The sequence below is a fragment of the Bubalus kerabau genome, chromosome 7, assembly GCF_029407905.1.
Source record: "Bubalus kerabau isolate K-KA32 ecotype Philippines breed swamp buffalo chromosome 7, PCC_UOA_SB_1v2, whole genome shotgun sequence".
Classification (NCBI taxonomy): Eukaryota; Metazoa; Chordata; class Mammalia; order Artiodactyla; family Bovidae; genus Bubalus; species Bubalus kerabau.
The window spans coordinates 71,905,469-72,025,807 of record NC_073630.1 but is presented as its reverse complement, the minus strand read 5'-3'; the positions used below and the strand labels follow the sequence as shown (position 1 = coordinate 72,025,807).

Genomic DNA, 120,339 nt, shown 5'->3' with positions numbered 1-120,339 from the left:
ATCCAGCCATCTCATCCTCTGTCATCCCCTTTTCCTCCTGCCCCCAACCCCTCCCAGCATCAGGGTCTTTTCCAATGAGTCAACTCTTCGCATGAGGTGGCCAAAGTATTGGAGTTTCAGCTTTAGCATCAGTCCTTTCAAAGAACACCCAGGACGGATGTCCTTTAGAATGGACTGGTTGGATCTCCTTGCAGTACAAGGGACTTTCAAGAGTCTTCTCCAACACCACAGTTCAAAAGCATCATTCTTCGGCGCTCAGCTTTCTTCACAGTCGAACTCTCACATCCATACATGACCACTGGAAAGACCATAGCCTTGACTAGACGGACCTTTGTTGGTAAAGTAATGTTTCTACTTTTGAATATGCTATCTAGGTTGGTCATAACTTTCCTTCCAAGGAGTACGTGTCTTTTAATTTCATGGCTGCAATCACCATCTGCAGTGATTTTGGAGCCAAAAAAAATAAAGTCTGACACTGTTTCCACTGTTTCCCCATGTATTTCCCATGAAGTGATGGGACCAGATGCCATGATCTTAGTTTTCTGAATGTTGAGCTTAAACCCATGGATTCCTGCAATTTTTGCTAGGATGTAATGTAGAAATTAGAAATGCTTTTCATATCAAATGTAAAGTTACAAAATGAACAGAAATAAAAATAAGACTAGATATTTTTCATAAATTCTTTGCATTAATATAAAGCCTTCTTTCTGTATATTTAATGTCCTTAATACAGTCTTCCAGGTGGCTCAGTGATAAAGAAACCACCTGCCAAGCAGGAGACGTTGGTTCGATCCTTGAGTTGGGAAGATCCCCTAGAGAAGGAAATGGCAACCCACGTCAGTATTCTTGCTTGGGAAATCCCATGAACAAAGGAGCCTGGCAGGCTATAGTCCATGGGGTTGCAAAAGAGTCGGACACAACTTAGCAGCTAAACAACAATGCCCTTAATAACTAACATAAATATTGCAATCATTTCTTACACCTCATTGATTTGAAAGCTTGTCTTTCCATTCAAATACAATGTTTCGACTGGTTAAATAGTAGTTACCTGAATACACCAGTGGAAAAGCTAGAGTTGTATTTACTTTCATTGACTATTTTTAAGATTCACTAATTATTAATATTTGCCATATTTATTTTTTCTTCATACACTGTGCACACACACACTAAAAACATTTATGTATTTTATATATTATATAATTATATATTTAATATATATTATTTATTATTATATATATATGCATGTATATACATTCCAGAAATGTGGGTGAATAATGTCACAAATATCTTCAATATGAAAAAAAAGTAAAACAGTATTATCTATGATTCCTATGGACATCTTGTAGATACCAAAATCATTATAACTACATTTTTGTCTTGCCTCTGCATCAATTTATTAATGTGGGTCACATTCAGAATGCCATCCCTCAGCAAGGGGAATGAATTTCTGATGGCAAATGATGAGAAATAATGTTGATAATTATGCAGGGAATAAATTCGTTTCCCCTCCTTTTTCTTTCTTTCTTTTTTTTTTAGCTTTGTCATTTCATTCTTTCTTATAGCTGGTGTAGGTAACTGACCTGACTGGGGAAACTCTGTTCCAACTTGGAGCAGTTTCTAGGAGAATAACGGGTCAGAGATGGCAGAGCCCACCATTGATTCTAACTTTATCCTGTAGAGGAAGAAACTGAAGCAACAGATTAGTAAATTGCTGTGCCCAAGGTCACCCAGCTAGTCCTTGTTTCCAACCAGAATTCACTCTGGATGTCCTCCACCAGTGAGGACGATCCTTATCCTTGCCTCTCTCGCTGGCTGGCTTGACAGGGAGGCCCTGCCACCCAGGAGATGTAGAAAACATTCTCTTCAGGATGTCACAGTATCTTCCAGGTGTTTCTTCCCAAGCAGACTAATGACCGCTGCAGCAGATGCCACACCTGGCATCCTCCCTGCTGCATGCACGGGGCTGCGGGGTGGTACCCAGGGTGTAGCCCCAGGCTGTTGCAGCCCTGTCTTCACCTTCCTGCTTTCTGGGATGGGCTCCACGGAGCTGTCTTCAAGGGCCAAGACTTCCCTCTTCCTGCTTCCATCGCTCCCTCCAGATCCAGGTGAGCCCTGAGGTTCTCCCTCTGGGGATGAACCCCTACACTGCCCTTCCCCCCTGCTCCTACCCTCAGGTGAGCTGGCTGTACTTGGCAGCTAGGACCCTACGGCTGGTAGCAACTAAAACGGCCATTGGTTGCTCCCCCCACTACCAACTTTTTAAAAAATCTCCAATAGCTGGAGTGCGTTTGTTTGGTCTGGAGTTATTCCTGCTACAGACAGCCGCCACCCAGCTGGCAGAGGCCATTTGCTCTGAGAGCAGCCTCCCTGCCTCCTGCCAGCACCACGTTAGCTGCACACACCGATTTTTTGTTTTCTATTTTTTAAATGAAATGTAATTGATTTACATTGTTGTGCTAATTTCTGCAAAATGACTCACTTAAACACAGATACACATTCTTTTTTAATCTTCTTTTCCCTTATGGTTTATCCAGGAGATTGGATATAGTTCCTTGCTGTTTATCCATTCTAAGTGCAATAGTTTGTATCTGCCAACCACAAACTCCCAGTCCATCTCTCTCCCTTCCCCACTGCTGCTGGGCAAACTCAAGTCTGTTTTCTATATGTACACATGTGTTTCTGTTTTGTAGACAGGTTCCTTTGTGCCATATTTTAGATTCCACACATCAAAGATATCATATGGATGAGGTATTTGTATTTCTCTTTAATTAAGGTTGCCAGGTTTAGCAAATAAAAATACAGGATGCCCAGCTGAGTTTGCCTTTAAGCTAAACAACAAATGTTCTCCAACTATGTAGGTATGTCTCATGCAATATTTGAGACTTATTTATACTAAGATATGATTTGTTGTTTAGCTGAAATTTAGATCCAACTGGGTGACCTGTGTTTTACCTGGCAAACTTATTTTCATATTGAAATAAGAGGAGCTGAAAAATCTGCAAGGTCCTGAAAGGATCTGCAGCTCCAGCAAGGGTGCGAGACAGTGCACATCGGTGAGCTACGTTTGCTGCCACGAGACAGTGATTAGATGTCTGCTATGTCCTACATGGGGCATTACGCACATGCCGCCCGTGCTTGCAAAACTGCCACCTCAAAGCTAGAAAATGATTTACAAGTAGTAAAAATTGAAATTCACTCACACCCAAATCCAGAGGGCAGAAAACCCAGAACAAGTTCTGCCTGCAGTTGTCAAGGTAAAAAACAAAATAAACCATGACAAAGCCAAATAGTTGCAAAAGCATTCCCTTACACAGAAGCAAAGAGTTACTTGTAGGGAAAGTGGGTTTGTAAACTCTTGCCATTTCCATAGGAGCCACTCCTAAGATCTTCCCATGCTGTAAACCCTGCCACTACCGGTCACCCCAAGTATTCCACCAACTCCCCGACCTGCTGGCTTCAAATCCTATCAGCTTTTGCTTTGGCTGACTCAGCAGCCTGGAATGACTCACTTTCAGTTAAATCAGTGACATATTTAAAATATTGCCAAATTCAGACTAAAATTGAAGAAAGTAGGGGAAACCACTAGACCATTCAGGTATGGCCTAAATCAAATTCCTTATGATTATACAGTAGAAGTGAGAAATAGATTTAAGGGACTAGATCTGATAGAGTGCCTGATGAACTATGGAATGAGGTTCGTGACATTGTACAGGAGACAGGGATTAAGACCATCCCCATGGAAAAGAAATGCAAAAAAGCAAAATGCCTGTCTGGAGAGGCCTTACAAATAGCTGTGAAAATAAGAGAAGAGAAAAGCAAAGGAGAAAAGGAAAGATACAAGCATCTGAATGCAGAGTTCCAAAGAATAGCAAGGAGAGATAAGAAAGCCTTCCTCAGCGATCAGTGCAAACAAATAGAGGAAAACAACAGAATGGCAAAGACTAGAGATCTCTTCAAGAAAATTAGAGATACCAAGGGAATATTACATGCAAAGATGGGCACAATAAAAGATAGAAATGGTATGAACCTAACAGAAGCAGAAGATATTAAGAAGAGGTGGCAAGAATACACAGAAGAACTGTACAAAAAAGATCTTCATGACCCAGATAATCACTATGGTGTGATCACTGACCTGGAGCCAGACATCCTGGAATGTGAAGTCAAGTGGGCCTTAGAAAGCATCCCTACGAACAAAGCTAGTGGAGGTGATGGAATTCCAGTTGAGCTATTTCAAATCCTGAAAGATGATGCTGTGAAAGTGCTGCACTCAATATGCCAGCAAATTTGGAAAACTCAGCAGTGGCCACAGGACTGGAAAAAGTCAGTTTTCATTCCAATCCCAAAGAAAGGCAATGCCAAAGAATGCTCAAAATACCGCACAACTGCACTCATCTCACATGCTAGTAAAGTAATGCTCAAAATTCTCCAAGTCAGGCTTCAGCAATATGTGAACCATGAACTTCCAGATGTGCAAGCTGGTTTTAGAAAAGGCAGAGGAACCAAAGATCAAATAGCCAACATCTGCTGGATCATGGAAAAAGCAAGAGAGTTCCAGAAAAACATCTATTTCTGCTTTACTGACTATGCCAAAGCCTTTGACTTTGTGGATCACAATAAACTGTGGAAAATTCTGAAAGAGATGGGAATACCAGACCACCTGCTCTGCCTCTTGAAAAACCTATATGCAGGTCAGGAAGCAACAGTTAGAACTGGACATGGAACAACAGACTGGTTCCAAATAGGAAAAGGAGTACGTCAAGGCTGTATATTGTCACCCTGCTTATTTAACTTATATGCAGAGTACATCACGAGAAACGCTGGGCTGGAAGAAGCACAAGCTGGAATCAAGATTGCCGGGAGAAATATCAATAACCTCAGATATGCAGATGACACCACCCTTATGGCAGAAAGTGAAGAGGAACTAAAAAGCCTCTTGATGAAGGTGAAAGAGGAGAGTGAAAAAGTTGGCTTAAAACTCAACATTCAGAAAACGAAGATCATGGCATCCGGTCCCATCACTTCATGGAAAATAGATGGGGAAACAGTGGAAACAGTGTCAGACTTTATTTTTTTGGGCTCCCAAATCACTGCAGATGGTGACTGCAGCCATGAAATTAAAAGACGCTTACTCCTTGGAAGAAAAATTATGACCAACCTAGATTGCATATTGAAAAGCAGAGACATTACTTTGCCAACAAAGGTTCGTCTAGTCAAGGCTATGGTTTTTCCAGTGGTCATGTATGGATGTGAGAGTTCGACTGTGAAGAAAGCTGAGCGCCGAAGAATTGATGCTTTTGAACTGTAGTGTTGGAGAAGACTCATGAGAGTCGCTTGGACTGCAAGGAGTTCCAACCAGTCCATCCTAAAGATCAGTCCTGGGTGTTCATTGGAAGGACTGATGCTAAAGCTGAAACTCCAGTACTTTGGCCACCTCATACGAAGAGTTGACTCATTGGAAAAGACTCTGATGCTGGGAGGGACTGGGGGCAGGAGGAGAAGGGGAAGACAGAGGATGAGATGGCATCACCAACTCGATGGACGTGAGTTTGAGTGAATTCCGGGAGATGGTGATGGACAGGGAGGCCTGGCGTGCTGCGATTCATGGGGTCGCAAAGAGACACAACTGAGGGACTGAACTGAACTGAAGTATTTATGGTATTTATGGCAGGCTGACTTTGGCTCCCTAAATTGTACACACACAGATGTGGAAATGTGCTTAAATTTACCTCTCCATTCAAGGGAAAGCTCTCATGTGCAAAATGCCATGAGGGCCATTCCGGGGGCCGGGGCTGGGGTGATGGGATAAGAAGCTGGACAGGTGGGAGTATGAATATTCTGTCCATATCGTGAAGTGACTTATGGGTGTATGCCAGATGAGTGTCAATGTATTGTTTAAATCACTTATCTAAATCAGTCAGTTCAGTTCACTTGTTCAGTCGTGTCTGACTCCTTGTGACCCCATGAATCGCAGCACGCCAGGCCTCCCTGTCCTTCACCATCTCCCAGAGTTTACTCAAACTCATGTCCATCGATCGGCGATGCCATCCAGCCATCTCATCCTCTGTCGTCCCCTTCTCCTCCTGCCCCCAGTCCCTCCCAGCATCAGGGTCTTTTCCAATGAGTCAACTCTTCGCATGAGGTGGCCAAAGTATTGAAGTTTCAGCTTTAGCATCAGTCCTTCCAAAGAACACCCAGGACTGATCTCCTTTAGAATGGACTGGTTGGATCTCTTTGCAGTCCAAGGGACTCTCAAGAGTCTTCTCCAACACCACAGTTCAAAAGCATCAATTCTTCGGCACTCAGCTTTCTTCACAGTCGAACTCTCACATCCATAAATGACCACTGGAAAAACCATAGCCTTGACTAGACAAACCTTTGTTGGCAAAGTAATGTCTCTGCTTTTTAATATGCTATAAAGGTTGGTCATAACTTTCCTTCCAAGGAGTAAGTGTCTTTTAATTTCATGGTGTAATCACCATCTGCAGTGATTTTGGAGCCCCCAAAAATAAAGTCTGACACTTATCTAAATAATAGGTGTTAAACTGAATTCAAAAGTGCTAAATGGATGGGCTCCAGTCCTACATGGTCATTAGAGGAAAAATCATTTTACAGATTTACAATCAAGATTCAATTTACATTTAGTAATGAAGGTCCAACTATGCAGCCCAGCCTAAACCTAGAGATGGCAGCACCTGGGGATTTTGTCTTCAAGCACGTGATATTACGAACTGCAATACATGAGTCAAACTCAACCCAAGGAAGATGTGCTGGGGCTCATTTCCCTGTACATGAAGGTCACCACTAAACCACATGAAGGGGTTCTTAAAAAAGGGAATCCTGACCCAGCTGTGAAGGTATACAGTTTACGCTTTTGCTCTTCTCCATTCAAACATAGCTGGGACTTGCAGGGTTTCCATGGGGTGACCAGATCATGTCATTGTCCTGTAGTTGTTGTTGTGTTACTTGCTCAGTCGTGTCTGACTCTTTGCGACCCCATGGACTGTAACCCTCCAGGCTCCTCTGTCCATGGGCTTCTCCAGGCAAGAATACTGGAGTGGGTTGCCATTTCCTTCTCCAGACTTAGTGGAGTAAGTTCCTGGAAAAGGAACAGTGCCCAGGGTCAGGAGTGAAGCCAGTCTCTGTCTTCTAAGTTCGCTATTACCAGAGTTTCTCCAAGTGAGATCCCAGACCCACAAAGTCCAGACCCTCTAGGACAGCAATTCTCAAATCCCCACTGTGCAAACAAATCACAGAATCACAAGAGACCTGGTTAAGATGCAGAAGAGTCAAGCACCCTAGATTCTGCATTTCTAACTTCGCCCAGGAGGTAGGTAAAGACCACACTTTCAGTAGAAGGACCTCAGCATCATCCTGTAGAAAACCTTCCAAATGGGTTCCCTGCTTGGCCCACGTCCCTACTTGTGACATCTATGCTGCCACCTCCTGGCCACCCCTCACCGAGCTACTCTCCTTTCACTGCTTCCGCCACACTGGCCACTCTCGGCTCCCAGAACACGCAGGGCCTCTTTCCACTGCAAGAATGGGCACTCTGCAGTGCCTTTGTGTGGAGTGTTCCCACCAGGGCTTCTTATTGTCATAAAGATCTTAGCTCAGATCTCACCTCCACAGATAGATTTTCCTATCCTATCCTAACTAAATTAGCACACCCCACCTGAAGCATTCTTTATCACATTCATACCTCCTAAAATTATCTACAAAATCATTGCTTATTTAAATATTTCCTTCTATATTATCTCTCTTCTCAATAAGAACAAAAATCATTTTTTGTCTTGGTCACTAGAGCGCCCCCATGGACTGGGGACAGTGCCTGGCACACAGTAAGTGCTCAAGAAACATTTTTGACTGAGCAAATAAATTTCAACTGAAGCCCAAAAAAGTGCTTTTCAACATACTTCTGTTAGAAAAGACACACATGTTAGTGATGGGAAGGTGGTCTCAGACTGTTCACTTTCCAGAACTCACTAAAGAAGAATGCAGTTAATCTCTTTTACTAACTTTATGTGATCTCTTGGGAAGCATCATCGTGATCAAGAAAATTTTAAAAGTAGAAAAATGTTAATTATTCCTGACTTTCAGTCTAACTTTCCCTTCACTTAGAACATTTTCATAGAATTTCAGTAGAAAGGGTGACTAAGTACTGTCTGACAGTCTTTACCATTGAAGGTGGGCTGTTTGGATCTAGCTTTTAGATGCTTTGGTAAGTGGAAACCCACTTGTAGATGTATTTTAAAAGGGTTTGGGTAAAGATTCCTGGGATTTCTAGGTCCCTGGCAGTATGTACCTGCATCTCTCTTGAATCTAATGTAATACCTTCCCTAGCCTCGTTCATGCTTTTACCCAAGCCTTGAACTTGCCCTGGCTCCCCAGGACCCCACCTGTATTTCTACATGACCCGTGTGCCTAATGCAGTCATGCTTCAGTGGGAGCCATTTATTATAGTCGCCATCAGTCCCATCAGGGAGGATGTGTTGAGCTCCTCCCCAAGGGCCAGGGGCAGATTTCTATAACCCTCCCTGGGTCTCAGCGTCTCAGTATACAAACCTGGCACAGTGAGGACAGCCAGAAACCGAGGGCCTCCCTACATCTAATTGTGAGATCTTTCATCTGTCTGCTTACCTTGAAAAATCTTTTCAAGGACGTATGTATAACCCTGGCATAAAAAAAAATTATCTTAAAAACTTTCAAAGTAGGGATAGTGAATAATTCATCTTCATCCCACTGCTCTGCTGGAGCTCATATCAAATCACAGACCAGATTGTCTGCAGCCAGGAAGTCAACAAACAGCTCATTGTTTCCAGAAACCTGTAGCCACCTGAAACCCTGTACACCTGTACAAACGTGTAACCTTTGTACACATTCAGGCTCCACAGTAGCCACTGATCGATCCATTGACTGAAGAAAACTGATTGAAGTTTTCTACTAGAAAAGCCATAAATGTTCCCAATTGTTCCCTCCTCCAAGCTCACCAAGTGCTCACAGGAATTCTGGGGATGGGGTGGTGACGATGACTGGGGTCATGACCAAGGAACACTGAGCTTCGGGATCACCTGCTCTTTATCTTCAGGGAGAGGCTGCCCTGTCCCTCGGGCTGCTCCTTGCACGCACAGCCCTGAGACATGGCCTAGGAAAGGGGCTGAGAGCTGGGGCTCCTGGCACTCCCAGTGGGAACATGCCAGGACCCGCATGGTGGATCACCTCTCCCAACAAGGCCAGGAACCAGTCCTGGAGGCCCTGCCCAGAGGGTTCTTCCACGGAACCAGGCCTAGGCCACGGGCCTGCTGTTGAGCAGGAGGATGTGAAATAGTGGAACTGAAAGGTCAGAACTGTCCCTCTGGCCCTGAGGGATTGTAGGCGGTGCTAAGAGAGGAAACAAGAGGGGAAGAGTGAGATAAAGAGGAAGGGAATTGAGGATGAGATGAGTGGATGCTGAGGGCGTCAGTGAGGACTCTGGGAGGGGGTCCCTCAGCTGCTACCCCTCCCACACACTTGGGGCTGCCAGAGTCCAGGAGCCTCAGCCATGCAGCAAGGCCAAGAGGTAGGGGCTGGAAGCTAGCTTTCCAGAGCTGCTCTCTGTACCGCTGTGGTGTGGTTCAGATCAGGCAATCCTGCAAGGGCCCAGAAGGGGGTGCCCTGGACAAACGTGCCTCCCTGGACTGCTGTGGCCATGTGCTCCTGGTCCAGCCATGCTAGACCCTTTCCATTCTTTGCCCAAAGCCAGAAGCACGTGCCCACCTGTAAGTCTTTGTGTCTTCACCCGTGGAATAGGGATAAGAGTAGCACTGACCCCACAGGCTTATATAACTTCTTTGCACTTAGGTTTCGTCATTTGCAACATGAAGATAATACTACTCTCTATTTCAAATGATTGATCTAAGAGTTAAATGATTCAACATTTGTAAAACACTTAAACCATGTCTGGTACCAATAAGCACCATACAGATGTTTATTGTCATTGTTATTCTACCTCTAAGTTAAGATTTGCTTCATGAATGTTCCTGTGTGAAACTTAGGAAAATTTCATTTCTCTTAGGAAATGAAAATATTCCAGGGTCACAGAATCATACCCTTTCAGAGCTGGAGTGAATTTTTAAAAATTAATCGAGCTCCACCCTTTTGGATTTTAAAAGATAAAAGTCATCCCAGTGTAACACAGCCAAGGTGAGCTGGCCCATAATGCAGAGCCCAGACGAGAACCCAGTTCAGAGCTCTTTCCAACACACCACTCTCTGTCTGTGCTTATCAGACCAAGCACCACGTGTCAGGGGCCCAAGCAAGTCAGAGCCTTTATTGCCACAGTCAAGCTTGGGTCCAGAGAGCAACACAGAAGCATAAAAGAAGAATTTGGAAATCACTCCCCAATACCACCACCGCTTCACTGTCTTTGAGATACCTCTAGAAACCTGATCCCCTAATCCTATTAATAGAACCTCTAGAGCTATTGCTGAGCCCCCTCTGGGCTCCACCCACCACAGCTTTCAGTGGAATTCCAGGGATTCAACAGGAAAGTTCTTCCAGTTCTTCAAAAATGAGCTGTGTTTATGCTAGCTCTTAATGCTCCCTAAAAAGTCTCTTGCCCTGGCGAGAGTTTATATAACTTTCTGCTAAGGTTAAAGCACTGTTCTCTTTCAGCAGCTGGATATTAATTGGTCATTGATCTTTGAACTATGCTTTTTCAGACTGCTGTGCTGAGAAAAATGAATAACATTCGTCTTTTGGAGTGCTTTCTGCAAAAAACCTCTCTCAGGCATCCTTTCTCTCCTTTGTCCTACCACCCTCCTCTAGGTGGGCCCTTTTTACACTCCCGGGTGATTTATCACAAGGTGCTCTAGTGCGCTGATAAGGAGGACAGCTTTAGGGTGAGACCTGGGTTTGAGCCCTGGCTCTGCTGTTAGTGTGCAGGGAATTGCTTTGGGGGTTTGGCTTAAGTCCTCTTCGCAGAGACGCAATGGTGCTGCCTCCGGCTCCAATCTGTGCACACACAGAGCAAATTTTTTGCCTCTCTTCTCAGATGGGACTTACCAGCACCCCCAGCGCAGGAGGATTCTCATGTTCAAACTGTGATGGTCGTCTCTCTGATGGAAGATGCTGCCTACCACCCAATCTTCATGGATGCTCTCCAGACCTTTCGCTGCTTTTTCTATTTCTTGCTTGGCTTTCAGCTTTTCTTGTCTGTCAATATCATCACCTCCCAATGGAAGAAGGGAAAGTAGGAGAGATGTGCCCAGGAGATGCCAAAAAGCTATTAAGCATGATTGTATACCAAAGCTAACTTTTCCCTGAACTAACCAGTCATTTATCTGGTTTGCTGGCTTCAAGAAAATCTGCTTTGTGATTTGCTCTGAGCTCCAACAGAGTGGAGGAAGGAAGATTATGAGTTGTCCTTACTCTCAGACTTTGCAAAGTTATTCACTTATGCCAAGGCTCTGCATACTTCCTTGAAAAGAGAGAAGGGAGAGGTGTTTTTCCACCTGTTATTTCCAACTTACTCTTTCTGCCCACATCCTTACCACAGCTTACCTGGCTCTTCCATGATTTTCCTGTTGGCCAGCTGCTGACCATCCCTCCTCCCTGATCTTCCCTAAACCCATACACCTGATCTGAGCCACTTTGTTTTCCATAGCAAATTTGTTCCAGATACAAACAAATTTCCTCCCTCCTCAGTTCAGTGCAGCAGAGTTTGGAAATATTTTGAAAGACTTTTATTAAGAACCTAATGGGCAAACTAGTATTGAGCTGGTATTTACCACTGTGATCCAACTGGTTATAAAGTCACTGAAATATTGCAAATGACATGATCTTATAGAGAGAGAGCCCTATAGGGCTCTTTAGGGCTCTCTCTCTATAACTTCTCGGAGAAGGCAATGGCACCCCACTCCAGTACTCTTGCCTGGAAAATCCCATGGACAGAGGAGCCTGGTGGGCTGCGGTCCATGGGGTCGCTAGGAGTTGGACACAACTGAGCGACTTCACTTTCACTTTTCACTTTCATGCATTGGAGAAGGAGATGGCAACCCACTCCAGTGTTCTTGCCTGGAGAGTCCCGGGGTCGGCGGAGCCGGGTGGGCTGCTGTCTCTGGGGTTGCACAGAGTCGGACACGACTAAAGTGACTTAGCAGTAGCTCTATAACTTCTAGTTACTAGAAGTGATCAACAAATTCAGTAAAATTGCAAGATGCAGAATCAATATACAAGAAGCAGTAGCATTTCTATACACTAACAACAAACTATCCAAGAAAGAACTTTTTAAAAAATTTCACTTATAATGGCATCAAAACCAGTAAAATATTTAGGAATAGATTTAATAAAAAGGTAAAATATCTGTACACTGAAAACTATAAAACATTGATGAAAGAAACTGAAGAAGACACAAGTAAATGGTAAAAGATTCCATGTTCTTAAATCACAAAAATTAATATTATTAAAATACCTATATTACCCAAAGAAATATATAGATTCAATGTAATCTCTAACAAAATTCAAATGACATTTTTCACAGAAATAGAAAAAAATATCCTAAAATTTATATGGATCCACAAAAGACCCTAAATAGCCAAAGCAATCTTAAACAAGAACAAAACTAAAGTCATCACACTTTCTGATTTCAAAATACACTACAAAGCTATAGTAAATCAAAACAATATGGTAATGGCATTAAAAACAGACATATAGACCAATGGAACAGAATAGAGATTCTAGAAATAAATCTATGCATTTTCAGGCAATTTATCATTGGCAAAGTTCCAAGAATACACACAGGAAAAGAATAATCTCTTCAATCCACAGTGTTGAGAAAACTGGATAGCCACATATGGAAGAATGAAACTAGACCCTTATCTCATACCATATAAAAAATCAACTCAAAATGGATTAAAAACTTAAATATACCTGAAACTGTAAAATTATTAGATGAAAACATAGGGGAGACACTTCTTGAATTGGTATGGACAATTATTTTTTTGGATATGACACCAAAAATCATAGGCAACAGAAAAAAAAATAGACAAATGGGATTCCATCAAGCTGAAAAGCTTTTGCATAGCAAAGGAAACAATCAACAGAGTAAATAGACAACATGAAACAGGAGAAAATATTTGCAAACTATACCTCTGGTAAGGGGCTAATATTGAAAATATATGAGGAATTCAAACTACTCAATTGCAAGAAAAAATAACTGTATTAAAAAGTAGACCATATGATTATCTCAATAGATGCAGAGAAAGCCTTTGACAAAATTCAACATCCATTTATGATAAAAACCCTCCAGAAAGCAGGCATAGAAGGAACATACCTCAACATAATAAAAGCCATATAAGATAAACCCACAGCAAATATTATCCTCAATGGTGAAAAGTTGAAAGCATTTCCCCTAAAGTCAGGAACAAGACAAGGATGCCCACTCTCACCACTACTATTCAACATAATTTTGGAAGTTTTAGCCACAGCAATCAGAGAAGAAAAAGAAATAAAAGGAATACAGATTGGAAAAGAAGTAAAACTCTCACTGTTTGCAGATGACATGATCCTCTACATAGAAAACCCTAAAGACTCCACCAGAAAATTACTAGAGCTAATCAATGAATATAGTAAAGTTGCAGGATATAAAATTAATACACAGAAATCCCTCACATTCCTATACACTAACAATAAGAAAACAGAAAGAGAAATTAAGGAAACAATTCCATTCACCATTGCAATGAAAATGATAAAATACTTAGGTATAAAGCTACCTAAAGAAACAAAAGACCTATATGTAGAAAACTATAAAACACTGATGAAAGAAATCAAAGATGACACAAATAGATGGAGAAATATACCATGTTCATGTATCAGAAGAATCAATATAGTGAAAATGAGTAACTACCCAAAGCAATCTGTAGACTCAATGCAATCCCTATCAAGCTACCAATGGTATTTTTTCAGAGAATTAGGACAAATAATTTTACAATTTGTATGGAAACACAAAAAACCTTGAATAGCCAAAGCAATCTTGAGAAAGAAGAATGGAACTGGAGGAATCAACCTGCCTGCCTGGCTATACTACAAAGCTACAGTCATCAAGACTCTATGGTACTGGCACAAAGACAGAAACATAGATCAGTGGAACAAAATAGAAAGCCCAGAGATAAATGCACGTATCTATGGACACCTTATCTTTGACAAAGGAGGCAAGAATATACAATGGAGAAAAGACAATCTCTTTAACAAGTGGTGCTGGGAAAACTGGTCAACTACTTGTAAAAGAATGCAACTAGAACACTTTCTAACACCACACACAAAAATAAACTCAAAATGGATCAAAGATCTAAATGTAAGACCAGGAACTATAAAACTCCTAAAACATAGGCAAAACACTCTCTGACGTAAATCATGATCCTCTATGACCCACCTCCCAGAGTAATGGAAATAAAAGCAAAAATAAACAAATGGGACCTAATTAAACTTAAAACCTTTTGTGCAATGAAGGAAACTATACGCAAGGTGAAAAGATAGCCTTCAGAATGGGAGAAAATAATAGCAAATGAAGCAAGTGACAAAGAATTAATCTCAAAAATATACAAACAACTCCTGCAGCTCAATTCCAGAAAAATAAACGACCCAATCAAAAAATGGGCCAAAGAACTAAACAGACATTTCTCCAAAGAAGACATACAGATGGCTAACAAACACATGAAAAGATGCTCAACATCACTCATTATCAGAGAAATGCATATCAAAACCACATTGAGGTACCATCTCACGCCAGTCAGAATGGCTGCTATCAAAAAGTCTACAAACAATAAATATTGGAGAGGGTGTGGAGAAAAAGGAATCCTCTTACACTGTTGGTGGGAATGCAAACTAGTACAGCCACTATGGAGAACAGTTAGGAGGTTCCTTAAAAAACTGGAAATAGAACTGGCATTCAGTTCAGTTCAGTTCAGTTGCTCAGTCGTGTCCAACTCTTTGCAACCCCATGAATCGCAGCACGCCAGGCCTCCCTGTCCATCACCAACTCCTGGAGTTCACTCAGACTCACGTCCATCGAGTCAGTGATGCCATCCAGCCATCTCATCCTCTATCGTCCCCTTCTCCTCCTGCCCCCAATCCCTCCCGCCATCAGGGTCTTTTCCAATGAGTCAACTCTTCACATGAGGTGGCCAAAGTCCTGGAGTTTCATTCCTTCCAAACAAATCCCAGGGCAGATCTCCTTCAGAATGGACTGGTTGGATCTCCTTGCAGTCCAAGGGAGTCTCAAGAGTCTTCTCCAACACCGCAGTTCAAAGGCATCAATTCTTCGGTGCTCAATTTTCTTCACAGTCCAACTCTCACATCTATACATGACCACTGGAAAAACCATAGCCTTGTCTAGATGGACCTTTGTTGGCAAAGTAATGTCTCTGCTTTTCAATATGCTATCTAGGTTGGTCATAATTTTTCTTCCAAGGAGTAAGCGTCTTTTAATTTCATGGCTGCAGTCACCATCTGCAGTGATTTGGGAGCCCAAAAAAATAAAGTCTGACACTGTTTCCACTGTTTCCCCATCTATTTCCCATGAAGTGATGGGACCGGATGCCATGATCTTCGTTTTCTGAATGTTGAGTTTTAAGCCAACTTTTTCACTCTCCTCTTTCACCTTCATCAAGAGGCTTTTTAGTTCCTCTTCACTTTCTGCCATACGATGCAGCAATCCCAGTGCTGGGCATACACACTGAGGAAACCAGAATTGAAAGAGACACGTGTACCCCAATGTTCATCGCAACACTGTTTACAATAGCCAGGACGTGGAAGCAACCTAGATGTCCATCAGCAGACAAATGGATAAGAAAGCTGTGGTACATATACACAATGGAATATTACTCAGCCATTAAAAATAATGTATTTGAATCAGTTCTAATGAGGTGGATGAAACTGGAGCCTATTATACAGAGTGAAGTCAGAAAGAAAAACATCAATATAGTATATTAACACATATATGTGGAATTTAGAAAGATGGTAATGATGACCCTATATGAGAGACAGCAAAAGAGACACAGATGTAAAGAACAGACTTTTGGACTCTGTGGGAGAAGGTGAGAGTGGGATGATTTGAGAGAATAGCATTGAAACATGTACATTATCATATGCGAAATAGATCATCAGTCCAGGTTCGATGCATGAAACAGGGTTCTCAGGGCTGGTGCACTGGGATGACCCTGAGGGATGGGATGGGGAGGGAGGTGGGAGGGGGGTTCAGGATGGGGAACGCATGTACACCCATGGCTGATTCATGTGAATGTATGGCAAAACCCACCACAATATTGTAAAGAAAGTAGCCTCCAATTAAAATAAATTTTTTTTTAAAGTAGGCAAAGGACCTAAAAAGACATTTCACAAAAGAAGACATACATGAAAAAATACAACATCCCTAATCATTAGAAAAATACAAACCAAAAACCACAGTAAGGTGTAACTTCCATCTGTTAGAATAGCTATTTCAAAAAGGCAAGTTTTGGATGCAGAGAAAGGGCAACACATATACACTGTTGGTAGGAATGTAAATTGGTACAGCCATTATGGAAAATCATATGGAGGTTCCTCAAAAAATTAAAAATTGAACCACCTGTTGTCGACAGAAAAAAATTGCACAATGTGAGAGTCATAAGTAAAGTTTATTTGGGCACAAAATGAAGACTATAGCCCAGAAGACAGCATTTCAGATAGCTCTGAGAAACTGCTCCAAAGAGGTAGATGAGAGGTCAGTATTATATACGATTTTAGTGTAGGGGGTTATATGCCATAAAATGTACATTTTGGTAGAGGCTTGCTGCTAGTCATGAAGAGCAGAGGTCATCATTAATGATTTTAGTGCTTTTATAGACATGAGGAGGTACAAGAATTGGGCTCATAAAATTGTCTCCTGAAAATATCTAACCATCTGAAGGTTTGTTCTGCTGTTTTTTTCCCAGAGAACACATTCCTGATCTCCATCCCTAACTCCTTTCAGGGTGTGCTGAAGATTAGCCATACAGCAGTTTGTGGCTTAATCCCTGCAGAGGCAGATTGCTTTGGGACCCCATGGACTGTAGCCTGCCAGGCTCCCCTGTCCATGGGATTTCCCAGGCAAGAATACTGGGATGGGTTGCCATTTCCTTCTCCAGAGGACCTTCCCAACCCAGGGATCAAACCCACATCTCCTGCATTGGTAGAGGCAGATGGCAAGGGCCAATTTTTAGTTGGCACTATGATCCAGAAGTACAACTTCTCGGTATATTTCCAAAGGAAATGAAATTGAGTCTTGAAGAAATATCTGCACTCCCATGTTCCCTGCAGCATTATTTACACTAGCCAAGATATAGAATCAACCTAAGTGTCCATCAATGGATGAATGAATAAAGAAAATGTGGTGTATATATACACAGAGGAATATTATTAGGCTTTAGAAAAGAAAGAAATCCTATCTTTTGTGACAACAGGGATGAACCTAGAGGACTTTATGTTAAGGAAAATAAACAAGGCACAGAAAGACAAATGCTGCATGATCTTACCTATATGTGGAATCTAAAAAAGTCAAACTTAGAAGCAGAGAGTAGAATGGTGGTTGCCAGGGAGTCGGGGGTAGAGAAAATGAGGTGATGTTTGTAAAAGGGTACAAAGCTTCAATTCTGCAGGTTGGATAAATAAATTATGGAGATCTAATGTATAGCATGGGCTTCCCTGGTGGCTCAGTTGTAAAGAATCCACCTGCAACGCAGGAGGCTGAGGTTTGATCCCTGGGTCAGGAAGACACCCTGGAGAAGGAAATAGCAACCCACTCCAGTATTCTTGAGGTTGTAAAAGAGACCACTTAGCAATTCAACAACAACAAATATATAGCATCATGACCATAAGTAACAATTGTATACTTGAAATCTGGTCAAGCAACATGTTCTCATCACACTCACACAGAAATAGTAATTATGTGAAGCAATGGGTATGTTGAGTTGACTAAGGTTATCACTTCACAATGTATCCATATATCAAAACATCGTCATACACTGTAAATATTTATAATTTTTATTTGTCAATTACACCTTAATAAAGCTAGGGGGTGAGGGTAGGAGATTAAAACACTGGTATCCATTCAGCAGCTTCCCCAAGATTCCTGAAGGTGCAAGTCATTCAGTTGTGTCCTACTCCTTGTGACCCTATGGACTTCAGCCCACTAGGCTCTTCTGTCCATGGAATTCTCCAGGCCAGAATACTGGAGTGGGTAGCCATTCCTTTCTTGAGGGGATCTTCCGAATCCAGGGATCAAACCCAGGTCTTCAACGTGGCAGGTGGATTCTTTACTGACTGAGCCACCAGGGAAGTCCCACCAACAAAGGTAGTTGTTGTTGTTCAGTCTCTGAGTTGTGTCCCACTCTTTGCAACCCCGTGGGACTGCAGCACACCAGACCCCTCCATCATTCACTATGATAGAGTGAATGATAGAGTTTGTTCAAATTCATATCCATTAAGCCAGTGATGCTATCTAACCATCTCATACTCTGCCTCCCCTTCTCCTTTTGCCTTCAATCTTTACCAGTATCGGGATCTTTTTCAAGCAGTTGGCTCTTTGCATCAGGTGGCCAAAATATTGGAGCTTCAGATTCAGCAACAGTCCTTCTAATGAATATTCAGTGTTGATTTGATCTCCTTGCTGTACAATCAAAGGCAGAGCTCCCACTAAAGCAGCAGGGGGCACTCCAGATCCCTGCCCCAACACTCAGCCAGCATCCATTCCACTGATCAATGCTTGTCCTTAAAATAGTTGACTGTTACCCCATGCTAAGGGGAATAAATAAGATTACACATTTCCAGAGTTAGATTCCTCATCTGAAATTGAGTGGCCAGAGACTGGCAGGCTCCCACTGCCTAGAGGACATAGCCAAGCTCCTCCTAGAACCCTGCCCTGTCCCAGGTAAACTCCCTGTTGGTTGAGGCCAAGGACATTTATTTCACTGTTCCTTCTGTTTCTCGCCTAGAACCCGGGCTCCCTCCTAGAAGCATGAGGCCTCCTGGTCCAGTGATCCCCAAACAGCCACTGAGGATCGGTGTCCAACTGTTATGAGGTTTTACCAGCCTGCTGAGACATGAGTAAAGCAAGAGACACACCCATATACAGTGGGGTTTGTTCTGTTTTGAAGAGGAGAACAATGGTTTCTTTTATTTTTTTCATTTTTAACTGTTATGAAATACATAACATATAAAATTTTCCATCTTTAGCATTTTTAAGTCTACAGTTCAGTAGTGTCAAGTATACTCACGTTATTATGCAGAACTTTTTCAATGTGCAAAACTGCCACTCTGTACCTATCAAACAATAACTCCCATATCCCCCTCTCCTTCATCCCTGGAAACCACCATTCTATTTTCTCTAAAAGTTTGATAACTCTAGGTCCCTAATATAGGTGGAATCATACAGTATTTGTCTTTTTGTGATTGGCTTATTTCATTTAGCATAATGTCCTCAAGTTTCATTTATGTTGTTGCATATGTCAGAATTTCATTCTTTCTTGATTTGTACCTTATTTGGCATCTATATACCATTTTTTGTTCATCCATTGATCTGTCAGTGAACAGTTTGCTTCTACCTTTTGGCTATTGTGAATAGTGCTGCTATGAATATGGGTGTACAAATATCTCTTTAAGACCTTGCTTTCAATTTTTACAGGTATATATATATATATATATCCAAAAGTAGAAAAGTTGGAGCATATGAAAATTTTAATTTTTAAAATTGTTTTCTAGAACACCACTTTACATTCCCACCAACAGGGAACATGGGTTACAGTATCTCCACATTCTTACCTACACTTGTTATTTTCATTTCAAGAATGGGTGTGATCATATAGGGTATGAAGAGAAATTTTTATTTCATCATCGTTTATTCTAGGATTGTATCTTTTTTTTTTTAACTTTTTTAAAGATTAAAATCACCTTTCATCAAATGGCAGCAATCATAGATGGTATTTTTAAAACAAACAGACAAATATGTTCTCATTTGAAATATTTATACAATAAATATTCCTCTTTTGGTCCAGAATAGCCAATAAAGTTTAGTATAAAAGGCAAACTATGCTACTCTCTGCCACTATAATTATAAACAATTCCCAATCTAGGGAATATAAAGAGCACATACTAATTTGCGCGGCTTGTCTTGTTTTGAAGTACCCTGGCATTGTTTCAGGATCAGGTACATTTATACTCCACATATTTGAACACATTTTAGAAGGCTTTTTTTTCCATATTTTAAAAAATTGTTTTACATTATAGTTTATCACAGGCCATTGTTCCCCGTGTTATACATTAGTACCCTGTTGTTTATTCATTCTAAAAGAAGGTATTCTTTTTAATATTCTTACATGGAAAAATTTTAAATTGACATTACTATGTTAATTCCAGCCATTTTTAAAAGAAAAACTTCAGATCAAAACATCCAAGTCTAGAAACTATTGGGCAGAAAGAACAATAAATGCACTAATACTTGCTTAGGGTAAGAAGACGATGGGTTTAAAATACAAAAAAAAAGAAAGAAAATACGTGGATTGTAGAACATATGCAATAGAGACAGAATAATATTGCTTAGCTGGAAGCCAGTCCTATTCCTGCTAAGCTGGGAGGGGGAGCAGATGGTATTGGGGTAGTGCCCAGCCTCCCCACCCCATTTCGGGAAGAGTGTGAGTTGAGAATGGATGCAACAGAAACAGGATGATCTGTCCAACTGGCCACCATTGATATTCTTCATTTCATATTCCTCTTTAGTTTTTTTCCCCATTAAATTACTTGTGGAAAACTGCACTCTTTATGTGGCTGGTAACTACACTGGAATTTATTTCACATCCCAGGAACTAAAGGAAAACTGCAGGTGTGTTTAGAAAGGCTATGCTACACAGAGCCACCTTCATACACAGCAAAAAGTCCAGAAAAACTAATCTAGTGCACACTGATCAGCTTTACAAGACCTCAGGTATTATCCTATTGTAGACTTAAACTATCTAAATTTCTGTACCTTGCCATAATTTTTAGCACCAAAGAGAGAAAGAAAGAAAGAGATGATTGGTTTTGTATGGCAGAATTTATAAGGGATAGTATCACATCATTGCCCAGAATATCAACTCAGCTAATATAAATGAGATGAAGCCTGATATCAGAGGCTGGGTTTTTTTAACCAATAAGAACATGAAGAGATGAATCGGTGTGTCTGTTTAAAGGTTGTTATCTTGAAGGCTATAAATGTATTTTAATGATTTCTGAAATACATTCTTTTGAATGATTCCCCGGGCAGTAAATTGCCATGCATTCGGAATGGATGTGATTTCTGGAAATAACTAGAGGTGATTCAGAGCCACATCTGGTGAAGATGATTGGAATCACACAGGGAAATGCTAGTTTCATTTAAAAAGGAGATACAGTTACAAAATAATATAGCTGGTTTGTAAACCTTTGTGAAGACAATTCCAAAAGAATTCTGGATATGTGTGGAGCAATGAAAAAACATTATTGGTAAAAGTGTAGGTGCCCAGCTTGACTGCTCTGTAGAAAAACCAAGTTAAAACTCTGCCATGAATATCTGGGGGAAAAAAACCAAAAACTTTGCTTTCCAAGGATACTGCCTAACCACTGCTCATGGAACGCCAGACACATACTGGCAACACAGGCCATGTCTTGGCCTACACGTCTGTTTTCTTTGGCTTGGAGAGTATTTTTAAACTCTGAATATTTAAATTGGGATATTTAAATTTTTTATTAATTGCAAAATTTTATTTTATGTTGTAGTTGATTTACAATGTTATATGATTTTCAAGTGTACAGCAAAGTGATTCAGTTATACACATGTCTATTCTTTTTCAGATTCTTTTCCCATTTAGGTTATTACAGAATATTTAAATAGAGTTCCCTGTGCTATACAGTAGGACCTTGTTGATTATCTGTTTTATATATGGTAGTGTGTACATGTTAATCCCAAACTCCTAATTTATCCCTCTCCCTCTCTAAACCTTTCTCCTTTGGTAACCATAAGTTTGTATTCTAAGTCTGTGAGTCTTTTTCTATTATATAAATAAGTTCATTTGATCATTTTCTGAAAGTTTTTAAAATCTCAGTTTCTGACTAATCATGGGAAATCAGCAGAATTGTGCTATCATTACTAGGCATGTTCTGGCACCAGACTGCTTGTGTCTGAAGCTCAGCTCAGCCACTTTCCTACTTGTTTGGACCTCAAATTATTTAACCTCTCTGTGCCTCAGGACTCGAAGCAACTCGCGTTATCATCTTCATCTGAAATATAGGGATAGTAACAGTAGCTCCATGTAGGGTTACTGTGAGCTTAAAATGAGATCATCTATCTGCCTCCGTAAATGTAAGCTATTCCCTGGGAACACCACACCCTCTTTTCTGCAGTGGCTGCCTGTTCATATGGAGTAAACATTCTCCAGTTCACACAGCTCCCGTGAGGTCCACTTCATCCACTCCAGTAACTCCCTGGCCCTCGTGGGCACCTGCAGTTTGCAACCTCTGCCTTAGAAACCTGGATCTGGCCAAGCAGCCACGTTTCAAGATAAAGAAAGAACTACCTCCCAATCACAAAGTCAGCTAATGGCTGTACTGGCCAGCCATCTGCCAGTCCACGGCCACTTCTGGTGCTCCTCAGTCCTGTAATCTTGGTTCTCATCGAGTCCTCCAGTGAGTTACAGGTGGCCCACAAAACTGCTCAAAGGCCATGTAGACTTGCAGAGTAAATTGGATTTTTTCTTTCACTTGTAACTGATATTCTTCCTAGGTTAGGAGAAACAACTTAGACTTGCCAATAAAAAATATTTATATCTTTCCCAAATCTAAATTGTCTCCTTTCTGAATAAAATTTTAATCTGTTGAAAAGGAATGGAACTCTGTCTGGACTGGTTTGAGCAGCTTCACTAGAATGATTTCATCTCTGATTTTTTTTATCTCCTTTCTTTCCCTCTGGTCAGTGTCTGGGTACATGAGGAACACACTCTGTTTTGGGGGCTTTGGGGAGAAAGTGTTCTCAAATTAGGCTTTGCAAGGGGACTTCCCTGGTGGTCCAGCGGCTGAGACTCTGCGCTCCCAATGGTGGGGATCCAGGTTCGATTCCTGGTCGGGGATGTAGATCCCACATGCAGCAACTAAGACTTGGTGCAGTCAAATAATTAAATGCTAAAATAAATAAATAAATAAAAGACTAGGCTTTGCGGAAGGTGTCACTGGACTGCCCAGTGGCTGCACATCTTATTGTCATTCTCTTGCTGTTCCTCACCTGCCAGACCCTGCCCAGGCTCTCATAAACACTAAGGTTGGCCTGATTTCCCTGCACTTCTAGCCCTAAAGCCCTCCATCAAGGGCCACCCGGCCACATAGTGTGCTTTAGGGCAAGATCCCCAGAAGAAAACCTTAACCACCCTCCACACTTGCTGCCTGATCCTGGAGTCCCTAGAAAATAGACCCTGTGGTCAAACTTAAAAGCCAGTGTATTATTAGCAGGGAGACCTGTGTGTGCATGCTAAGTCACTTCAGTCATGTCCGACTCTTTGCAACCCTATAGACCATAGCCTGCCAGGCTCCTCTGTTCATGGGATTCTCCAGGCATGAATACTGGAGTGGGTTGTCATGCCCTCCTCCAGGGGATCTTCCCAACACAGAGATCGAACCTGTGTCTTTTGTCTCCTGCATTGACAGGCAGGTTCTTTACCACTAGCCACCTGGGAAGCCCAGGGGGGTCTGCGGATGGGAAACAATCCCTAGGAAGCCAGAGTGAGAGGGAAAGGTCACTGAACAAGGACAAGGGAGTACAAATACAAGATGATGTTCAAGGACACATAGCTGGCTGCCCAGGGTCGTGGATGTCTCTAGAATGGCTGCCTGGATCCTGGAGTCATTAAATAGTCAAGAATGGGGGAGGAAGGGGAGAGGAGGAAGGGCAAGGAATGCATTTGTGGGCTCTTTCCATTTCCTGTCTCCCTGTTCCAACTTTACCCCACAAATCAAAACTTTCCTGCACATCTGGGTTGCTTTCCCCAGACCCGCTGTGCAGCACTCAGAGAAGCCAAACCCCTGTGAAAGCATGCTGTGCCTGAACTTGAAAATGGTGGGGCTCTGGCTTCAGCTGTAATGGTTTCCATGGGACCCACATTTCACCGTTAGAGGGTGAGGTCCATAGCAGGTCCAGGGCAGTTGCTCACTCGGGCCACACATTGCTGGCCCAAGCTGGCTACCATGAGAGAAGAGCTGCAGAGGGTGGACAGGGCCCAGCACGGCTGGCCACAGCCCCATGACTGGGCCCAGGGGTGGGTGGCCAAGGCAATCCAGGGAGGCACGTAGGTTAGGTCCAGTGCACCCCCTTCTGGGCCCTTGTCAGCCTGGTCTGAGCCACACCACAGCCTACAGACAGCAGCTAACTTCCAGCCCCTACCTCCTGGACTTGCTGCATGGCTGAGGTGCCTGGGCTCTGGCAGCCCCAGGTGTGTGGGAGGGGGTAGGATCTGAGGGACCCCCTCCCAGAGTCCTCACTGACGCCCTCAGCATTCCCTGGTCTTATCCCTAAGTTCCTCCTTCCTCATCTCACTCTTCCCCTCCTGTTCCCTCTCTTATCACCGCCTACAATCCCTCAGGGCCAGAGGGACAGTTCTGACCTTTCAGTTCCACTATTTCACATCCTCCTGCTGAACAGCAGGCCCGTGGCCTAGGCCTGGTTCCGTGGAAGAACCCTCTGGGCAGGGCCTCCAGGACTGGTTCCTGGCCTTGTTGGGAGAGGTGATCCACCATGCAGGTGCCGGCACATTCCCACTGGGAGTGCCAGGAGCCCCAGCTCTCAGCCCCTTTCCCAGGCCACGCTCAGGGCTGTGTGTGCAAGGAACAGCCCGAGGGACAAGGCAGCCTCTCCCTGAAGATAAAGAGCAGGTGATCCCGAAGCTCAGTGTTCCTTAGTCATGACCCCAGTCATGGTCACCATCCCGTCCCCAGCCTTTCTGTGAGCACCTGGTAAGCTCCAGTGAAGAATGTGTGGGCATGCTAAGTTGCGTCAGCCATGTCTGACTCTCTGTGACTACATGGACCGTACATAGCCTGCCAGGCTCTTCTGTCCTTGGGATTCTCCAGGCCAAAATACTAGAGTGGGTTGCCATGCCCTCCTCCAGAGGATCTTCCCAACCCAAGAATCAAACACACATCTCTCATGTCTCCTGAATTGTCAGGTGGGTTCTTTATCACTAGCGCCACCTGGAAAGCCCCAAAGAACCTGCTGCTGCTGCTGCTGCTGCAGCTGCTAAGTCGCTTCAGTCGTGGCTGACTCTGGGTGACCCCACGGACAGCAGCCCGCCAGGTTCTTCTGTCCATGGGATTCTCCAGGCAAGAATACTGGAGTGGGTTGACATTTCCTTCTCCAAAAGAACCTGCAAATTGGTGCAAATTCTGTAGCTCCAAGGAGTTTTGTATTTTTATTCTAGTCATGTTTAGCCCTTAGCAATTCATTAAAAACTGTAGTTGAATTCTTACCAACTTGTATCTAGAAGCATCTGCCCTGGTCAAGAAAGGGCTCACAGCCCATTCCTTCTTGGAGATGCCTGTTTTACCTTAGATTTTTTTTCTCTCTCTCTTTTTTTTAGCCAAGCAGCTTGTGGGATCTTAGTTCCCCGACTAAGGATTGAACCCAGGCCACAGCAGTGAAGCGTGGAGCCCTAGTCACTGGACCACAGGGAATTCCTTAGATTTCAAGTTAGTTGGTTGACACAACCTCAACTCTCTGACAGATTCAAGAGAAATGAATATGCAGATTTTCTGCCTGATCATCATATATTTGATTAAGGTCTAAAACACTAGAGAAAAAGATATGATAAGCCAACTGAATAACATGACTCAGTAGTAAATGGAGAAATTGGAGAACAAACCATCAAACAGCAAAAGAAAACCCTTGTTTTTGTTTTCTTAAAACCATATTAACTCTTGTATATTAAGCTGTTAAGAAAATTCTAGCATCTGCAGTTTCACAGTTCAGCTTGAATTGAGCTGGGAATGAGTGAGTGATGTGGATGATGTTTTCATTAGAATCCTCTCTGCATTACATAACTTATAACCATGCTCATTTATCATTTAAAAATATTTTAAAGTTAGAGAATGAACACATTTTACTAGTAAGTCATGAGCAATAAGCAAAGCATCCCAGCCACATGTTGTTGATTGCTGCTACGATCTGGGGACACAACATGAAAACGACGGAACCGAAATCTGTCTCAGTGAGAACACTGGAATCATTTCTTCTCCAAGAAACAGAAATTACAAGTCTGGGAAGAGCTGGCTCCTTGTAAACTTGGCCTTTCTATGCCTCTTCTTAACCTATTTGATGACTAAAAATATTTGAATTGTTTGTGGCACCAAGTAGGCATTTAAAGGAATCCATAAAATTAGTATTCATATAATTAAGCTGTATGAGATGAGACAGGCTAGCAGGTCTCACACATTGAGATCGCTGCCCGGACAAGCAAAAACACCACAACGGTTACCATTCACACTGGCTTCAGTCAGACTTCATCCCGGCGAACCCTTTGCCATCTGCTGACACCCAACAGTTACCTGGGCTGGAATCAGAGTTCCCAGACAGCCTGGCACCCCTAAACAATCCGAGCCGTGTCAGGGTTGACTTATCTTCTCTGAAGTCACTTTCTTTAATCAACCATTTCCAGAAACATATTTACAGAATGAAATGAGTCATAAGTACATATGTGTAATATCTTAGCTGGTAGTATATTCCTTGGACACATAGTTGCTTAGAACTTAATCTGAAGAAGGAACTAGCTTTCAGTCACTACAAAATTAAGTCAGATTAAGCCAAAATGTGAAACTTTGGAAATGCAGAATGTTCTTAACAGCTTAAAGGAGGTGGTAGAGTGTCAAAATCTGGATTTCTAGTTCCCACATTGACCCAGTTGCTCATCAGTTCAGTTCAGTTCAGTCGCGTCTGACTCTTTGCAACCCCACGAACTGCAGCACACCAGGACTCCCTGTCCATCACCAACTCCCTGAGTCCATCCAAACCCATGTCCATTGTGTTGGTGATGCCATCCAACCATCTCATCTGCCGTTGTCCCCTTCTCCTCCTGCCCTTAATCTTTCCCAGCATCAGGGTCTTTTCAAATGAGTCAGTTCTTCGTATCAGGTGGCCAAAGTATTGGAGTTTCAGCTTCATCATCAGTCCTTCCAATGAACATCCAGGACTGATCTCCTTTAGGATGGACTGGTTGGATCTCTTTGCAGTCCAAGAGACTCTCAAGAGTCTTCTCCAACACCACAGTTTCTCATCAGAGAGACAAAAACCAAATTCATAGAATTTCATGGATTTTCAAATAAAGAGATAAATAAAAACCAAGAAGCCCTGACCAAAAAAACAAACAAAAAACTGAATGGTGTCCCAGAGGAAAGTCTGATGTTACAAAATGATGTGTGCTGTGCTTAGTCGTTTGGTCGTGACCAACTCATTGCGACCCCATGGACTAGAGCCCGCCAGGCTCCTCTGTCCATGGGGATTCTCCAGGTTAAGAATACTGGAGTGAGTTGCCGTGCTCTTCTCCAGGGGAATCGTCCCAACCCAGAGATCAAACTCAGTTCTCCCTCATTGCAGGTGAATTTTTCACAGTCTCTAATCTCCCCTTTTCCTGAAGAATTAGGATTGGAAATGGATGGGGTTCTGAGCAGAACAGACTTAAAGAGAGAGCTTCTATTGCTTCTAGAAACAGGTCGTTACTCGCTGTCACAGCCAAGCTCTCCTAAGGTCAGAACTTTCTAGCAGCCTCCCCTAATTCTAAGCCTCCCCCTCGACTAGGCAGGAGGAAGAATTTTCTATTGTAAAGCTGCCAAAGGAAGGGCTTTTTACGCAGATGAGTTTCTAACCACAGCAATGGAGAAAACAAAAATATTTTCTTTGGGTGGGAAAAACATTCTACCAGAACATTAAAAAAAAAAACTGTATTCCTTCCGTCACATTACTAAGATGTGTGCAAGACCAGTTTGTAAAGTTGCTAATTAGCCTGGAACAGCTGTGTGGACAGACGTTAGGAGTTTGGGCCCTGCGGCCAGATTGCCTGGGTTCACATCTTGCCTCTTTACTCCCACACTGTGGGAAATTGCTACACCAGCCTGTGCCTCTGATATTTTCATCTGTGTAATGAGGAAAAGGTTATCGTGAGGATAAAATAAGTTATTGCTTGCAAAGTGGGCCTGGGTCATAAAAAGAGCTCAGCAGGTATTATGTATAATTATTTTAAAAAAGATTTATTTATTCTATTTTTTTGGCTGCTCTGGGTCTTTGTTGCTGCACGTGGGCTTTCTCTAGTCATGGCGAGCAGGGGCTACTCTTCGTTGGGGTTCACGGACTTCTCATTGTGGTGACTTCTCTTATTGCAGAGCCTGGGCTCTAGGGCTTCAGTAGTTGCAGTGCATGGGCTCAGCAGTTGCAGCTCGCAGGCTTGGGAGCCCTGGCTCATTAGCTGTGGTGCCCTGGCTTAGTTGCTCTGCGGCATGTGGGATCCTCCAGACCAGGGATCAAACCTGCGTCCCTTGCATTGCAAGGTGGATTCTTAACCACTGGACCACCAGGGAAGCCCCACGTACAATTACTTTGGTGACAAATTTTACATGCCTTGATTGCTTGTGATCCATGACTACCTGTTAGCAGAGGAGGAGAGTTCCCATTGGATATTTGTTAACCTGAGGCTTCTTCAAAGCCCTTGTCCCATAAAGGATTTTCTTTAATTGTCTTCTCATCCTTGAGATTCCTGGCAGCCCCACAGCTCAGCTGTGACAGCCAAGGGATCTATTTGGATTCTTCACATACCACATACATTGCACCCACTTGCCTGATTCTTGAGTTGTGTTGGGGTTTATACATTCATAGGATGAATTGCTGCTGCCTTTCAGAAAAAGAAACCAGGGCGGTATTTGTATGGCAGTGCAAAAATTTTACAACTTCAGTAAAGTGGACAATTTCCTATGCTTTCATGTTAATATAAATTCTTTTACTGAAGTAGAATATATATAACTAAAAGGGGTACAAATATTGGAGAGCTCCAGGAGCAATTCCAAAGTGAAAAAACCTGTACAACCATCATTCTAAGACAAACAAGTCACTACTAGAACCTTAGAACTTCATCCCCGCCCCCCACCTACTCTGGTTCCAAATGACGACTCTTCTCTTCCTCAGAGGAAACCTCGCTTCTAACCGTGCAGATTAGTTTTCCTGGTTTTGAACCTTATGTAAAGGGAATTACAGAGCATGAACTGCATCTTGTTTCTTTCATTTGGTAGTAGAACTGTAATAATCACACAGCACTGCACGTAGGGGTGGTTTGCTTCCATTTCAATATCATTTGGCACACAGACTCGAGCATTTCTGATGAGTTATACCTAGGGGGAAAATGATGAATCACAGGGATTATGTACGTTCAAATTTAGTTTGTATGTTCAAATGACAAATGATTTTCCATAGTATGGGTAGCATAGTGTACTCACACCAGCCATGGATAAGACTTTCAGTCATTCAATCTCCCATGGACCTGACATTCCAGGTTTCTATGCAATATTGCTCTTCACAACATCGGACCTTGCTTCTATCACCAGTCACATATGGATCATCTGACAATTAATGAATATCAGATGCTTTTGTTAAAAATATTTTTTCAACTATTGAGATTATATAATTGTAAATACAGTAGATTGCATTGACTGATTTTCAAAAGTTTAACTTTTCACTCTTGTAATAAATCCAGTTTGATCTTCTTTATCAACTTCAATTTAATATTTTGTTTAAGATTTTGCATATATGACACAAAAGAAACTGATCTAAAGGATTCTTTCTTGTTAAGTCCTTAGGTTACACTGACATTATAAAGCAAGATTCAAAATGTTAATGTTATCTCTTCCTCAAATGTTGAGACGAATTCATTGATGGGGTTCTCCAGGCTTGAAGTTTTGCCTCATTTTGTTTTGTAGGAAGGTTTTTCTGTTGAGAAACAGATGAATCAGCATCCCAAATGCCTATTTCTTTTCCTCTTCCTGTTATTATCCCCCTTCTCAAGAGTAATCCCCAACCTGACTTCTGAGACCATTATTTAGTTTTGCTGTTGGTACCTTATTGGAATCTGTTAAGCAAATCTGAGATTTGTTTTTTGAACCAGTAGGGTCGAACAGAGTCAGACAGGATTGAAGTGACTTAGCATGGTTACTTTTGGTATTGTTTTACATACACCTGAAAAAATGCCTATTCTGAAGCTGTTGAAAGCTGTGTGTTATGTAAGTCAATGAAGTTGGACCATTTTGCTCTTCAAATGTTGAATATCCTTAATGTCTATTTATCTGCTTATTCTATCAGTGAGAGATGTGATAAAATCTCTATGTGGATCTGTCTAATTTTCTTTTTGGTTCTGTCCCTTTTTGTTATATTTTCTTGATATAATAAATTGAATATATAATAGATTGATAAAACAAGTTGAATAGGTTGAATATATCAATAGATAGATATAACAAACGGATAGAGTGAAGATTTTACTGTTTTGAAATATCTCTCCTTATGTCAGTAACATCAAAGTAGATTTCAAGGCAACGGATATTACTAAAGATAAGAAGGGATATTTCATAATAGTAAAATATCCAGTCCATCAATCTAGCATGAACTGCTAAATGTACTGCAAAACTGCTGGGAACATATTCTTTTGATTTTCAGTTATCTGAAGTTGTCTTTATTTTGCCTTTATTCTTAAAGGATATTTTCAATGGAGTAAATATTCTGGGTTAACAAATTTATTTTTCACTTTGGCACATTGAAAGTATGGTCCGTCTTCTCAGTTTCATTATGTTTGATGAGAAGTGGTGGTTCTCGAAATGGTTGTAGCCATTGTTATTGCCACTGAGGCTCTTGTTGCCAAAGAAATGTATTCCTTTTTACCCTTACTGCCTTTGCAAACTTTTCCTTATCTTTTTTTTAAATAGCAGTATAGTTGACTTACAATGTGTGTTAGTTTCTGGTATACAGCAAAATGATTCAGTCATATATATATATATATATATATATATATATATATGTATGTTTGTTTTTAACTTGTTGATAATATTTTACTGTTGTTATAGGTCTGGCCATTTTTAAAGACTTTCTGTTTTGTTTTGTTTTTTGTCAGAAGTTCTACTTGTATGTACTTAAGTCTTGTTCCTTTATATTCATCCGGCTTGGGTGTTTGTAGGACTCTAATTGGGGCTTGTCTTCTTTCATTACTTTTTGGAAATCATTGAACATTACAGTCCATGGGGGTCACGAAAGAGTCGGACATGATTTAATGACCAAAAAACACATTTCTTTAAATACTGCTGCTTCTACTTTCTATTTTCCTGACTCAAATTATGTGTATTTTACAGCCTTTCACTGTGCCATACATCTCTTGACTTGTCTTCATATTTTCTACATTTTAAAAGTTTCTCTGTGCTTTCATCTGGATTTTCTCTGACATATCTTCTCAACACTAATTCTGTCTACATAGTGTTTAATCTTCTGTTATATCCAATCCACTGAGTTAATTTCATCTAAGTGGGTTTTCCAGTTCCAGAATTTTCATTTTGATTCTTTTTTATAGTTTCCAGTTCTCTGCTGAATTTCCTGTCTTACAAATATTCATTTAATTTAAATTCCATGTCAGATAATCCTAATATCTGAATCTCTTATGAGTCTTTTTTCTACTGATGTTCCCCCTTTAAAAAATCTTGTTCTTTTTATAGGCCTAGTTTTTTTTTTAATGATTGCTAACACTGTGAACAAGAAATTATAGACATCACATGAGGTTCTGTATGATAGTTTTTAATAAAGGAAAGCTTATGTCAAGGCTTCAATAGTCTTATGCTGCTGCTGCTGCTGCTGCTGCTGCTAAGTCACTTCAGTCATGTCCGACTCTGTGCGACTCCAAAGACAGCAGCCCACCAGGCTCCCCCGTCCCTGGGATTCTCCAGGCAAGAACCCTGGAGTGGGTTGCCATTTCCTTCTCCAGTGCATGAAAGTGAAAAGTGAAAGTGAAGTCGCTCAGTCATGGCCGACTCTCGTGACCCCATGGACGGTAGCCTACCAGGCTCCTCCATCCATGGGATTCTCCAGGCAAGAGTACTGGAGTGGGTTGCCATTGCCTTCTCCCAATAGTCTTATAGATATCCAAAAATAGACATCAAAAAGCTGAGCAAAGACCTGGGGAAATGGGTTATGGACCTGAAACTGGGGACCAAGCTGTCCCATCCATCTCTCAAGGAACTGCATGTCCCATATCTGCTTCTTGCTCCTGCTCTTTGCTAATCAGCTTTTATTTCTGATTTATTAGCATATTGTTGTTGTTGTTGTTGTTCAGTCGCTCAGTCGTATTCGACTCTTTGTGACCCCGTGGACTGCAGCACGCCAGGCTTCCCTGTCCTTCACCATCTCCTGGAGTCTGCTCAAACTTATGTCCATTGAGTCAATGATGCCATCCAATATAAACAACGTAAAATGTCAACCTACCCCAAATCTTCATGACATTATAGATCTCATACTCACCTATATCTTCCTGACTGACTCAGTATATCTTAGTTCAAATTTCTGAGGAAGAGGATATTAAAGACTTAGCCAAGTCTGTGGCTGATTGGCACCTGCTGGAACAGGTGTGTACCTCAGGTCCAGTCACCATAGGTGGAGAGGTGTGAACTCACATGTTCCAAAAAGGCAGCAAGATCAAGCTTAGAAGTAAGTCTCAGCAGGGACTTGCCTGGTAGTCCAGTGGTTAAGAATGTGCCTCCCAATGCAGGGTACGTGGGTTCAATCTCCAGTCAGAGAACTAAGATGCCACATGCCACGGGGCAACTAATCCCATGTACCCTTGCGCCACAATAAAAGATCCCACATGCCACAAACAAGACCTCAGGCAGCCAAATAAATAAATAAATAAAATTTAAAAAGAAGTCTCAGTAGAAACCAAAGATACTCATATCTAGTATGAAAACATTAAGGTCAGCATCACTAGATTTTGCATTGTTTTCTTCATTTGGGCTTCCCAGGTGGTTCTAGTGGTAAAGAATCCATCTGCCAATGCAGGAGAAATGAGATATAGGTTCAATCCCTGGGTCAGGAAGGTCCCCTGGAGGAGGGCATGGCAATCCACTCCAGTATTCTTGCCTGGAGAATCCTACGGACAAAGCAGCTTGGCAGGCTACACTCCACAGGGTGGCAAAGAGTTGGACACAACTGAAGCGACTTAGCACGCATGCACACATTTAATCTGTTAGCTTCTCTGAAGATAAATTACATCTCTGCTTTTAATTTGAATTTTTCCATGAGTGAATAGAATTTGACTTCATATATATATCCCTCGTGGATGACATATTTTTCCAGAGAGAATTTACTTCTGGTTTTGTCAGGCTGTTAGAGGCTATTACCTTAATTTCATGAGGGACTGAATTGATTTGGAACAGAGTTTTAGTCCTGTGAGTACTGGTCTATTTCTAGATCATCGTTATTCATAGACAGCCTTGACTCTCACAGATTCTCAGGGTCCTAACCTTAGATCTGGTAACCAGAACCCATCCTCTTTGGCATACTCTGAACTCTGGGAATTTTGTCATCCCCCTCCCCATGAGACCTTCAAAAGGTCTGAGCCCCTCAGCCTCTGCTTTCACTTTCATACTTGAAAACTGCCTGGAGGGAAAAAGATGAGCCTTGAATACCAGGCTCATTTCTCTTGGCTTCTTTCTTCTTCTAGATCTTTGCCTAACAAATGTTCACTTCCTTAGTAGCTTTTCAGTTCCTTCAAATAGATTTTTAATATTTTGCCTAACTTGTCTAGTTATTCTTAGGTTGCAGGAGGTTGTCCCAGGCAACTTAGCCACTGCAGAAAGCCAAACTACGTATGTCATCCATGTACTTCCCAAGAATTTATCATTTTAGAATAAGAATTGGTCTTATTCCTGGGATCTTTGGTCACTCCATATTATGGAAGATCTTATAGCTAACTTTTATATTAATTGTCTCACCTCATGCTTTTTCTCAACAGCTTTCTGAAAATATAAGCCCATATGGCACATTTTCTGCTCTTGCCCCCTGTCTCAAAGAGAGATCCCAATCTCAGGGTGAGCAACCTGTGAATATGGAACAGTGTTATCTAAGCCTCATCCAGCTTGGGTGTGACAAGTGGGATAGTGATGACAAGGCTTCTTTCTCTGCTTCTTAAATGTGTTGTGCCTATGACAACGTCATAGTCCTGGGGTCAGGCCACAAGATCCATTCTTCCATTTCCTTCCACTCACCATCAGTTCTATTTCTAGATCTCTCCCCACTGGAGTGATCGTCTCTGACCGAGAGTCTTGGTCTTGTACACGCCCTTCCTCCAGGACATCCTTCAACATCTCCTGTATGCCAGGCAGGAATCTAGCCTGGGAGCCGGACAGTGGAGCACCCCTGGGTGAGTCCTCTTTACCTAAGTGGTCATTAATTGTCCTCTACCTTAGTATATCTCATTCTCTGCCTTGGAAAATTTGACCTCCTCTGATGCTTGTTCCAAACTAGTAAGGAGTCATCTAGTACTCCTGGTATTGTGATTCTGAGGCACAGCCTACCCCCTTGTCCCATTTTTCCTTTTTATTCCACCAGCTGATCCTCTCCAGTGCCCCCAAATAATCTCACAGATGCCATCCTCCATTGTGCCTGCAGCTCAAAAGCCACAGAAAGCCCTGGCTGATTACATCACTCCAGGAACTTACGAAGTTTCTCATGCCTGCTTCAGTCTTCCCCTGCCAGCTTCTTATCAGTCAGTTCAGCCACTCAGTCATGTCTGGTTCTTTGCCACCCCATGGACTGCAGCATGACAGGCTTCCCTGTCCATCACCAACTCCCAGAGCTTACTCAAACTCATGTCCATTGAGTTGGTGATGCCATCCAACCACCTCATCCTCTATAATCCCCTTCTATTCCTGCCTTCAATCTTGCCCAGAATCAGGGTCTTTTCCAATGAGTCAGTTTTTCACATCAGGTGGCCAAAGTATTGGAGTTTCAGCTTCAGCATCAGTCCTTCCAATGAATATTCAGGACTGATTTCCTTTAGGATGGACTGGTTGGCTGTCCTTGCAGTCCAAGGGACTCTCAAGAGTCTTCTCCAACACCACAGTTCAAAAGCATCAGTTCAGTGCTTAGCTTTCTTTATGGTCCAGCTCTTACATCCATACGTGACTACTGGAAAAACCATAGCTTTGACTAGACGGACCTTTGTTGGCAAAGTAATGTCTCTGCTTTTTAATACACTGTCTAGGTTTGTCATAGTTTTTCTTCCAAGGAGTAAGCGTCTTTTAGTTTCATGGCTGCAGTCACCATCTGCAGTGATTTTGCAGCCCAAGAAAATGAAGTCTATCACTGTTTCCATTGTTTCTCCATCTATTTGCCATGCAAGGAGATCCAACCAGTCCATTCTGAAGGAGATCAGCCCTGGGATTTCTTTGGAAGGAATGATGCTAAAGCTGAAACTCCAGTACTTTGGCCACCTCATGTGAAGAGTTGACTCATTGGAAAAGACTCTGATGCTGGGAGGGATTGGGGGCAAGAGGAGAAGGGGACGACAGAGGATGAGATGGCTGGATGGCATCACTGACTCGATGGACATGAGTCTGAGTGAACTCCGGGAGTTTGTGATGGACAGGGAGGCCTGGCGTGCTGCGATTCATGGGGTCACAAAGAGTCGGACACGACTGAGTGACTGATCTGATCTGATCTGATTTGACGGGACTGGATGCCATGATCTTAGTTTTTTGAATGTTTGAGTTTTAAGCCAGCTTTTTCATTCTCCTCTTTCACTTTCATCAAGAGGCTCTTTAATTCTTCTTCGCTTTTTGCCTTAAGGGTGGTGCCATCTGCATAAGAGGTTATTGATATTTCTCCCAGCAATCTTGATTGCAGCTTGTGCTTCACCCAGCCTGGCATTTTGCAAGGTGTACTTTACATAAAGTTAAATAAGCTGAGTGACAATATATAGCCTTGACATACTCCTTTTCCAATTTGGAACCAGTCTTATACCTCAAGTATAACCTTCTTATACTTGAGGTCATTCCACCCCAGTCTAGTGACTATTACACAGGGATGGGGCTGACCACAGGACTGGTCTGGATTTGAAGGCTGGTAGGAATGGCAACTCAGCTCAGCTATGGAAACTTCCCACTTTGTTTTTTTTTATGATCCCTTCACCTGGAAAACAATGCAAAGTATACGCAAGCCTTTGGAGATATACGATAGTTCAAGCTAGGGGAACTGGGTTCGTTGGGTCTCCCTTATTTCTCAAAAGGCATGTCCAGAGACGGGTGGTCTCAGCAGTCTGCAAAGAGAGAGGAGTTTCCTAGGTCAGAGGAGGCTGACTTCTAAATCTTACTGCTTTTCATATCAGTCGGGGGCTGGAGCCTGCCAGCCATGTCATCTAGACTGAATGTCCTAGATCCATCACTTCTTGCTGTGCCAGTTACACAGCCTGCTGTTGCTGCTGCTAAGTCGCTTCAGTCGTGTCCGACTCTGTGAGACCCCATAGATGGCAGCCCCACCAAGCTCCCCCGTCCCTGGGATTCTCCAGGCAAGAATACCGGAGTGGGTTGCCATTTCCTTCTCCAATACATGAAAGTAAAGTCACTCAGTTGTGTCCGACTCCTAGCGACCCCATGGACTGCAGCCTACCAGGCTCCTCTGTCCATGGGATTTTCCAGGCAAGAGTACTGGAGTGGGGTGCCATTGCCTTCTCTGGTTACACAGCCTAGTCTCATTTTTACTCTTCATTTCTCTCAGGACAATGAGACCTATTTCTTAATTATCTGTTCTCATTCTGTCCAGGGGCTCTTTTAAACTTTCATCTCTCTACCTCTTCTCTCCCTCTCTTTAGAAATCTTTGAATCAGTCCCAAAGAAAATGAAAACCACAAGGTGAGAAACCTTCACGACCTCCTACCGATTTACAAGAATCTTCTGTTTTCTGCTGTCTTGGGAAAATTGGTCCAACTTGTCCTGCTACTAAATCTCCACCTATGCTTTGGAATCCTTTCTGCTTATTCCTTCAGTCCTTCACTCCAACATCATCTCTTGTCTCTCCTTTATCTTGTCGTCTTAAAAAACAGTCACAACATAGAAATTGAATCAGTCAGTTCAGTCGCTCAGTTGTGTCCAACTCTTTGCGACCCCTTGAACTGCAGCATGCTAGGCCTCCCCGTCCATCACCAACTCCCGGAGTCTACCCAAACCCATGTCCATTGAGTCGGTGATGCTGTCCAAGCACCTCATCCTCTGTCATCCCCTTCTCCTCCTGCCTTCAATCTTTCCCAGCATCAGGGTCTTTCCAAATGAGTCAGCTCTTCACATCAGGTGGCCAAAGTATTGGAGTTTCAGCTTCAGCATCAGTCCTTCCAATGAACACCCAGGACTCCTTTAGGATGGACTGGCTGGATCTCCTTGCAGTCCAAGGGACTCTCAAGAGTCTTCTCCAACACCACAGTTCAAAAGCATCAATTCTTTGGCACTCAGCTTTCTTTATAGTCCAACTCTCACATCCATACATAACTACTGGAAAAACCATAGCCTTGACTAGATGGACCTTTGTTGGCAAAGTAATGTCTCTGCTTTTCAATATGCTGTCTAGGTTGGTTATAACTTTTCTTCCAAGGAGTAAACGTCTTTTAATTTCATGGCTGCAGTCACCATCTGCAATGATTTTGGAGCCCAAAAAGATAAAGTCTGACACTGTTTCCCCATCTATTTCCCATGAAGATGGGACCAGATGCCATGATCTTTGTTTTCTGAATGTTGAGCTTTAAGCCAACTTTTTCACTCTCCTCTTTCACTTTCATCAAGAGGCTTTTCAGTTCCTCTTCACTTTCTGCCATAAGGGTGGTGTCATCTGCATATCTGAGGTTATTGATATTTCTCCTGGCAATCTTTATTCCAGCTTGTGCTTCTTCCAGCCCTGCATTTCTCATGATGTACTCTGCATATAAGTTAAATAAGCAGGGTGACAATATGCAGCCTTGATGTACTCCTTTTCCTATCTGGAACCAGTCTGTTGTTCCATGTCCAGTTCTAACTGTTGCTTCCTGACCTGCATATAGGTTTCTCAAGAGGCAAGTCAGGTGGTCTGGTATTCCCATCTCTTTCAGAATTTTCCACAGTTTATTGTGATCCACACACTCAAAGCCTTTGGCATAGTCAATAAAGCAATAATAGATGTTTTTCTGGAACTCTCTTGCTTTTTTGATGATCCAGCAGATGTTGGCAATTTGATCTCTGGTTCCTCTGCATAGGAACCTGAAATGTCAGGTCCATGAATCAAGGCAAATTGGAAGTGGTCAAACAAGAGATGGCAAGAGTGAATGTCGACATTCTAGGAATCAGCGAACTAAAATGGACTGGAATGGGTGAATTTAACTCAGATGACCATTATATCTACTACTGCGGGCAGGAATCCCTCAGAAGAAATGGAGTAGCCATCATGGTCAACAAACGAGTCCGAAATGCAGTACTTGGATGCAATCTCAAAAACGATGACAGAATGATCTCTGTTCGTTTCCAAGGCAAACCATTCAATATCACAGTAATCCAAGTCTATGCCCCAACTAGTAACGCTGAAGAAGCTGAAGTTGAATGGTTCTATGAAGACCTACAAGACCTTTGAGAACTAACACCCAAAAAAGATGTCCTTTTCATTATAGGGGACTGGAATGCAAAAGTAGGAAGTCAAGAAACACCTGGAGTAACAGGCAAATTTGGCCTTGGAATACGGAATGAAGCAGGGCAAAGACTAATAGAGTTTTGCCAAGAAAATGCACTGGTCATAGCAAACACCCTCTTCCAACAACACAAGAGAAGACTCTATACATGGACATCACCAGATGGTCAACACCGAAATCAGATTGATTAAATTCTTTGCAGCCAAAGATGGAGAAGCTCTACACAGTCAGCAAAAACAAGACCAGGAGCTGACTGTGGCTCAGACCATGAACTCCTTATTGCCAAATTCAGACTTAAATTGAAGAAAGTAGGGAAAACCACTAGACCATTCAGGTATGACTGAAATCAAATCCCTTATGATTATACAGTGGAAGTGAGAAATAGATTTAAGGGCCTAGATCTGATAGATAGAGTGCCTGATGAACTATGGAATGAGGTTCGTGACATTGTACAGGAGACAGGGATCAAGACCATCCCCATGGAAAAGAAATGCAGAAAAGCAAAATGGCTGTCTGGGGAGGCCTTACAAATAGCTGTGAAAAGAAGAGAAGTGAAAAGCAAAGGAGAAAAGGAAAGATATAAACATCTGAATGCAGAGTTCCAAAGAATAGCAAGAAGAGATAAGAAAGCCTTCTTCAGAGATCAATGCAAAGAAATAGAGGAAAACAACAGAATGGCAAAGACTAGAGATCTCTTCAAGAAAATCAGAGATACCAAAGGAACATTTCATGCAAAGATGGGCTCTATAAAGGACAGAAATGGTATGGACCTAACAGAAGCAGAAGATATTAAGAAGAGATGGCAAGAATACACAGAAGAACTGTACAAAAAAGATCTTCATGACCCAGATAATCACTATGGTGTGATCACTGACCTGGAGCCAGACATCCTGGAATGTGAAGTCAAGTGGGCCTTAGAAAGCATCACTATGAACAAAGCTAGTGGAGGTGATGGAATTCCAGTTGAGCTATTTCAAATCCTGAAAGATGATGCTGTGAAAGTGCTGCACTCAATATGCCAGCAAATTTGGAAAACTCAGCAGTGGCCACAGGACTGGAAAAGTCAGTTTTCATTCCAGTCCCAAAGAAAGGCAATGACAAAGAATGCTCAAACTACTGCACAATTGCATTCATCTCACACGCTAGTAAAGTAATGCTCAAAATTCTCCAAGTCAGGCTTCAGCAATATGTGAACCATGAACTTCCTGATGTGCAATCTGGTTTTAGAAAAGGCAGAGGAAGCAGAGATCAAATTGCCAAGATCCGCTGGATCATGGAAAAAGCAAGAGAGTTCCAGAAAAGCATCTATTTCTGCTTTACTGACTATGCCAAAGCCTTTGACTGTGTGGATCACAATCAACTGTGGAAAATTCTGAAAGAGATGGGAATACCAGACCACCTGATCTGCCTCTTGAAAAACCTATATGCAGGACAGGAAGCAACAGTTAGAACTGGACATGGAACAACAGACTGGTTCCAACAGGAAAAGGACTACGTCAAGGCTGTATATTGTCACCCTGCTTATTTAACTTATATGCAGAGTACATCATGAGAAACGCTGGACTGGAAGAAACACAAACTGGAATCAAGATTGCCGGGAGAAATATCAATAACCTCAGATATGCAGATGACACCACCCTTATGGCAGAAAGTGAAGAGGAACTAAAAGCCTCTTGATGAAAGTGAAAGTAGAGAGTGAAAAAGTTGGCTTAAAGCTCAACATTCAGAAAACGAAGATCATGGCATCTGGTCCCATCACTTCATGGGAAATAGATGGGGAAACAGTGGAAACAGGGTCAGACTTTATTTTTCTGGGCTCCAAAATCATTGCAGATGGTGACTGCAGCCATGAAATTAAAAGACGCTTACTCCTTGGAAGGAAAGTTATGACCAACCTAGATAGCATATTGAAAAGCAGAGACATTACTTTGCCAACAAAGGTTCGTCTAGTCAAGGCTATGGTTTTTCCTGTGGTCATGTATGGATGTGAGAGTTGGACTGTGAAGAAGGCTGAGAGCTGAAAAATTGATGCTTTTGAACTGTGGTGTTGGAGAAGACTTTTGAGAGTCCCTTGGACTGCAAGGAGATCCAACCAGTCCATTCTGAAGGAGATCAGCCCTGGGATTTCTTTGGAAGGAATGATGCTAAAGCTGAAACTCCAGTACTTTGGCCACCTCATGCAAAGAGTTGACTCATTGGAAAAGACTCTGATGCTGGGAGGGATTGGGGGCAAGAGGAGAAGGGGACGACAGAGGATGAGATGGCTGGATGGCATCACTGACTTGATGGACGTGAGTCTGAGTGAACTCTGGGAGTTGGTGATGGACAGGGAGGCCTGGCATGCTGCAATTCATGGGGTCGCAAAAAGTTGGACACGACTGAGCGACTGATCTGATCTAATCTGATCCTCTGCCTTTTCTAAAACCAGCTTGCACATCAGGAAGTTCACGGTTCATGTATTGCTGAAGCCTGGCTTGGAGAATTTTGAGCATTACTTTACTAGCGTGTGAGATGAGTGCAGTTGTGCAGTAGTTTGAGCATTCTTTGTCATTGCCTTTCTTTGGGACTGGAATGAAAACTGACTTTTCCAGTCCTGTGGCCACTGCTGAGTTTTCCAAATTTGCTGGCATATTGAGTGCAGCACTTTCACAGCATCATCTTTCAGGATTTGAAATAGCTCAACTGGAATTCCATCACCTCTATTAGCTTTGTTCATAGTGATGCTTCCTAAGGCCCAGTGACTTCACATTCCAGGATGTCTGGCTTTAGGTGAGTGTGAGTGATCACATCATCGTGATTATCTGGGTCATGAAGATCTTTTTTGTACAGTTCTTGTGTATTCTTGCCACTTCTTCTTAATATCTTCTGCTTCTGTTAGGTCCATACCATTTTTGTCCTTTATTGAGCCCACCTTTGCATGAAATGCTCCCTATGGACGGAGGTTCATGACATTGTACAGGAGACAGGAATCAAGACCATCCCCAAGAAAAAGCAAAAGAGCAAAATGGCTGTCTGAGAAGGCCTTACAAATAGCTGTGAAAAGAAGCGAAAAGCAAAGGAGAAAAGGAAAGATATACCCATTTGAATGCAAAGTTCCAAAGAATAGCAAGGAGAGATAAGAAAGTCTTCCTCAGCAATCAATGCAAAGAAATTGAGGGTTATGTTTTATTTGGTGGCAATTTTTAGGATTTCAAGCCTGGAAGACAGCATCTCAAGTAACCCTGAAAGAACTGTTTCAAGCAGGCAGGGGAAGGAGTCTGGTTATGTAGAAGTGTGCAACAAATGTCAAAGATTATTGTGAATTAAGGAAAAAGCCAGGTATCTCAAATTAAGGAATATAGCACTCTTCTTTGTATGGGAAGATGCAAATGTCTGGGTACACTGAAATCATTCCTTTCATTGCATCGCAGCTATCTGGGGCCAGCATCCTGCTTTTGGTTTTTCACATCCTTAGTTCCTCACTCACCATTAACTGTAGAGTATCAGCAGTCAACAGCTGCTGGATTGCAAGCATTGTTCTCCCTTTTTGAGCACTCTTGGGGCTCAGAAATTCACATCTGGAGGCCCAAAATCACCAATGGCTGCGGCATCCTTGTTTACTGATATGGCAGGGAATACTCCATTTCACATCTTGAGAGTATTTCAAATCCAAAAAAGGAGGGAAAAGTGGATTGTTCACTGATCATAGGAACATATAACTGCTAGAACTCATTTTTAAACTCGTCTCTATTGATCAATGACAGTTTTGTATCGGGACCCACATGTGGTACTTTGACTTAAAAGTTTGGTATGTTTGGTCTTTGTCCCAGTTCCTGACACAGAGCTCCTAAAATCCTTGGGATTTCTCTAAGTGAATAGAAATTATGGTGTCTTTTGTTATGTCAATGAGATGCCTTTTAGAAAGCCCCTAATGGGGCTGCTTGCCAGGGGAACCAGCCCTGTGATTAGAGGGTTGGAATTTCCAGTCTAAACCCCTCATCTCCAGAGAAGAGCTGGAGATTGCATTCAATCACCAATAGCCAATGATTTAACCAATCAGGGCTGTTATGAAGCCTCTTTAAAAACTCAAAAGGACAGACTTTAGAGAGCTTTCATGAACACGTGAAGATGTGGGGAGAGTGGTGCACTTAGGAAGCATGGGAGCTCCATGCCCCACGTACCTTGCCCTCTGTCTCTTCCATTAGGCTGTTTCTGAATTACATTCTTTTATAATAAACTGGTAATGGAAGGAAGGGGTTTCCCAGGTGATGCAGTGGTAAAGAATCCACCGGCCAATGCAGGAGACACAGGTTCAATCCCTGGGTCAGAAGATCCCCTAGAGAAGAAAATGTCAACCCACTCCAGTATTCTTGCCTGGGAAAACCCATGGACAGAGAAGCTTGGGGGGGATACAGTCCATGGGGTCCCCAAAGAGTCCAACACAACTTAGTGACTAAACAATGACATTGGAAGCGACTATTTCTCTAAGTTCTATGAATCACTATAGCAAATTAATTGAACCTAATGAAGAGTTGTGGGAGATTTAGCAAATTATAGCCAGTTGGTTAGAAGCACAGGTGACAACCTGGACTTGGAATTGGCATCTGAAGCGGGGTAGGGGTGCAGTCTTGCAGGACTGAGCCCTTAACCTGTGGGATCTAACACTCTCTCTGGGTAGATCATGTCAGAACTGAACTGCTTGGTACTGTTGGAAAACACCCACACACCAGACCATGCCTTTGGAAGCCAGCCCCAAACTTCTGAAATTGGCTAATTAGCAACAAATAGCCTTACTCCAGTGACCTCAATTCCTTGACTGATGCTCAACAAATCCCTAAAATGCCCACTTCTGAAAACTTGGCCAACCCTTTATTCCAGTTTCTCCCAAACTCTTAATAAAATTAGGAGAGGGGCACCAGTAAGTCCATCAGAGAACCCAGCAGCGCACAGAGAGCTTACACGCTTTCATCCTCCTGCAGGCCAACTCTCTCCACACTGTGTGAGCACCCCAGCAAATTCTGGGTAGAGACATCCACCTGAGTTTATACCTCGGCTCCCCCACCTTCCAGCTATGTGACTTAGGACAAGTCACTCAAACGCTCTGAACTTCTGTTTCCTCTACGTATTTCCAGGAGATCAGGATACAGCACATGGTCTGATTTGCCGCCTTCTCTTCCAAAAGGAGCTACATGATGTCATTAAGTCAACAACTGGCCTTCTCGACTGCATCCCCTGAATCCTTACAGCCTGCTGGTAACCAGATCTCAAAACAAAAACCCACACATAAACACTTAACAATGGTGTGCTAAAGGAATGACAATCATCGTGATGCACTAGAAAGATTCTGCCACCTCCACTGATATCTTTGTGTACACTGCTGCACCTCCTTAGGGACAGTTCTTGGATGAGTCCCCATAATGCCCAACTCTTCAAAAGGAACACTCAGCTCCAGCTGAGTCAGTATCTTTCTGGCCTACCATGTATAATTGATAAGGTGCCACTTAAACCCAATCACCATAAGACTTTCCATCCAGAGATCCTCCCTAATTCTTCAGTCTGTTGATTTTCTATTTATTCCAGTCCCCTCTCTGCACACTTATAAAATTTGATTCTTATGTTCTCAATTTCACATAGGAATTCTGCCTCAACATACAATTCAAGTTAATAAAGACAATGATTAAACTGAAAATCTGAAAATCAACCTTGATGGGGGAATAATAAGGTTTGGAAGGATTTATGAGCACTTTAAGACATGCAGAATAGGTTATTCAAAGGCATCTATTCTTTTATGGAGCGATTCTGGGAACTTATGCGATGAAGCAATAGCTGCTGTCATACCCAACTCTTTGCGACCCCTCGGACTGTAGCCCACCAGGCTCCTCTATCAATGGAATTCTCCAGGCAAGAATACAGGAGTGGACTGCCATTCCCTTTTCCAGCGGATCTTCCCGATCCAGGGATCAAACCCGGGTCTCCTACATTGCAGGCAGATTCTTTACCGTTTTGAGCTCTAGGGAAGTCCTCTGTGATAGGATAACCCTTGTCCAAATCCTACTCTCGAGGTAGGATATGTAGGAGCCAACAAGTAATGAAGCCAAAATAAATAATAGGCCATCAAGAGGAAAAAAAACACAGTGACTTTCAATATACTATTAGAAGTTAGACCAAAACTCTTTGGAGAGTTAGTTCACTGGTAACAAGTACAGCTGCAGCTCTCTTTAATCATCATACATTTATCCTAAGACTTCTACTCGTTTGAATTTCAGATATTCAGATTAGGCAATTCTGAGATGTCTCTGCTGGAAAGTGTCAGAGGGAAAACCAAACCTCTTCAGCATGCTTTCTCAAGGCCAGAGTTCTTCATAATCCACTCTCCAGGGAAGGACTGCAAAAGAATTTCCTTCAGAGGACTGAATACATTTCTTTGGGAGAAGAGATTTACATTTTAAATGATGTTTTAAAATTTTTTCCATTTAATTACTACAGCCAATTTTTGTTTTTCAGTTTCCAATTATTATTCTCAGCACAGGCTACTTACCATAATTTCTCAGCAAGTACACTTCTATACATGGGATGATTTTATTTTTTGTTAAGGCAACTGAAGATAAATGTTAGGAACCAATTCGAGGGGGGGTGGAACCCAAAGTATTTTCTGTTGAATGTGCCAGAAGTGGTGAACATGCCTTATTTTGGAATACCTCCTGCACCACAAGCTTAGCTTAGGTACACCGGGCCAGAAAGTTTGATGTATTGTTTGCTCACATGATAGGTTTCTTTTTTCTTTCCTTTCTAGCTATAACAAAGTTCCAAGGGCAATTCTTTCTAAAGAAATCACAAAAGCTTTTCTCTAAGCTTCTGCCTAAAAGTTATTCTTCCCACCAGAATTTAGGAAGAACATTCAAATGAGTCATTTCAGTATGATGTAACCAAGTCACAGCATCATGGGAACTAGGTCCTGCCTTCCTATAGGTTCAAACAAATGAAGAAAGTTCAGAAGGAGCGGTTTGCCACCTCACTTCTGTAGCCTTGGGGCTGACTCGATGATCCATGAAATACTTTAAAACTACCTTGTGTGCTGTGCTTAGTTGCTCAGTCATGTCTGACTCTTTGCGACCCCATGGGCTACAGCCCGCCAGGCTCCTCTGTCATGGGTATTCTCCAGGCAAGAATACTGAAGCAGGTTGCCATGCCCTCCTCCAGGGGATCTTCCCAACCCAGGTAGAGAACCCAGGTCTCCCGCACTGCAGGCAGATTTTTTACCATCTGAGCCACCCAGGGAAGTCTAAAACTACCTTAAGGGGTTTTTTAAGAGAAAGCCATGAAAAGAGAAAAATAAACAAATCAGTTCTGAAACCAAACACAAATAACTTTTTTATTTATGGGGTATCGTTTTACATCAAGTACATTAAAACCTAAAACCAGTTTGCTGTACTCAAGTTAGGTGGCATAACAGTATTTCAGTTAAGCTGGGAGTCACAGGACTTGCACACGTTTATGAAGGTGATGCAAATACTGACGACACGAAGCATTCACAGTTACAGGTTAGCTGCAGGTCACTGACAGTAACCCCCAAGAGAAATGACTTCATGAAAAGAAGCAACCCACATTTTGGTCTCATTTACAGACACCCAACAATTTAGTTGGTCAATGGATTCTATACATTTATTATACAACATATGAAAGAATAAAAGATAAGGCTTACAGAGGTATTTTAGCAGTTGTAAGAGTAAAAACCAAGGGCACAAACTAACTTTTAAAGCTTTCTGTATAAACTTCAAAAGCACTGTTAAGATGGAGACTGAGAGGCAACAGAAGTCTGTTGTTAATCCAGATCCTAGAAGTCTGTCTAGTGAGCTTTATAAAAACTTTGTTCAGAGGTCATGCTTCAAATAAGCTGCACGTAACATTATAGAGGGTGATTATGGCAAATCAAATAATGCAATTTCCGACCTACCGCAACAGTACACATCTAAAAGTTGGATTCCGTTATCACAGAGTATTGCAACGTGGAGGCCAAAACACGACGGAAAGAAAGAAAGGGTGGAGATGTAGGTGATAAAGAACAACCAGAAAAAGGCACCCTCATTTACTTATCATTTGCCCATAAATAAGTGCTTGGTGACTGCTCAACTTATGTAACTTAGGGAGATTTTTATGAAAAAATATCTTATTACTTCTGGCTCTTCTTCCCCTTAAAAATAACTGCATAAAATCACAGAAACCAAGGGCAAGCATGCTGCAGTCACAAAGATTTATTTTTCAAGGGAATTCAGAGATTATTTGGCCTTTTCTAAATAGGCAAGATCACCCTTTTGGAATATTTACTTCCATGTTACACATCATGAAATAATTTTTGCTTGGCTTTTCCAAAACCCCTGTCATCAAAATGTTCACTGTGTGTTAAAATGTAACATTTTCCCTGTAGCCACCCTCTTATTTTGGGATTAACTGTGCTTACTGTTAAAAAATTTTCCAGTTTCTTACAGTACCTTTGAAAATAATTTCATTGATGATTTCTTTTTGCTTTAAACAAAACTAGAGTTGATCGAATTTAAGAACTGCTGCCTTTAAAGTGTGATTTGTTAACTTCATGGGATCCTTTTGAAAATGAATCAAGTTCTCCACAGATTGGAAACTGCCTATAGCCAGTCACCAATGGAGTTAACAGGCACCCGTCGGAACGGAAGCCCTTTCAACACGCTGGTCTCAGAAGCTGTGCTTGCTGTCAACGTCTTCTGTTCTTTTCAGGGATGAATTTGTGCAAACTGGTGTGAATGTGTAAAGTAGAAGGGGAGTCTACAGCTTCTAAACAAGGAATGATTAAGTATGCTTAATCACTACAGAGTTTTTCAAACTTCTGGTTTATTTCACAGCAAACCAAACCTTTCTATTTGGTAGAAAAAGGAAGTGAGTTTCATTCTACCAGATCATGATTTTGTATATGCACACACACTGTATATACATACAAAATTCCTGTCTTTGGTGGTTCAGTTAGGGAAAAACAAAATATGAAAATCTGAACACTGTTTGCAAAGAGACTGTGAAATCGGGGTCAAACAGCAGCACTGTCTGTGTGCTTTACTCATAATGCCGTTTAAAGGTTCACATTTGACCCAAAAGGTTTTGGGGCCAGGTTTTGAAATAATCTGAACCTCTTCCAACTGTCACATGTTCAGTCATGGATTTTGCTCACAACTATGCATTTTCTTGCTCAAATGCACCAGTAGCTTTCACTTGGTTGAAAGTCATTAGACTGTCTAATGACAGTCTAAGTCATTAGACTATTGTGTTCTCACAAACTTTAGGGACTAAATTAAGTCATTCAATAGCACCAGAGAGTTGAGGGAGAAGCATGTTTTTTGTACATTTCCTTGAGAAGGGCTAAGACAAGAAAAGAAAGGAAAAAAAAAAACATAAAATACAAACCTAAAAATACCATCCCATTTACTCCTGTTTCTTCACCCACATAAATAATGGCTATCACCTCTCTGTACATATTACTCAGGTAATGACGAGCGGCCCCTCCAGGAAAGGTCCTACCGTGTAATAGAGTTTTTAGCTCAATGCTGGTGGTGTCGTGTCCACTGCCTGCAATGGACATTCTGCCAGGAAAAGCCTAGCATGAAAGAAACAAAAAAAGGAAAACAAAACAAAACACCTCTCACTTACAGTATAGTTCTTCCCCCCACCCGCCCCCGCCAAACTAGAAAATCAGACACCATGAAAGCTTAACTAAAAATTCAAGCCACAACTAAAAGTGCTCTGCAGTTATAAATTGCCAGCAAACCATTAGGTTTTCATGGAGGCGGCAAAATAAATTTTAATTAGAATGGCATAGAAAGCATCAGCAGACCAAACACTGACTAGAAGAATGCAAAAGGGAAAAAAAAAGCACTAAAAAAGTGTACAAGGGTTTAAAACCAATGGGAAAAAAAGGTGCAATTGTAATTTGTTCATCTGTACCTATATTCAAACTATGACAGCTTTAACATTAGAAAATCAAAACCTATATACTGCACAGTGGAAATGATTTGTGGCATGGTATGGGTCTACATGTTCAATTATTCTAACTTTCATCATTTCAAAATGCTAATATTTAAGTAAACCAAATTAGATTTGGCATAACGCCTCTGAAAAGTTACGACTCCCACCTCCTTCCAAAGTTGGCCTCTTAAATAATAAGGTTAATTCTGGCAACATTTGCATATGATAACAGCTGTTCTGTCTTATACTCTGAAATGCTACATTTTGAGACCAAAGAAAAGTGTAATTGGGTCATTTGAAAAAAGGGACTAGAAATATGCCACAAAAATTATTTTACAATACATTTTTGCAGAAATAATCTCTAGGTGAAGCTTTGTCTTTTTATACACATATACAAAATTTAAACAGCAATATACACATAATCACAGTGAGGACGTTGGCAAATTCACCAATCTGTAGTGTAAATACAAACTGCAAAGCAGCCTTCCAAGAGAACAATGCTACACAGCAAGCAGGGCTGGCCCATTCAATAGCAAACACCAACACGTCCCTGCCAAAGGGAGACAGTGCAAGAAAAGCAGCATGCGCTTGGATACAAACAGCAATTTATGGCTAATGGTTGACATAACTGTGGTAACAGTGACTCTCTCGCTGCTATGCATAAAGTCCTAGGACATCTGTTTGTCTTTATACCACTCCACAAACTCGTCCAACAAAACTGGCCCTGGAGAGAGAGAGAAGAGAGGGAGGGAACAACACAGCTATGAGACTTCTCAGAGGCTGAGGAGCAAATGTGCGGGGGGCGGGGGAAACGACACCCGCCCAGTACTTACATGCTCCGTCTTCATCGTAGTTGCTGAGGTCAAGGTTAATTGTTCTGCTAAACTCTAGCACATTGCACCATTGGTCTTTATTAATAACTTTATATTTTGATTGCTGGTGGAGGAAAAATAATATGAATTACTGACACAACAAATCAGACAGTTTGAACTGCCGTGACAATCAACTTGATAAAAGCTCACGAAGGTTAACACTTTCCATTTGAGGTGTGCTAGGCACCATTCTAGGAGAAGGGTGAGAGATAGTGAGAGGGGAACTTTGGATGACAATTTTCATGACAAAAATATTATGGGGGCTCAACATAAAACAACAAATGCATCAAAGAAACACAACTTTACATCCCTAGGAGTGAAATTTCTAGATGGCAAAAGCCTTTTATGTAAAAGAGGGATAATATCCATTTCACAGAGATGTGGTAAGGATTAAGGCAGATAATTTCTATAATTTATAAAAAGCACTTTATTGAGTGTGTGGCACACAGTAAGTGCTAAATAAAGAGTTGCTCCCATTAACAGGCCCTGACATGAATATCATGCTTCCTGGCAAGCTGTCAGCTAACACACAGGCCGCCGTGGGTTTACTCAACGAGACCTTGCTAAGTGCTGCAAGCACTCTCAGGACTCGGTGGTCCAGCCACTGAAGAGTTACTGTTCTGATAATTAAAAACTTGAGTCTGATCATAAAAGGACTAAGAACAGCCATGAAATCGTTTTTCTCTTCCTCCCAGACAGGAAAAAGGCCACATGCATATTTCAAAATACAATATCCCTGTATAAAAATCTAAAAATAAAACCCAGTCTGATAATTCTTAAATCTTTGCCACTAAAATCGGGAACACTGGAAAACAAAGCAAGTACATAAAAAGCAAAGAGAGTTGAGCCAATGGTTTGGAGGATGTAAACACAAGAAAAGCTCAAATGAAAGGATTACTGGGTCCTTTTAAAAGAAAAATGCAAACGGGTGTGAGAGAGAGAACAAAGCACAGACTATAAGTGTAACTTTCTAAGCAACTAAAAGCAAAACCCAGTCACTGAAACAGTTGATGGTGCTCCTGGAACTGTGTGAAGTCAAATCTGCTGTAGTCTTTCAGCTACAGAAGGACCTTCACACCCAGCCTTAAATTCTTCCCAGTCTCCTGAGATCAGGAGCCCACTGCTATTCACTTTCCAAATAAAGCTAACATTTCTGAAGGTTGTCAGAGAAACTGGAAGAGATCACTGGTAAATACGGGCTGTCATGTAAACAAGTGCTTCTTATATTAAAAACTTGTTTTCATGCCTTTCTTCAGGAATCCCAGTTAGTAATGTTAAAAGCAAATTTTAATAACAGTTCTCAAAGAAGCCTGTCAGAAGTTTTTCTGGACCATTACACCAACAAGTTGTAAGGAAGATTATTCCAAGAGTGAGGCTGGAGTCAGCGTAAAGTCCAGGAATTTCTCCAAGATCCAACACCCTTATCCTTTCAAGGAAAAAGCAATTTTTAAAGGGGTTTGGGGACTGGAGGGCAAGAAGGAGGCTATATATGACAACCCAAGTAACTCCGACTTTCACCTCAGGTTCTTCCAGGTCTTGACAGTATTACTACATTGGCATCAGAGCCAGTTCCTAATAACCAGCAGCTCCGAATTTCTCTCATTAATACTTAGAGTCAACAAACGATAACAATGGAGGGAAGTGCTGGGTTATTTCAAACACAAACGTGAAGAAAATTTAAACTGCAGGAGATACCAAATGAAGGAATTGGCCACTGAGACTGAAGTTTCTTGGAGATAAGAGTAGGTAAGGACATGTTACACAGACTGAATTTAGTGAGAGAGTGGATGGCTGTTCTCCAACCTTCACTTCATAAAAGTGGAACTTCATCTAAAGCCACAAAGTAAGGTAAATCTTGTTTTACTCTTGTTATAAAAAGCAGGAAATCTAAGCACAAACAAAAGGGGGACGAGAGAGGAAAGGCCAGAGCTGCGCTGCCTGGAGCATTTGTAGGGGCCAGGGCCATGCGCACACACGGGGATGCTCGGGACTCGGGAACGTGCTCGGGGCAGCCAGTACGTCGCCACAGTTCCTACAGGCAGAGAAGTACGACAAACAGAAGAGTACAGAAGAGGATCGAGTAAAGTTTACTTGGTAGTTCTAAGCAAGCAAACATACATTCCACAAAATAACAATTTAGTACCTCTAAGAACTGGTGAAAAACTGGAAAAAGGGGCCAGATTTTTCCTAGTAACAGTCCCAACATGCACTTGGCAGTGTTTATGTCCAGGCTTCGCTGGTCCTTTTCCTGTTTAACAAACAAAAACAAGGATGAGCCAGGTGCCCCCAAACAACCCAAATCCTATTTCACTTCAGTGAGGAATTAGTAAACAGCTCCTGTATCATACACCATAAAACCCTGAATCAAGACTAAGGTAGGGGGAGGGGAGGTGGTCAGACATAACGGAAGGGTTAAACAGTTTTGTACTATAGAGTTTTACTGTGAGAACGAGTCATATCAACTGAATGATCACCCTAATCTATGATTATTTCATGGGATATGATTGTTATCTGTGATTATTTCTTGGGATAAATAAAAATCCATAACTCAATCACTAGCTGTTTGACATTTATGATTATTTCCGACATCATAATTACTGATCCCCAAAACCTATAACTTAACTAAATAGAGTTTAAAGGTTTCAAATTTCATGCTTAGGAATCAGGTTTCCTTGAAAAAAAATCTTTCTTCCACCAATTTTATTTCACTGGTAAATGTTTTTTTTGCACCTAAAAATGATGGAGTTCAGTGGAGCTCCTAATGAACATTGGGGTTCTGGAGAACCTTCCATCCCCCACCCTGGGGGAAAGCAGTATGTCTACCTGTCTACCTGCCACAGTGCTTCTTACCTTAGATTTGATGCGCGCGACATCTCCTAGCAGAACACCCCTAACTAACAGCCAGGTGAAAGATGACATTGCATGAGGAATCCAGAAAAGACATATACATAAGCCTGGGCAGATTATGGGCAGATTAAGCTCCTTCTACTTATATTTACAATTAAGAATGTTAATTTCTCACTGATCTTTCTTACAAGATTCCATTTGAGAACTAAAAAGTGGGCAGTTTCTATGTAAAAGGACAGAGGACCTGGGACCTTGAGTGGTAACCTTAGACATCAAATGCTAGCTAGCCTTGTCATGGTATCTTAGTTTCAAAGAAAGTTTGCAAAAGTATCTTTCTACAAAGGGAGAAAGTGCCTGGCTGTTTCATGTGGAGTGGAATCTAAATGTTCACCAGATTAAGGGAGGATGCATGACCCCATGCCGGCCACATATGCAGCCACACATACCTCCTGATAAAGCTGTTACCTCAAGGATTCTAACAGTGAAGTGCTCTTGAGTACAAGGAGAATTTCTGGCCCTGACACTGATTTTAAAGTAAAGGACTTAAACAATACAGCAAACGTAAGCGCCTCACTCAATAGCCAACAATGGAGATGTGCGACGGGTCTGCCTTTCGGCCCCAGTTGTGCGGCATGACGGCCATGCAACCACAGGCCGGGTCAGATGGCTCTCAGTCACCCGGCCCTGTCCTGGCCACACAGCTTAAGTCTGAGGAGGGCTACACAGTTCAGGGCAAGCAGGGGCCTGCCCTCCACGGCCTGTCCTGCCCTCCCCTGGCCACGTACATCGCCCTGCTCAGGGGTGCAGGGCTCACTCCGAGGAGAGGACGACAGTGGGAAGGGCACCCTCGTGGGGGCCCCCCTTCTGCCCCCGAGCCTCGTGGGGTGTTGCACTGCATGGCTCGTGCTTCTGCAATGCACTGTGCAAGGCAACAGAAGACTTCCTCTTGTCCTGTCACGTGGGTGCAGCAGCAGCAGCATACCCCGCTATGGAGCACCCTCCACAGTCCCATGGAAGAAAACCAGGGACCTGCTGAAAACACATGCGGCACCACAGGACCGGGCCCCAGTTGAACAACAGCTCAGGCAATGCTGGGCTGAGGGCATGGACGCTCTGGAAATGCTCTCCCTCTGAGGAGCCTGTAGTCATTCACTAGACCTAAAGTCGCCAGTCTGGCCCTGATACACACTGTGCCTTCTTCCAACACCATCCACGTCCCCATCACAATGGACATACACTAAGGTGACAGAAAAGAAGATACAGAGGACCTGGACAGACTCTTGGAAACAGTGCAACCATCTGACAAACTGGTGATCATGAAGGATTTCAACGCATGTGTTTGGCAGCGATGCCAAAACATGGAGGGAAGGCATCAGACTCACAGGGCCGGAAAGCTGAACAGCACTCACTCACTCCTGCTCTGCCAGGGTGCCAGCCAGCAGCTCGCAATCACTAACACCATCTTCTGCCTAGCAAACAAGAGAGAGATATTATGGAGGCACTCGTGATCTGAACAGTGGCATCTCGCTGATCACCAATGTTGCCTGTGGGGGGATGTGAGGCTACGTGCAAATGGCCATGACTGCAAACACTGCGGATTCCTGGGGACAGCACAACTGAGAGATCCCAGAGCAAACATCTACGAAACAGCAAAATGGAGACACGCCCAGGGGTTCTGACAGTGATCCTAATGGCGTTCTCAAAGGTGTTCCCAACTAAGTGAACTGAATCTCCCAGGATGCTATGAAGCAGCCATCAACACTGAGTGTTGTTGTTGTTTTTTAAATCACCTTAACAAATCCAAGGAATACAGCTAAAAACATCTAGAAGCCCTTCGAAGGAAATTCAAATAGTTCGCTGTCAACACTGACCCTGTGACTCTGCTCGTGGAGCATCAGGGTGCGAGAGGCAGACTTCAGCATCTCAAGGTCAGAATCTAAGCAGCGAGTACCTTGAGACAGACTGTCCAGAGTCAACCAGCACCCCAAAGGCCACTCAAGGCTAAGGGGAAAGCAGAAGACCTGCTCTCCCTGTCCACCTCTCGACCCACAATGCGCAGGTATGGATTTCACGGCTTTCATTTTTCTAAGACAACAAAACAAACAACTTTCATTGTATCTATCAAATACTAATAGGAACCAAGCAGGCTCCACACACACACACCAAAGATCTATTAACCCCCTACAATACACAACTAGATTCTGCTTTGTGGTCTTCCTTAAACACATATTTTTAAAAGCAGTTACAGATGTTATTTACAGCTGTAAAACCAAAGGATCCTACTCTGAATATTCTAAAAAGCTATGTTTCGTTTATGGAACAAGAATGCACTCCTCAAGCTAAAGACTATTAACCACTAATGTAGTGAATAATGAAGTTATATCAAGTTCTGATTTGATATTCAACTTTGAAAACAAATAGTGCTTTTGTTTATGTAAGACTGTTCAAATACAGGTCTTCCTGTAAGATGTGAAAGTTAAGCTTTTTTTTTTCTTAAATGGCACAAGTGACACAAACTAAAACAAAATAATTAATCAACTGTAAATATGTAAATATAAATATTACAAAAATTATTCTCCAAACATCTAGGTATTCAGATACGCTATGTCACAGACCTCTGTCAGATGACCAATTTCCAATTTTCCCAAAGTTTTAATAGCTTAAAGACTTGTACTTGAAAAAGGGGAATGCTGAATTACTAAAATCTTTAACATTAAAAAAGACATCCATAAGATTTCAAGAGAGGCTAGAATACATAAGAAACAATATATAAGTGCCCATGATCACAAACATGTTAAATGGTGACAACCAAGAAATTGGTGACAATTTGAGTGAAATCAAAAGACTGTCACTGAAGACCTGTAATACAGGTCACAGAATTTTTATTTGACACCATGGGGATTACAAAATATAAAGAGACAATGCAGTCTTCCTTATCACAGTTCAACAAACATAAGGCAAAAACAGAGTGCTAAAGAACTTGAATCAATGTGGTTGTTTACAAAGCTGAAAACACAGCAAATCAGTTTTCTGAATGGGAGTTTTTTTTTTTTAATTACACATTAGAAACAAGCAAAAAGGTCTTAAAACTCATGAGTGCCCTCTCACTGGGAAAAGTGAAACTAAAACAAGATGGTTAGAGAATTTACCCAGCATAGTTCTCAAATAACAATGTTTGCAAGGCAATTACTTAATTAAGCTCAACTATTGATACTTCCTTTAAAACACAAAAACAAAAAAGATCTTTCAACTGGCACAGCCTTTTCCACAGTCATTTTATTTGGTATAGATTCTATTACTGTACTCTTGGAAGATAAGATATTATTTGAAACCTGAGGTTTGTGTGTGTTAATCGCTTAGTCGTGCCCAACTCTTTGTGACCCCATGGACTGTAGTCTGCCAGGGTCCTCTGTCCATGGGATTCTCCAGGCAAGAATACTAGAGTGGGTTGCCATTTCTTTCTCCAGGGGATCTTCCCAACCTAGGGATTGAACCCATGTCTCCTGTGTTGCAGGCAGATTCTTTACTGTCTGAGCCACTAGGGGGTTAGCACCTAAGTAATGTCAATGAAGAAAAATTCAACCACTATTTCTAATTTTATGGCTAACTAGTTATTATTGAGAACTGAACCAGCAACTGTTTTAAGTGCCTTATACTCAATACTCAAGTAATGCGAGAGGCTATTATTATATGCCTATTACGAGAGCCATTATTATAATCCCCAATTTATAAATAAGGAAACTGAGGCACAAGAGTTAAATGACTGTCGATAAGAACTGGGTCTGAACCAGGAGTCTGATTCCAAACCTGAGCATTTCATCGTGTACCCATTTGCCGCCTTCTCAGCTCTTCAGAGTTCAATTCACTTTACAAACAACTGCTGAGCAAGTTCAGGCAATAACCAAAGGGTAACCTTAAAGGTAAAGCCAACAAGATGTTCACAGTAACGAACCTGGGATTAAATGACCATATATTCTTCTACTTTTATCCTCTCCCATGCCCACCTTCTGTTTTCCTTATAATTTACAATAAAAGTATAAGAAGTAGTAAGGAGTGTGTGTCCGTGTATGTCTGGTGCGTTGTGGGTTGTGTGGAGAGGGAAATCAGACAAACACATTGGTTAAGAAATAAGAACTGACTCAAGTTAGAAGAGGAAATGAATCAAATGGTCACAGCAAATCTCAGGTTAAAGTTGGACAGAGTTCTCTGGTAACAGGGTGTTGAACACAAGACCCAACAAAATCTTCCTCAGCAAATCCTATGAGTAACATCCACAACCATTCCACTAAATGGAAGTGACTTAGACATTAGCTCTAACATGTGACCTCCTAGCACCTTCCTGCTACTGCTGCTGCTAAGTCGCTTCAGTCGTATCTGACTCTGTGCGGCCCCATAGACGGCAGCCCACCAGGCTTCGCCATTCCTGGGATTCTCCAGGCAAGAACACTGGAGTGGCTTGCCATTTCCTTCTCCAATGCATGACAGTGAAAAGTGAAAGTGAAGTCGTTCAGTTGTGTCTGACTCTCAGCGACCCCATGGACTGCAGCCTACCAGGCTCCTCTGTCCATGGGATTTTCCAGGCAAGAGTACTGGAGTGGGTTGCCATTGCCTTCTCCAGCACCTTCCTGAAACACCTCAAAAACTAAATAAAAGCACAGGCAGTTGGAAAAGCTGGGTGCACCACAGGACAGGCTGTGAGGACTAATTTCTAACAACAGATTAACCATCGCAGGATCACCTCTCAAGAAGGTGGGATTCCCACTAGTACCTTCTGCCTCCACAAAACCCTGAGATACAACTCCTTAAAGCTTCACTGCAAGGGCTGAAAAGCCAGGACTCGCCCCTAAAGAAATCTCCCATCCTTCTCTTGCTCACTGCCCTTCTTCTCTCTCACCCCCCAAAAGCCCCCTTCTACCCATCCAGAAGCCCCTCTGCCTCAGTCACTCAGAAGGGCTCCACTCAGCTCCCATCTCCCCACCGAGCCTAGAAACTTCCGTCAGTCCTCCCTGTCATTCTCGCCTTCCTGCGCCTAGGCTGTAGGATGCGCTGCTGGAAGGCCTCCCACAGTGGGTCATCAATTCATGGTGTCAACTCTCAGCCAGGCTAAGATGCTGTCGTTCTCAGCGCCTCACTCAGCCCAACATTCACCCTTCTCAGAACCCCAAGAGGCAACTCCATCTGTGGCTTTCAGCACAGTACCTTGTCTTTGCCCCAGAGGATACAGAAAAAGCAAATTTAACTGATATATAAGAACCAGCATCACAGCAACCAAAAATATCACTCTATTTAGTCTTTTATCTCATTCTTTGTCCCATCTTATTCTCACTAGGTCCTTTTAAAGGAATCAAGCCAAAAATGACTGTTTTACTTAAAGGAATCCAGACAACATTTGTTTATATAATAAAATTTATATTAGGGGAAAAAACACTAAGCATAAAAACATTCAGGACAAAATTCCACGTGCAGAAGAACTGGCCATTTCAGCCCAAGTCTCTGTCCCCTCCCCTTCCTGGAACAGGACCCCATAGGATGGTGGCAGTTTGAGTCAGGAAGGTGGTGTGGCTCAGGGACAGAGCTCAGGCCCTCATGCTGTCCCCTCCCCTCTGGTCCTCAGTCTCATCATTTGCACAGTGACAAGACTGAACCCAGTGTCCTCCACAGTTTCTTTCAACTCTAAAGTGTCACGATTCTCTGACATCTGTAAGATTATATGTAAGCTCAAGCCAAAGTAAACTTAGGAGAAAAATAATATAACTTTACAATCAAGTGCTATTTTTAATTGGCTACAAGGTTCTAAGGTGAGGAGGAAAACAAGCATACCCTTAGGACTATAATTTTGGTGGCGAGATGTTAAAAATGGGCATTTTATCTTTTCCTGGTATTGTACTATAGTCTCTTCCCAGGTATATTAAAGGGTGAAGTCAAAGTGTAAGTTGCTCAGCTGTGTCTGACTCTTTGTGACCCCATGGACTGTAGCCCACCAGGCTCCTTTGTCCATGGGGATTCTCCAAGCAAGAATACTGGAGTGGGTTGCCATAGCCTCCCCTCCAGGGGATCTTCCCAACCCAAGGATTGTACCAGGGTCTCCTGCATTACAGGCAGATTCTTTATCAACTGAGCCACCAGGGAAGCCCCAAGAATACTGGAGTGGGTTAAAGGGTAATTCAGAAAATTTAACAAATGCTACTGTGTGGCCTTTGAGAAAAAGAAATGAGCCCTGCAGTGACACCAGCAAACTGTGTAGAGGTGGTTTCCAGGCTACAGCGAGAGAAGGGGGAAGCCAAACCCAGCCCGGTGGAACCCCAACTCACTAAACTGGAAAAGACAGTTTGTGGATTTCAAGGAGGCATATAATTTGTGGGGCAAAATACCAGCGAGGTAGAACTGCACAGAGAGACCTGGGGACCCACACTGTCTCCCCAGTTGCTGGCTGAGGACCTGTCTGTGCACATGTGAGAGGAAACCACCTGAGTCGAGGGAGAGAAACACTGCAGAAGAACTTGCAGAAATTCCCGAGCTCACACAGGGCTGGGAACAGTCTGAACTCTCAAAATACACAGGGCCTTGGGTGGAATCCTCAGGAGGGTGTTGTCTTCCTGGTGGGGCTATGTCATCCCTAGACTGAGGCTGCTCTGGACCAGTCCTTTCAAAGGAACAACATGATTCCAAGTAACTTAAATACACACCAGGAAAAAATTTTTAATCCAACATTAAAAGGAATACAACAAACCCAAGCAACCAACAACCTAAAACACAATACTCAGCATCCAATTAAAAAACAGAAAAAAAAAAAAAGAAAACTATCAGGAATGCAAAGAAGCAGTAAAATATGACCCATAACGAAGATAAAAACTTTAACCACAGAAAGAAATAAAGACATGACAGATATGACAGAACCACAGCACAATGCTGTTAAAACACCTGTCATAAACACATCCGAGAAGTTTAAGATGGTAGAAGAAAATATTATCATGATGAGAGAAATGGATATAAAAAGTCACAAACAGAATTTCTAGAGATGAAAAATACAGCATCTGAAATGAAAATATACCAGCTGGGGTGAGCAGAAGAAAAGATTAGGATTAGAAGATACAGTAATAAATATTACCCAAAGGGAAACAAAAAGAGAAAACAAAACCAGAAAAACCTGAACATAGCATCAGCAGCTTGTGTGACAGCATCAAGCATCTAACACAAGTATAACTGTAGCCCCACAAGGAAGAGAGGGAGAACAGGAGAACTATTTGAAGAAATAACAGCTGAGAAATTTCCCAGTTTAATACAAACTGTTTAAGTCCAAAGGCCTAAAAACTCAACAAATCCTAATCAGAGTAAACATAAGGAAATTATGTTGAGGCACACCATAGTCAACTTGCTGAAAATCAGTGAAAAGAGAATAAAAGCAACCAGAGAGAACAAAACAAGACACTATGTTCAAAGGAATTATGAATGACATCAGACTTACCATCAGAAACTCCACAAGACAGAAGACAATGAGAGCTAGCATGAAAGCACTAAAAGAAAAAACGGTCAATCTAGAAATCTTTATCTAGATAAGTACCTTCTAAATTGAAGGCAAAATAAAAGCTTAGAAACTCATCACCAGAAAATCTGTACTACGAGCAATGCTGAAGGAAATTCTTTAGGCAGAAGATAAATGATACCAGATAGAAATCTGGATCCACACAAAGAGAAGGAAGCACAGACAAGTGGTATATATCTGGGTAAATATAAAACACATTTTTGGGACTTCCCTGGTGGTCCAGTGGCTAAGACTCTGTGCTCCCCAATACAAGGGCCCAGGTCCAACCCCGGTCGGGGAACTAGACCCCATATGCTACAGCTAAAAGCCCATATGCCGCAACTAAAGATCCTGCATGCTGCAACTAACACCCAGTGCAGTCCAATACTTTTTTTTAAGTTGCTTTTTTAAAAAAAGACATTTTTGCTTATTTCAAGCAAAAACAATATCAATATATGCTATGAACTGAATGTTTGTGTTCTCCACTTCCAAGTGATGGTAATAAGAGGTGGGGCCCTCATGCCTGTGGAGGAACTCCCCTAAAACGAAGACTGCAGGGAGCTCCCTCGTCCCTTCCACCACGTGAGGTTACAGTGGAGATGCATCTACCCGCCAGCAATGAGCTTGGGCTCTGCAGCCTCCTAAACCATGAGAAATAAATTTCTGTTATTTATAAGCTTCTGAGTCTCTGGGACTTTGTTAAGCAGCCTGAAGAGACTAAAACAATATATTGTGAGATGTGTAACACACGTTTAAGTAAAATGTGTGACACAGCAGCCAAAAGTACGGAAGGGCAAGATGAAAGTGTACTGTTATAAAGGCTCTTACATTATATGTAATGTAAGATATATGTAAGCCTTACATATATCTTACATATATGAAGTGGTATAATATTATTGGAAGATAGACAGAATTTAAAGATGTGTGCTGTAAAGCCTGATTAATCACAAAAAATAACAGAGATACAGATAAGAAGACAATAGTGGAATGGAATGATAACAACGGAGTCTAAAAAAATCCAAAAGAAGTCATGAAAAGAGGAAGAAAGACATAAACATAGATGGGACAACAAGGGAAATGAACAGCAATACAGGAGATGTAAACTTAACCATATCAATAAACACATTAAATGCAAATGGTTTAAGCATCTCAGGACATATACTGGCAGCCCCAACTATGCATATGCTATCTAAAAGAAACCCACTTTAAATATAAAGACACAAATAGGTTTATAAAGGATGAAAAAAGACATATCACATAGACTTTACTTAAAAGCAGAAATGGCTATATTTCTATCAGACAAAGTAGACTTTAGAACAAAGAATATTATCAGAGATAAAGAGAGACATTTCATAATGCTAAAAGGTCAATTCTTCAAGAAGACATAACAATACTACATTATCTAAATCTAGTCTAAAGCCTCGAAATACGGTGAAATGAAAAAAGACACAAACAACAGAATTACAGTCAGAGAGTCTAATATTTGTCTCTCAGCAAATAATACAACAGTAGACAGAAATCAATTAGGATACAGAAGACCTGACCACTACTACCAACCAACTTGACCTAACTGACATTTATACAATATTTTACTGAACAGCAACAGAATAGTCATTCTTTGCAGGCACACATAAAATATTCATCACAGCAGACCCATTTGGTTGCATTTCAGACCATAAATCTAGCCTCCTTACCTGTTAGTGGACTGAGACTACACAGAGCATGTTCTCTGACCATGGCAGAATTAATGATAGATTATTTGGAAAAATCCTAGTAGTTAGCAAATAACACAATACACTTCTACATAATCAATGGGTCTAAAACAATCACAAGGGAAACAGGAAAATATTTTGAACTGAATGCAAATGAATATTTAACACCTCAAAACTTGTGGGATACAGCTAAATAAAACATTCAATAACAAATTCATCTTAGGGCATATTTTAGCTAAACTGAATCTATTTGGTAATGATGTGGCTGTTATTCAGCATTACATAATGGGGCTTTACATAATGGGGCTGAATTCACTGATATTTATTGATACTCTCCTTAAAAGGCAAAGATTTTTGCAGGCTGCTCCAGAGATAGGAAGAAAGAAAACACGCAGTCCCTTAAACTGTCAGAAAAAATGCAGGCCTGGACCTAAACTCCCAGGCCAAGCTAGAGGGGACATGAGGGCCATGTAAGTAATGATCCTACGTGATGGTGGAGCCAGGCGGCTTGGTCCTGAAGCTGGTGATGGAGCAAGCAGCAGGGATACAGACAAGGCTCAGACAGCACTTGGCATGGCAAAAGGCAGGGGCAGGCAGCAGGTTCAGCAAACAGCTAGTTCACGGTCAGCAGAGCACAGACATCTTGTGGAAGGGGAAGCCTGGATGGGACTGGACTGCAATGGCCTGGGGGAACCCAGAGATGGGACCTGGAGCCAGAGCCTGAGTGTGGTCCTGGACCTACTGCTGAGCAACCAGGGGGCCCCAGTTCACCCCACTCCTTGGTGAAGGAGAACGAAACCATCCCATTCATCACTCAGCTGCTAGAAAAGCAACTGTGACGTCCACATGGTGATTGAAGTGCTATATTCACATGGAGGCCATGGTGCTCATGGCTGAAGGTGGACAAGGGGCCCAAGGCTGCGGGAAGACGGACCAAGCCCTGCTGGTGTGAGTGCCTGGTGAGAAAGGAGAGGGCGTGGACAAGAGGCCACGGGAGCAGTGCAGGCCATGAGCCCGGCCTCAACCCCAAGGATGTAGTAGAAGCTCAAGAGAGAGGCAACGGAAGGAGCCTGTGTGACAGACTGAGAAGGGAACAGACAGCCAGGTTGAGGGAAGACTGAGCCCAGTTCTAAAGCAGTGGATATGTGGGGAAATTTCACTCCCAAACAAGGAAGTTAGAAAATACAGTTGTTCTGGTGATAGGACACTGCTGACTCAGTGAAGAAAAAAATCTTGGGAAGGAAAACATTTAATCCTGGAAACTATGCATCTACTCTAAAAGCATCTGACCAGCAACTTCTAGATACAATTATATAAATGCGATTGAGTGAAACACTGAATCTGAGTTTGACCATATCACTTCTAACATCTATACATTTTCATGCATGTCCTAATTTTATTTGAGGCTGCAAAAATTTCACACGTGAGGACACCACACTGAACTTACTGCTGTGCTATAGGTGCACCAGATCTCAACAGCAAATAAATTTTTGGCTAAACTAACAGAGCCAAAGCGAAGAAAAAGTGAAAAGATCCATATGGTGGATCTTTTCCTTACAAAAAAAAAAAAAGAACCGTTACTGAGTTCTCTGCTTAAAAAAAAGAAATCATTAAAAAAAATTATCAGTCAAGAAAGCCTGATCGCCGGAACCCACCAAACACACAAACAGAACAGAAAACTACCATCCTGCAATAGAGCATCATCATTATGTACGGGCCATGGACAGTGAATGAACACAATGCCAAGTGGTGCCTCAGGATTTACTCACTACCTGTGGTGACTAGGCTGAAAAATACAGCTGTATTTCACTCTGGTAGAACCACCATCACAAACTTGGCCTGGTTCACTGTGTGACAAACAAGATGATCATTTTTCAAAATGATGACTAGAAACTACATCTGAATCCTGTCCATTGAAATTAGCTTACATTTGCAATTCAAATGATTTCCAAGTATGATCCAGCACCCCAAGTGAAACTGGCTTCGACCTGACTACCTTATTCCAGGAAACTCAATGGGTGAAGGTTTACTGTTTCGTGAGAAGGAAAAGCTTTTCCAAGCTTACCTAAGAGCTGTTTAGAACAATGTCTATGACATACACCTTTACAATTACTTCTAAGCCAATCACATGAGCTATTAAAGGCCTGTCACTAGAGCTTTGTGTTGACATACTACATTCTTGCCCAGACTCAGCTCGGGTGGAAAGTCTATGTGTAGAAGAGAAATTCTAACTAGCATCCTGGGAGTAGCTTACTCAACTTCCTTGCTGTAGCATGTAAAACAAACCTCAGAAGGCAGTGAAAGGGGTGAGGGGGGAGAGAGAGAGAGAAACATTTGGATAGGATCCAGAGGACTCACCCGTGCAAAGTCAAACGCATATCTGTAAATAAGTTTAAAGTTTGTAGAATCATTTAATAATGATCTTAAGTAATCCAAAGTATTTCTGAGTTTTTCTGTTGTATCACATCTAGAAAAACAGAATAAAGGCAAATTATAACCTGAGTTTTTTCTGACGTGGGGCAGTAATATAAAACACAATCCCAAAAGACAATAAAAACCCTGGAGTTGGAACACGTCCACGATGAGCTTTTTTTCCTATGCTTTTCAAGAAATTTCGAATGTACGGAAAAGCTGAAGGTCCTGTAGATAAGCACCCACGTGCCCATTCCCTGGGTCCACCATGAACACTGTCGTATCTGTGCTCTCACATACAAGCACTTTTTTCTGTGCCTTTTCAAAGTAAGTTGCCCACATAATGCCACTTTACTCCTAAATGCCTCAATGCCATCATCACTCTTAATACCCTAGAAATGTTAACTCTCTTAGCTAACATGTGACTCGCGTGCAGATGTCCCAATTTTCCCGCAGCTCCTGTTTTCCATCAGAGATCCAGTCAAGGCTTATGCACTGCTCTCCGGTGTCTATCTCCTTAGTTTCTAGAAGGCATCCTGCCTTTTTCTGTCTTTCTTGACAATCTCATTTTTGAAGGGACCAGATTAGTTGTTTTGCAGAATCTCAGTTTGTCAGATAATTTCCCTATGATTACACTTAGATTAAGCACTCATGGTAAGAACACTCCACGCTATGAGCTTCTCCTCCCATGAGGACAGTCCATTCCATTACTGGTGATACCAAGATGACTCCTTTGGTGAAGGTAGTACCTGCCCATCTCCACTTAAAGGTACTCTTGGCCCCTCTAAATGGTGTGTAACCTCGAGGATGGTACCTTGAGACTGACAATCCTGTTCCTCAACAACCTGTCACCAGGGGTGGGTTCAGCATCTGTTATGATCCCTGCCTAAATCAGTTTTACATTTGAGGATGAAAAATGGTGATTTTTCTAATTCTATCATGCTTTTACACTTACAGACCAGAACTCTTCTATAAAGAGAGCTCCACTCACCACCTTTCTTGGTTTTGGACTAAAGGACTTCTGCCTTTTACCCAGGGTTATAATCTGTTACTGTCCTCATTCTTCATGGTGCACAATTGTCCCTCCAGTGTCGTTCTGACACGTCCCCACCATCAGTCTCTGAGTGCATCCTGGCTTTCTGACACAAGATATTCTAGTTCACCTAGACTTGAAATCAGTCATTTCTCCAGGAAGCCCTGGTGATGACAACCTGCTTTCACAGGTAAGTGACACACTGTTTATTTCTCTCATTCAGTCACTCTGTCGTGTTCGACTCTTTGCAACCCCATGGACTGCAGCACGCCTGGCTTCCCTATCCTTCACCATCTCCCGGAGCTTGCTCAAACTCGTGTCCATTGAGTCAGTGATGCCATCCAACCACCTAGGCCTCTGTCATCCCCTTCTCCTCCTGCCTTCAATCTTTCCTAGCATCAGGGTCTTTTTCTTAAGTAGCATCACAGTCTTTTTCCTAAGTAGACTATTTGGGTATTTTTACAAGCTAACTTTCTGTTCCTAATACTAGCCTTTAAAATTGAGAACCAAGAGTCATCATTTTCACTGGCAATATTAAAGATTTTCAGTGCTGGATGTGTTTCTCTGTGTTTCCCTATAGAGCTTTTACCTCCTACCAAGTATACATAATACATATTACAAATATTAACAATGCAATGATTTTATATACTTTATTAAACCAAAATATAGTTCATTATAGAACACACTGATTTATTTTCAGCACTAAAATTGTGAAATTTCTGCAATTTTTTTGTAGCCATCTACAAAAAGCTTCCCATGATCTACTGAGATGATAAAATATCTAAAAGTCAAAAGTTACAGTAAATGTTTCACATCTGAGTTTACAAGAATTTAGAATATCCTTGATTTCTTTGAAAACTAAAAAAGATTAAAATTAGGCTAACTTTAGAAGTCAGAAAAGGCTTCTTTAAGGGACTGACTTGTAAGGTGAGAGCTGAAAGATAAATGGAAACTAGATGTTTTTGGAGAGGAGGACCTTCTAGATTAAAGGAACAGTATGCATAAAAGTCTAGCAGCATGCCAAGCCTAAAGACTAAAAGAAAATCATGTGACTAGACTGGGTAGTGGAGAAGGCAATGGCACCCCACTCCAGTACTCTTGCCTGGAAAATCCCATGGACGGAGGAGCCTGGTAGGCTGCAGACCATGGGGTCGCGAAGAGTCAGACACGACTAAGCGACTTCACTTTCACTTTTCCCTTTCATGCATTGGAGAAGGAAATGGCAACCCACTCCAGTGTTCTTGCCTGGAGAATCCCAGGGACGGGGGAGCCTGGTGGGCCGCCGTCTATGGGGTCGTACAGAGTTGGACACAACTGAAGCAACTTAGCAGCAGTAGAAGCAGACTGGGTAGAGTAAAAGGGAACATGGTCCAAAAAGAAGCTGAAAGAGAAGTAGGGCCAGACCATAAAGTTTTTGTGGTCCACAGTGGGGTTTTTTGTTTGTTTGGGGTTTTTTTTTTTGAATACCTAGAAACAATGGAAGCTACCTCCTATCATGTGAGTTACCATGATCAGGCTTCCATCTTGAAAAGCCCACTCCAGATCTCTGTGGAAAAAGGTTAGGAATGGCAGGGCAGGGGAGACACTGAATGACAGCCTAGTTAGACAGTTAGTGCCAGAACCCATAGGGTTCATGGAGGCTAAAAGGATGCATGAGAAAGCAGTATGTGGGAACCTGTGAGGCAGGCGTAGGAGCAGAGCTTACTGTGTATTGGGCTCTCTGCTCTACGTTTTGATTTTCTTACCACAGATATATGAGTAATATTTTATTAGTAGTAATATGGGGGAGGAGTAAAGAGAAGGGAAACAGCTAACCCCCAAACACCTAAGACTGGAATTCCCCTCTTCATTTGGAAAAAAGGTTAAGGACCAAAACCACAGGAAAGCGGCCAGATTTGGGCCAGTTGGTTTAGTTTAGTTCTGCCAATGAAAGGAAGAAGAGTAGTTGCTTGTTTCAGCAGATTCTAGGGCAGGAACCACTGTATAGCTGAAAGAAAATAACGCAGCCGCAAGGTGAATGTGAAGTTCCACAGCGAGGTGGGGAGTAAGTCCAGCCAACACTGGCAAAGATGTCCTGACACTGCAAGACGCATAGAGCTGGTCTGGAGAGTCACACATAAAATGCCCAAAGTAATCTTTCACTTCCTGTGTCTATTAGAGAGAGGTTAGAGATGATGCTGTCAATAACGAGTTTAGTGTTAGTAGTAGTCATTTAGTCGTGTCCAACTCGTTGCAACCCTACGGACTGTAGCTCACCAGGCTCCTCTGTCCATGGGATTCTCCAGGCAAGAATACTGGAGTGGGTTGCCATTTCCTTCTCCAAATAAAGAGTTTAATCTGCTTTAAAAGGGGCCTGGTCCCATAGAGCCCGTGGACTAACCCCCACCAGGGATCCAGGCCTCGCTGAGTCACCCTGTCTGAACCGTACGTTGCCATCTAGTGGCCACTCAACAAGGTCATCTGCAGACAGCTCCGTTCCAACAAAGATGTGAAGCAACAGGCTTGGCCTGAGACTTCGAAAAGCAGCCACATCATTCAGCGCATTTCCCCCAGCTTTCCTGGGTACCACATACAAGAATGAGGTAGTCACAGGGTGACAGTGCCGTGCTGCTAAGGGGCATCACATGCCACAAGAAAATATGCATTTTGTGGAATCACTGCTTATTTGAACTGTGCTGCTGAAACACAGTCAGAAGTAACAAGAATGAGGATAATCTTCAAAGGTTATACACTCAAAGGTAGTTCTCTTCTGTTACCCAGGGACAGACTTCATCCCTTCACTCATTCAGCCCAGAGGTATTTTTCCAGCCCATCATCAGTTCTATGCAGTTAGCTACAAGGCTAACATACTTTTTTGGTTTTGTTTTGTTTAGCTTAAATGCTCTATAAGCTTAATTCATCAGAGGTAACCTTAAACCCACATGCTGGAACAAGACAAAAAATAAAACAGTCAGTTAAAACAAGAGCTGGGAATTTCCTGGCAGTCCAGTGGTTAGTACTCTGTACTTTCACTGCCTGGGGTATGGGTTCAATCCCTGGTCAGGGAACTAATACCCCACAAATCACATGGCAGGGCCAAAATAAAATAAGAGCTGTGCCTTCTTTAAGAACCATCGCAGGAGAGTGGAGATAAATGTTCCCTTCCCTACCAGCTGCTGTCGCTTCTTCCAAGAATCACAAAACACAGCCCTGGAGAGGCCAAGCATGCAGCTCCTCCAGACAGTGTCCAGGAGACTGATTTCTGGGTGCCCCATATTCCATCGCTTCAACCTTCTTGGTTTTAGGGACACTACCAGAGACATCCAGGAAGTGGCAGATTCAAAACTCCCTGGTTCTAAAACCCCTGGGCTTCCTATTTCTAGCATGCACCCACAGTACAGTAACTTCAAAAAAAAAAGTCTTTTTTTTACACTTTAATTTCCACTTGAGCCCAAAAAAGTTCACATGACAGGTTTAATAAACCCAAAATGAGAAAAAAGGAAAAAATTCCAAATAGAAGACAAAATAGATCATTCAAAAGATGGACTATTTTCCATCTTTAGAAGACATAAAAGACTGGCCTCTGAGTTTTCTTATTTATTGGGTGCAAATACCTTATAAATACAAGTAGCATAAACAGAAGTGACCTTATTACTTTTGGATGTTTTGGCTGAACACTGCTTCCAAGCTCCTACCTCAAATGGACTTTGTCTTGTTCCTGGCTTTTGTTTCCCCAGGACCTAGAATTCCGTGCTTGGCACATCACTGCCACTCAAATATTTGCTGAACAAATGACGGATTTAGGGAGGCAGGAGGGAGAGGGGGGTGGAAATTCATAAACCTTGAAATTGCACTATTTTTGAACTACAAAGAACCTTAGAGGTTATTGTAAGTAATCATCTTCGCCTCACTGATAAGGAAACTTACTCTCAGAGTTTCACATCACAAAAAGGAAGAAGATGCCTCTTTTTTTTTTGCAGTGAATCAGGTTTGTTACTACACATTAAATCTCAAGGACTGAGTGGCAATTCTCTGGGAATCCACCTGCCACCGCTTGTGTCACACAAAGTGTCAAGCAGAGTTCCCAACAAAGCGCTTGTGGAGCGCCCCCTACCCCGAGAGCGTACACGCAAGGCCTCTTTCAGGAAACCGCAAAGTTCAGTTTCCAGACAACGTGATCCTCAAAACATGAGCAAGGCCTTGCACTGGGTAATATTCTTCTGTAAAGGCAAACGTAAAAACGAACCTAGAACTACATAAATATGGGATATTATACCCTCTTAAAACAAATGAAAATGTGCCTGAAAAAATGCTGATGATACCTCCTCTAAAGCCTTGAAAAAAATCTTGATTTAACCTTGCATTCATCATTACAAGGGTACTTAAAAAGGAGCAGCCATCCTGTGTTCTATCCGGAAAGCAAGAGAGAGAGGCAGCGAAGAAAACGATGCAAGAGTTAGTAGGCTTAACATCATGAGGAGATGTTTCCCAACAGGACGAACACAATCCTATGAGATCCCAGAGACTTAAGCCCGAAATTCTAGAGCGTGCTGAGCAAAGTGTATTTGCAAAAGGGTGATTTGGCTTTCACCTAAAAGGCAGGTGTCATCAGATAATAGTTGTTAGAGGAAGAATGTGACCGAAGAATCAGAAGTCCTAGGTTTTCTTCCTACCCCTAATCCCATCGCAAATCACATACCCCTTTGAAACCTCTGTCTCCTCACTTGTAAAATGGGCAGGATGAAGTCTGATCTGTCAAGGTAAGTGTGAGGATCAAATAAGAGAACAGTGAAAAGGCCTCATAAAAGTGTACTAAAGCACAGTGAAAATAAAGTATTGTTACCAACGACAAAGGGACAATGATATTAAAAGTTGACAAATTTCTAAATTATTTAAATAAAACCAGTAAGCCACTCAATTCCAATTTTAATACAAGTCTATTATTCCTACTTAAAGTAAAAAGAAAAAGCCATTCCAAGTACTTTAGATCAGTTATTCAATACTATCCTAAGAATTACCACTTCCTCTTTTAATATCACTTGAAATGTTTCATCATTCACCTCATTTGTATCTTGCAGTGGATAAAAGAATGACGATTTATGTTTTCCTGAGTGAAACTCTTAGTAAACACACACACATAAACACACACACAGACACACATGCATGTAAGCACAAAGTGAATACATAAGACCACTGATTTTTTCCTCAACTCTGCACCAAGTAACATAAACAGAATCTTTATTATTATTAATTTTTAATCACTAGAGTAATGAAATTTTAAATTTTCACAAAGCTAATGTGAGAATATATTGAATAAAAGATAAATATCTTCACTTGTAAGTTATACTTCACTCAACTGTTCTCACTAACTATAAACCAGATGCTAACACTATGATTTTAAACCTATGCTGTCGAACATGGTAGCCACTAAACATACACAGCAACTGGGCACCTGAAATGCAGCTAATGAAGACTGAGATGTATCATAAATGTAAAATATACACCAGATTTTGAAGATTCAATATGAAAAAAAAAGTAAAATAGCTCAGTGATTTTTAAAATATTGATTAATGTTAGGATGATTGTATTTTGGATATTCTGGGTTAAGTAAAATACATTAAAATAAATTTTACCTGTTTCCTTTTCCTTTTTTTAATGTGGCTATTAGAAAATTTTAAGTTATATATGTGGCTCACATATATGAGAAAAGCATGATCCATTTCTATTGAGCTGCTCTAGAAGAATACTAAAATAAACAGTGTACATTATATAAAAACTTCAATTGCTAAAATTTATCCGTAATAGCCCTCTCCTCCATATATGAAAATGGGGCTTGGTCTTCATACCTGTAACCACAGGTGAAGCCTGCCCAGACCCCCAGGCTTTCCTCCAGTCACCCAACCCAGATGAGGTACCAGAGGGAGGCCATCAGCCAGGGGAGAGCAAGGACCCCCACTCCCACCCCCATCCCAGGGCAGCCTCGGGACTTACTGTAGAGAAGTCATTCCTTTTAACCATTCCTGTAGAGTAAAATAACCCATATTTTGTGCATCCAATTTCCAAGCTAGGACAAGCATAACTACCTGTTTAAAACAAAACAAAGTAGAAAGACCAATCAAATCAGGAGAACAGATCTCAGCAATTAAATACATTAACATCACACCAAATGTTCACAGTAGTTTAGTCACTGAAATATGAACAGGGTAACTCGAAAATGAGTTTTAGTTTGGCAAACATCTAGAAGTTTGATAATTCAGTCTGCTGATAAGGGTTTGGATAAATGTGACTTCTGTTGATGCCTGATGGTGAAAGTATAAAGGGATTAACCTCTCCAAAGGGTGGCTCTGCAGTATCAAAACTGGAACCAGCAGTTCCACTTATGGAAGTGATCTCATAGATACACCTACACAGGTACACAAAGCTGAACAGGCATCAAGACTTCCTACAGGACCATTTGTAGTAGTAAAAGACTGAGACCCACCAAATACCTGCTAGTAAGGGACGACTTAATACACCTTTGCTAAACACATTCTATACAAAGGGAAACGGTGTCACTATTGAGACAAATGAAGTGGAGCCACCAACACAAATATGGAAGTTTCCAAGACTTGAGTGAAAATGAAGAGAGACGTGCAGAACAGGGTGTTAAAACCCAAAAGGTAGGTGGAGGGACAGACAGTGGACATATCTGTAAATTCAACTCTAAAAGGGGGGAGATGATTTTAATGTAGCCCAACACTCCCTGGTGGCTCAGACGGTAAAGCATCTGCCTGCAATGTGGGAGACCTGGGTTCGATTCCTGGGTCAGGAAGATCCCCTGGCGAAGGAAATGGCAATCCACTCCAGCACTCTTGCCTGGAAAATCCCATGGACGGAGGAGCCTGATAGGCTACAGTCCATGGGGTCACAAAGAGTCGGACACGACTGAGCGACTTCGCTTTCACTTTCTTTCACTTTCCCAACATTCCATGTCTATGGCGCTGTGCCTGCAACAAGCACAGGCTGAACAGATTGCCACTCAGTCACTTCTCAGTGGGCACCATCCTTGCCTTCAGTGGATCTTCTGAAACTCTGCTGATGTGAGCAACTGTGACAACTGGTTTGTGGCACTGCTCATCACTTTTTCACTTAGATGTTTTAGAGAAAAGGGTGGCACCAAGATAGTTATGGTGAGTTTAATAAATACCTGAAGGTATAAAAGACAAAATTACATTTTGAAGATGCCTCCAGCTGCAAGCTCTTTGGGGTTCTTAGACAAGGACAGAGCTGAGGCCTTCTAGATTAGGGAGAGAGGAGGAAGCCCTCCCACCTCATCTACCTCAAGACCCAAGGCAAGATGAGGAGTAACTTAAAAACAAAGCATGCCATTGCTGGAGAGGTGACAAAGCAGGACAGGGCCTTCCTAGGACCATCCTGCAACTCTGCAAGGCTGGCAATCTCTGGACAGTCACTCATATAGAAGGGAACTCGAGTTCTCAACTGGAGAGCACACATACCCTGAATGGCTGGCTGTATGTCTATTTGTTGTAATAAAAAAAAGGGCAATGGGAAGGAAATACATGTTCCTATAATACAGTTGGCTGGGGACAAGCAAACGTGGCATTTGGCAGGTAATCTCATTTCTTTACACCAGAAGAACTGCCCCACACCATTAAACTACGATCTGGGTCAGATGGTGCCCAACTGGGTCAGATGATGGTGATAGTGAGAGGAAATCAGGGTGATATAACATAAAAAAATGAGGCAAGCCAAGACATGGCAGCAACCTAAATGTCCACAAACAAGGGAATGGACAAAGAAGACGTGGTACATATACACTTTCTAATTCGAACCTGATATATTCTCAAACAGTATCTATACTCAATTCTCTATTAGAAAGATTAACTATTCTGCATAAACACTTGTTAAGTTTAAAAAAAAAAAAAAAACAGTTATGGCAAAGGAACACACACACACAGTATGCATGTAATGAGGCCAAACAGCCTAAGCAGTTATCACAATGGGAATTTCTTTACACAAAACAGACCTTTCCCTAGGACAGCCAAGAATAAGCTAACTAAAGAACTTCATTGTTACCTTAGTAAATGAAAGCTGACCTGAATTTTACAAGCCTGCTTAAATTTCATAAGCTATAAATATCAGGCAAGGGGAGGATTTTAAATACTTTAAAGTGCTCACTTATCAATACAGATAAGCCTTTAAAAAAAACTATTTCAGTGTTTGTTTTTCAAACAATTTCTAAAACTGGGATGCATCCATACCTGATGGCTTATCAGATTTACTTAACATTTTTCCCTTTAAGTGATGAATAAAATAATAAAATTTCTATTAGTGGCATCTTAAATTGAAATACAATAATAAATACTTTGTAATAATAGTCTGAATTGGGTCTTTTAGTCTTCTATGTGATTCAACATTTCAAGATTATTTCTATTCCTACAGAAATGGAGAGCCAAAGACTCATAATTACCAAAAAAGATAATAATAGCAACTATTTTTTTTATTGAGTTCTGGTATTTGGGGGCTTCCCAGGTGGCGCCATTGGTAAAAGAATCCACCCGCTAATGCAGGAGATCAGGGTTTGATCCCTGGGTTGGGAAGATCCTCTAGAGTAGGAAATGGCAACCCACTCCAGTATTCTTGCCTGGAAAATCCCATGGACACAGGAGCCTGGCGGGCTACAGTCCAATGGGGCCACAAAGAGTCGGACACGACTAAGCGACTGACACACACACACTGGTATCTGGGGGTGAGGAACTTTAAAGAGCTGGGCCCTGCTAGTTTTTTTGCCTAGAAACAGCTGCAGCACTCCTCCTACCCAACAGGCCTTTCTCCCCTGAGAGCAGATGCCCACTTAATCCCTCTGACACCTGCAGCCTGACACCTCCCAATCTCCCCCATCAGGCCCTGCTGCCCACCCCGATTACATGCTGACTGCCCTTCCCTGGGTAGAAACTTGGGACTCCTCTCAGAGCCAGCTCACTCTCGCCCCTCTTATACTACCCTCCAGAAAACACCTGTCAACCTTAGCTCATTCCCTGTCTGAAAACTTCCTTCTTAAAGTCAGTGAAATGTTCTTTTCTGGCTACGGACCAGATTAAGCAAAACACTACTGACCCAGCTGTCCCCAAACCTTTGCACCAATCTGAATAATGTATCAAGACATCTGAACTAGAAAGATGGCTTAAAACTCAACATTCAAAAAATTAAGATCATGGTATCCAGTCCCATCACTCCATGGCAAACAGATGAGGGAAAAGATGACAGATTTTACTTCCTTAGGCTCCAAAATCACTGTGACAGTGACTGTAGCTATGAAATTAAGATGCTTGCTCACAGGACGGAAAGCTATGACGAACCTAGACAGCATATTAAAAAGCAGACATCACTTTGCTAACAAAGTTCTGAACAGACCAAGCTATGGTTTTTCCAGTAGTCATGTATGGATGTGAGTTGGACCATAAAGAAGGCTGAGCACCAAAGAATTGATGCCTTCAAATTGTGGTGCTGGAGAAGACTCTTGCGAGTCCCTTGGACTACAAGATCAAACCAATCAATCCTAAAGGAAATCAACCCTGAATATTCATTGGAAGGACTGAAGCTCCAAAACTTTGGCCACCTGATGCAGAGCCGACTCACTGGAAAAGACCCTGATGCTAGGAAAGACTGAGAGCAAAAGGAGAAAAGGGCAGCAGAGGATGTGATGGTTAGACAGCATCACCGACCTGACAGACACAAATCTGAGCAAACTCCAGGCGATAGTGAAGGACAGGGAAGCCTGGCATGCTGCAGTCCATGGTGTCACAAAGAGCTGGACATGACTTAGCAACTGAACAACAACTTGAACTAGATCACATTCAAATTAAAAATACAAGGCAAAAATCAGTCCAAAGGCTCTTTAGAAAATTTAAAGTGTTACTGGGAGGAAGTGGGGAAGATGTAGGCATAGAAATGGTAACAAAAAATGTTTAATAAAATTTATTTGTGAAATCTCCAGGAGCATGACATATCAGCATGGGCACCAGGTTATCTCACCAATACTCTGATGAAAGGGATGACCCCTTGGGAGCTCTACCAGCGTATAAATTCATTGAGGATGTAAGAAGTATTTGTTAAACTGGGGGCTGTAATATTGAACTGTACAGCTAATGAGCCAGGGCATTTGTATAATTTTTCATTTTACAGTAAGACAGATGTGGGAATAGGAAAAATATTCAATAATAAAATGATGATAAGAATTAGGCAAAAATAATTAAGCATGTAAAAACCTTCTACTTGAATTTTTTAAGGGAAATACTTAGGGCTTTTACACTAAAAATCAATCACTTTCCAAGCTAAATTCAACTGGTAGTGAAAGCTGTGAAAAATCCTTGATAATTACAACCTATTCAAAACTCTTATAAATAATTAATTATTCAAAGTCCTGGACAAACTCTACATCAGGCTGGAACAACCTCAGAGGAGGACAGACATACACAGTGCCATCAGTCCCCTAGTATCTGCTATCGGAGGCACACACGCACGCTCCACTTTTTAAACGTCTAGTTTAGTTACTTGATTAGTGAAATTAAGAAATTAAATGAGAAAAAAAAATGACTAACTGTAGTTATACCATATCAACTGCAAAAAAAGTTCTGCTTTACAAACCAATTCAGTATGAAACTTATTTCTTAGATTGCCTCATAAAAACTAACATATCCTTACTTCTTTACTGTTGCATTATTTGTTGAGAGACAAAATCAGATCAACTGATTTGCCCAAATTTGTAAGTTAGACTTACATTTTCTGGCTCGACACCAATGTCTTCACAGAATTTCTCCATGCCCTCGGGACCTACAACATCATCAGTACCTGTGATGAAATGCAATTTATATAAAGTAAATCTAACCATGTACAGATACTATTACTACTACTGTAGCATTATACTGTTAAAATACTTATTATTAAGATCAAATAACACCTACAGACCATAAACCCTTTCTGAAGGAAGAAATTACCAAGTGTAAGTTGAAAAATATTCTGGAATTTAAGTTCTATCTTTAAAGGATTCTGCTTTGCACAATCATTTACATCTATTTATGGCCAAGTCCTTCAACCTACAAATAGGTGTACATATAATTGATATCTAAAGATAAGGTTATAGGTATTCAATTTCTATTCTTAAAGTAGCTTATAAATCTCTATTCTTATTTTGATAATAATTTCAACACATAAAATAAATTTTGGAAACACAGTAAAAAAAACCACCTAATATTCTTTATAAAATTAACTGGGAAATAATATAATTGTTTCTTTTACACAGAAAAAAAAAAATCAAGCAGTCTTTTTGTTCTACACAAGGCAATAGCCCTTTCTTCACACTCCATGTTAGCTCTCTCTCTTCCTGAAAGAAATGTCCACACATCCCAGCTCTATTGCATCCCCACTCATTCTTCAACCACAGCAACTGTTTTCTATTCCTCTCCCTCCATGGAAACTCCCCTTGCCAAGGCCACCCATCAGCTCTAATTACCACATCCAATAGACACAGTCCGTCTCTGTTCTATGTGGCTTCCCTGGAGTAGCTGGGATTATCCTTCCGTAGTGTCTCAACCCGGGTCACCACCTGAAACGCAAGGCCTCATCCTGCAGCACCCTCTTCTCCTACATTCTCAAGAGTCAATCAGTAATCCAGTGTGCCGCCAATTTTACTTTCCAAATATTTCTTAACTGCTGACTTATTATGCAGACGTCATTCTCTCACTTAGATGACCACAGCAGTACCCTTGGGGTCTCCCTATTTCCAGAGACTCAGCCTGCTCTGACTCACCCTGCACACAGCCACCTGGAGGGTCCACCTCAAACATAAACTCCATCCTGGCTTAAAATCTGCTATCTATGGATGAAGTCCAAAGTCTCTGGCATATCAAATAAGGTTATGATCTATAGCCACCCTTCCTCTTCAGCCTCGTAACTTTCCACCTTCAAATCAAGTTTCCCGGAAATAAAAGAATCAAATAAATATTGCTGAATCAATAAAAATTAGGATCCAGAAATACCGACCCATGGTTTGCTCCACACACACACCCTAACACGCGGCACTACCACATGGTACTGCACGTGGTACTACTTGTGGGGCCTCAGTCCATCTCCCTCTCCCCTCTTCTCATGTGAGCTCCTTCCATCTTGAAGATGGGAACCATACAGGCAGTCCTCCCAACTTCCCCACCCCCACCAATGGAGGCCAGGTCAGGCAGTCCCCATGCAATGCTAAGAATACTGTACCCACATTTGCATCAAGTCCCAGCTCATCTACCTTCCCTTCTAAATTCCAACAGAGTAAGAGCTATTTATTCTTCTTATAACCTCAACCTACTACCCTGGCATGAAGCAGTTGCTCCATAAATTTTATTGAATGAATGGATGGATATCAGAATATAAAAATCACTCTACAATCTTCCATAGCCTTCAGATGCACCAAGCTGCCAAGATCAGCAGAATCCATCTAAATGCCTTTGTTATTCAAATATTATCAACTGGGCACATCCTGGAGCTATCACTGTAGAAGTAGCTGATGAGGAATAATACATGGTCCCTGCCCACCAAGATTGGAAAGAAACACAATGGTCTCAACAAAGGGTGACAATTAAAACCACCTTGCGTGCTTATTGGTCAGTCCTGTGCCACTTTTCTCTCTTCTAGTCCTTGGCTTCTCTTAAAATCCAAACTCAGGCTCTTCCACATAATCTAGCCAGAGCAAATACTTTTTCTGCCTGCTTTATTTTCCTTTTAATCACAAATGTGTTATTTTATCACAAATAATTTCATTTCACATAATTCAAATCTGTTACCTTTTTTGGGACTTTCTTTTTTTTTCCCCTTTTATTTTACATGTTTTTCAATGTATCCTTAATTTTGTCTTATTACAGGAAAATCAAATAAAACTTTACTTAATTTTTAATTTAGTTTTTTGGGCAACATTAATACATACAATGATATGAAATTTCAATTAAAAGTAAAACTGAAAATAAAAGTACTAAAAAAGCAAAAGTTTTCCTTCTAACCTTTCCCCACATCCCAGAAGAATTTCTTTAAAAATCCTTCCTCAAATAAGCTATTTTATAGAATTTTAGCCACAGTAAATATATACATATTTATTTCTATAAGTTTTTCAGGCAATTCTCTTTGGCCTCCAGGTGCACAACAATCATTTCATCTTTAATGAATGACTGTTTTTGCCTCCTCCTTTCCTGTATTTATGCCCCTTCTTTCTTTCTCTTATCTAACAAGATTAGCTAATAATCTCCCAAAACAACGGCAAATAAAAAGAGTAAGTATGGGCACCCTTATCTCAGTCTTGACTCAAATGGGAATACAGTTAGCATTTTATCATTTGGGTCTGTGTGTGCACATGGGCTTCCCAGGTGTCTCAGTGGTAAAGAATCTACCTGCCAAGGCAGAAGACCCAGGTTCAATCCCTGGGTCAGGAAGACCCCCTGGAGGAGGAAATGGCAACTCACTCCAGTATCTTTGCCTGGAAAATCCCATAGACAGAGGAGCCTGGTGGGCAACAGTCCATGAGGTCACAAAGAGTCAGACACAACTGAGTGACTAAGCACACACACGTGTGTGCATATACCTACATGTGCACACTCATGCATATTACACAAATGATACATGAATACATTCATATGGTGAAACGTTCAAACAGAGAAGTCCAGGTGAAGTAAAGAGAAAGCTTGCCTTCCTCTTCTCCTTACCAGGCAGGCATGTATACTCTTGGGCCATTTTGCTATGTATTTATGTATGTGCAAATATATAGTGAGATGTGGTTCTGAACTTGTTTATCTACACACATGGTTCAGACCGTATCCTGCTTTATTTTACCATCTGGTAATTTTCCTGTGTAAACATCCAGCTGATATTCTGTACACTACTCCACTGTAGGTCACTGTGTGTGTGAATTCCATGTCTCGTAGTCCCTACCCTCATTCCACTACCGTAAAGTATTTGAGCTATGAGATTAAAGAGCAATGATATCCGATGGAAGTATCCATCTATTTCTAGCCTGCTAAGAGGTTCCGTTTGTAGGAACAGATGAGTTTTTAGTATCTACTGAAAGGACTCATTGGGAGGTGGTTACACAAAGCTGAGGGGAAAAAAGGCACTTCATAATCTTAAAAAATTTTTGTCTTTGGTTTCTATACTTTGTGATCTAAAAAAAAAACCTCTTTCTCTGCTACCTATTCCTGAGCCTGGCAAGCCACCTGCCCTTCCCCTGCCTGGGCACAGGGCCTGGGGGTCTCCCAGCTGGCTGTCCCACTCACACCCCCTCCAACCCCACCTCCCCTCCCTGTCAATGCTCATCACAGTGATGGCGCTTCTCCATTTGTCTGTATACCACACAACAAAATGAACTCAAGCACAGCACTTCGACTGTCCACACACACTCCACAGCCTGGCATGCAGCAGGCCCTCAAAGGTTTGCTGAGGTACCCTGGGCAGTGGTGACATTAAGTTTCCTATGCTTTTTTCTTTTTTTTTCACATTTTATGCAATGCCATATGCATCTGTGTATTTTATAAAAAACAAGGTTTTAACAGCATGGTTTGCAATGGCATGACTCATATTACTTTAATATTTTATCCTAAAAAAATTACAACAGAGCTTATCAGTCAACATTACTTAAAGGCTACCCATAATCCTGTTATCTCCAATAACTTTTCCTTTTTTCTCATTATCATTCCCACGCACACACATTTAGATCTATTTGTAATCACAGTGTTCATTGGGCTTATGGGTGTACTGACACTAGACTTATCATTTATCTGTAGAATTGAGCAATCTTAATCTAACAAAAGGGCTTCCCAGGTGGCTCAGCGGTAAAGAATCCTCCTGCAATGCAGGAGACGCAGGTTCAGTCCCTGGGTTGGGAAGATCTCCTGGAGAAGGAAATGGCAACACATTCCAGTATTCTTGCCCGGGAAATCCCATGGACAGAGAAGTCTGGCGGGGAATAGTTCATGGGATCACAAAAGAATCAGACATGACTTAGCGACTGAACAACAATCTAACAAACAGGCCACTCGCTAACACAAAGCAGATTAAAAGTAGGTTTGAGGGAGGTGGTTTAAAAGCTATGGAATGCCGCAGTGATATGATACTAGAGGTCCATTTAGAAGGTAGATATACTGACAATAATCTAGAAAACAGCAGTCCTCCCACTTTCACTGCTATTTTAAGTAGGGGCTCCTAACTAAATATATTTAACTTTTTCATGACGGCCCAAGACCATCATAGTACAGTTTCCATAATCGCACCACGCTGCATCACTGGGGCGAAAGAGGCCACTCTGTCTCCTTCACCGACAGCCCACTGCTCCTGATCCCTAGCCCCACTTTGCTAAACCAAAACACAACTCTGCTATAGGACCTAATTCAAAGTAGAGATGAAGAGCCTACAATCAGGACTTGCAGAACTTTTACAACTCACATGTGTGAGCTTCAGTGTGACTTAAATGTTGGCGCTTGGGTACCTGCTCTCACCTCTTATTCTTAGATATATTTCAGAAGGTGAAAGCTATTAGATAAATTATTTATGTATAGCTGGTTATTTTAATGAAAAAGAAATGAGATTCTAGCTTCAGACAGAGGTCTAAACAAGACACTCCCCCAATCTTGCCCTCAGCAACACTTTCTAAAGTCAGAGGACTAGAGTACCACAGCACCAAAGTGAGTAAACCTATAACCACAGAGAACAGGACAAGAGCCCCAGTTGAGGGAGTTTCATTTATCAAATCTCTGAGAATCAGAAACCGAGTTGACAGGAATTTTAAAAGCCAAGAGGTTGTATCCTAAGAGGTGCAAAGGAGGGCTAGGTTCAGGCTACGGAGGGCGGAGGGCAGAGGTCAGGGCAAGAGGTGGAACTGAGAACTCTGGGAAGAACGAAGGTCCATCTGTGTCATGGGACTGCACGGCCAAGGTCCCCTACCGCCCTCCACTCCACTCTGTTCAGTGTAGGGAGTCAACCCACAGCAGGTGGCTATCTCCCAGGGAACACAATCATCCCACGGGGGAGGGCCCTCATCCGGGCACTGGGGCCCGCAGCCTCACTCTCTGCTCCCAGACTGGCACGGAGCACAGCCTGTCAACCTTCCTGGGGCCCCTCACCATGTGCTTTTCCTGAATAATACTGATCTACAGTTTTTATTCATGTGGTTGGGATATTAAAAAATGAAAGCAGGTACCAGGTGGAGATTTAGTTATTCCCAATTTTAAGCCATTTTTCCTGATGAGATACAAAAGAAAAGGGGGGGTATAAAAATAGGGAGAGCCATACCACAGAAACTTCTTGCAGTAATGAACCCCACAACGAATCACCTGGCAGGGGTCTCAAGGAACCTAGAGAATGCAGCTTAATCTTTATCCCAAATGTCACCTTTTTGAACCAGAGAAGAGCAATCAAGAAGGAAAAACTGTACTGCGTTTCCTTTTAAAGGAAAACAGAAGTGTGGCTTTTACTATGGAAAAATTTATATTTGCTTATAAAGGAGGACATAACCGTATCAAAATGGCTGTGCGATGGTGGTGGGATTAAGTGTACTTTTTCTGTTTAAACTTTCCCTCTTATAATACATGTCATAACAATAAATGTGAACCAATATAAGAAAGCAAGCGATTTTTGTAATCAAAGTGACAGGAACACGAGAAAATGCTCCATCACTCAGACCCAAGTACTTAACACCTGGAAACGTGCCGACTACTTTGACTAGGAACAAAGTGTCTTCAAGAGAGTCATGCTTTCAAGATGTAAACATGAAAAACAGATAAATTCTAATACCATGTAAGTGTTTACACTATGTGTCCATCCCTGCAAATAAAACCCAGCTCAAATTAGTTCAAGTGATGAAAGAGAATTCACTAGAAAGACACTGGGGTAGCTCACAAAAATCCAAAAGACTACAGGAAATCAGGGTCACATCCTTTCAAGTCTACCACCAGAAGAGAAAGAGGCTCTTCTTCCAGTTTCAATCTGAAAACCCCAGGACATTTTATCTGATGGTCCTGATCTGGGTTACCTGCCAGCCCCAGGAACAATCTTTGTGGCCAAAGAGGGCACGACTTTTATCAGAAAAACGTGGGGTAGGAGGAAAACACTGGCCTCAGGAAGAATTCTCATTCTGATACCCAAGAAAAGGGCATCAAAACCAGTTATGAGCAATGTCCTTCCTGTAAGAGGACAAAGAAGGTTATTAAGCTAATTAAGCTAAGAGATGTACCATTTGCCTGTCAAATGGAAAACTGGAGAAAAACACTCCAGGCAAAGGGACCACTGTGAGTTAGCTGTCTTTTCTCCCGCAGGTAGTAGGGGTTTTTAAGTGGGGTTAAGGGTGTAACGGATTGTTAGGGAATGACATGTGTGATCTGCTCATTTTTTTTTTCTTCAAATTATAGACAATAGGCAACACATAGACCCTGATTGGGAGTAGAGACTGATATTGAGTAAATCTGTTTGAAGGTCATTGAACTGTCAAGTGGATACGTTATGATAGAAATCTGATGGGGAAGAGGAACGGTAAAATAGCCTTCAATTCAAACTTGTCTGAAAGGGTTTTTTCCCCCCTTTTTTACACCATACACAGCCACAAAAAAAAAAACAAACCTTTTATTTCAATATTATTCAACCAGTTATAATAAACCGCAAAAATGGGATTGTTTTTAAGATATTTTAAATGACAAAACCAACACTGTCTGCCAAATGATCTTTCAAAATAGACACAATATAAGAAATTCCACTGCACTACATAAAGGTTCAAAGCAACAAAGCCTATTTTAACTTGGATGCATGAACCAAGCAGCCACCCATTACCAGCATTTTCAACAGGTTTCCTAGCAATCCAGAGTATTTCTCCCAAGTACATTTCATCTTTTCAGTTCCCTTCTAGTGTTCTGAATTCTTTGGCTTAGCTGCTGGCTATAAATAGAACCTTTGGTGATTTGTTTCAACTGTGCTCCCTCTCGAAAACAGGAAGACACACATACACACAGACACACACACACCAAATTCGAAAAGTACTCATTTTTCAATTCTTTAGTTTCCCCTAAAGTACTCTGTATTTTTATGAGGCTCAGCCTTAGGTGATATGATTACCTACCTGCATATTCATAGAACCATTCTAAGCACCTCTTACTTGAAAAGGCTTCTTCTTCAGTCTTTATTCTAGTTGAATCATATTTTCTATACATGCTAGAAATTGAGAAAGGAGTTTTAGAAGTTATTTTAAGATACTGAGTTTTTTAAGTAACAAATAGTTTTTATTCTTTTACCCAATAGATACCTAGTTAATAGGTACTTCACATACATTTAGAATATTCCACTTCTTGCATGTGGAGGCTTCACCTTTATAGTTTTAAACACAGTCATACCTAGTATAGAATTAAATGGTAAGCTCTTAATACAGGTTTTTCTCTGATGAACAAATAGCTAGTAAAAACTGAACAGAACAAGTATCTGATATACACCTTTCTACCTCTCCAGCCAGAACCAAATATAGAACAATAGTGAGATGCAGCAAGAAATGTCACTGGTGTTTTCTTCAACTGAAGACCCTAGAATTCAATCGTGTTCCTGAATTAAGTTCTCCTGATGCCCATGTCATCTGAGTCAGGCTGGGCACAGGGCACGGTCTAAGGAAGAACCTGGCAATAGGAGAGACCTCCAAGGAACTTGTTAAGCAAATGAAAAGAAACATCAAATTATGAACAAGCCTCCAGGGGTAAAAAAACCTCAGGAAAAAGAAATACAGAGAAATCCTGGCTCCTGCCCTTCTCCTGGCGTGTCCCATGTGGAACCAGTGCGTAAGCTGGAGAACTGAGTCAGCAAGCACAGGGCCTCCTCCTGCACTGCTGTGACCCTCGGCAGGAATTCCTTATCTCATGATGACATGGGGCTGAGGAGCAAGACATTCCCTACTCGGGGAGGGGAAAAGAAGCAGTATCATTACAAATAGTGATTTCAATAGAAAAGTTATAAGTTTTATCCCTTATTTATATATGAACATTTATGAATATAGCTTTTATTTACATAACATATAATATTACACAGAATTCTTTTGAAGTGAGCGTTTATTCATGATCGAGACTTTCACCAGGATATCTGTATATACTGCTAATTAGAGATTCTGGGTTTTCATACCCAAAAAAACCCCCAAATATGTGATAGGGTATTAAGATACTGAAACCACAAACCACTAGTTTTGTATTTCCTCTATAAAAAGCAGCCATACCACCTGGAAACAAAGGTGGATACCGGCCAGGGGTTCAAACAGATTTGCTCTAGTCCTGGGTTTGGACATTTCTATCTCAGCTCCAAGTCTGTAACTGGTCAATTAACTGGAGATCTATATAAGACTGTAATGTCTGAATTACTTGACAATATTCTACCTAAAAAAGGACACTGGAATAACACTCAGAAAAAAATAAATAATACATGCTACTACTACATGGAAGAATCTCAAAAAAACTATGCTAGGTTTTTAAATAAAAAAAAGGCATTTCACACAAAGGTTCATTTATGTGAAATGTTCAGAAAAGGCAAATATGAAGACACAGAAAGTGAATTTGTGGTTCCCTGGGGCTGGGAATAAGGACAGACTGACTGTAAGTGGGCATCAAGGATCTAACTGGGGTGAGAGAAATCTTCTAAAACTGGTTTGTAGTGATGGTTGCAAAACTCTAACTTAGTACAAATTACTGAGTTGTACACTTAAAACTGTACACATTGTGGTATGTAAATAAAGTTTTTCCAAAAAAGACCAAGAATGAAACGCAACTAAATCATCCAGCTATAGAATTAGCTCCCCATGCCCTGGGTGACCAATGAAATGCTATCAAGGAGAGTACTTCACACCTTTCTGCAACTCAACTACCAGTTTTTTTGTGTGTATTAAAACACTGTATTTTAATGAAACATAATTCTAGTTTTAAAAATAATAAATGAGAAGAGGGGCATTATTTTACATTTTTGCAAATGCTTTAAAAATACGGCTTTATATTAGACTGCTCAGTTCTCATTATCTGTTTCTACATTCAGATTATTGAGATATACTGTTCTGATTGAATTAGTGAAGAAAATTCAGCCTTGTACAGACTTGAAACTGGCTTTATCATGCTAAAAGAATTTAGACAGTGAAAAAATAGTAAGTGCTACATACAGCCATGCTATGTGATAACTAGAATTTAACAATTCCTTGATAATCATATCTGTACCACCAAATGGTCATGGAGCTTGGCTTCATAAAGCTGAATCACTGGTCTAAACGGTGTTGGTGATTATTGATTATCTTCTAAATCATGGCTACAGTTTTTTCAGATAATACTTTCCACTCATTTGAGATAGGAACAGTGACATGATTTTCATGTTCTCAGAGTCCATCTCTTTAACCCTCTAGGAGTTATAGTATATGAAACATCACAGCGAGAAAGAAGCAGAAAGATCTCATCTGATCCCTCTGATTATCAATATGGCAATTCAGGCCACATCAGTGAAGTGAAATGACCTACACAGCCAGATGGAGGAAGATAGGAAAAGGCAGAAAAGATTAAAACTATGATGTTTGTTCATTGTTTAAAAAAGAGAGAGAGAACAAAAGTGGCCATTAAAATCTGGCTGAAACAGTAAAAATGTCTAAAATAAGCAAACCTAACGGACCTTGGGAGTTACCAAAATTAGCGGTTCACTTGTCTGAAAGAGAAGTGGTTTCAACAGTCTTGTTTTTCATGGTTCCTAACAAATCCTCACTCTTCAGAGAAGGAACATCAGCTCAGCTAATATTCCAGGCAGGCTCAGAGCACTGGGGACAGGCAGCTCCCTTCAGCCATGTCACCCAGGTCCTTGCAAAGGAGCTACGGGAATTCTGCTCCTGTTGCAGGTAGGGAAACCCTCTGAAAGAACAGATACATACCTATCCTGAGGTCCTCAATGGGCACAGACAGCAAACCCTTAAAAGGAAAGAAAGAAACTCTACACCAGTTTTGGTGGATCAATGGACTAAGATAAAACTTGAAATTTCTAAGAACCCAGATTACCGAATTCATTTTTATTTCATGAACCCACACATTAAGTATCACGAAATTATTACACTTTGAAAGTTTGCCTGGCAGAACCAAAACATTCCAGTTGGCGTTCGTGTACTTGGAAGGCCCACACTGGGCTCATGGATCAATGTGCCTCTTTGGCATGTATGCCATCAACGTGGATCCACTGTCTCTACAACGTACCTATCGTGTCTACTTTTCTTGGCAGATAGATCATCTCCAGAAGCAGGTCTCCTCTTTTTCCTCGGCGGCATCACTTTACTAAAGCAGTCTGAAGAACTGCAAGACCGCAGACTTCCTACAAGACACAGTGAAGAGCACAAAAGTAAGGACTGCCACGTCAAAACCCTTCTGAAGACCACCACCACTGAATGAAGAGCTTCCACGGTTTATGCCACAAAGGGTTTATATGTTACCTGTAAATGCTACAAGGTGAAACTATGGTTTTTAGTTCCTCTTTGAGAAAATGTTACACATACAATTTGGATTTTGAGCAAAAGCCTGACATGATCTTCAGCAAAACTTCCGTAGAACTTTTTAGCTTGTTTCGCCACTTAAAGAAGATTCTGATCTTACAGTCAGGGTTTTCTGAGACATAACTTCAATTTGGTAGAAGATATTAAAAACGTAACACCATCACAGAACACCTATTGAGACCTTACTATGTACCAGGCCCTGCTCTTAACACTTACATGTGTGAACTCACTTAACCTCATGACAAGTTTATGAAAACAGAATAATAATGCCTACATAAATAAGAAAATGGAGGCAGAAAGAGGTCAGGTAAGTGGCGAAACTGGATTCAAACCCAGACAGTCTCATTTCAGACTGTTTTAAATAATTGTAAATTAAAAGACAATTACAACCCTATCTTGGCCCAAGTACTAGCAGAGATATTATGTCACTGGTTCCCACAATAACCCTGCATGACACGCAGGGCACGCACTGACAGATGGGAAAAGCTAAGGATCAGGCATTCAAGAGATGTCCCAAGGTCTTGGAAATGCTAAGTGGTGAGCTCTGGACAGTATCCTGCTCATCCTCTAGGGCCTTAGTGAGAGGCCTGGCCCTCAGAGAGCAGGCACTAGGGGCCGAGTGCTCTGCACTCTGGGCATGACCTCCAGCTCCTCATCTGGTCATGTGGCTTGGGCAGCCAGTGACCTATCCTGGGTCTCTGGTTCACCATCTGAAAATGAGACCTTCTCAGCAGTGTTCTGAGGTAACTCTTTCTCAGGAGTTTTCTGAGGGAAAAACATCCACTCAGCAAGGGCTCAGGTGCCAAGCATCATGTGTAGACAGATGTTGGGAACTGAGTTTCACAAGAGAGGTATGTGCTCAGGCCAGTGCTCCACATTTACCTGATCCTTACTACCACCCTACGATGGAGGGCATCCTTGGCATCCCCTTTCCTATAAATGAGGAAAACTCAGGCAGAGAGATGAAGCAGTGGCTGGAAAGCAGCAGGTGGGATCAAGGATGGAACCCAGGCAGCCCAGGAGCGAGGCCCTGGCTCCCTGCCACCACTCACTGTCACTCCCACACAGCCACAGCAGCAGAGGCTGAGAAGCAGGGGACCGAGGCCAGAGCCTGGGCAAAGTGAAAGTAGCTCAGTCGTGTCTGACTCTTTGCAACCCCGTGGACTATAGCCCGCCAGGCTCCTCTGTCCATGGAATTCTCCAGGCCAGAACACTGGAGTGGGTACCTGTTCCCTTCTCCAAGGGATCTTCCTAACCCAGGGATCAAACCCAGGTCTCCTCCATTACAGGATACCAAGGAAGCCCAAGGATACTGGAGTGGGTAGTCTATCCCTTCTCCAGGAGATTTTCCCGACCCAGGAATTGAACTGGGGTTGCCTGCATTGCAGGCTGAGTCTTCACCAGCTGAGCTATCAGGGAAGCCCTTAGAGCCTGGGGGAATGTGGATGCTGGGGACTGGGAAAAGAAGATGAGGACCTGAGTGGGGAGAAAACCTGGGTGAGTGCACTGTCCTCCCGGAGGCTTGAGGAGGAGGAGTGCGCTAGGCAGTGGGTGGGGGCCAGGGAGGCAGCAGTAAAATGCAGCAGCCAGGGGTGGAGGCGGAGCGGCTAAGGCTGGAGAAGGAACCCAGCAATCTACAAAGCATGGACAGCTCTTTGTAGAAGGCTGTTCAGAAGGCAGGGAGAGAGATGTCAGTAGCTAACGGTTCCCACATGAAAAGAACAAGGGCAAGGACTGGAACCTAAATCCTGGACACACTCAGGCTTCCACCTCCAGGCGATGTACTTTAGGAAGAGGCCAGCCAAAAGCATCTCTCCTGAAACAAACCAGGACAATGGCGCCAGCGAGGCAGGGTTCCAGCACTGGCTATTGGACCAGGCTGGCTCCTCAGTGCACAGGTGGAGCCCACCAGGCTAGAAAGATGAGCCTCAGCCACCCTTCCCGGAGCTCAACCAGGGTGGGAGTAGAGGTTCTTCAGAGATACCAGACAACCTCACATCTCTCTCACAACAGCAGCAAGAATAGGAAGCAGAAGAGCCGGAGCGAGTGCTGCCACCATACATACCTGTCCGTCCTCCCTGCGAAACCTAGTCCTGTTTACGCTGACATGCAAAGAGGTCTGAGAGGGGCAGAGACCAGAGCTTTTGCAGACCGCCAACAGGCAAGATTTATTCTTGTCCAGTAATGCCTCGGGGTGGGGCTCACAGAATAAAAAAGTGTGACCCAACTTGCCAGAAAGCCTGCCACGCTTCTCGGAAAGGAGCAACCTTGAGGCTTGCTTCTCCCTTTTGGCTGTGCTCGTGTGAAGGAGAGACACTGTCTCCCGGCACTGGTCACAGTCAGGTTCTGAGCGTCTAGTCCGGCAGTGACCTCTCCCTCCCACCAGTGTTTGCAGAACACAGAGGAAACCCACACCTCTCCCCAGCCCGTGGGAAGATGACCATCATTTAAAACAATGTTTCCACCAATATTCACCAGTAAGATCTGATCCACCACCAGCTCCTCTACCATTGCCTCTTCGTGGAAACACTGCCATCGTAAGTTAACTAACTTTTTCAACTTTCTTTTTTTTTCTTACTAATGAACGCTTTCTGTTCAAGTTTCACAAATCACTTTTCCTGGCATAAAACATATTCATATTTTAGCCCCAAAGCATCTCAAATTTGGCATTTTGTTCTTTTATTTATTCACGTGGCCCCTGTTCAGATGTCTCTGCTCTAATCATCGGCATAAGTAAGTGACTATCGGGGGCTGTCCTTCACAATGAAACAGTGTCTGCTCAGTCCCGACGCCTGCTACAGTTCAGGCACCCACTGGCTCCTCGACCCTCTCACCCCGACCTCACAGGAAGAACGTGTCCAACTCACATCCCAGAGAAGTCACAGAGGACGACACAGCACAGCACTATAGGCAGAATCCGAGAACTCAAGGACTTAAGTTTCAAGCTAACTCAAAAGCAAGTGTTTAATGCTGAGGAAAACAAGTTGACCTAAAATAATTTGGTGACATGAACCAAGTCAGCAAAAACTTACAGAACGCATACAACTCAAGGTGTGGTAGCCCCAAACCCCCACTATGGCTTCAGGGATCCTATCCAAGCAAAAGCAACAACTCAAGATTTTTAAGTCCATGCACAAAAGTACACCTTGGTTTGCAGGGTTCTGTCTGGTTCACCTGTGCAGACACAGCAGCAAATACAGTATCATTATACAGTAATAAGGTGTGTGTGTGTGTGTGTGTGTGTGTGTGTATATATATATATATATATATATATATATATATATCCTATAGTAGACTCTCAAGAAATATTTGTTAAATAAATGTGTTCCTAAAACATTTGTAAATCAAATTCTGCTAAAAAGTCAGTACATTTCCATAGATTTGAAACACTATAAATAGGTAATACACCACCATTTTAGACTTTTCCCCTATTTATCAGTTAAGACAAGCACTTGACTCAAGTATCCTGGCAGGTAGGATTTTTTTTTTAACACAAATATTTGAGAACGTTTGCTTCTTAAAATAACTCTGTGATATCTTTTTATAATCAAGACACTTAAATCCAAATGAATGTTTCACAAATTTGTATTTATCTGTATCATTAAATTTAGACTTTACTGCCTCAGAACTTGAATCACTTAATCTACCTGAATTACACTTATTTTTACACTGAAAATTTAGCAAGCAAATAATATAAACAAGAATCTTATGGAATGTTTATCTGTTTTAATGAAGCTTTAGCTATTTTAACCTGCTACAAGTATCCACCTAGGTACAAATAATCTGCCATTATAGGTAAAGAGGCAAAATATTAAGGCTGAAGTTTTCAAAGTTTTCAAATAACTACAAAGCACTTTCAAAGTTATCATCACAAATCTAAGAGGTATTATTACCACCCCAATTTGACATATAAGAAAACTGGCTGATAAGTTGAGCTCCTAAAAGTTCCTATTCAATAAATAATTAACAAATAAAAGCTAACTAACCCACGAATTCATTTGAAATGATCAGAGTTAATACTCTGGTTTCTCTTCCAATCATATTATAGCCTTTTTGGGGGGAAATGATCAGAGTTACAAGTTTCCAATGTTTGCCAATCACACATCATTGACTTAATGGACATGAATTTGAGCAAACTTCCAATCATGAAGGACAGGGAAGCCTGGTGTGCTGCAGTCCATGGAGTCAAAAAGAGTCAGACACGAATGAGCAAGTGAACAACAACAAAGAAAAAAGAGGAAAGAACAAGATTTTAGGAATCCATCTTAAATCTCATTAGAAACGTTTGGCAGGTACTTATGAAAAAAAGAAAGGCCTTTTTATTACAATAACAAAGAAGTAGGAAGACGAAGGGATGAATAATCTCAACTAGTAATCCCAAACTATGATTCAGGCTCCTTCACATTACAGGGATAGACATTCTGGTGTTCAGTTTGCAATCTCTCTCCATTAGATAGACAGTGACTCTGAAACCCTACCCTCATTAGAAACACTTTTGATGCTGAAGTGTTTGTATGATCCTTAGGAAGACAACAGAAATTGTTTCCATTTTTTAACCAAAGGTTATGATGATTGAGTTCAGGTTCATTTCTTTTTGGTTCAGTGTTTAAGGAGAACAAATAAATTAGTTTATTAAATGACCATATTTTCAAATAAATCTGACCATATTTTCAAATAAATCAGTCAAAGAATGTAGCTCTTCTTCTTATACTAAACAATTAGAAATACTGCAACATTTTAAACATATCTAATAGTTGGTCCCAGAAAAATCAATTTTGAACAGCAAATTGAGTTCACCTGGATCAAACCACAAAGCCTTTTAATGCCTATGCAGCTGGCTGTTTTCATAATAATTTAACTAAGTATGTTATTCCTAATAAACGGTATCTAAGTAGCTGCTCCGCTATTTTTTAAAATTTAATCATTTTGCTTGTGGGCCTCAAGTTAAAAAAAGGTCCTGTTCGGGAATTAATTCTCCTACAACATATTAAATTGGGCACCCAGTTTCATCCTCAAATAAGAGCTCTATACAATTAGAGATCTTTTTCTGACTTTTCCAAACTTAGTATAAATGCTTGTTCCAATACAAAAATCCCACTATCGAATTATTATGAGTTTGTTGTATCATATAGCCTTGACTCAATAACATTTTATATGTTCATTCTGCTACTTCAATAATTTTTATATAGCTTTTTCACAGAATAATGTCACAAAGGTATAGTCATTTAAGTTGATAAATGCAAGTGTGCTCAGTCATGTCCGACTCTTTGCAGTCCCATTGACTGCAGCCCACCAGGCTCCTCTGCCATGGAATTTTTCAGGCAATACTGGAGTGGGTTGCCATTTCCTCCTCCAAAGTTGATAAATAGGTTGTATTTTAAGACATTTTATCAGTATCAAAATATTTTATTTCATTTTCTTGAACACACCATTGAACTACTTACTTGCTTGAGTAAAACTATTCGCGTCCAAATGTGCAATTTTTATCCTACTATTAAAGACCAAAAAATTTCCTTTCCTTTCTCTCTAAACAATACGACTTCCAACATCTATCATCCTCCTTCACTATTATTATTACTATTGGTCCTCTCTGGCTTTTTAAATTCATGCCCATTATTTTGGGCTATTTCTCCAATATTAATGTACAGACTCTCTCCCCTTTTTCTTTTTTTGGTGGTAGGAAGACTGAAAGAACCAAAGAAAATTATTAAAAGAAAGAGAGGCGAAAGATCCTGGCCTCTTGCACTTGGTTTCACCCTTCCGTATATATACAGTTGGTATAGAAATTGCTCAGTCTACCATTGAACGAAGAGATTCAAAGAGGCACTACAGTGATTAACTTTCTCAGATTTCCAAACGTTACAGATTTTATGTTGTTTAATTTTTCAAGTATGCTCTGTCAGATATGATAATCACAAGTGATGCTAAAACCAGATGGGGAAATGTTAATGAAATGGACTACTCTAAGAAATTACTAATGCTAATCGACAATGACCGGCACATATGAGGTACCAGGCACTGCACCAGCAAGTCAAATACCAAACATCAGACACATGCACTGTCCCCAAGGGCAAAAGAGGAGATATGAAGCCAAACACACTCTCCACTTGAGTATTCCTGAATTATAACCCTCAGTTATTAAACTGCCACATTCAGGTTAAATATTTAAATGTGACATTACTATAATAACAATACTCACTTAAATCCAAAGTTCAACAGTAACTAAATAGTGTACAAGAGGCAAAACTTAGCTGTTTCATTACCATAGCCAAGGGAAAGATAGCCGAAAGACTCTACCAACAAAAAATTCAGTTTTAAAAATCAAAACAACTATCAAGTTTAAAAAATCTCCAGTGCCTACCAATGTATTTTTCCAGAATAAGAAAACAGAAATGTGCTTTTTCTTAACTATTAGAACTGGCTCTGAAAATTATATTCAGCATTATTGGTAGTAGCTAAAAGTTAAACACACTTAAGTGTGCATCAACAGAAACACATTATGATATATTCTCAAGATAGAAAATCATGCAGTCATTAAAAATAAAGCTTCATAAATGTGCTATAAAAAGATCTCCAAGATACACTGAGTGACAAAAACAAGAGGCATATATAAATGTATACTTGTATTTGGGGGAAAATATATCACTGTCATCATTTGGGAAACAAATACAAGAATATAAGAGTTGTCTCTGGAGAGTCAAGGGTGTAGTACTAGCGGGGGATGGGAGCTGGCGCTCATAAAACTGGACGGTAACCTTTGCTTTTTTACACCTTTTTGACACTTCTTTTAAAATCATGTGCATACACTGCTTTTAAAATTATTATGGAGACTGTTTTTGACTGTCCTGACCTATGTTTACTAAAACAGAAATATCAGGTGAAGGGACCCTCTGTGGCCTGACCTTCTAAAGCACACCTCCCCTTCTCTCACTCCTTTCCCTGGAAGGAGGAATGTCTGATCTAATTGGTAATGGGGGGCGGGGGGAACTGAGCAGAGGGGCCCGGCTCCTTCTGAACTCCCTTTCCGCCCAGCCTGCCAGCAGAAGCTGCTACCCCTCACTGCCATAAATGAGGGGTTAGAAGTGGGCCAGGTGTGCAGTGCTCTACTGGCTATGGCAGTGATTGTGTATAAGGCTGTCTAATTAAGGTGAAATACTGCAAAGCTTCTGCATTTCTGCTGTTCATCTAAGCTGTGTTTTCCAACACAACTGTTAGTTCAATATCCATCTTATTATGCCTAATTTTCAATTGATCCTGAACCAATCTGGAGGAGAAGGGTAGGGAGTCCTAAATCCCAACAACCTCCAAGGTAATTTTTTTTAATAAAAAAATTAAATGGAAAAAAAAAAAGACCGATGCTATATAGTATATACAGTGTGAGCTCACCAATGCTAAAAAAAAACCAACAAAATACTACTATACTACTATAAAAACATATGCAGGTACAAAAATATCCAAAAGAGTAAGTATTAAAACAGCATACTAAAGGAGGGTTATGGCTTTTTCCTTCATTTGTTTTTGTGCTATTGTCTAACAAGCTAACAGTTCTCTAACAATTCTCTAACAAACATGTGTTCATATATTACTGTGGTAACTTTCAAAAACTTTAAAATATATTTTAATAACTTTCATTCGAAGTTATCATAACTATAGATCAAGTGCAAGTTTCTGAACTTTGTGATCACCATGGTTTAGAGAAGTGTTTCTCAAAGTGTGATCTCCAGACCAGCTCCATCAGGATCACATGGGAGCTGGTCAGAAATGCAAATTATGGGGCCCTACCCCAGAGCTCTGGAGGTGGAGCCGAGCAACCCGTTGAAACTAGCCCCTCCCTCCACCATGATTATAATGCCAGCTAGAGTTGGAGAACCAAAGGGCTAGAGAATTGTTTATAATAATCCACTTTCAATTTTCCCAGTCATAAATCCTCAAAGTGAAAGAAAGTGTTAGTTGCTCAGCTGTGTCCGACTCTTTCTCAACCCCATGGACTGTACCCCGCCAGGCTCCTCTATCCATGGGATTTTTCAGGCAAGAATACTAGAGTGGGTAGCCATTCCCTTCTCCAGGAGATCCTCCCAACCCAGGGATCAAAACCAGGTCCCCCACACTGCAGGCAGATTCTTTACTGTCTGAGCTACCAGGGAAGCCCATAAATCCACAGGACCCATACAAAACACACAGATATACTCCTATCTCCCTATCAACTCATTCTATATCTCAAGTCAACAAGCATTTATGGAAAACCTTTCGAACTGCACTACTTTTTAGTATAAGCTAAAATACTTTAGTAAAGGAATGATTATCGTCAAACCACTGGGGAGAATCCCCAACCCCGTTAAAGGAACTGAAGTACTCCATTGTAAACTGGAGCCCTAGAACAGATTTCCTCCCGGGAAGGAGCTGTGGCATGGCTGCCTCTATACACCCTGAGAAAGATCCTCAACCAAGGAACAACTTGCTAATGGGATGTATTATAATAACATGGAGCGGTCTCAGCTAGTACTTCTCCTTCATAACTATTAGGAAGTTTATTGAAAATTAAGTAGTGATAGCATTTATAGATACCTGTTTGGTGATCGTCTTGGCCAACGTCTTCTGTGAGATTCTGCAAGAAATATTTTCATTATTACCAAGAAATCACTCACCATACAGCAAGTTTTAAAATTCAGTATTTTCATAAACAGCTGATATATTAATATCCATAATCTAAATTCTTATCAAATACACTTAAAACAACTGAACAGCTGGTAGTTTTGTCTTTAAAAAATTGACTTACTAGCTTATTAAGGGTGTGGTAGATCTTATGAATATTTGCCAGTGTTGAGAGATGAGAGTTCAGCTGAAAGTCTTTAAAAGAAAAAGGGGAAAATTCAGTGTCATTTATTTCCCATACTGCAAAAAGACTATTAAAAAATAAAGCTCAAAAGTGGAAATAAATGTTTTGATACAATTGAATACTATCGCCATTATATTTGATACTTATTAAATAAGATACAACATGCAACTACCAACCTATCTGTTAGAAATAGTCTGACAATAAAATTAAATTCCCAACCAAATGTTACAATACAGTTCATGAAATTTTCATGTGAATTGTAAGGCAAAACAAAAATACTTCAGTAGTTATAATATCCTATCAGCAATGAACTTAAGCTTAATAGAAAAATATCACTGATGCTGGCAAATTAAGTAACACAAATAGACGACAGATCTCAAATGAACCATATTCACTTTCTCTTTCTCCTCCCCAGAATTACTAGCACAACACAAGCTCCTGGCAAGAAAATAAACAGGAAAGCATCTCAATCACTTGACATTTCTTACAATATACGTATTTTGTTGACTCTTACACAACATAGAGCAGAAATGGAATCTAAGCCCCTCCCCCTCCTGTTTAACAAATACAGATAAATCAAAGGGCCGGCCTGAAAGTGGCCTGTCTGAGAGGCCAGGGCCCTGGGATGGGGTCTATACTTCCTGGCACTGCAACAGTAAAATGTGCCACAGAGCCAGTAACACAGAGGCAGAACTTGCACTCACAGAGAATCAAAGACTGTCTCCACCTGCCATCTCTAACAACTTCAGGACTGTACACTAAATCACACACAAAAGACAAAGTCAAGCTGCTCTACCACACAATACCGCACAACATAAAACTTTATGTTTGGCTTTTGAATCTCCAATTTCAAATGTTTTTCATAAAAAGTATGCTTGCCTACATAGTAGGTTATATGAATACGAGTTAAAAGTCGATGGCTATTTCATATTTGAATAAGCATCAATAGAAGCAGTTTCATAAAATATTAAGATTTACATTAGTTCCTTTTCTTTACCATCATAACGATTAGTAAACGTTAGTCTGAAAGTAACCTTGAAAAGATACTGTAACTTTCCAAGTTATGCCATTCTGATAAAAAAGAGAGAGGAAAAAAAAATCACCCTTTCCTGGAATATTTCTTTAGGATGCATGTCAGATGCAAGGAGCCAACACTACAACACAAATTGTCTCTGCTGAGCCGGACTCTCTGGGCTGGAAAGCAAGCTGACCTGCCTGCCAGTATTTAGAAAGCTCCACTTTTCTTTTCTAAATCGTGCCAGGAATCCAGGTCTGGGCTGGCCTGGAGGGCAGAGGGGCCAGCAGGCAGCAGAGTCCTTGACATACACACACCACTGTCAGGAGCAGCGGGCTGTACGTGTACATGTACACGGGCAGCGCTGGCCCGACCAACGGCAGCCCCCGGCCTGACACCACACGCACAGCCATTGAGAGTGGTCCAAAGAATCAGAGTGCTTGGCTGAGGGACAACCAGAGAAGGACCTCAAATACAGACAAGTGTTAATTATTTAGCATCTGAATGGTTGAGCCATATTTAAGGTAAATGATGACATAAATATGTGCAGACCTTGATTTTCCATCTTAATTAGTGCAACTGCACAGAAAAAGATTTTAAAACATTTGGGGGGTTTGAATATATATATACACAAACACATACACACACACACACGTGTGTGTGTATTTATGTACTTATACTTCTATTTCATAAACCTAGGTAGGGGGCTCTAAAGCTAGGAGCAGTAACAAAGGCTTTGGGGAACTTAATCTTACCCACCCCCTCCCCTGGCATCTATGACCAAGCCATAAGCTCCCTTTTTGTACTCTCTCAATTTAAAATTTGGAAGACAAACGATACACTACAGTAATATCTTGATATATAAATTAAACTTCTGGACTCGCAAAAAAAAAAAAACAAAAAACCACCAGAAAACTTAAGGATCTAGATTCTGTCTTCACTGAGGATACTGAGTCTGCCAAAGATCACCAAAGCAATAAGGTCTCCAGACCTGCTGATTCAACTGCCAAAATTCACTCAGGAGAATCTAAACAAATTAAAATTGCTAAATCCGTCTTTACACACACACATACAGTTTCTGCCAAAATAACACTCTGAGCTTTACAACCTGACTCTGGAGTCTAACAATTAGCTTGAATCTCAGATCCACCAGTTATTTAACCTAAATTTCAATGTCCTCAGTTGTGAATGAGCCTACAATGCCTGGATGTGGCAGTCAGTCAGAGTAATGTGTGGATCATAGTGAGTGCCCAATAAAAGATATTATCACTGTTAGATTATACCATTTTCCACACCAACCACCTACAATGGTTTCTACTTCTGTAGATCCAAGTCAAGCCCCACATCAAAGATCTCAAAGCTGCAGCTGCCTCTGTGACAGAGGCATACAGCTTGATACATCTCTACAGCCTATGATGGTATGTCTACATTCATATACCACCAACTGATTTCATAATGATGGTGGAAGAATATCTCAGCAGTGGAAAAAAATGTACAAGAGCATTAAAGTTCTATACATGAAGTTTCACTTTACAGACGATGAAAGTAACAAGGTTCATTTCACAAGTCACATAATATATGTCAGCAAGTCTCTATTTCCATACCCAGTGTCTACTATCATAACCACCTCATCATCACCTCATCAAAAAAAAGGAAAAAGAAAAGGAACCAGCAGCATGAACAGAACAGTTTTTCTTTAGTTTCATCAAGGTAAAAAGCTAAAGAGCAGACACAAATTCGGGGGGAAAAAAAAAGACCAAAATGGCATTAAAAGATAAATCCACAAAGGTTAACACGTATTGAATTCATGGTTCATCTGTTCACTGCTCAGGGCAAGTAATAGACCTTGAAATCTAAAATAGATTTCACATCCTTAAGGAATAGATGTAAAAGGTGAAGATCACATGCTTTACAGAAGCGCATTTGGGAAAGCACTAACTGACTCATAAAATCTCCTCTGGCTCCTATTTCAATTCTAAAGGCTAAATGCTCAGTTAAGTCAACTTTAGTCCATGATCAAAAGGCTCTCCACCATCACTGGTTAGACACTCATGTGTGACATGCAAACCTACCATTCTGTATTAAAAGTGACAAATGGCTCTGCAGAAAGACACAGCATGCTTGATAAATGGCTTGCCTAAATTATCTTGAGTATTCTTTAAAATGATCAACAAATCCTGATGTGGCATAAAGTTTTCTGGGAGTTTTGGGGGTTTGTTTTGGGTTTTTTAAATAATTATCACTTGTTGTGACCTATATAACAGAAAAAAGTGAATGTCACTGAGAGGGTCAAAATTCACTTCCTCCAAACTACCCTTTGTATACAGAATCCCACAATATAGAGAGACATAAGTAATACAACAAAAACGGGTAAGTTCAGACAATGACTATCATCAACCAAAAGAATCAACTTTAAGAATTAACAGTCCTAACAGGAGTTTACTTCCATAAAGGGTCAGAAACAACTGAAATACATAAAAATTCAAACCCTTCTTTTATGCCATAAATAATCACTTGTTAAATATACCTGGGAGGTGATCTCAATTATAATAGCAACGAAAAGCAATAGTACATGTAGGAATAAACTTAAATGTGCAACATTCAAGTGAAGAAACAATAAAAGTTTACAGATGCAGAGATATATTCCTGGAATGGAAAGACCCGGTATCGTAAGACGATCACTTCACCCTGTACTGAACTACAAAATTAAATGCAATCAAATTCCTATTCTCCCTGCTTCCCACCTCCCCATCCCAAAAAAGAGGTGAGGGAAAGGGAAGGGAGTCAGGCAAGCTTAGCAAATTGATTCTAAAGTTCACCTGAAAAGAACAAACACACTTGACTTGCCAAGAAATTGTTGAAAATGAAGAATGAAGAAGAACAGGCCCTATCAGACCATACATAATATAAAGCAGAGGTTGGTAAACTCTCTGCAAGAGTGCCAGATCTTAAATATTTTAGGCTTTGTGGACCATCCGATCTCTGCTGCAGCTACTTTGCCATTGGAGCTCAAAAGCAGCCATAAACAATACACAAGCAAATGAGTGTGGCTGTGCTCCAATAAAACTTTATTTCTAGACACTAGGTAGTGGGCCTGATTTGGACCATGAGCTGTAGTTTGCCAAGGCCTGGTGTAGAGGTACAGTGCTATAAAATACGGTACACGAGCAGTAAGACAAATCATTGAAAGAGAGCTAATAAACATGTCTATGCACGTCTGTATGGTTGCGTGTATGTATAAGTACATAGCATTAATACGATTAAATGGTATTTCAAATCAATAGGGAAGAGATAATTATTCCGCAAGCAGAAGGCAACTAGCTACCATGTGGAACAAATTAAAACTAATTCCAACCTCAGAAGTTACAGATAGAAGGGAAAGGCACTCAAAGCTAAAGAGAAGTTATGGCCTCAGGGCCCCGCATGTTCTCTGCCTCTTCTACCCAATCTCATCTCTTATCTATCTTCCCCTCACTCACTCTTCTCGGTCACAGAGAGCTTCCTGCTATCCTGTGAATACTCCAACCAAGCTCTTACCTCAGGGCCTTTGAACACACTGTTCTCTCTGCACTGAGCCCTCTTTCCTCCAATAATAACATGGCTTGCTCTCACACTTTATCAGGTTGCCACTGAAACATCACCTTCTTACAGAACCTTGCCAGACCCAACAAACAGGACCTGTTCTTCACTATCCCATTACCAGGCTTTAGTTCTCCTTATGGCATTAGTACCACCAGACTTCATGTCATATTTGGGTGCCATCTTCCTTTAGCATTAGAATATAAGCTTCACAAAGGCCAGAACCTGCTCTTGTCCACTGCTATATCCCTAGTACCAAAAGCAATACCTGGCACACATCACGTGCTCAATAAATACTCAAGGAATAAATGAATGTAGGGACAAGGGCATCAAGACTTAAATTCAGTATGCTTTGGTATTTCAGGGCATTCACATCACTGGATCTTCACATGTGAGAAGCAGCATGGGAACAGAAGAGACTCAAAGGCAGGGCAGGACAGAAAAAGTGTGGCTCTGAACCCTGTTTAAGAGGTTAATCTAAGGACGAGTATTTCCACTGGGCCATTGGAGGGTATGCAAATATAAGATAAACGTGGCACTCTCCAGCACTCCTACTCAAAGGTAACTCATGTACAGCTGTTTCACATGAAAACGGCGAAACGACTATGGCACAAGATCTGAACGAAATTTCACCAGGCCAAGTTACGCTACCAGAATCCAGAGAGTACTTAATTCTGCACAGCAGAATGCTGGAAGCACTGCTATGAGCCTGGGTGCCATAGCAGTGTTTAAATCAGCCTTTTTTAGAAAGATTGCCCAACGGCAAATGTGGCCTGGATTCAGAGTGGTGTTTCATGAAGGCTACTGGTAGTGAGCAAGGTGGGAAACGATTAGGGCTTTCAGGTGGTCTGTGGCAGCAAAAGTGGAGAGTACAAGGGGACCGCAGGACATCCACATTTAACTCACACCAATTCAGGGCAACAGCTTGGCAAAAAGAAGAGGGAGAGAGAAGAGAAGTCAATCGTCCTAGTAACTGCCCTGAGGCCTCTACTTAATGACAGGGAGATGGGCAACAGGACTCTGACAGTCGCTGGGTCCGCTCAGTCTCCACATGCACCTAACAACACTGTATGAGCCAAGGATTTAGGAGATGTATTTTTCATAAAACACAGTCCCTAAACATAAGCCAGCTGCTTCAACTGGTGCTCAGCTGAAGAAGAGTTGGTGACCTGTCCTAATGCTGGAGGAAAAAACCGCTGTGCTAGAGACAATCTGCAAGGAGGGGGCACCTTCTGAAAGTATTTCCAGCGATTTTTTTTTTTTTAGTATATTTTTATTTATTTATTTGACTGCTCAAGGTCTTAGTTGTAGCATGCGGGATCTAGTTTCCTGACCAGGGATTGAACCTGGGCCTCCTGTATTAGGAGTGTTAAGTCCCAGCTGCTGGACCACCAGGGAAATCCCTCCAGTGATATTTTTAATACTGGTGATTTTCACCTTAGATATGGACTTTAGAACTCACCTCTATATAAAATGTGATTACACTAGGAGGAAAACCAACAAGACTGCTTTCAGGAGCTGTGAGGGAAGCTCACGTCCTTTTGTCCTTTGAGCTAGGAAAACTAGCACAGGCAGAGTCAGGTAACTAGTTGTGGCCAAGCTGGGGAGAATTCACATTCCAAAGCCCCTTCTTCTGTTCTAACTCATTTCTGATGAGAGCATCAGGGAGTAAAAAGCAGCAGCATGTCCCACCAAAGTAGTCAATTAGTACATACACAAAGTTAAAGAACCTTATTATTAAATAAAAAGATAATAAAACTGGTGAAATCAAAAACAATCTACCAACTTAAAAAAAACACAAAAGATGGTGCAGAAAAGACATAACATCCATGTTATTTCTATTTCAGATACACTTCTTTCTTCTTGTCACTAAGAATTAAAATAAAAGTATTTTATTATTAGCTAAACTCCAGCTGGTCAATCAGTAAGCAATGCTCTCAGGTACAAAATTTTTAATATAGCACTATGCACATATATGTACTGATAAATGCATTCTGCTGCTGCTGCTGCAAGTCACTTCAGTCGTGTCCGACTCTGTGTGACCCCATAGACGGCAGCCCACCAGGCTCCACCGTCCCTGGGATTCTCCAGGCAAGAACACTGGAGTGGGTTAATGCATTCTGAGGACAATGAAAATGACGAACTAAACCAGTAATGGCTTTGGGGGTGGAGGTGGAGGACAGAACATGGGGTCGTTACCTTGTCATTGCCAAAAAAGTGAAACAAAATTAAAGGTTATCAAAATCAGCATTCATTTACATGTTTCTGGAACAGAACAAGAGCAAGATGCAGTGGTGCAGGGCCGGGCCTCTCTAAAGGCAATTCCACAGGGAAGGCTGAGGGGTGCTCCACGCCATTGGTTACATGGCCCACCCTCCTGAAACCTTAGTTTTACTCAGTGATGTGGAAAAAGTATATAATGGTGTATGTAACTAAGATTCACTGTTTAGGTCTGCCCTTTCTTCTAGAGAGCTTCCCTGGTAGCTCAGCTGGTAAAGAATCCACCAGCAATGTGGAAGACCTGGGTTCAATCCCTAGGTCGGGAAGATCCCCTGGAGAAGGGAATGGCTACCCACTCTAGTATTCTGGCCTGGAGAATTCCACAGACAGAGGACCCTGGCCGGCTACAGTCCATGGGGTCACAAAGTGTCAGACACGACTGAGTGACTTTCACTTTCTTTCTCTTTCCTTCTAGAAACAGGAGCCCATTTTCCTACAGGTTTCGGGTACACTGAGGATATGAATGTCACTGAGGGGAAAAGAGACCCTTGCCAACCTGCAAAGGACAAGTAATAATGTAAGGCTGTAATCACAAGATTTTGGATTTGTGACTGCCGCATGAAAGGAAAAACTCCAACAAGGCCCTACACGATCTGACCTAAGTCATCCCATTTCATTATCCTGCTCATTCCATTCCAGCCACATTCTTCTTGACTACTCAAATGAACTCCTAGCTCAGGGTCTATTTTATTTAATATATCCTCCTCCTCTTTCCCACCTCTGTTATCACTGGCCTGACGTTGACATCACTGAAATATCTGTTCAGACGTCACCTCATCCAGAGGCCTCCCTCCCCTGACTTCCCTATCCAAACCAGCACCTCCATCCCCACCAGAGTTACCAGCTGAGCTACAGGTTAGGGTTTAAACCTTTATTTTTTGACCTTTTTTAAAAAGCTTTATTGAAATAGAAATCATACACCATACAATTGATCCATCTAAAGTGCACAAGTCAATGCTTTTTAGTGTATACACAGCTGCACAACCATCACGATGTTATTTAACAACATTTTTATCACCCCATCAGCAATCACTCATTTTTTCTCTCACCGCTACATCATCAGGCAACCACTAACCCTACAGTTTGCCTCTATACATTTTCTATCAATAGAATCATAAGATATGAGGCCCTTTGTGACCCAGACATTATATTATATATATATTTACATCTTTATCCTTTGTCACACTCCCTGAAGCCCAAGCTCCATGATGACAGGCATTTTCTTTAGCTTTGTTCACCACTTTATCCCAATACTTAGAAAAGTACACGCTGTCTATGGGGTTGCACAGAGTCAGACACGACTGAAGCGACTTAGCAGCAGCAGCAGCAGCACATGAGCAATAAAAGGGGGAAAAATGCTTTTAAAGTACCCACCGGGGACTTCCCTGGTGGTCAAGACTCTGAGCTCCCAATGCAGAGGACCTGGATTGGATCCCAGGGCAGGGAACTAAATCCTGAAAGCTGCAACTAAGACCCAGTGCAGCCAAATAAATAAATAAACTTTAAAAAAAAAAAAGTAGCCACTGGATTGAGCAATGTGCAAGTTACTCTATAACTGTGGTGAAGAATGAAATGAGGCATGGTTGGAGCAAGAAGTGAGGGATCAGTCTATCATTGGGCATAAACAACTTGTTGCAGAAGTTTGACCATGAAGAGAAAGGAGAAACGCACAAAGGACAGAGTGGGTATTGAGTTTGGGCTTAACAATGAGGAGACTGGAGACATTTAAAACGCTGAGATTCAACTTGCTTCGTACCCTAGAAGGTCACAGAAGCCAGAGCGCATAGAGTGGGTCAGATTACAAGTCAGGGTGGATCTATAATATGAGCACAAATATACGTAGCATATGTGATTTTAAAAAATTACAAAATGCACTTTAAGTTTAAAAATTCATTAAAAACCAGTTTTACTTCAAAATGACTTAAAATACAAAGTCTACATAAAATGAAGTCTACTTTTAACCCTATAAACAGTAGTGTTTTCAACTGGTATTCTAGAACCAACTTACGCTTCTGCACACCAACTGATAAGTCATTGAGCTATGTGAGATAGCACAAGTACGTGTCTCACTTGTAAAACCTATTTTCACATTTGAGGCCAAATTATTAAAACACACAGATCTGAAACGAGTTTTCCACACCGCAAAACTAGGAAAAACCAAAAGCCAGGTTTGTAGGTCAGCTTCATACCGCACACTTGTCTAACTTGTCAGAAACAGGAATCTCTTGGTCTAACAGCACCTGCCTCATGAGAACACTGTGAGGATCAAACGAGCCCCTGCTGCAGTGTGCCCAGCACAGTGCCCGGCGCAGAGCGGCCGCCACCTGAGCGGGGCTCTGTGTCACTCGGTGTCACTTGCATGCTGAGCAAGGTGGCCTGTACGGGGGAGGGCTGGCCGCAGCCTTGGCACCCTCCCCGCCATAGCCCAAACCAAACCCCGTGTACACACTGAGCCGCTGAACACCGATCCAGAGGCTGCGCATCAGAATCACCTGGGGAGTCTGAATAACTGCCACTGCTGGGGCCCCTTCCAGGCCAAACAAAAATAGGAGTGGACTTGTCAGAGCTTCTCAAGCAGCCCAGGCGACTCTACACGCAACCAGAGAGGAGCGTACATCCCCACCCTCTCTTCAATCCCCAATCCACATCCAGTTCACGATCTCAGCCAGGCCAGAGGGGAGTCCAACCCATTCACGGCAACCCCCGCAGCATGAAGACAAGATCAAGATCCAAGCTATTCAAGGTCAAAAACCTAGGTGCAAACTGAAAGGAACCAAGGGGCAGTGAGGAGGAAGGCATGAACATCACTTTCCTCATCAATAAATACTTGTTATTTAAAAGACACAAAGTCAGGAACGTGAGCGTGGAAAGGAGGAAACTGACGAGGTGGGACCAGGTCATCGTGGGTGACTCAGACCTTTCACTGAACACAAGATCCGAAGCTAAGGCCATCCAAGCACACCACCGCTTCTGGCTTTGTCCTCCTAACTCTCACAGGACCCAAAAAAAGTGGCTGGGAGGTGAAGCCCCGATCCAGGACAGGTGGCGTGCCACCCAGCACCCGTCACCAACTGCACAGCCTGTGCCTGCTGGTGCCACCATCTTAAAGGAGCTAGCCAGACTGGCTGCTCTCCCACCTTGACAAGATACAAAGGGCCCTAGACTCACTGGCTTCACCCCACCCTACCCACTGAAGAACACAGATCCATTTCATCTCACTGATGTTAGAAGAGGCCCGATTTGGGGTAAAGAGTACAGCTCTGGCCTTGGAAAGCCCCGGGTTAGAGTCCCTGCTCTGCAGTTTCCTAGCTGAAGGACCTTCCTGTTACCCAGCCTCACTAAATCAATCAGCAGGCCCCTCCTCGCCAGGCTCTTAGGGTGTGTGCCAAGCACTTAGCACAGCACTGGCCCATACTGTGAACCAACAAAGGTTCATTATTTTAATCCCTATTATTATTATTCAACATGGAAGAGACTAAGACAGACAGAACCCAGAAGATCAAAAAGACAGGGCAGAAGAATGACAAGGGGACAGGTCTTTAAAACTCTCACGGCAATAGCCAGCTGTCTGGACTTGAATGTTCAACACTCCTCCTCAAGCTTCCTGTTTAATTAAGAACAAATAATCTGTGGTCTAATTTTGGGAATGGAATCTGTAGAAAGAGATCTTAAAGGGGAAAAAGACTTAAACTCCTCAACTACAGAAAAAGATAAGAAATCAGTTCAAAGATGTTACACAAAAACAACATTAGTAGCTCTATAAGTTTTCTGGCTTTTCGGCAATGATGTTAGGTATCTCCTATATTCAAAAAGTATATGCTTAAAAGGTACTTAATACAAATGTCTGCTTAAAATAAAATCTTTAAGACTAAAAATGACTATTTCATTAGTGACAAGGAAAAGTATGGAAATACTCTTCTTTGACATAATCAGTTGCCCAGCTAGAATGCATTTTTAAATAAATGACTAGTTTCATTGTGAAATGGCAATAATGAAAGAAGAGGAGTGGGAAAGAAGGAATTCATCCCAGACCCTGTTGGGATCCATTTCAAGAAGAAAAGAACCAAATGCAAAACAAAGATAATCATAACAGGCTCTGCCATCAGCATTCATAAGCCAATGACAAAACACAGAATTCCAGTATACCTGCCAGGTTACCAAAGGATGAAATGAAATGCACAAATAAAATAGTATTATTTCAGAGTATTCTTGCCTGGAAAATCCCACGGACAGAGGAGCATGGCGGGCCACAGTCCATTGGGTCCCAAAGAGTCAGACGCGACTAAGCACACACATTGTTTCACAGGCAGTCGCAGGCACCTCAACACCAGTGTCAGAATGCCTGAGTCAGCATCTCAACTCACCACTTACCAGCTGTGTGACCTTCAGAAGATCACATTCTGTACCTCAGCTTCCTCACCTGTAAAATGGGGATAATAGTACATTCGTATTCCTACTTTCAAGGGCTGGAGTGAGGATTAAATGAATGAATGCAGGCAAGGCAACTGGAACAGCCTATGATTAATCACTGTGTATAAGCATGTTGTCAGTCCCTCTCCTCCCCTGCCCCCAACCCCGCTTTCTTCCTCCTTTCTCCCTGCATCCCACATCTTCTGATTTGTCTCTTACCACTCACCTCCTTTCCACTCCCTGGAGCCTCTTTCTAGCCCTCTCCATGTGGCTCCTGCCCACCCTTCCACCTGATTCCCCTTAGCTCTGGCTTACCCAACTCTTTGCTACTGCCAGGCTGCTCCCTCTACTTGGAAAGCACCCTTCCACCTCACCCCCGGAGGCACACACCCATCTTTTCCTTCACATAATAGAAGTTCAAAAGCTAAGCTTACACAATAATAGGTAACCCTTCCCTGAAGGACTTCCCTGGTGACTCAGATGGTAAAACAATCTGCCTGCAATCCAAGTGACCAGGGTTCAGTTCCTGGGTCTGGAAGATCCCCTGGAGAAGGGAATGGCAACCCACTCCAATAATCTTGCCTGGAGAACTCTATGGACACAGGACCCTGGTAGGCTACACAGTCCACAGGGTCACAGAGACTCGGACACGACTGATCGACTAACACGTCACTTCACTTCCCTGAAGTCTAATTTGAATGACTACCTATTTGTTTCCAAGCATGCTGGGCATCCATCTAACCTTCCCTGTCCCATATTTCAACTGTCCAGGACTTCTCTGCCTCGACCACTAAGCACTGGAAGGAAGCTCCTTAGATACAAGGGCCAGGCTCAGCTGTCTCTGTCACAGCAGCACCTGGCTACAGGAAAAACCTCAAAGGTTTGGTGAGTGACCAAGTGAGGCAATGCCTCATTTGCCTGTTTTCTTTCTTATGGCCTCTTTTCCTCTCCACGGTATCCTTTCATTTATTTATTTGGCTGCTTTGGGTCTTAGCTGAGTCACACAGGATCTTGAATTGTGGCATGTCAGCTCTTGTTCCCTGATCAGGGATAGAACCTGGGCCCCCTGCACTGGGAAAGCAGAGTCTTAGCCACTGGACCACTAGGGAAGTCCCTCAAGGGCCTCTTTTTAAAGCCTAATAAGAAAACTGTCATTACACAGTAATCATGAGCAACAAAAACAGAAACGTGCCAAGCATTTCTCTAAACATTTTGTGTTCTAATTTAATTCTCAGGATCACTCCTGATCTTGCCTCCTACTCTTCCTCTCTGCCCAACCCCCAGCTCCACTCCAAGCACACTGCCTGTTTGCCATTCCTCAAACACAGGTCTGCTCCCCTCCTGGGAGTCTCTGAATTTGCATTCCCTCTCCCTAGAATGTCCCCTTCACCTCCTTCAGGCCTTCCCTGCCCAAGCCATGTAAACTACAACATCCTCTGCTCTCGTTCCCCTGCCCTGCACGCAAGTGGCAGGGGTGTGCTCCCCTTTCCTGCCTGGTTCTTCTCTAATGAACTGCTCACCATGGAACACACTTTTCCATGCTGGAATGAAAACTTCATGACAGATGAAGAATGGGGCCTAGTACACAGCAGGTGTTCAATAAACACCACTGACTGAACAACTCCATACCCCACAGTAGGTGGCTTTATGCATGAGGAACCTGAAGCTTACACAGAGTAGCTGAGTAATTTATTCACAGTCACACAGCTAACAGGGATAGAACCCAGATATTCTGACTCTAGGGCCCACACGTAACTACTATGCTTCCCTGCCTCCCAACCTGACACAGAAAACAAATCATCTCATCCAAGGAACTAATCCTAGAACTATATGCCTTTGGTCCACAGAAAAGCCATCCACCAGAAAAATCTTTCAAGGGAACAAGTCAACTAATTCAAGTCAATTCTACGTGTAAAGTATTAATTGTCAGATTTATAATTTATGCAGCACTGTTAGTTTTCCTTTGGATTTAACAGTTCAGTAAGAAGAGATTATTATATCTTTTTACACTGTAATATCCTCACAAACAGCAAAATGACAAATCATCAAATAACATGGAGGAGGCCTAAGCTGATATATATTAAAAGCCAAAAATTGTGGTGGAAAGTACAGAAGTACAGACTGCAAGGGAATACAAGGGTGTTTTGAGGGGTAACGAAAACATTCTATATCTTAATTATTGTGGTGGTTACACACACACACATATTTATCAAACGGGTACAATTTATAGAATTAATTACATTCAATAGTGTAACTAAAGTGTAAAGTCTTTAGTGTAAAGTCAACTAAAAAGCAATTAGGACTATTAGATATGATTTTTGGCTAAACAAAATAAATATTCTACCAGTATTATTTCCATACCTAATACTCTCAACAATTTGGGGGTGGGGGAGAGGACACAGATGTGATTAAGAGAAGACAGCAGTAAAGAGCTCTACACAGTGAGATGAGTGGGGTGACGGCATGCCTCAGAGTCCTGCGTGACCACTGACAAAGGCAGCTCCTACCACAAGCACTGCCTCAGTACCTCTTCAGTCTTTTGGATCACCTCAAGTCAGGGCTCTTGGACTCTGAACAGAGTCCAGGCAGGGTGGAAAGGCAGATCACTGCTCTTCTCCACATCGGCCTCTGCCATGTATCGACCAGTGATAGGTCTGGATGTTGAATTTGTCAGAATTCTTAGTTGCAAGCATCACAAACCAACTAGCTAACTTAAACAGAACAGCAATTTTTCTTTTCTAAGGTTATTAGATAGTTCCCACAATCTCCAGGAAAACCAGAGGACCAATCACACCAGCTGTACAACCAAAACATCTAAGGGCAGAGTGCATCACTGACATAACCTGGACCTGCCTTCAGTTTCAGAATCACACTCTGGTGTGGGTGTGTCTGGGCAGCTCTGCTTTGACAGTGAGAATTCCCCAATCAGAGGAAGAACTAGGGCCCCAGAGACTGGCAAAGGCCATCACAGATATAAAGGGATGACACACCATCTTTGCAAATACTACTGACATAGACAGCAAGTAATGAAAGGTTTTCAAAAAATATTCACAAGGAAAACAATCCTCAAAGATGGAACTAAAATGAATCATACTCAGAGGTAATGTGATTCGGGGAGGGTGGGGGTCTTTCAATGCATTATTTAATGTTTTATGGTGGCTCAGTTGATAAAGAATTTGCCTGTGATGCAGGAGACACAAGTTCAATCCCTGGGTTGGGAAGATACCCTGGAGAAGGAAATGGCAACTCACACCAGTATTCGTGCCTGGAAAATCCCATGGACAGAGGAGCCTGGTGGGCCACAGTCCATGGGGGTCGCAAAGAGTCGGACATGACTTAGCGGGTAAACCACCACCACCACCAGTATGTTAATTAATAGTTTCAAAAACTACAAAGCCTACCTTCCTAGATTGAAAATAACTCATTAACAGCATCTTCGGATTAAAACAAAAACAATTCAAATCTAAAACAGCAAATACTTTGTCTACCAGAATACTGGACATGATAGAGAAAAGATCCTTAGATCTGAACAGTCATACAACAATTGTTAAAATATATGATTCTATTTAAAATGCACTTCAGCATTTTTTTCTATTTGAAACATAAGCCAAAAATTGCAGCCTCTTTTATAGCCACCAATATAATAGCCTCTCTTATAGCCACCAAGGGTCCATCTAATCAAAGCTATGGTTTTCCCAGTAGTCATGTACGGATGTGAAAGTTGGACTGTAAAGAAAGCTGAGTGCTGAAGAAATGATGCTTTTGAACTGCGGTGTTGCAGAAGACTCTTGAGGGTCCCTTGGACTGCAAGGAGATCCAACCAGTCAATCCTAAAGGAAACCGGTCCTGAATATTCATTGGAAAGACTGATGCTGAAGCTGAAACTCCAATACTTTGCCCACCTGATGAGAAGAACTGACTCACTGGAGAAGACCCTGATGCTGGGAAAGACTGAAGGCAGGAGGAGACGGGGATGACAGAGGATGAGATGTTTGGATGACATCACCGACTTGATGGACAGGAGTTTGAGTTGATGATAGACAGGGAAGCCTGGCGTGCTGCAGTCCATGGGTTCGCAAAGAGTTGGACACGAATGAGCGACTGAACTGAACTGATAGCCACCACTATTTTTTTAGTATTTTTTTTGTTTGTTTTGTTTTTATTTTTTGTGGCTGCACAGCATGCAGGATCTTAGTTTCCCAATCAGGGATCAAACTTGTGCTCCCTGCAGTAGAAGTGTGGTGTTTTAACCGCTGAACCACCAGGGAATTCCCAGCCACTGCTGCTGCTGCTAAGTTGCTTCAGTCGTGTCCAACTCTGTGCGACCCCATAGATGGCAGCCCACCAGGCTCCCCCGTCCCTGGGATTCTCCAGGCAAGAACACTGGAGTGGGTTGCCATTTCCTTCTCCAATGCATGAAAGTGAAAAGTGAACGTGAAGTCACTCAGTCGTTCCCGACTCTTAGCGACCCCATGGACTGCAGCCTACCAGGCTCCTCTGTCCATGGATTTTCCAGGCAAGAGTACTGGACTGGGGTGCCATTGCCTTCTTCAACTCCCAGCCACAAATATCTTTAAATGTATGTTCTGCTTAAAAGAGTAATTCTCAAGAGGTACTTCTGCTAACCTGAATCTCAGAATAAAAAAAAGAATATGCTATGAAAGGCTACTAACTGTAATTTAAGCTGGTCACCTAAACAGAGATGTCAGTATTAATGTCAGAGGCTCAGAAAACTCACCTCCAACTAACACAATTTACTTTCTAAATAAAGAAAGACTTTGGTGAGCTTAATGTATTTTTAACATTAAAAAAAAGAAGAAGAAAAAAAAACCCTTAGGACCAGACTCTGTTCATAAAACAAAATAGGAAGGGAGACAGACACTTCCAGGCCCTTTACCATCAGACCTGCCAAGCCCTGCCCAAGCCTTCCCCACCGCGGCCTATTTCACATCAGGTCAGAAGTGGACACACATACTGTTACATGCACACTCTTGTCCCTCAGCACATCATCAGCACACTACTCCCTTCTGGAGAACTTCTCCATGCCACAGACATTCTTCAAAACTGATATCTGCATGTATTTAAAAATACATATTATTTAAATTGGTTTGCATAGGACAACTCTGTCCAAAAAAAGGGCAGAGAATGAATAAGTGAAAATTTGTATTCCTGGAAGAAAAACCTAAAGATAACAAAAGACATCTCAGAAGCAGAATTGCAGGAGGAAGCATTAAAATCTTTCAGATAATTCACTAACTGCTCAAGAGTTGACCATCTAAGTTCAGTTCATTACATATTTGAGATCCTAAGCAATGCAATGCACTGGACCACAGCATGGATACTAAGGCAGAGTCCCAGATCTCAAGAGAGAGTTATCGTCTAACTGGAAAAGGGACAAGTAAGTAAACACACAGCTACTGTTAATAAGATAAAACTGAGAATAAAAGTCAACAGTCCTTGGAGATTCAGTGGAGGGAAGGAGTCTGCTAGAGTGGGAACAAGGAACAATTAAGAGAAGCGGCACTGAGGGCCGAGGGAGGGGAAGGGTTCAGGGGAAAGAAATCGAGCTTAAAATATAGAACCAGTTCTACCCCAGCTTCTGAGACATCTGTAAGCAACTGGGAGCTTTGAGGTTTTGGGGTAGAGGGGTCATAAGGACAAAGATATTCAACTGATGATGAAGAGGATAAATAGGAGGCTGAGCCTGGCAAAAATATTACTTGCTGGTTATTATAAGAAAGGATGGCTCAGGCCTAGGGTGATGGCAATCGGTATGGAACAGAGAGGACAGGCATAGGAAGAGATGCAAGCTTGCACTTGCTACCAACCAAGAAAAGAGAGGATGAGCAATGTCTAAGCTTCCAGCCTGGGTTATTAAATGAACTGCAGTTTCATTCACCAAATGAAAAAAGTGAACTGGTCTTGTTTTCATCTTTATTTTGGCCACTAAGAAGCTCAGAGCCAAAATACATGGCCCATTTCTAACATACAGCAAGCATTTATGTGTAGCTTGTAAATCTGTATTTTCTTTCTCTTGACAGAATTTTATTTATATTTATTAAGTCGCCTCTAATTATTTTAGAATTTGCCAGAAAATAAATCAACAGATAAAAATGATTGAGACCAAGTCAAAGACAGTTGGACACAGTAGCTGATTCAGGGATATAACTATAGGCTGCCAACTCATAGCATTCTCCTCACCCTTCTTCGGCCCTAGGGAAGTCTGGAATCCACAACAGAAGCTAAAAATGCCAGACTTTCACCTTCTCCACCTCCCTTACAACTAGTAGTGGCATGACGCCAATTCTACCCAATGAAACTAAAGGGAAAGTCTCCAAGGTGACCTTCCAGAAAAGATTCCTCTCTGCAAGGGAGGGAACTGTAAGGAAATATGCTGCTTTCACCCTATTCTTACATAGGTATGATGTCTGGTGCTACAGCAACCACATTGCGAACATGAGGCAATGAGCCTACGGCTCCTGATAAACCAAAATACTAAAAATAAAGGAAAAAAGTATACAAAGAGCCTCGATTCTTAAAAGACATACTGAGACTCTATACCAGCCTTAGAACCATCCATCTCTAAACTTCTTGCTACTGAACAAAAATAAGCTCTATTACTTAAGCCACTTTTGATGGAGTATTTATTTGCCAGAGGCATCCTAAATCATACAACAAAAGTTACCAGGAGGTCAGTTTCTGAAACTATGATTTTTTTACACTGCTGACTCCACAAGACTATTACTATTGAGATGAGAGCAATGCAAACATATATGATAGGAAAAAAGTAATAAGTAAGAGCTTCTGGGAGCAGTTAAAGAGAAATGGATATAACGTTAAATAACATTTGAAAAAATGTGATCAAGTGTTAACAGGGGTACTTCTTGGGAGCAAGAAGAGAGGAAGAAAAAACAAAAGTACAGAAATTCTCAGAAGTGGAAATGTGAGCTCAGTTGTGTCCTACTCTTTGCAACCCCATGGACTGTGGCCCACCAGGCTCCTCTGTCCATGGGATTTTTCTGACAAAAATACTGGAGAGGGTTACCATTTTCTCTTCCAAGGGAGAAAACGAGGGGGTCTTTCTTTTCTGGCAATGTTACTGGTAAAACAACCTATAGTGGGTAAAAATTTTCCCACTATAGATCTTTCTCTACTTATGATGGGGTTATGCCCTGAGTAAACCCACTATCTAACTGAGAATATCCTATGTCGAAAATACATTTAATAAACCTAACCTACAGATAACAGCTTAGCCTAGCCCATCCTAAACATGCTCAGAACTCTTATGTTAACACACAGCTGGGCAAAATTATCTCGCTTCAAGCCTATTTTATAACAAAATATTGACTATCTCAGGTAATTTTTTTTTTTTTTTTGGCCATGCTATGTGGCATGCGCGATCTTAGTCCCCCCACCAGGGATAGGATCAGTGCTCTCAGCATTGGGAGCGCAGTCTTAACTGCTGGACCGCCAGGGAAGTCCCCTCAGGTAATTTACTGAAACTGTACTGAAAGTGAAAAACAGGATTGTTGTCTGGGTACAAAACGGCTGTAACTGTACTGGTTGTTTACCCTCCTGATTACGTGTCAGACTGGGAGTTGCCGAGGCCGCCGCTCAAGCGTCAGGAGAATATAATACCATACATCACTAACCTGAGAAAAGATCAAAATCCAAAATTCAAGGTACAGTTTTTATCAAATGCAGATTGATTGAGCACCACTGTAAAGTCAAACCATTCTTAAGTTGGAACCATCTGCTTGAAACAGTCGCAAAAGTTCTGGGAAAAGTTTAAGAAACATCTGTTTAAATGCATAACTAAGCTCAAAAGAAAATAAAACCTCCCCAAAGGCCAAAAATCAAAGAGGAACCTAAAAACCATAGCAGAAAGTGCTACGATAATAACGTATAGGAACCTGGGGTTTGAGTGTTGGGGAAGAGAGAGCGTCATGTGTATCTATAGGGCACCTGCCCTTTGGGATGAAATTGAAAAAAGAGAAAAGGGAACAAAATGACTGGCCTAATATTTTCTTTAAAAACACCACCTTAAAGACAGTTACAGCTCTGGTTTTCAACCTCATATACTTCACCCTTTACAAGAGCAAATTTCATGACACATGCACATTAAAAAAAAAAAAGGGAAAACATAACCAGGTTAAATATTTACATATCACAAAGGAGTTCCTGGATATGTCACCATAAGCTTAAGTAAAATATAAAACAGATATAAATCTTTTCCTGATAAAATCACACACTGCCCAATTTTTCAGCCATTATGAAATGAACCATATGAGTTCATTGAGTCAAGCACTCAAGTTCAATATATTTGTAACCATACTAGATACTTTCCAAATCTTTGGACTTCTTGGCAAAATTTTTATCATCGGGGTCATCACAATAATCTTCTAGTGACCATGCTACCAATGGTTTCATAATACTTTATACATCACATTAAGAAACTCCGTCATTTCTGAGCTAACCTGAAAGCCCTCCACATTACACGTTTTGGAGTCGTCATTGCATATAAATGGTAAAGGGAACTGGCAAAGGATGTGATGTCTGCAGTCTACAGGCTGAAAGGATGGTTTCTAATACTAAAGAAAAACACATGAAAACCTAAGGTTCTCTCCACCGAGTTTACCTTCCTCTAGTCTCATTTGCTTTCCATGCTTCTTTGAAAACCGAAGACATCAAATATTCCCTTTGCTCATCTTGACATTTTCACGCTGGCTTTTAAATAAATGAGATCATTTTCACCGCAATTCCATTAAGTCACCTCCAGCTCTCAATTGTTGGCACAGTGGTAAAGAATACGCCTGCCATTGCAGGAGACGCAAGAGACCTAAGTTCGATCCCTGGGTCAGGAAGATCCTCTGGAGTGTAAGTGGCAACCCACTCTAGTATTCTTGCCTGGGAAATCCCATGGACAGAGAGCCTGGCGGATTATAGTCTACAGGATCACAAATCAGTCAGACAGGACTGAAGAGACTAAGCACGCACACGTACATGCACACACACTAAATTCAAGACCATCTTTTCCCCAAAAGTCCCCTTATCCTTTGGCAATCCAAACGGCCCAAGAACTGCAAACACAATTTATACTATCTTCACAACATTTTTACGCGTCTCCACCGCATTCTTAGATTTAACTAAGATGGAACCTTTTAACCTGGTGTTTAGACACACAGGAAGTCACAAATACACACTATTCTAAACACTGCTTTAAACTGCGTCGCATCTTCAATGTTTTTCCACAACCTATGTACTAAATGGTTCAAGGCGAAGCATTTATTCTACAAGTAAGGGTACCAAATGCAAGTGGGAAATATTCAACTTGGAGATAAAGAACCCAAGTGTGAAACGGCTGCGCTTGGCTTGGTTCTCGCCCACCCGCTGACACGGGGAGAAGGTCCCAGGGGACAGACACGCCTCCCTGGAGTGCGCTAGGGTCCTCCGGGAATAAAGCACGAGTTAGCGGAGCTGGGAGGCTCCGAGGGGCGCGCTGCATTCTGGGACTCGTTTCCACAGTTACCCACGTGCACCCAACCCAACCGCGGTCCGGACTACAAGTCCCAGAATTCCGCGGGACCGCCTTTCCCCTTCACACCCGGCGACTGGTGCCAGACCCTAAAGGAAACCCCTAAAGCGCCCTCTCCGCAAGGCTGGAAGAGGTCGCGCCCCGAGGGCGCTACGCTGGGTTTGTGGTCCGGCCCTCCCGGCAGGGAAGCGGATCCCGAAGCACCAGCCTCCACACCTGACGATCAGAAATTAGACAACTGCGTCACAGACTGCCAAATCCTCGGACCGTCAGGGACCCCCCGCCCCCGCCGCCGCCCCGCCCCTAGACTCCAGGGCCCGACCCCTCCGGCACCCACAGCGGAAAACCCGCAGCCTGCTTCCCTGCCCCGCCTCCCAGTCCCGCAGCCATAGACCGCGCCAGCGTTGACCTCGCTTCCCGCCGATCAGGGGTAACCGCGGCAAGCGCCAACCTCAGGGCACCTCCCCCGCCCCCTCCACCCCAGCCCCGCCCCCTCTTATACCCCGAAGCTCAAGGCTCCCCTTCAAGGGACCCAGCCTTAATCCAGGGAAGGATACATCTCCCCAAAACACATAGTCCGACACCTTCCCCCCCACCACCCCGAGCCCCGCGCGGACAGAATCTGGACAAGACAGTGTTCCCCCTGCCCCGGCCCCTCCCAACCTCTCTTCGCTCACAACTAGCTCTTTACCCCCACAGCACCTCCTCTACCCCTGCCCCCATCCTGTCACCCCAAACCACCTTCTGCCTCTCCTCTCATTCCCAATTTCCTTATGTTCCCAACACCTGCTCCATCCTATTACCCCAACGTCGGCCCCCTCTCACCACTCCCAGTTCTATCCCTCCACGCTTCCTATGGCCCTCCTGCTCGCCGGACTCCCCAACTATCCCATCACACCCCAATCCCTCCCACCATCTCGCTTTCCCATTACATCAGCCCTCATCTCCTTGCCTGCCCTCCTGCCCCGCACGGCCGCTGCCCCCAATCCTCCACCCCATTGTTCCCCCCCACCCCCGCCATCCAGCCCTTCTTCCCATTGTCCCCGCCCCCGCGCTCCCCTAGCACTCACCCGCCTTTCTCACGGAGCCGCCCGCACCGCTCAGCCCCTAGGAAATCCTCACCCCTGCGCCCCGCTCGCTTGCTCGCTCCCTCTCTCCCTCCCCCCGTCGGTGCCAACCCCCAACCCTGCTCGCTAGCGCCCGCCGCCGCCTCCACCTCCATTCACCCGGGACACTCTGGTCCCGGCCCTTCATCGCACGTCCCGCCCCCCCTTCCCCCAACACTGAAATGGAGCCAGTCCCCACCCCCCTCACCTCCGCCCTCCCCCGGCAGGCCGGCCCCTTCCCCCCACGCCCGCCCCCGCCCCGCGCCGCCCGCAGCGTCACCGCCCGCCCCGGCCCCGGGAGGGGAAGGGGTGGCTCCCGGGCAGGGGATCCCGGCGCGTTTCGGGACAGGAGGCGCGGGGCGGGGACTGCGGGAGATGAGCGGAGAGTGTTGGCAGCCGCCCGCTCCCAGCCGGCTGGTTCTCTGTTACTCACTGACAGCGGCGGCATCCGAGTGCATTTTCGGGCAGCTCACACCGCTCTCGCCGCCCAAGCTCCCGCGCTCGCCTCGCGGTCCCCCCACCGGCTCGCCGCACCTCGGCTGGGAGCTGAGGACCCGCCGCCGGGCACTCTCGGCCCGCCCACCCCGCCTCCTCCATTGGCTGAACTTCGGCTGAGGGGCCGCCCACCCGCGTCTCTCATTTGACAAAAAGAGTGCGGAGAGAGCTGGTCTGGAGCTGGCAAAGAGGCCCCGCCCCCTGAAGTCCAATATGATTGGCCCCGGAGGCTCGTCCCCGTACCGCCCCTGGCGGGGGCCATGCTCCCGAATAGCAGGTTGGACCTGGCCGCTGTCACTCAGCCCCGGGGGTCCAAAAGCGCGTGTAGGGGCGAGGCTGGGGAATTGGTCCACCTTGACCCTGGAGCCCCGCCTTCTGGTGGGCGGGACTGGTGGAGCTGTAGACCAACCAAGAAAGATAGGTCGGCGTCTGAAACAAAGCAAGCGAAGTGTTTCCCAAAGAACTGAGAAGGGGAAGAGCTGTTGGTGCGGCTTGTTCCCGCTGCACTGAGTAGGGGAACTAGCTCTTCTCCGCTGACTCGACGAGTCGGAGTCTCCTGCTTGTCTCTCACGCCTCCGAGCGGCTCTCTGCGGGAGCCCAGTCCGCGACGAAGTTGGACTGTGACTTCGCTTGCTGGCTGTTTCCTGCAGCTATAGACTGGTAAAGAATCGCCGCGTCTTTATTTCCAGCAAACCCTCTGGTGAGGAACAAATTCTTTCTTGCACAACAAGTCACAACAATCCATTCTGTCCTCATTTTCGAAATGCGCTTCTTTTCCAGCAACAACACATTTCCTCCTCCTTCGTCACAAACGAGCTGTTCTAAAGGCTTCGACTGCTCCATGGTCGGTGATACACATTTGTGTGCCCGCAGACCACATGCAGAAAACCAACGGCCACTCTCTGAGCTTCGGGCTCAGGCTGGCACCTGAGCAAGTCCAGGGCTCAGGTCACCAGCCCTCGAAGGACAGTAAGCGTCAGCTAAGCGAACCTAAGTCAATGACGGCAAGAAGCGGTCCGAAAAACTGTTGTTTGGCTGTTATTTGGCAGAGGAAAGAGTTAGTTTAGATGACTTCTTCTGACCCTTGAGTTTCCTCAGTCAAGAATTCTCACCATTTTCCAGAGTTCCGACGAGTTTTTCGCAAGGCTTTCAAACCAACTCATCACACTCACCATATTATTGTAGCGGAATAATATTTTGAGATATTAGTGGAGGACCGCCTCTCCTATCCCAGCCACAGCACACAAACACCACTTCCCTGTGTGCAGAAGCCTTGCCCCATCCTGCAGCTAGGCCATTCCACCCTCTCGCCTTAGAGAATGGATGACACTAAAAACAGCTGGTAACTAATGAGTCGTTTTGGTTTTAGACTTAAACAGCCAAAGCTTTTGAGTTTCAGGGTTCCGAAATTTATGTTTCAAATCAGGGCATAAATATTAAGGCCAAAAACAGCCTATTTGAAAGAACAAGATGAAACCAGTTCCTCCGTCCCACATCACTCCCCTTGTAATATACTCCATCTTTGTTAATCCCTAATGCCTCATGTTGTATCTATCATGCTTCTATCTTTCAAATACTTATGAATCACTCCATCTAATAATAGATTCTCAGAATTGAACCTGAATTTATCCACTTTAGGTTCAATTCAGACAAGACAAGAATCTCATCTCTTCATTGGTGACCTTTAACCTAACAGAGCATCAGCTGGGCCCTGCAGAGATGGATAGGTACCTCTGGACTCTGAAATGAGGCATCCTTTTGGGGCAGATCTAATTGTACGAACATCTGTCCTTACTTAGCCTGAGCAGAGAAACTGCTCCTGCATTCTTTATACCATTTGTGTTTTCAACTTACTCTACACATCTAAGAAGTACTTATAGTTCATCCAAGTTTATAATATTTTGAATATGTGATATTTGTATGGCTTTTTACTGCTTATCATGGTACTTCAAGGGCTGAGACACATGTTTTTTTGCACAAAAATGGACTTGTTACTTGACATCTCTAAATTAAAATCAGACCAAAATTAATTTGTTGTAGTCATTTGCTATATCGATTTATTTGCAGCCAACTATATAATAATGTATTGATATATTAATATTAATCTACATGAGGCACCTGCCAGCTGCTTTGCCCCAACACCCAACATTGTCCTCTGGCACATAAAAATGTACAGAATATACAGCCTTTGTTGTATTCCAGCATCACTTTCAGTCGGGTCCGTATGATTATTTTTAAAGAAAAAACAGATCTAGAGAGTAATTTACACAGATGTTTATAGTGAGTCAGCTGTAGCCTGAGGATTGGGGGGCAAGCTCACAGTCTGCTAAGCCTCTGGCCTACAAGTCTTATGAATAATAAAACAGATATAATGAAGTGACTGCATAGTGAAAGTGTTAGTTGTTGAGTTGTGTCCTAATCTTTGCGACCCCAGGGACTGTAGCCTGCT

The 120,339-nt window shown here is 42.2% G+C and overlaps 1 protein-coding gene and 1 long non-coding RNA gene across 7 annotated transcripts; one reads left to right on the top strand and one right to left on the bottom strand.

Annotated features, from left to right (window-relative positions):
* Positions 1–46,068: 46,068 nt before the first annotated feature.
* Positions 46,069–117,978, bottom strand: DCUN1D4 (defective in cullin neddylation 1 domain containing 4). Of its 6 annotated transcripts, XM_055588537.1 has the most exons (12): positions 117,829–117,915; positions 106,716–106,764; positions 95,411–95,481; positions 95,200–95,239; positions 86,342–86,456; positions 83,218–83,309; positions 75,865–75,935; positions 71,076–71,167; positions 64,019–64,127; positions 51,723–51,827; positions 49,541–49,643; positions 48,491–49,431 (listed from the first exon to the last, which is right to left on the bottom strand). In XM_055588537.1, the coding sequence occupies exons 5-12, from the start codon at positions 86,410–86,412 to the stop codon at positions 49,376–49,378; spliced, it is 699 nt and encodes a 232-aa protein (XP_055444512.1). In that variant the 5' UTR covers positions 86,413–86,456; positions 95,200–95,239; positions 95,411–95,481; positions 106,716–106,764; positions 117,829–117,915; the 3' UTR covers positions 48,491–49,375. The 6 variants fall into 6 exon arrangements, with proteins under 6 accessions (XP_055444509.1, XP_055444512.1, XP_055444508.1 ...); XM_055588534.1 differs by lacking the exons at positions 48,491–49,431; positions 106,716–106,764 and adding an exon at positions 46,069–48,339 and having other exon boundaries at positions 117,829–117,978; XM_055588533.1 differs by lacking the exon at positions 106,716–106,764 and having other exon boundaries at positions 117,829–117,978.
* Positions 117,979–118,140: 162 nt separating this feature from the next.
* LOC129657850 (uncharacterized) lies at positions 118,141–119,916 on the top strand. Its single transcript, XR_008717131.1, has 2 exons — positions 118,141–118,590; positions 118,671–119,916. It is a non-coding gene; the product is annotated as an uncharacterized LOC129657850 (long non-coding RNA).
* The last annotated feature ends 423 nt before the right edge of the window (positions 119,917–120,339 follow it).

Excerpts from the sequence above, each read along its gene's own strand:
- DCUN1D4 (XM_055588534.1), bottom strand. The coding sequence starts at position 117,853 with ATGCACTCGGATGCCGCCGCTGTCA. Across the intron at positions 95,482-117,828 it reads CTCGGATGCCGCCGCTGTCA|ACTTTCAGCTGAACTCTCAT; the intron begins GTGAGTAACAGA and ends TTTCTTTTAAAG. Across the intron at positions 64,128-71,075 it reads AAAGGAATGACTTCTCTACA|ATGTGATACAACAGAAAAAC; the intron begins GTAAGTCCCGAG and ends CTGTTTTTCTAG.